Source organism: Dreissena polymorpha, chromosome 3 (genome assembly GCF_020536995.1).
Source record: "Dreissena polymorpha isolate Duluth1 chromosome 3, UMN_Dpol_1.0, whole genome shotgun sequence".
NCBI classification, from domain to species: domain Eukaryota; kingdom Metazoa; phylum Mollusca; class Bivalvia; order Myida; family Dreissenidae; genus Dreissena; species Dreissena polymorpha.
In genome coordinates this window covers 94,469,235-94,585,435 of record NC_068357.1, presented here as the reverse complement: position 1 = coordinate 94,585,435, position 116,201 = coordinate 94,469,235, and the positions used below count along the sequence as shown (strand labels likewise).

The window sequence follows — 116,201 nt, the reverse complement described above, 5'->3', positions numbered from 1 at the left end:
GGTCGTCACCACAAACAACTGAACGTCAACACTGTCAAAGACAACTATAATATATTTTTATCGGTTATACTAGCAGATTTAAATAGTTAATGTTATCGATCTGATTATCACATAATATTTCACGTTGTTTTAAATAGTTTTATCAGTTACTTGGTCATTAATATACAGAAGCGAGGTTCATCTGCATTACTTTACGAGCACTGAAACCCAGCATGAAGCCTAATTCATGCTGTGTTTTATTACTCTGATAGTAATGCACTATATTGACATCATACATGTTATTTGAAGGTGACATGTGATATATTATCTTATTAACGGTATCTACACATTTGCAGTCATGTAGTGTCACCAATAAACGCTTTTAATCCACACTAGGAGCTCGAATGCCTTAATCTCATTTTTTAAACGAGTTTCGTTTATTTTGTTCGGATTAAAAAACGGAAATGAAATATGGCAAAAACGGTGTAAAAATGGTTAATGCAACTCTGACATTTGGTATCCGGAAAGAAAAGTTAGATGAATTAAATTTATACCATTTCCAACGCGGCAATGCGGTCTTGACAAGAGCGATTGGAAGCATCAAGAATTACCGAGATCCCCTTTATAGAACATTAATTTATTTCACAAACTTGAAATGTCATATAAGCAATAACTAAGCATTATTAAGTATGTATTATGTCACGTGTGCATGTAAAATAATTGAGAATTTTGGTACCCAATTCGTGTAACTTTACGAAATCCCCGTTAAAAATCGCGTTTCTTTGTGTGTCAGAAACAAGTGAAAACCATTTAGTTATTATTAAATAAAGACGTATCGATAAATGCTATTGTAAAAGAGTTATTATTACTGATTTTAGTTAACCAATAAATGCGGTAACTTCGGGGAAGTCGGTACCTGCGCGAGCGTCTGATATTGGTAGCCTTATTAATTTATAATAGCCTGACCGTATTCCATTTCGTACAACGCTAATTTTATATCAGACAATGTCCAAACTTACTGTGTTGTTTTTGCGCTTTAAATTATAGTGATTGATAAATGTCCCATAAGCAATGTTTAATATGATTAATATCACTTTTATACGCAATAACATGTGGGATTGAGGTACCCACCCGGCATCAGAAAGCGCGTAAAACTTCACCGAATTCCCAGTTATAAAGCGCTATTTCGTGTCAAATACACGGGTACGGGAGGGGGGGGGGATGTTTCGGTAATAATTTTGTTAACAACACGGGTAAATACCGGTGAAGTGTTAATTTATTGCAAATACCACCATGACACGTAATAACGGGTTCGATTTCGGTAAGCGCGCAAGCGTTTGAGAGCGTGTTTAATGTACCGATTTACCCGTTATAAATAGCTGATGTTCTCTTTAATCGTATATTTTTTGCATTTGCAGAATAACTTAATAACATCAACCCCTTTACAAGTGTAATATGGTGTTAAACAAGTCCATAAAATCATCCGGAATATCGCGTAAATCTATATGCAGTCTATAGGCAAAGAAGCCATTTTGGTGTTAGCTTGTCTAGGTTTTCTTCCCGCTGAGCCACGTGATTAAGTGGGCGGAGCGATCACTGATAAGGCGTCATGTCAATTATAATTTATAGATATTATATGACTATTAAGATGTTTATATACCATACTCGCTACAACGTTACAAACGGCAGGTTTGAAATAATTCGTTTTCTTTACACTCATGATCGCGTTAAATTTTAATTATACACGTTTTCAAACTATTATTAAATCTTTTTCCCAGAATATGCTGTTGTCGCATAATTGATGCATTTAATGTCGCATAATTGGTGTATTTCATGTATATTCCTTGTTCGGTGTAACTGAATACATAATATCTGTCTTCATGAAGAAATGCATAAATGGGCATCATATGTCGTCGTCAAATTAGACGAAAAAAATGCACCAAGTTATTGCCCATGGCTGGGTTCACTAATTAGTTATGTCTATGGTAAGCACGTGCGCACTGTTAATTTGTGTATATTTTCATGTTAAATGACAGGTGAACTTTCATATATGCAGTTAAACAAACGTGGTCTCGCTTAATTATTGGCATATATATGCACAAGATGTGTAAGTCACACATAAAGCCATCCCGTATCAGGTAATTCAACTCATGTTAAAGTCAATCATCCAGACAGCCGTCACCCAATTTATTTGTCCATTATTGTATAAATTGGCATCTGCGTTGTATAAAGGACAGTCTTACTTAAACGGCCGAACATACAAGTCGCATTATTGCTGGCTTTCGCGGGATGGGCCCATTGCGGGCTTCGCATGTATCTTGTATTTGACAAACATTTTGGAAACGTTGTGTTGTGTTAATAAGCAGAAATAAAACGCAAAGAAATCAGAAATGAACTTTGTTGGTTACTGTGTCTTTTCCATGAACGATACGCAATTACGCTACACAGTACATTTTATGGAGCCGTGTACCATGGATACGACCGAAGTACGATCACAAGTGCGATCACGTGCCGAAAAAATGAAAACATCACAACCACAACGCAACATGAATTCAGGTCAGTTGTTTAAAAAAAAATTATGGCAAACTTGGAGAGGGAATTTCAAAATTTATAAAGTAGAAAATTAAAGTAAAAGGCGTCATGACAACGACATTTTTAAGAATTGTTTTAAAGAATTTAATGTAGTTAGATGTTAAAAATAATAGTGTTGATAATAAATTATGTACGAACAAATTTTGCAAATATCAAAATCATGCCAATTTTGCATTTATCGGTACATTTTTATAAATAGCGGTGAATTGAGAATAAAAAGAGATATTTGAGTTTTACATTATTTTTATGAGTTATGGAAATCATTAAATAAAAGGTGTACACACAGAGAGTATTTAAAGATTTTTTTATATATTTTTGGTATTGTTAGAATATAGGATTATGTACGGACTTATGGTGTTTTTTTTTGCATACCAATACATTTTAAATTGTTGGAATGTTTGTAAATTTTCATTAAATTAAAATGTACGAGGAAAAATAAGAGTATTTAAAACAGTTTTGTTTATTATTTTAATAAAGAAAATTTGGGGGATGATTTTATTTATTAATATAATAGAAAAACTCGAAGAAAGAACAAATATAAAAATATTCAAAGAATTTACCTAGTATTTTACATTGGCAGAATTAAGAACTTAGGAATTTAGATTATTTAAGACAGTTTTGTTTATTATTTTAATAAAGAAAATAAGGCAGGTTTTGTTTATTAGAATGATAAAGAAAATTAAAGAGGACGAATAAATAAAATTATTGGAAAATTTAAAAATAGTTTTCCGAATTGTAAAAGAAAGAAAATATGAAATAAGAAAAATAATGTTGATTGCGAATATGAATAGGGCAGACACACACAAAAAAAATATTATGTAAATATGTATATACGTCATTGTGTTGATGCAAATATATGTAGGATATCGGTAATATTGAAGGTCTTGAGTAATTTTAAGTAAGAATTTAATGCGATCTGACGCGCATAGCGCAGTGAAAATATAACGATATGTACGCATTAAATTTCTAATATAATTGTTTAAGGGTTACAATTATATTTTATGAGCACGGCTGACTGATCAGCGTTCGGACATACCGAGCCCGAGGTTCTGATAACCTTAGCGTCCTCATGAGTAAGAGAATTTATCCCTGTGCCATCGAAGCAAATTACGCTATGGACAGAAGATGCGATGCCGCATAAGAATTATTTGAGTAGTTCGATTAGGAGCAAAGACCTGAATTTTGAAGTATACCGATACGTGTTCTTATATTATGAATGCATATATATAAAAGTCTGCCTTGTCATATTTGCGCATTTTTACAAGTGCACAGGTCAAACATGTCAATAAATCTATGCCCAACGGCAAAACTATAGTGATAAAGATGAGGTTTATGAACAGGTACGTCTATCATTATCCATTACTCTAGGTCAATAAAGTGGCGCGCGCCTGTCAAAATTTACTGGCCGCACGTGCGTAAAATGATTATGCCTAAGGCGGTACACAAGTCATATTAAGTAAATGGCTTGTCAGATGTCAAACTGTCATGTACTTATCCGAAGTTTGTTTTGAGGAATTGACTAATATTTTTTCGTTGTAAATAATTTATTTTTTTGAATAAGATATCACAGTAAGTTGTCATGACGATATTTAACAATAAATAAGGGGATATTTATAAATGTTTGCCATGATTTTGAACAACTGATACTTGTTTCACCACGACGCAGATAAAAATATCGAGATTTGAAGACAACGCCGAAGAAGAGCGACTTCGCGAGAGAGCGCCTTCCACAACGAATAGAAGAAACAAACAACATAATTAGAATGGAACATCACGGCGTTTACTCTCAAAGTGAATACCTGGTTCTATCGCTAAAAGAAGACCAACGCCAGAAGATTTCGAAGGACAACAAGTGACGCAACACTGGACACAATACTTGTGACGTTAAACACTATAGAGTAGATGCAGCCGTTCAACTGTTTGACGTGCGTAGATAACGCATTTGGAATGATACTTCCGAGGCCTAAGACATCAAGGAGAACACTGCTATAGTTAATACCTCGTGAGCATTATGGCCAATAGAAGATCTTAATGTCCCAAGAGAAATGAAGACGCTGGAACCAAGAACAAAAGTACAATCAACAACAACAGAAACAACAATGCGATCACAAAGGTTTAAACATACGTCACAATTGATAAGCAACGCGGTACGCATCAACACCATATCCAGAGACAATATCACGATGGATTCAACAACAGAAACAACGACGTGATGACGGCTGGTTCAGCGACAAAAACAACAGAAACCACGATGGCATATCCAGCCTCGATGTGAACCTTGATACGCAGATGAGTGCAACCGACCACGTGCGATTTGCCTACACAGCTTGGCGATAGATAGAGCTTCTTCACGACAGCAATGGTAGATAACATCACCCATGAATCAACATAGACAGAAAACAACAAACCAAGACATCTACTTGACAGCAACAGGTACATATTCAACCCGGGCAATACCTTCTTCGAATGGACAGCACAGGAGGTCACTAGTCAAACAACGCCTGTAGTGTTACGTGGACAATCGATCAACGTCATTTAACATTGATACATGATATTGTAAAAACACTTGTCATTCAGGATTTGATCTTTCTAAAGATTTTAAATCATAAAATATAAAATCTTTCTTTAATGAAAATGAGGTGTGTCGCATAATTGATGCATTTAATGTCGCATAATTGGTGTATTTCATGTATATTCCTTGTTCGGTGTAACTGAATACATAATATCTGTCTTCATGAAGAAATGCATAAATGGGCATCATATGTCGTCGTCAAATTAGACGAAAAAAATGCACCAAGTTATTGCCCATGGCTGGGTTCACTAATTAGTTATGTCTATGGTAAGCACGTGCGCACTGTTAATTTGTGTATATTTTCATGTTAAATGACAGGTGAACTTTCATATATGCAGTTAAACAAACGTGGTCTCGCTTAATTATTGGCATATATATGCACAAGATGTGTAAGTCACACATAAAGCCATCCCGTATCAGGTAATTCAACTCATGTTAAAGTCAATCATCCAGACAGCCGTCACCCAATTTATTTGTCCATTATTGTATAAATTGGCATCTGCGTTGTATAAAGGACAGTCTTACTTGAACGGCCGAATATACAAGTCGCATTATTGCTGGCTTTCGCGGGATGGGCCCATTGCGGGCTTCGCATGTATCTTGTATTTGACAAACATTTTGGAAACGTTGTGTTGTGTTAATAAGCAGAAATAAAACGCAAAGAAATCAGAAATGAACTTTGTTGGTTACTGTGTCTTTTCCACGAACAATACGCAATTACGCTACACTGTGCTATTTACATCTGAGCTCGTTTTACCTTTATCAATGATAATCAGCGTTGTATGCCGATTAGAAAAATCGAGCTATCTCAATCGGACTGGCTCGGTCTTTTACATAGGTCGTCACTGTGAATAATTTTTTAATGGTATGATTACTTAGACGAGCTGCTTTGCAGCATCGTCAAAAACCACTATTTAAAGCATTTCAATGCTGAAATGGACAAGTTCTCCCTGCTACTGTTGAGATCCACTATACAATCTTCAACACTTCTAATTCCACATCTTTCCATTACATCACTCGTGGATTTGTTTTGTCGCTAAAATTTATTTCATATATGAGAAAGGAATATAAGTTACAGTTGTTCAAGAGTACTTAAAATATTACAGAGTTTATTGACTACCGGTATGTGTCACCATCAATGCAATATCTGGTAATGTCAAACAATGATATACATCTTTTGTTCCCGTTAACAGTCCAGCTTCGCAGCGCTTACACGCTCCAAATAAGTTAATCCGTCACAGTGTATGTTGTGACCATTCCGTCCTTCATATGTTGCCCAACGTGACAATGGATGAGCCACGTGCCGGGCACGGTCACGAACATTTCCACCGTCTCGTACGTGCCCGGAAACACTTCAATGACGTCACCGTCACGTGTCAGTCCTGATCGGTAGGTGTACGTATGCCCGTGAAAATGCACGGTGTGGATATCTTCGTTTTCTCCGAGACCCATGATATACCAGGCCACATTGTCACCAGATTTCGCGATAAGGCCGTCCAAATTGTTATAAATTCTTGCATTTATAGAATCATATTTATTACTCTCCTCAAACTCGGGAGTGGACGTGGTTGCATTCGGGCAATTTTCGTTGATATTTTGCTGAATGTACCAGCTTTTGTTCTCGTCAAATGCCATAAATAGCAACGAGAATTCCTTTTCAACGGAATCCGTGCGTTTTCCATGCTCATCTAGAATTCCAGGTCGACAAATCACAATCGGCCCGATTAGACCGGAGTACACATCCCGCACAGGATCTACCGCGGAGTGATACATAAAATTAATACAATTCTGCCCATTTGAAGTTGGCCCGGAAGAGCTTGGTACTTCCCATCGATATGTAAAGGTCGATCCTGGAGCGATATAGTTACCAGCATGATCATTTTGGCCGTCGTTGTATGTCATGCCTTCATTGCGCTTGTTATAAAGTAGTCCCTGGGGGTGGATAGAATAGGCGCGAGTCGCGTCGTTCCTGAAGGTGACGAGAAGGGTGTCGCCAACGTTAGCCTTGATGGCAGGACCTAACAATCCAAGGTGGATTTCATCGGCGGATCTTGACTGTTTAAAACACAAAAATTTAATGTTGAGAAGTGAGATTGATTTATTTTCTCGAAAATGTAGACGAAGTATTCATGTTATAAACGAAGGTGTAATAGATGTTTAATGTAAAGCGTGTTGAAGTGAGGCATTCGCCTGTCATACGTGCATAAAAATAATGAAACTCAAGAGAGATATTCTCTGATTAACCCTCGATATTCCTTTAATTTAGGCAAGTGACAAATTGCCTACACAAAAAAGAACGATACATTCAACACGATAAAAAACGTTAACATGATTATAGCTGTGCTCACCGCATTGGAACGGTCAATTTATAGCCTTTGGGGTTTAAACCAGTTGAATGATGGGTCAAAACTTACACTTAGCTCATAATTAATCACTAATATGCTATAGTCAATTACAAATTAACCTCATACCACTGTTATTTAAAGCATAAACATCAAACACAAATGAAAGGTCACGAATATAAAAACGGGATTTTACCTTTTGTTGCTTGAATGTAGCATCCGTGTATTCTCTATAAACAGCCTTGGTATATACACTACCTATAAATTTCCCGTCCTTCTGTACTCTGTTATACTGATGACTAAATAGAATAAAGAATTACATGTAAATCACTAAATTCTAAATTTGAATAAACATTCAATTTATTCATGGTTAGAAATTAAATTGTGCACATACGCATGTAAATAACTAAACTCTATATTTGAATACAAACTTTTATTTCCTTTTTACTAACAGTTTGATGTCATAGATCACTTTTTGATGACGGTAGTAAAACTCATTGGGGAGGAGAAAAGTTGATAAAAATAAAATGCACACGTACTGTGATGGGTGAGAATAATTAGACCCGTCCAGTGGGTGAATGGTTCTCGGCGAGTAATCCCACTTCTCTTCAACTGCAGCAATAAAGTACCGTCTGACGTTTCCAGTCACGTGATAGAAATGGTAAGACTCATCTCCACACGTGTTCACGTGGTATAATGCCGTCATTCCGGCGTCAAAGTGGTAGGTATTGTGACAAAATACGGACCAGTTGCCTGTTTATTAAAACAAAATTTGTACCATAACGAACGCACGAAATCAAGACATCTGATCTTTAACACGACCCAGGCATTCATCCGCAAATAAAAACTCGTGTCACGGACAATATATAATTTTGAAACTAATTCCATTTACTCGTCGTTCTTTTTATGCAGTTGCTAGACATTGTTATACTGATACTGGGTGACGATTTTGAATGGGAATGCACATTTGGCATGGTGCGATACATCTTAACCCATTTATGCCTAGCGTCTAGAAAAAAAGGCTTTGGCAAACAGCGTAGACCCAGATGAGACGCCGCATGATGCGTCGTCTCATCAGGGTCTGCGCTGTTTGCTGTTAGGAATTTCTGTAAGAAGTATTCAAAATAAAGAAATAAATATATCCCTAATTTTGGAAATAAATTTATCCAATTCAGAAGGACGGAAGAGTCCACTAGGCAACTAGGCATATTTTGGGTTAACTAATTACCAACATTGGTCGGCTTCATCTCTAAGCTTAACGCCTGCCCAGAAATGATAACGTGCGAGTCGCGGTTAATCCCGTCTATATTGACGTTGTTTCCGTTGAACGTGACCGCATGGTTTCCCTCAGTCTGTCCGAAGCTCATAATATGCCACACTGCTACGTCATTTCGACACATATTCAAGCCCTCAAGATTACCGTACGAACGTCCATTTACAGCTTAAAAGAAATTCATAATCAGTTAATCACCGTCCTTATACTATATTGACTTGCAGATTGTATAAGACAGTATTTGAATAATCGCCATGAGTTTCCTTAAAGTTCCACAGACTTTATCAACTTCAAAACGGTTATACACTCTCAGCATTATCATGATTTGAAATATGATAAGCTTCATAAATTTTCAAAGTAATCTCAAGTAATTAAGCATCTTCAACAAATCAATGATATCTAGAGCATTTTTCTCGTAATCAGATATAATACATATGCAAATAATTACACATTAAACGGATTAACTTTGCCCGAATTTCTGGCTTAAACACAACACTTAATGTCGATGTCGAATGTGCATATCTGCATACACATTAATTATTTGAGGAAACTAGTAAAAATGTCCGTTTCACACTTCCCACCCCACAATTCACCTTTTGTCTATAAATACTCCCTAAAAACTTCTACGGAGCTTAATTTTACGGACGACTCAATTTTGATTTACATTGAATTTATTTAAACTTATGAAACCCAGAAGGCTAATGCCCGTGTGGACAAATTTGTAAGCAATTTCATCACCCCCGCAGTTCACTCAAGCGCTACACACACATCTGACGGATGAAAGAGTAGGGCGGACTCGGAAAATCTGAGTGCCACATTTAGTCTTGGCAAACTTATAAAATAACAGAACTGTAGAATAGCTTGTTCATAAACCATATCGTATTTAATATAAAACGATAGTTACACGTGTTGTTTTATTCGATTTACCTAATAAAGATAACTGATAAAGAATCTCACATCGCATAACGTTTGACTCGATGAAATCTTCATCGGTGATGTTGACTGTGTTTACGCGGCTGTTCACGTACATTGCAATATTGCTTCGAATGTGCCAAGACATGTTTTCGTCAATACTCGAGAAAAACAGAAATAGTTCTCTGTCAACAAATTTCTGAAAATATACAATAATACAACACTTATTTATGAATATAAGTGGGTTATCTACAAATTAAAAATATGTTTATTTTATGAAATTGATTTATCAATTCGAAAAAAATTGTTAAATGTTCAAGTACATCAATCTGTTTTCTTATTTGAGAAAAAAAGTATAATTGTCTACATTATCATTGTGTTTTTATATTTTTACAGACACGTATGTAAAACAAAATATAAAATCGTATTGTCAATAATATAGAATAACAATAATATATCAATCGATCATTATAACGTGATATTTAAAGGCGGCAGGGATTAAATACGAGCTATGCTCGGAACCTGTCAAGTCCATCTCTTGAATGGAAAATGTAATCCACGCGTTAATTTTCTGTATAATGTACATTTTCAAATATTGATATGTAATTGCTCACAAGTATCAACTTAAAACACCAACCTGTCTTCCCGTAACCGTGTCCAAAGCGCCAGATTTGCAGATCAGCAATGGACCAATCAGACCTGAGCTAACGTCGCGCTCAAGGTTGGCGTTGGAGTGATAAATGTAGGTCAAACAATCCGGGTCATTGTCACCAGGGGCAAACGACCAGGGCACGTAGAACAGATAAGTACTTGCCAGGTTTGGTTTCACAAAGTTACCTTTCGTATGGCTTACGGAATCTACGAAAATTGTAATCATTTTTTCGATTGTTAAAAACATGCCAAAATAATATGTCTGTAAATGTTGATTTTGATTGATTTTATTTGGTAAACATATGAACATTACATAGTTACTAGATAATGCAGACAATATAAATATATTATCACAGCAATATACATAGCAAACCATGGAATGCACACACAATACCAAGGATAACACAAAAAAGAGAAAAATGATTTTCACTTATTTCCATTGTGGTCCTTGATATTGGTGGCAGTAACCATGAAACAGTCATGTATTAGATATTTAATAATTTATATGTATCACAATATGTACTGTTTAATAAAGTATATTACTGATTAAGAATGAACAAATATAATCACATGTTCATTATTATCACAGAAGTTGCATAAGAAAGTTACACACTGCATTTGTAGTTAATAAACACACTTTGTAGCATACTATAAGTTTAAGAATAATTATGAGATCCTTGCATCTTATTGATCATAAGACTTAAAAAATGTATAACAGTATTTTAACAGAACATAAAATTCATAATAAAAATTTTACTATTAAAAGCTATAAAGACTCTTAAAACTATTTCTTGATGGCACCCTTGAAATTGTTAGGTTTAGGTACATCCCTGATGTTTTGAGGAAGATTGTTCAATAAACAGATACCATTATATGTAAAATGTTTTAGAACCAAAACTTCCTACTCTTGGTTTGGAAAAACGACCAGAGTCTCCAAATGTAAAATTTTCAGCAAAATGATCAGATTCTGGCTGAGCTACCATATTAGACCTAGTACAACGATTATGTACGCCAGACACTGGCTTAAAATTCTCACCCATATACTCTGGTGCAAGGCCATTTTTAATCTTATGTACATGACAACGTATGATCTGTTCTACTCGTTTTAAAACAGGCAGCCAACCTAAATGTGAAAACTGTTCTTGACCAACATGTGATCTGTTATCCATATTCAGAACAAACCTAATCATTTTGTTTTGTGTAGTTTGACGCCTATTTTTAAGTGACTGAATAAGACTAGGGTACCAAAAAGAGCAGGCATAGTCAAAGAGGCACTGTATAAGAGACATGACAAGGAGTTTTCTGGTGTGCAATGCTACGAACTGTGCCTCCGTAGCTCAGTGGATAAGGCGCTTGCGTTAAAATCCAGAGGTCCCGGGTTCGATCCCGGGTCGGGGCACATACATGTCAGTCATGTTTCAGCAGAATCCTGACTGACAAATAAAGGCTTAGCTCGGCATTAAGACGTGTTTGTTTTTGTTTTTTTTGTTTGTACTATTTCTGTATAGGAACTTTAATCTTGAGTTTGCCTTTGTTATAATTGACCTAGCAATGGTTTTACCAGACAGTAATTAACAAAAGATGTGAACAAATACTGGTCCTTCTAAATATAAGTTTCCTTTAATACAGTTTTCTACAATTTGAAGACAACATCTGGGAAAAGTATCCATTATTAATGCTAAACGAAATCACGACCTATATGTTTCTTAAACTAAAGTCAACTTTACATCACGATAGGGGTCTGCACGTTTTGTTTTTTGTTATTTGTTGGAAGTGTTTTCAGAAAGATATAGTTGAAAGAAAACAACCTATATTATCCCAATTTGACTGGGCCCGTTCACAAAGTAATGACGAATGGTGATGAAATTGAGTGTTCTGAGTTTGAACGTTTTTTCAATATACCAGAATCATACTCACAAGTACATGCATCTTCTCCTAAAATGTGAGCGTATCCTTACAATTTTATTTGGAGCGAACACGTCTAGTACATAAATGCACTCAATCAAATCAAGTAGAACAATCTCATTTTAAACGTCCAAAATAAGACCTGCCATTTTTTATATAAACAATTCACACACATTTATGCATTTCTCAGTCACACAATGATAAACAACTTATTGACAACACAGGTTTATCATTCATACTCCAAAGCTAGTAACCAATATACGTATGCGAAGTAGAAATTTAGGCAAATAAAACTGATGCTAAATGATAAAGTACCGATTTCAATCTTTGATTCGACGCCATTCTGTGTTATTTCCAGACTCACACCCTGTAGATACATAGACACGTCGTGGGGGCACCTGTTCTTCAAGTGAATCCGAACTGTGTCCCCGACTTCAGCCCTTATCACCGGCCCTAAGAGGCCCAAATGAGACTCTTCAGGACGTCGTATAGTCTTTGTCCGAAATCCTACGTCAGAGTACTGGTTGAACCGAGATTTAAAATATTTTCCGCCAATGAGACGCTTTCCTTTGTAGTTCTTGGTAAAGTAAATTTCCGAATCACTAAAATGTGAAAAATAAAGGTCAATAATGTTAAGAACTATTTAATGCTGTTTGTTATCGTTGATTTTTAAGGATAAGATAAACATTTTTTTTAATCAAGCTAGTACGATCGATTTGTATATCTCTATGGCAGTTGTATGGGATGAAAAATGTTTTTTTTAAGTACCATACGAAAGTTTTATAATCTTGCTGTGGGCATTATACTATTGTAAAATAATACTGTTATTTTCTAATTAATTGTTTTTCAGTTTTACTTACAACACTATGATCATCATGTTTATTTACACGTGTTTTTTTATAAATAATTCTGGGATAACTATGATGTTAGGCTAACGATCAAACCGATGTTCATTCCTAATGCTTTGCATTTACAGTTTCAAGGCCAAGATCCAAACGTTTAACATTTTTATGGTTTAAGAGATGTATGCTTTGTCGTGAATTGACAGGCAATCAGTTACTTGACTTAAATACAGACTAGCATATATAAGCATTTTTACTACTCTTCTGGAAATATACATGGGGATATTTTAATCGTTATATTTACAAAACTATAATACATGCATGTTAGTTCAGGTAGCATTTCTTATTATCCATTTCACCACCAACATACTAAAAGCAAACACACTTTATTGCATGTATTATTTATTATCTTATCCGCGTTTTCCACCGATTTTTAAAGTTCAATATTAACTTACGAGTTCCGCAAAATCAACGGCAAATTACTCTGAAACGCGTTTACTCCAGAAGGGGCATAATTCCACTCCTCCGTCTCCGCCATAATGAAGTACTCTCGGACTTTCCCGTTCAGCTGAGACGAGATTTGCTTCCCACAATCCTCAACCGTCAGATATACCTTCATGCCATCTAAGTGAACAGCATGGAGCATTGAGAATCACAATACTTGTCAATTAAATAGTTTGCAACTTATATACAATTGAATTTTAGAAGTTAAGTGAAGGTCCAAAATGAAAAGTTGCTTGATCACACTATTAAGAAAATATAGGTTATGTTAATGATGAGATTTATAATAATGTGTTTATTGTAAAATGTACTGAAAAATTATAATGCATAAATTAGTGATATAAGAATATCATTTGATTGGGCTTTCAACGATGGAAGATGGGATGCGAGAGCAACAAAATGATGCAATACAGATTATGTATAAAATGAGCATAACAATTTGCTTCAATCAATAGCAGATTTGGGCTTCGATTGGAATTTTTGAATTATGAATATTGTGACTATTGACAAACCCAACCATATTATTCACGTGGCTCCTTCATCTTAAGATGGTGCTCACTGCGATCTTTCAATAGAGTTCTTATAGTTTAGTATTGTTGATGGGGCAACAAAAAGGAAACGTTTGCGATTACGTGTTAGTGGCGTTCACATTTAAATACAAACTAATCGCGTTGTAATTTAGCTATTTGTGAATGTTTTGCAACCAGAAAAACTAATACAGATTATCAACGTTCAACTATAATGTTGAAAACAAATACAATATTAAACACTATTTATAGCTAGTTTAGGCATGAACAGGAAGAAAGCCCTGGTAGAGAGATATATCTCGAGTAAGAACCTACTTCTATTATGTTCTGAATTCATGCATTGTACCAACCACCGGCCGACATTGCGTGCCTCCATCTCTACATGTCGAAATGTAGCCGACCATAGACCTTCCACAGCTTTTCTGAAACCGACCAAATCGTATGGTACACATAATTGATGGAGCCACAAGGCATTCCCTGGCAAAAATGTGTTCAGAAAACTTGCCTTGCCTTGGTAAAATACATCTCATTCTAATTGTTGTAACCAAATAGACATTTTGTTACCTTAAAATTTCAATCGTAACCCATCAGCTAATTTTGCGTATAGCACAGTTATTTTAATAGATTTATAACTGCATATGTCACAAACACTTGTTCCTTTACGCCACGTGATTGGACTAACACTAATACACCAGTCAGTTATTCTTAAGTGTAAAAACTTACAAAGGTCCACAATACCTCCAGCATTGCCAATATTCCGTCCGATCAGCTATAATTTACAGTTATTCAGTTGTGAAGCTTTGAGCTAAAGTCACTTAGCAGTTACATGTTAAGAATAATTGAGTATACGAGTATCGGTACTTACGATGGCGATACAGACAAGTGCAATTCATACTGCCTCCCTCATTAATATTTTGGGATAAATCAAGAGTGCGTTCTTGAAAAATAGCAGGTAATGTCAGTGTTTTCTAAATATTGGGAAAATGTTACACACTGTTCGTGAATGATTCTGTCAGTGAATTAAAGCGAACATTTAGATCTGAATATATATTTACCGAGATATCAGATATAACAATTGCTCGCTTTCAAGCCATTGCTGGATGACTGTAGTTCTTTAGTTTTTCTCTAGAATTACAAACTTTCGCACTCATGTGCCTGAAGGTTAACTATTTTTATTTGCATCAACACACAACAGTCGTTCTCACCTATGTCCATGTTCAATGAATGTCTGTCCCAGAATATTGACCGGATGAAGTTCCGCGCTCAGTGAGAACAAGTACAATGCCACGAGGTCTCCTGCACAGACGGAAAGTCCCGGCATATTCCCGTACATGTAACCTGGAGCATGTAAATTGGCATTTCACAATTATTTACAATTGAATTGGGTTATTCAATGACTTTCGACCAATATCGGGCATCTGTTTGTAAATGTAAACAAAACTACAAGCTTACATAATTCAATAAGCTGTAAACTCTCGGACAATTACCGGTAACCGAATGTTTTGGCTATAAAGTGTTGCCTTTTTGTTTGTGTACTACAAAAACAGGCGCACATGGTGTCACCACGTGTATGGTGACTGATGGTTGCCATATTTGTCTTTTCAAACCTGCCAACGCAAAATAACGACGTACATGTGTATGTAATTAAGATACGCGCATTGGTGTCTTGTAATATATGCGCTCATCAAAGCCGCAAACAGGCAGCAACATAGAACAACGCACTTCAAATTTGCCGTATCGACGCGTACGTTTTCGTTTTGGTGGCCTTAAACACCACAAAACGCCAGAACGATTTGGCTGAAATCAGTATTGTTAGTTTATAAAGTATTACAATATAAACATTTGCGTAGCTGTCTGCGTTTCAACGGTTGTAACTGAAAACTAAACTTTATAAATGCACTCACTCACAAAATGCTATTATGCACATGAAGTATTAATTGGTCGTATTCAATTGAATTATGTGTTCGGAAGGGAATTACTTTTGGATTGCTGACCTTTCTTTTGGCTAAATTGTTTGTACGGGACTAAGAAAAAAAGGAACGGCGTTAAGGCGACGGCGCATATGTACTCTATGTTATGATAGTTTAAGATTTTTCAATCTGTTTCTAATGCCACTTTTAATAATAAGCTTGATTTGGAGTTTACTGGCGAATCAGCAAATTTTCTTTTTGGTCATTTACAATATATTTTATTAACGTATGATCAAACGACATACTGTACATACATTTTCCAGGCATATATGACAGACGGATGTTAATTGTTTGTTTGGTGTATAATGTACAAGTTATAGTGAAGTGTATATAAAAGGTACTTACAAAAACATACACAAATATACTTAAAAAAAGGAAACATTTACATACATTTACTGTAAGATATAATTTGTATGCCCCCGGTAGGGTGTCATATAGCATTAGAACTGTCTGTCAGTCTGTCCGTCCGTCCGTCTGTCCCAAAACTTTAACATTGGTCATAACTTTTGCAATATTGAAGATAGCAACTTGATATTTGGCATGCATGTGTATCTAATGGGCTTGCAAAAAATACAATCAACAATGGAACACAGTGTTTATGTTGGTTTTGTTGTTGAAAGCAGATCGACGGAGTAATAAATAATATCAACGAGATTTTTCATTACTAATGTCGCATATGTTTATATTTTCTGCAAAATGTTTCAGCGGATAACATTAACATTTTATATTTTATATAAGTTTAAATATTTACTCAAATAATCAACATATCGTTATTAAATATTGTTTAAATCTTGTATAATCTCGTAACACAGATTTTACGCGATACAAAATGCTCGTTTTGATTTTATTTTTGTGTCACAATATATACCATGTGAATTTTCGGCTAAGATATCCGAACATTTACAAGCGATCGCGAGACAGGCTTCGGGCAGCGTCGGAAGAACGACGTATTCATGAAAACTACGGCGTGCTTCCGAAGCTGCCCAAAGCCAATCTCGCGTTCGCTTGTAAATGTTCGGATATCGTATTCAGAAAATTCACATGGAATATATTGTGACACGAACAAAATAAAACGAGCCTTTTGTATCGCGTAAAAGCTTTGTGACCAGACCACATGATTTTGTATGTGTACACTTTATTTTTCGAAATATTGTACGAAATATTCGTTGATTTTCAGTGTTTATTGGCTTTTAAGCGAAGGAATATTATAAAGCATCATTTTAAAATCTAAATGATATTTGGTGTAATCAAAGCATACGTAGTGCTTTCGAACGTCGATTATAAGATCATTGTAGTCTCAACTCCGCGACTGTCAACGCCCAACGAAGACAAGTTTTAATGACAACTAGCGTTGGGATTTAGAGGGTCTTTGTCAATCGGTTTATTAAATTAGTATTTCAGTCCATAAGACGACATATTTTTTCCATATATAAAATAAGTTAGGCACTTAAAGGGGCCTTTTCACGTTTTGGTAAATTGACAAAATTAAAAACAAATTATTTCAGATTCGCAAATGTAGTTATGATATTTGTGAGGAAACAATAATACTGAACATTTACCATGCTCTAAAATATCCATTATATGCATCTTTTGAAGATTTAAAAACCTGAAAATGATAAAGCGTTGCAACGCGAAACGATCAAATAATTTTGGAGAGTTCTATTGTTTACTTTTTATTTTGGGATACTACGGGGATTGCTTATATAAAGTATAAAATACATCACTCATTTATGAGCAAGGATGGCCGCGTGGTCTAAGCGATAGACTTTACTCCAGTGGTCAGTTTTTCGAGCCCAGTTAAGGATTACTTTTTTTCTTTCTTTAATTGTATTCTTGTTTTTCACTGTAGCTTTTTAGACCCAATGTTTACGTTTATCAGTATAAAACATTTAATAACAAACTTCAATATATGCCAAAATCTGTGCAAAGGCCCCTTTAATAAGTTATTTGACATTTGGGAAAGATCAACAGGCGCAATCGATATTTATGTACGATGTCGTAATTTAACTATGTCAAATATTATTATAAATAAGATTTTGTTTTCATTTAACACGTTTCTTAGATGCACTAAATACGTGTATTACGAGAACTGGGAGAAACATTAGATTAAGACTGTACTACTGGCATTTCGGCAATAGAACACTTTACAGATAAAACAGAATAGCAAGAATATAATGAATATCATTACCATTCGGAACAGTTTATATCAAAATGAAAAATGAACACACACAACTTTGCGATGTTGTACCGTTTATGGAGTCCTTTTTTAAGCTTTCCATGAAATCCGGATCATCAGACTCAAACAAACGCTGGCATTCATTCGGATCACCACACCTGTAGAGATTTTCTTGAGTCAGCCATGAGTCACCCTCGTCGATGGAGTCGAAATACAAGACTACTTCCCTGTGTACGTCTGAACGCTGGCCTTTTGAGTCCAGTACACCTGTTGACACATTTTCTAGTGTAATTTTTTGAACTTTTAATCAAGGGGTTTTCATCTCAGACCAATTGACACCATAGATAGTACCCTGCATTAAATCCATATGAAACAGTAAAAAAAACGCGTGTTAGTTCCAAAATTAGATGTAATTAAATATTTACACGAATGTATATAATAATAAAAAAAATATATATATATTTTTTTTTTATTATTATATACATTCGTGTAAATATTTAATTACATCTAATTTTGGAACTAACACGCGTAGCAATGAAAATTGTAAAAGTTGTAAGATTAAGGCAGAGGTGATTTATATTTAAGCAGTAGAAGTAGAGACGTTAAAAGTTGTATTAGTAATAATTCACCGGAATTTGTTTCATGATCGGTGGTTTCATATAAGGACTTGGTACGTCGATTGCAGTTAATATTTATAAACTTTACAATATTTTTAACATTATCTTATATAATGCATTCCTGAGATTATACAACGTTTAAATTTTTAAACCAGATATCGTGGAACTGTTTTTGACGATGCTGCTTCAGCGAAGCAGCTCGTCTAAGTTATCATACCATGAAAAAATTCTTCACAATGGCGACCTATGTAAAAGACTGAGCCAGTCCGATTGAGATAGCTCGATTTTTCTAATCGGCATACCTCGCTGATTATCATTGATAACATTCTCCTAGCAGAGTTGTCGCTCGTGCCTTAACATACAACAATGGCCGCGCCCATGACAGAATGTTGACACTCGTGTAAAAACTTTCTTACAGCAATAATCGGCTTGTTTCGCTATTTAGAAACTGTCATTTCGGATATTTGAGTTATTTATTAACTACATCTAAGCTTATGACAACAATGGATGGAATTCGAAGGATATATTCGATGTGAATGAAGGACTTTCTGGATCTTGACAGCTTGACACGGCAAAACTGGCATACTGGTATTTTTAGTTATCAATTTAAGTCACATTTTGCTTTATAAATTGTATTCGAGCATTTTGCGACTTATTTAATGACTTTGATACCCGATATCAACATATCATAGGGGATTTACAGATCACCAAGCTGTCCTGAAATTCAAAATTGGTTACAAACTCTTTAGTACTTTATATTATTTTAAAGTTAAATGAACTGTGTCACAGTAAAAGAGACATTAAGGCGATTGTGGCCAGTTTGGATCCAGATCAGCCTGCGGTCGCTTGAAAGCTGTTTGCTTAAAAGCGGTTTTCTGACAATAACAAATAGTTTAATTGGATACTGATTGGACTGCGCTTTTCCTGTGACCTGGTTTAAATAATAGATTTGTAATTAATCAAATGATTTTATTTCGAACATTAATCAATTGTTTTTTTCTGGTCCCTTGTGATCAATGACTCCAGCACTTTCCTGTTGAGAATTGAATACTGCTTAAGGCGATGCTAGGGGGCGTGAGAGATGTTGCACCTTCCATTATCGCTCGATTGGTCATGGTCGGCTCGGGTACTACTTACATGTACCCCGGGCCCGGGTACTCTTAAGTATACTTACATGTACCCCGGGTACGGTAAATATACTAAAACGTACCCGGGAAATTTAACGCTAAATCGTTCGTTGTCGGCAATTTTTTTATTTAAATATAGATTTAAATATGTGACTTGACTTTACCAGCACTCTTGTAACAGAGCTAAAGTTTAAATGTACCATTGCAGATCACCTAAATGTGTGGAAAGGTTTAAGGGTGTGACAAGTAAGCAAAAATGGGTCATTACCGAGAGGCCACAACTGATCTATGACTGTTTTAAAACAATGAAAATCACTGCCTGATTTAGATTTCTTTACATAGTTCAATAAAAAATAATTTAAGAAGCCTGGTAACATTTTAACGTTAATGTTAATGTTACCAAGTTGTCAGACCAGAATCTTGATTTTGAAATCTAGGACATGCATGGTCAAGTCTTCATGAAATCAGGACAATTTCTTTTTATTTTAAGTCCTTAATTGACCTGGCTATAGTTCTCAGATTATTATAAGCTCAATCAGTATATTTATATCATTATTTATGCCTTGTGTATTGTAAACATATACACAATAATGCAGTTACATGATAGCAATAAATAATAACAAAGCCACCCATACTATAAAGGTCATTGACAAAGCCTATGGTAAAACTATGAACACATTCAGTGTAATCGCCCTCTCGTGCCAGCAAAAACAACACGTTGACAGGTTGTCTTTTTTGACAGTTTTACTTTCACTTTCATTTTGTGATATCAAACTATTAACAATTATGTGGCTGAGAAAAATATCGCCATTGCTTATTTAATATATTTTCTGCACATTTCTTAAAAAAACTTACATCCATTCACGATTTTCTTCGTTAATTCAAACATTCCTGACAGGCTACCGCTTTGTTTACATATTTCGCTTACATTTTGACGCGCGTAAGTAGGACCGCATTACCGCTTCCGAAATTCATATTCGTACTATTGCCTTCGAGGTACTTATCCGATGCTTGACGGAAAGGGCCAAACATGTGCGATTGTGGGTCAAGTTCCCTACAGGTAGTACTTCCCCGTCAATCGGGAACCCTCGGACAATTCCGCCATAACGGCGATCGACGGTGTGGTGTAGCCCGCTGTCCGAAGCGTTCAGATTGCATCCCCGTACCCCCAATCTTTTTCCGTACCCATTTTTTTCGTACCCAATTTTTTTCGTACCCATTTTTTTTTCGTACCCATTTTTTTGTACCCAATTTTTTTTTCGTTCACAATTTTTTTTCATACCCAATTTTTTCTGCATAATTTTTTCGTACATAAAAAGTTTGTACCCAATTTTTTTCGTACCCACATACACAATTGTGGTGATGTAGATAAACTTAAATTGATGCTTTTATATCCATGCTCTTCAAAAGCATCGTCACACCAGTACTGTCAGTACTTTGATTATTATTAAATTCTTTAACTATAAGTTTGTACTAAAAATAAAAAAGGACTAGTTGAACAGACGCCAACACAATCATTTATTGTTCGATATAAACAGTTCGATTCGCATACTAGTTATGAGAAATAAGAAGCACTAGTAAATTTTAAACAAAAGCACGGATCTAAATTCGAAACCGCAATATTTTTCAATCGATAAGCTTGCACGCTGGTACTCTGCTACGCTGCCATTGTACTGGCAGCGCCGTTGAATAACACGTTTGAAAAACAGCAATCATCGTCAAAGTGATAAAGAAAATGTCATTATTTATGTGCAGTTATTATGTTCATGCCGTAAATTGTGTCGGTGGCTAATGATGTAAAAATCATACTAAAATCCACACGCAGTCAATACCTCTCACCTTGTCGGCAAATTATAAGCAACCCAAGCAGTCCAGCGTTCACCTCAAGATCAGGATTCACGTGTGAGTGATAAGCAAAGGGGATGCAATTCGGATCTCCGTCCCGAGGGGCATAGCCGGCAGTTATCTTCCAGGAATACGTATAACTTTCGCCGGGGGCAACTTGTTCGTCCATTTTTGAAGAGCCGTTGGTTCCATCTTCATACAAGGCACCTGCATTGTTCAGTAAAGCTAACATTAAGGTCAACAACAGTGGCTATTCTAATACACCGTATTCTGAACCCAACTAATCCATAAGTATAGATGACTTTTAATTGTTAGATGCACTTGTATCACATGGATATTTTCAAACTTACTAAGGATTTTAGAAATATTTAATTTGAATGATAATACCTCGCATGATGGATTTGGGCCATTCTTGTTAGAACCACGTTCAAAGCATTTTTAATGAGTCTCAAACTTTCAGACAATATCTCGATGGTATTTATTAAACCCACCAAAGGTTTGAGCTTTACCGACATCGTGTTTTTCAGACCACCGTTAAAATTCAATTACGTTGACATTTTGGTATTACGAAGAAAACAAGAAACACCTATCACTAATCATGTTCAAAACAATCTTTTATCGAACATCTTCGACCGTTTTACATTTTGAGGAGCTGTATTTCAGTATATTAATCTGATCTGGGGGGTTTTCTTCACATTTTGAACTGTACCCTTTGTTGGAAACTCTTTTTCTGACCGTATACTGCTCTGTAAAGGTTAACTTATGCATTTTTTTCTGGCAGAATCAAACTTGCTAAACACACGAAGTCTCTAGTCTTTTGTCTTTTTGTTCTTTGGTAGGCTAGAAGCAGCCCCCCGACCCCCTCAAATTCCACTGGAATTCCACGGATAATTTATTGTAATGCAACATAAAGCTGTAATGGTTACACACACACGCACACGCACACGCACGCGCACGCGCACGCGCACGCGCACGCGCACGCACACGCACACGCACACGCACACGCACACGCACACGCACACGCACACGCACACGCACACACACACACACACACACACACACACACACACACACACACACACACACACACACACACACACACACACACACACACACACACACACACACACACACACCTATATATATATATATATATATGTACTGTTTTGTGTTCAATAATATTTACATCAACTCATTTTCGAATAGTGTAATTGTTCCGGTACTTTGTTTAAAAGGTGTTTTATCGATTAGTTCATAGTGATATGAAATATTTGTGTCGCCTGTTTGATAACATCGCAATTTCAATCTTACCCGTGATTTGTGAATACGAGAAAGCGATAAGAAAACAAATGTGACGGATTAATAGTACGCATTCAGGAAATTGGGATAACAAAAACGTAAACATACATTTAATCGAATGATAGCGGATCGGTTTATCAAGCTGAAATATATAGCGACTCGCGCCCGCTGTTTTTTAAGTTAACTCTTTGTGTTCAAATTTAAATACATTTTAAGTGAATACCATATGAACATTGCATAAGAAAATTCGATGAGATAAAATGCGTTACATATCTTAACGTGACCTTCATTCATTTTTGAATACTGCACTCCATGTGGATGAACTGAAGCCGGAATCGATATATCATTCCGGAAGTGGATCCTTAGTATGTCCCCTACCTCGGCCCTGATTAAAGGGCCAACAAACCCGAAGGATTTGTCTCTAGGGATCTCATTGACGTACGAACTGTCCGTGTATCGCTTGTAAACGTATTTCCAGTACCTGCTGCCGACGCGATCAGGCTTGTTGACAAGGGTGTCATTAATATATCTGTACAAAAAACATACGTTTTAAATGAACAGGCACGTCAAATGTGTTGGTAAATTTAGTTGAAACAGTTTTAAACGTGTTTTTAATTATTATTGCCCCCTGCCATCTGCAATCAGATACTCGAAAGGAGCGTTTTGTAAATATATGTCTACCATATGTAAATTCAAATTAGGGAATATTTCAACAGGTCGGCATTTAAAAACAAGAATTGCTGTATGATGAACCGTCATTATTCGTATTTGAAAAAAATCTCTAACAATAAAATACTATTATATCAACAAAACAAGAACATTCTTATTTAGCAAGTGAGATATGTTTAGAAAGTTGAAGCTTTTTTAATAAATATTTACTATCATTGTAACAAAGGCTATCGTAAAGCCAAGACTTAAAGAGTTAAAATAATAGATGTACATTCATACGTTCTGTCAGCGATACAGTTTATCGTTGCGTTGTTCCAAAAATATATTCATGTTGATATTTACGTTGTGAAATATTATTTACTCGGAATTGAAATCCGCCAAGTTTTGACCCACGGGAAAGTAGTCCCACTCGACCTTTTCAGCTCTAAGAAAATAGTCCCTGTAAATGAAATTACCGCTAGTCTCGTACACTGCAATGTAAATGAAACAACATGGTTATTGAAAAATTAGCAATTAATATTTTACACTATTATTTCAGAATAACATCAGTTCACGAACTATTGCGTTAATATAATAAATAAGGCGTTAATTCAAAAAAGTTGATACACCAAGGACATGTCCAATCTTGATCATTATAAGCCAAAGTGGTCTAAATGTATTTTTTTTCCTTTATTAAAACTGAATTGAGTTAACGCCGTCTTCAAATAAATATTTTAGTTTGAGATTCATTTTTTGTCGACCAGGTATTTGTGAATTTGCAAAACATAAATATGTCAACTCACTTGAGCTCTCTAAATGGTTCATTTTGATTGTACCATCCTCGTCACCATGACTGTTTTTGCTCGTTACTGTACAATGAATATGTGTTTCACTTAATGGTTGAATACGCATTTCGATGATCTTTAATCTGTTGTTTTTTTCAATTCATATTGAATTCATATACAAAAATGCCAAAATTAAAAGGACGTGTTCACAGATTGTATAACCTAAATTGCACAGATTCATAACAAAAAAGTATACATCAGGAAGCGAAATAAAACTAAGGAATCCGAACAAGCTTTTCAGTTACTAATAATCATTATTTATAAAGAGTAACAAACGTAAAACATTGGACAAATCGAGATGCTTTGTTTTCGTTAACGTAAAGCAGGCAACATGGGTTACCTGTATACAATTATATAATAAATGGCGTAAACGTAAGGTCTTGAAGGCCGAGAGGTTTAGACGATAGCCGTTAACGAAGACGGACGAATTTGAATCAAAGCGCAATTAAACCTCTACTTTTGTTACCTTTTCGATTTTGTTTTCTTATTATTATACATCACATGGGTTTTTGTCATCATGAACAATATATCTACGATAAGTTTCATGTTATCTATAAGTTTGACCAGCAATAATCTACCTTTTCCTTTAATAACGATGGCTGGGCATTGAAACTAACTTTGTAATATGTAATGAGGTACCAACATTAAATGTTGGTGGCTTGCATGAAATACCATACGGTTCAGTAAGTACTCAGAAACAGAATTGTAAGCGCAAGTAACGGTACCATTTCAATTCCTCGATCATTAACCCAAAAGATGTCTCGAACAAATTTCTATACAGCTTAAATATTAATCAATTATAAAACATAGTCCGTTAGGTATATTCTTCCATCTTCACCACAAATTCAATCATGGGGAAAGTATATGTATGTTCTATATGCACATACTTTTTTGTTGAAATGTTAAGATATCGAGCGGAAACGTGCTCTGTTTGTTTCAGTAATATTGTCATTTCCGTTGACCTCACGTTAAATTACGAGCGATATCTCAAGATATTGTATCCGTTTATGTAAGTTCTTTACCCGTTATCGCATTGAAATGACGTTTCATTGATTTTACCGCGAAAACCTGATATCTCCATTTAAAAATGTATTTTGATTAAACAATACTAACACAAATATTAGCTGAATCAGTATTGCAATGGTCAAAACAAATTCTGGTATGGTGTCGTTGCGGAGTTGAATTTTGTTAGTAGCTGTTTTGAACTAATATATTATTTAACAAGCTTTCATACGGGCACACTGAAATAATTGACTTGTTTTAAAGTGTAAGACGGGGCCCATAAATCTTTCTTTTGTTTAAATTGCATTTGAAAAACAAAAACAGTATACCGTATATTTACCATATACGTTCTCGCTCATAGAAAGAGGCCTTAAATGTTTGCCTAGTAATACAGTATTTAACTCCAATTACCCTCGTTCAAGCCACAAAGTCGGACTTTGCATGATCGAGTCTAGCCTAATAAACTCATAAACCTGACTATTTCGCATCCTTTGTGTCATCAGCAAGAAACTTGTAAATACAAATGTCAGGTACGTCCCTTCTGGTTTACCAGATATAAGAATCTTACATTGCATGTCCCAGATATTATCATAATTCATCTCAGCTGATATTCGAAAAATACCAGATTGCACAATTTCCATGTATATGCATAATACTAAATTAATATTCTTCATAATTAAAAGCAGTGGTGTATTCTATATATTGTTTATTCGGCTAAATGATAACGCAACATCTATTTGCCTTGGGAAACGAACAAACCCAAAACCTTTTCTTCCCGTAATGCTATAACATCCCAAATTTTACTCGGTCTATTGTAATACTTAGACTCGGCCACACTTTTTTACCACAGGTATTAGGCGCGTGGCCAAGTCACTTTAACACTATCAATATGTCATAAAACAACTTTTTTCATAATATATATATACTCTGATATAATATATAATATATAATATATAAACATATATCAGATTATTTGATTTTTTTTAATGAAAAAGTTGATTTATGACATATTGATATGTGGTTTTTACCAAAGCGCCGCCCGATTTTGATCTTTCTTGAGCTGATCGAACATTTATATCTATGCATAATTTGTAGTATATGGAGGCCTTACATGAACACATTTATTGATTTGACTTAAAGCTTCGTTGTCCGTGTATCCGAGATGTGTTTACAGATTGACAAGATGAAAATTTGTAAAATACTTGCATTGCAATAGATTACATCGTGTTACATTTTATACAAACAAGCGATATCACAATCGTTACGAAACACACTAGAATATCGTTTTGTTAAATGATACTCACAAAAATAGATATACTGCCAATTCTTTTGAAACACGATTCATTTATAATGTTATTAAAATTGTATTGTATTGTTATTTTGTACTTACTTATATCTCTGTATATACAACAAAGAAACGAACACATATATATCACTTGGACATTCATAAATAAACATACCTTTCATAACAACTACTGTTACGGTAAGTCCAAGAACTGCAAGCATCAAGAAAAAAACAATACAAGCCAACACTTTTCTGGATATTTCACTCATTTTTTTCTGATGTCTGCGTGAACCTATGGTATGAACGTATTCAATCAAACACGCTGATGAAACACATGGGCCGTGCTCTGTGAAAAGAGGGTTTAATGCATGTGCGTAAAATGTCTTGTAAGATTAGCCTATGCAGTCCGCAAAGGCTAATCAGGGACGACACTTTCCACTTTAATGGTATTTTCGTGTACAGAAAGTCTCTTCTTAACAAAAATCCAGTTTAGGCGGAAAGTGTCGTCTTTGATTATACTGTGCGGAATGCACAGGTTAATCTGGAACGACACTTTACGCACACGCAATAAACCCCCTTTTCACAGAGCACGACTCAAATGCTTTTTGTTGACACCAGGCACCAGATAAGTCACACTTTAAATGTTCCAGAATTTTTAAGTATAAAGAACAATCTGTAAATCTATATTTGAACTTCGAACTGTTAGGAGATAACAGATGATGTGTTCGGATTTCCCTAAATGTCTATATTTATCTCCTTGTGTATAGCGCTCTCATATCTCGGTCTTTTATCTCCTACTTTGACAAAACATATCATAAATCGGTAAACAATAAACAATAAAAAGTAAAAAATAACAAATGTATGGTAACTACACTTCATGCTAAGCAACTGAAATCCGAAAATCTGTGTACTGCAGAGCCATTGACATTCTAGTGACATAAGTCGCAAATAGTCTATGAAACCAATGTCTATTTCTGACTTTAAACAATCGCAAGTGTTAAAAGCGAACGTTGTCAATGTTGAGCGCTTAACAATGTAGATTGAAGGGTTTATTTCAAAGCTAAATACAATACAGTGGATATGGACGGCATAAATTTTGCGAAACTGCAACAGCCAAATAGATAAAGCAGAATACATTTATAAGAGGCACACTTTGCTTTTTTTTCGATTTGACCAATGATAGTGCAACAGCATAAGTGAAACATTATTAATCAATGCTATCATATAATTGTACGGAAGCAATGCCGCACACACTAACTCATCAGATAAGACACACACCTGCCAACAAAAACGCATTTAGTAATACAACCTGTGTCACGGCCTTTTAGTAGCTATGTTAAACATTTGGGTTAAAACCTCACACTTGGTCTAAAATTACACAATAAACATTTTAAATAATAAATAGCATCATACCATCAAGATTCAAATACAATATTATATCTTTCATTAACCATTTAATCACTCAATATGTGTATAACGCCCAGACAACCTTAATGAGGCACGATGAAATGAAAACTAAAACGATGACCAACTGCCTCTCGACTTTAACAAAAACGTTTTAAATAAATATAACAATCAAACAAAACATGTTTTAGAATATATCAATAAAAAAGAAGCGAAACACAAAATCTGAAAGAATTTTTACCAGAAATATCCGTAACAGATGACCTACGTACGTCTGTTGGAATAAAATTATTGCGGCGGTACGTCATATTCTTTACATTAGACATAATGTTAAATATAAATAACTATTTGTTTTCTATTCATTCTGACATATTAATCTTTGAGAAGCATGTTGCAAAAAGTGGATAGGATAATCCAAAGAGTCAGTAAGAAAACATTTTAAGGACGAACAAGGAATCAACAAACGGCGGAAGATAGATGCGAACACATGGAAACAAAAACAAGAGCAACAATACAATAGATATCCTATAACGGGCTTTATCTCATTGTCTATGTATAGGCCATTTTGCTTATACCGGTAGTTCATGTGTTTGCCGGAAGTTTTGTTATGTAGACATTTTTGTAGAATTTATTTCAACAATAAAATTCATTTAATTGTCTGCGTCCTCCACACAATTGACGCCACATTATGAATGTCCAAAATGTTGACTCATATGGGTTCGCGCACAGACTGAAGGCAATACAGTTCATTTGAAAATGTTCTAGTGAATGTGACATTCTTGATTGGGCCACTGGTACTTATTTGCATTATCATCAAATAGAGCTATCGATGACGATGAGCGCTAACCTCAAATAACGCATTGACAGAAGGGAAAGCTTGGAGATTTATATGTGTATCGATTGATAAAATAACCAAAAATACTTGGAAAACACTTACAAATCGAAAGAAAGCCTGCATGCAGAAACTACCGGTTTTCATACATCTAAAATATTTGACCGTGAATTTAAACTGATAAGACACGTGTCACACTATTGTACTCTGATAATATCTCTACAAAGGTATTTGCCAGTTATAAAATATAATCAGTGTCGTTTCGCTCCTGTATGTACATTGAACTTTTTTTGTTTGAAACAAATGTCTATTTTTAACATGTTAAATCGTCAAATCTGTGAACAATTAAAATATGTTAACACACACGTTCAGTTTCCATCTAATAATCTTGCAATTTAAGGAAGAATTCATGCGTTATGCAGTTAAACACGAAGTAACTTTTTTTAATCATACTTCCGGTATATGCTGAAGATTGTATGCTATACAGCATCATAGTATGTAGGTAATACTCTATGCACCTTATGTATATATTTATAATGCTAAGTTTTCATTTTTAATTTCATTGCAATTACTAATATAAAAGCTGGATCATCGAACTATCAAGATTTGTTCAATCGCGCGTTGAACATTTAAAAGTTGGCAATATATTTCTCAGCACGATATATTATATCACACATACATACTTATTGCTCCCGCATCAATTTGCATTAACTATTTTAATAGAAAAAATAATTGGTGTATATGCGATACTATAGCGTATGTTTGTTTTTTTAAACGCTGCAGTTAAATAATCGATTATCTAGCTTTGGCTGGGTTGGTATTTCTCAGTATATGACTAATTACCTTAAAAAGAAGATACTGGAGAATGGTAAAAAAGAAATTATCTTCTGATTCTGATCATGATTCCGGAGTTTTATGTTTCCAATACTGTATCTTATAACAATACAAAAGTAACACGTAATTTACGCGTTTAAATTCGTTTGCATCTCTTAATAATTCGGAAGTAAAGACTGCTGCTTAGATTCGATTGTTGTTGACCAAGTAATGTCTGGATTCTTTCAATTATAGATGAATTGCAAAATGATTCTTGTGCACTGAAAATCTTATACAAATAAAGTGAACAGCTACACCAGCTGAAGGGAAACCCCATTATACTTATTTATTTAATGCTTTCCGGTGGTTTATAGAGAAATATCAGTGAATTAAAACTGATAATTTCACTGTTTCAAACAGTGAAAATTATCAGTGAGAATTATCGATAATTTTCATTGTTTACTGTGAAATGACGTCATTTTTTTGACGAAATGACGTCATTATCCCAGGAAAATTCGTTAGTTAAACTCTTGAACAATGTTTATAAACTGTGAAAAATGCATTAAATAAAAAGAAAATTTGTTGGATTCGGTGGATTATCGACTTTAATTCACTCGTAATCATAGAAAACATATATTTTCACTCGTGGCTGCGCCACTCATGAAAATATTATTTTCTATGATCACTCGTGAATTAAAATCGATAATCCACCGGATCCAACAAATATCCTCTATATACCTTGGGTGTCGATTGTCTGTAATCATAGAAATTTCTATCTCACGATAACATTTGTGACATTAAGCAATTTTGAAACAAACTTTTACCATTCGGCTTTTACAATGGATTGATTTACTCAATGTGAAACACACAGGCACACGTTTTTAATGTCCACCATTCGAGTTTTAACAACCCATATCATTTTCACTATATACTTTCTCATAAACGTTTAATATTGCGTTACAGGTACGTTTGAACATTGCTCGTTTCATCGTCATTTTTATAAAGACCACTATATGTTTCTATGCGACTGAATCATATAAGCGATATTTTGATACCTATTTTAATTGACAATTTCCTGAACATATATATAGGATCTGTCACGAGTTGTCATATCATACCATATTTTATTAAACGAGTTCACGAATTTCCTGGACGAGTTTAATAAAATATGGTATGATATGACAACGAGTGTCAGATCTTTTTTATCACATGCTTTTAAATGAGCAAATCAAATAAATATTAACGCAAACATAATGATAAATCCTGAATTTTGTTTACATTCCGTGACGTCATTTGACGTTGCAACGTCATTTCAGCAAAATAACAAAATGCGATTGGTTAATAATCGAAAACTAAACCAATGAAAACGCTTATAAATGTTGTATTACACATGTGTAATAAAAAAAATGTAATGGTTGTATTACATGGGAAACAGGGTATAGCATGTGATAAAACCTTAATATGATAGTTTAATAGTTTTTATGGATGGGCCGCATTTCTTTGAGGTCTGGTTGTGTCGTAGGGTGTAAAAATAACTTTAGTAGATATTGATTTCATACATAGTACAAGTAGTTACGGTAATTTAGTGTAGCGTATATGTTGTTTTTTTAGTTGAATCTAACCTAGTTATATTAAACCTGTCCGTCTTTCTGCACGAGCACCGCACAGCTCAAACAAACATTGAACAATGCAGATCGTCGATCATTGCACTTTAAAAATAATCCATTTTGTACGCTTCTACTAAAAACTTACAGGGATATATTAATCCTATCCACAACAATCAGAGAAACGAACCACGACTTGTTGTCAATTACTCGAGCGCATAGGCGTAGCTAAGTCCGACGACAATGGCGCCAAACGGGGGACAAGGTAAATTATTTCTGTAATCAATATCTACTAAAATTATTTTTACGCCCAACGACAGCTGCATTGGAGTTAGTTCCCAGGCCGTTTAATACAATCTGATACTTTGTCATTAGTACCATAGAATCATGTGTAGTATCCGACTCACGCGTCACATTTTATGCCTGCATGGTTTCATTTTCTGACTGAATAAGAACATGTAACTGTGATCGTTTACACACGCGTTGATTTTTGATTAGTTTTGGGAAAAGTGTGAGGTTCGGCTAGGCCTCACACTGTTTTCAACCCCAAAAGCTTTGCATTGACCGTTTCAAGGCAAACTATATGAAGTAAGTGTATTTTTATCTTTAGCTACTGTTCAAATAAATCACAATTACTTATCTGCCGTTTTTTAATTTCTTGGACACAAAAATGTAATTACAATGTGGAATAAAATGAAGATATGAGTTCTATACCGACATCAAAGACTATAACGTTAAATTGTAATTGCTGGTAATCGATTTTGTAAACGATTGCTCTTTGATTTCATGTGGTTTCTGTTTCCGCACCAAAAATGAAAGAAACACATCATGTGGAAAGGGAGGCTTGATTATGGTATTGTTAAGGACCGTTAGAGTAAGCAATGTAACTTAGCGGCATTGTAAATCAACGAACAAAAGAGACGGTAAATGATAAAAATGTCGTATCGACTTATTGTCGCTCCGGCGGTTATATGTGTCGTTCTTTCAAACAGAGTCAATTTTAAAGTTCTGTCAAAGCAAAGACACTTGTATCGATTATGATAATATGATAATTGATGCAAGCATACATGTTGTGTCTCATTTAAATATTAGGACATGCCAATAATGTTCGTTTTATTATTATGTTTATTATATAAATATAACACATTACACGGTTTAACAAATATACTTTAAGAATTATTCAATGTACAAAAACGAAACTTATTGAATATACATTGCAACAATCTTCATATAAGCTTGTGTTGTCAAATTATAGACCGGTCAGTAATCTTTCATTTATCTCAAAGCTTATAGAGAAAGCAGCCTTGAAAAGACTTAATCAGCAGAGTAATGAATTCGGACTACTTCCAAAATATCAGTCTGCGTATCGCCCTAATCACTCATGTGAATCTGCTTTGTTGCGGGTCGTAAATGACATTTTAGCAGGAATGGAACGACAGGAAGTGACGGCCCTCATAGCCATCGACCTGAGTGCCGCGTTCGATACTGTGGACCATGATGTACTTCTGGAGGTCCTGCGTTGCCAGTACGGTGTTTCAGGAACAGCCCTTGACTGGGTGGGCTCGTACCTAAGACCGCGTGGCTGTAGAGTGAGCATCAACGGTACGCTGTCGTCATGCCGTGCTCTAGATTGTAGTGTTCCTCAGGGAAGTTGTTTAGGCCCATGGATGTACCTCGCTTACGCCGGCACATTGTTCGATGTTATCCCCCCGTCCATAGCTTTATATGGATTCGCAGACGATCACATCGCTAGCAAGTGTTTTCGCCCTTCTAGCTCCAACGAAGCCGATACAATCCGAGAAGTCGAACACTCGGCAATAGTGATAAATGACTGGATGAACAAAACAGTTTAAAAATGAATACGTCTAAAACCGAGTTTATAATGTTTGGAAGCAGAAAACAGTTAAACAAATGTGCAACACAAACCATAGATATTGCTGGTGACACGGTACACAAAGTTCCTTGTATAAGATACTTAGGTGCTTTCTTAGATGAAACACTCAATTTTAATGAACATGTTACACGCAAATGTAAAACTGCAATGATAAACTTTCTTCGCATTAAACGCATTCGTCAATATCTCACCAAGCAAGCTACTGAAATCTTAGTTCTTTCACTTGTCATTTCGCATCTGGATTACTGCAACGCTATCCTATATGGTATTGCAGATCATGAACTCACAAAGTTACAACGTATTCAAAATATGTGTGCAAAGATGGTTCTACAACGGAGGAAATTCGACAGTTCCAAACAGGCGTTATTTGACTTGCACTGGCTACCGATTAAATACAGAATTAACTTCAAAATGTTGTGTTATATGTATAACTGCCATACTTCAAGAGCACCGGAGTACTTAAAAGAACTCCTGACACTGTATACATCCAGTCGCACAGGCATGAGGTCCGCTGACAGACTGGATGGGTGTTATGTAGTCCCGTTCAACAAACGAAAGACATTTTGTGACAGAAGTTTCTCTACAATTGGTCCAAAGTTGTGGAACGTTTTACCACCGTACATTCGTAAATCTGACAATATTAACGCCTTTAAGAAGAATCTTAAAACATACTTTTTTAGTGATTTTAACTCAATGTTTCTGTAACCTTCGCATTACTTACTTCGAGTATGCATGCATGATTATGTTCACTACCACATAAATATACTTTTATTCTTCGCGTGTTTTAGTAAAATATTTATGTTAATTTATATAGTATTAATTTATAATAGTTCACTTTTTTACACTTTTATTTATTCGACGAATGATTTATATATCTTAATCATAATTACGTTGTTTATATGTTCATTTTTTTTAAATGCTTGATTATTGCAATTTTTTATTTGTAAACTGATTGTGATTTTATGCTCTGTACGTGTTTATTATGTTTTTCAGTGTATTGTAAAACGCCACTGAATATGCACTTGTGTATAGATATAGGCGTTTAATTAAATAAAACACATTTAACATTTAACATTTAAGCGTAAGTCATCAAGCCATTGAGGTAGCGGTCGTTTGCCGTTATCATATCCATGTGAAGACATATAAACATAATATTTTGTATCTAATATGCAGCACTAAAATACATAAACCATGTATTAAATACATTTAGAAAGCCATCATCAAACCAAAAGCATTGTTCGTTTTCACAAAGCGCCCTAGGGTAAGCATATAAAAAGCATTCATTCAAATCCTCTTAAACACATTTGTTCTTCTAACGTTTATATTTTAAATTAATAGTTGTTGACACGCATCCATTTTTCTTAGATATTTAAAACTGAACGATTTAGCAAATATGAATCAGTAGATATTGCGAAAGGTACAGATCGCTTTCTGGACATCGGCTATCACTAGAACAGTATACGAGATGTATAAGTAGCCTACACATTTTGTACTCTATGTGCACGTAATAAATGTTTGATATCGTTCATAAAAAAGGCATCGATAACACAACAAAATATTTTACAACTGACCACGAAATAAATTTCTTAAAATATAATACACGATACCAATATTATTTGTATAAGGCGCTTAGAAAAACGTATTTTGCATTATTGAAATATTTAAACGGCAATGAAGTACAAGGGAAAAATTTAGTTTAACGGATGATCATCTAATGTCAGTGATAGGCAGTCACTATTACCCAATAATCGTGCACGTTTTTGTATGTGATAACGATATTTTAATGATATTATAAATGTAGAATATAGTAAAGTCAAATAATAAATTTACGATATTAAGAATTTAATGACCATATATGGGAATATTTTCGATTCAATGACACAAACTATCATATTATTTTTCTTATATTGCAGAAATATTGGGATTTAAATCATTTGGTAATACAAACTCAAGAGAGAGAGAAATATAAGGGTTGAAAGCGAAAGTGTGCGATGTCTGTACTATACAATCTCTTCTAAGCTTTTGCGAATACGTCTGTAAACTGATTTGCTGTTGTTTTTTTTATATTATTGTAAACAAAGAATGATATGTTTATAGAAGAAAAGCAAAGTCTTAATAAAACGGACTTAATACATCATAAATGAGATACCCTCTGGGAAACCCAGGCTATATGAATGTGCGTTAAATTTTGTCCCATATTGGCCTATGCATAGAAATAACAGAGCCGCCGTGGGGTAGTCGCGTTCCTCTTTGTAAGTAAAAAGTGGGCGCACACCTTAAAAAGCGTTCTCTCAATGTATGTCAAATCCATATGTGCAAAGTGTGTGCTAGAATAGGAATCCTCGAATTTATTTATTATTAATTTTAACATTATCATATTCACCAATACTGTCAACCCCGATTTTTAACCAACCGATACAATCACATCCCTTTTGGTTTTCTTTAATGACTCAGTTACTAACCATCTTCTCAAACCCACACGCATCGCACGTAAAATGTATATGCAAACCTTCGATTTGTTTTCGCCGCCGACTTGCTCCTTCCACAGGTTCACTCTTAATCTGACTAAGGCCTTTATCTATTGTTGAATGCCTATGGCAAGTTTACAATATGGTTTATAAAATATATAACATATTTTTACTTTATCTAACTACACTTTGTAGGGAATTACAATGAAATGTTTTTATTGTAGATCTACGTTTATTTTTTTTCAATCGATAAAGCTTACAGTAGGTCCTACTTCGTAAACGTTTAAATATCATATTTGTGGTGGCATAGAACTGTCTTACGATAACAGAGTAATGAGAATTTAAGTTCTTATCAAGTTAAATACTTGTTACGAATATAAAACTATTATATATTGTTTATTATTAACACATTTTGAATATTCAATTTCATATACGTGTCATCGAGTGATATACCTTACATTAATTAGATCTGCTAAGTTATCAAATGTCAATATATGCGAAATAACTTGTTACCGAAGTCTTCCGCAAATACCCATTGTTGTGATGTTTAAACCATGCTAAGTAAGACATTATACAGTATGAGATCTGTTAACTTATATGTGCGTCTGTCTTTCGATTTATCTGTGTATCTTATGTATCTATGTATCTTAAGCGAATTTCATCTCGATTAATGATTTAACATTGAAATAAAACACGTTTACCTTCGTCATAACTCCATAAGGTAAAAGTGATATTCAAATTTTGGTGTAATTTTGGATACTGTCAGTCAAGTGTTTCGATGAACAGATCGTCCTCATACGGAAAAGCACAATTGACGTTATCCCGATACGTGTCGGCTAGCTCCATTGGAATATCGATGTACTATGAATACACATGTGTATTTATTATTGCTTTAATGTTATTTTAACGATGAGATGTATATGCTTAAGTCGTAAATAAACTATCTGTAAAGCACATTACTTGGGCCCATGTCTTGTGGTAATGTTTTGTTTCTCGTGTTAATCATGGATGACACAGTAAGGGAAGTGCATAGTTGTGCAACCATTTTTGCAAGTAAACTTTCATAGCTGGAGGCCTAGCTTCAACAGTTTTATTCGACCATCCACAGAAAGTGTCTTCTCACATTAAATCGAATCACAATAGTGTTTTAAAAATCAATACTAATTTAACTTTGTCTTTTTCGTACAAACAAACCTCTTTTTGAAACAAATCACATGCAAAACACAATGCGGGCGCAAACAAACTTCTTTCATTTTACGATTTTACAAATAACTTCGTATGAATATTTTGTTTATGATAAACACATTCAATTATATTATTATTATGATGATAAAGAGGAATATGCATTTCTAGGAATACCTGATTGGCTGGAAATAACTATTTAATTATGTAAATTATAATGTTGAAAATTATGAGGGTATTGTACATGGTTGAATGCATCAGGATATTATTAAACTATGATAATATTAAACGCAAATAGCAACTATGCATCTATCATTACCGTTTGCAGCAATGTGTAACGAAAAGGAACACAGCAAAACACTTAAACATGTATTTAAACGAAAGATAACTGCTGTCATATTACAGATTGATAACCAAAGATGCACTCATAGAAAAAATTGACCTGGCAGTATTATGGCTGGATTCTCCATGTCATTCTAGCGCATTGGGTTTTACAAAGAAGGTTGCCAACACGCAAATATATAAAATGCAATTATAAATGACAGAAGGGCGAAACATGTGTCGTTTCATTTCGTTGGGGCCTTTCATGTCAGAAAATATTTTGAGGCAAGTAATGCTTTATCATGCGACGTAGACTCATTTACAAATTAAAAATATGGGAAAATAAAAATAATTCACGTTAAATTATGTTGATATTATATGTGTATTCAAATTATACCCACATTACAAGGTGAATCACAGTTTACTCCGTGCATTGTTCACTATCAGAAAGGTTAAATTTTGACTCCCCAAAAAAGAAACTTATTTAAAAAAAATATATTAATTCATCGTTGCAGCTCTTTTTGTAGTTTAAATACAAACTTTGAAATTTCAAACCGCACTGCGCAGCTATCGTATCTTTCTTTATCATCTCGTGAACTGTTTTTCAATGTTTAAAGAATAGCAACTATATACAACAAACACACACGCACACTCACACACGCTCGCATCAACTGTCAGAATTCGTAAAATATGCCAAAGTTATATATTATAAATTATATATTCACCTCACGTCTAGACATGTTCATAATAAATGTATGTACTGTATCGTTATTCAAAAATTCTGAAAAGGATGGTTAAAATCACACATGTTTTAGACAACGCTTTAATACACTACTTGAACGGTTATTCAAAATCATTTAAAATTACATAGTGATAATAGAAATATATATGGTCACCTAAAAGATTAAACAGGTCGCGACTAAGGACTTAAACTTCACGTCCTATTGGTTCAACGAATCGTAATAACGGTTGAATTGCTTCATCCATTCCGAGCATTCTCTTGATCAACTGTTTGCCTTCCGAGTGTCTGCATTTTGGGCATGCCTTTGGTGGCGACATTTGATACCATCTAGCCATGCAACTCTCACAGCCTATCAACGTTTTACAGCAGGAAGCAAACATGGGACGCACCACAGCACCTGTAAAATGCAATCGAGTAGGTTATAATATTATTTTAAAAATGGAAATGGTGTATTGCAATCCAATTGAGAAACATATGTTAATCTGCACTAGACGAACAGTTACGTTGTGATTTTGGTTAACTTAATGGTTAATTTTCGTTATTTTTTTTAAAGCCATTAGAATGCCGTCTAAAAGTGTGGTTTTAAAAAAAATTCGAATTGTGGTAATTAATTCCAAACCGTTTGGACTTTAATCGATGCTATTGTTGAATTTTATAAAATATGACTTGACATGATGATTAGTGCTCAAGTATGTCTTTGAAATCCCCAAATATTGCTGTGATCTACATTTGACTATTGTTTTTTGGTCAGAATATAAAGAGAAATACATTCAAGAACTTAGGTAATATAATGCTATTTTCACATTTTTAAGTTATGCAATGCATTTATTTTTAGGTTTATTTTCAATCTTATTATATATTTTTCAATCGCATTATATTGTTGTGCTAAAGCTAACACACTACCTAAATTTGGACATTTTAAACTTTTTTTTATTGATAATAGACATTTTTTGCACAAGAGGAAATAAAGAAGTTCTTTAAAAAATTAACAACGTTATAGCATGTAAACCAAAACAAGGCCAGTGGCAATATATATTAATATATAATCCTGTGAAACGCTTAAACATTTCTTCGTTGATTAAAACCTAATACTGCAGTGTCGAGTTTAATAATTCAATATAAGTGAAGGTTTTGATTAGAGTAATCAAATACTTCCTCCTAAAATACCATTTTTCGATGTTTGAGCGTTCTTTGAGTTGTTTACTAAATTAAAAGATATATTTTAGTATTTCAACATTCCGTTCGTGTGTTCATGCCAATTAATAACCATAGAATAAGTCACTGATACAATACAAATATAAACTGTAATCATCACGAAAACATATTGCGGTATTTAATGCGACACGTTCTATTGCATCTACAAAGCTGTAATAGAATTAAATACAGATTATTTTTTCAAAAACCGTTATGACGAGATAAATTTTCGCAACCAATATTTGTCGTATGTGATAGGCAAGTAAATAATTAAATATGCAAAACATGATTCTATTTTAAGTTATGTATAGCACAACACTATCAATGACGCTTGTTTTAATATTTAAAAACGCGATTGTTTTAAGTTATACGTTGTTTAAAAGACGGTTTTAGGGATATTTGTTCATAGTATCTATGTTTTAACATGAAACATAAAAAATATGTTGCATTGTTTAGCACTTGCATCATTTAAATGCAATATTAAAACACCCGGCCTATCCCTGCTATGCGAGCTACTTCTCGCAGATCGGATCTTTGAATGTAGACAAGCTATCATCTCTTCCCCTTAAATTTGATAGCAACTTAGATATATTTGGTGCATTATATAAACAAACAATAACAAAAGCAACATATGCAATATAATTACGTACACTTAAATATGTTTATTATAAAATCAGTAAGCGTACTGTTAAGTTGGTGTACTACTTTTATCATCATTGTAGACCGACCGACAGACCGACAGACAGACTAAGACAGACAGACAGACAGACAGACAGACAGACAGACAGACAGACAGACAGACACACACACACACACACACACACACACACACACACACACACACACACACACACACACACACACACACACACACACACACACACACACACACACACACACACACACACACACACACACACACACACACACACACACACACACACACACACACACACACACACACACACACACACACACACACACACACACACACACACACACACACACACACACACACACACACACACACACACACACACACACACACACACACACACACACAATACACACACACACACACGCAGACAGACAGACAGACAGACAGACACACACACACACAGACAGACTAAGACAGACAGACAGACAGACATACAGACAGACAGACAGACAGACTGACAGACACACAGACAGACACACAGACACACACACAGACAGACACACAGACAGACACACAGACACAGACACAAACATAAAAGAAGACAGGCAAACGCGTTTTAATTGTCTTAAAACTACAGTTTACACGTTTATATGTAGGTTGCCCGCTTTTTTAAAATACTAAGTCAATAAAACAATGTTTGTCATTTTACAAATTACGTTGCAAATAATGAAAAGGGCATGTGTGGCGTGGGTGATTTTTTTAGTAATGATTAAGTAAACGTTTAACGTTTAAGTAAAAATAAACCGTTAATATAGCAAACCGACGCATTTTAAGTTTTGAGATCGGTCATACAACTATTTAACAGCCCAACGAACCTTCAAATATCAAATAAAGATTGCTTATAGGTAGCCTACACGTATATAACTCAATACAAACTACTCGGCATAGTATTTCTAAAATATTGTATAAAAGAGCGACCAAATTTGCGCTTGAAAAAACATAAACCCACGTACCGCTGCATATAATACATGTAAATGCATGATGTATTGCTGCTTCTTCTTCTCTGCTCACTGTTATCACATTAGAACTTGTCTGAAGGGTTTCGTGTAGAGCTTGTGCTCTGTCCAACACTTCAGCAATCAAACCTCGAGTTCGGATAAGATCATGTACATTATCTATTGCATCGACGGCATAAGAAAGTCGCTCACTGTTAAAATGTAAGCATTTGCTATTGCAAATAGTTAACATGAATATTGTGATTATGTGCTTTACATGAATTGATTGGTTACCGGCGTCTGATTATAGCAAATTGCAAGTTATATAACGAACTACAAACATGTACTTTATGTAAAACGGCCACATGATATGTGATATTGTTAAATCTTAATTATTTTAATGTATTGTTATGTTTACTTTTTTCAATATGAAAAAGAACAATTGCTGACAAGTGCGCGAGTGAGTATGTGTTTTATAAAAGGGGAAAATCCTTTGAACCATGTGAACACATTACAATATACTGAATAAAGCCCTTCCAACATAACTCCAGTTCAATAGTATTAAGCTGTCATTGATAATACTTAAGTCGTTTACCTGTCATAGTCCCCGATCCAATCTGCTGCTGTGCTGTGCGGTCTTCTAGAAATCAATGACAAAAAACAAGCACGATAGTATGTATAAAAGTGATGCTCAACATTTTAGGGCGCTATAAGATGCACATGATCGCATACATGTTATGAAAGTAACTAAGTATGAAATGGGGTGAATACTCAATTTATGACTATATTTGTATTCAAAAGCCTTAAAAACACTATACTATGAACATTATTGTGCTCCATATAACCGGCATACATGAACAAATTTATCCTGATTAACATATCTTACTTGAATAATCTTCTACAAAAACTTAAATAATATATCACTATAAATGTATATAACACGCAAATTCGAAAATTGAATTAAATAAAAAAATAATGTTGTCATGTAGTTCCTTCTAACACTTCCGAATACGAATAAAAGCATGAACTTTTATAAACAAAAAGCACCGCGCTTATTTTGCGTGCTTGTATACGTATTCGATACTCTATAATTTAAAGACACTAAATTCGTATACTCATTTATCATTCGATATTATCAATATCACAAACATGTTGAGTCCATATACATATAATATCCATAATCATTATTTTCCCTCATTTGTTACCGACTTATAAATAAATACGATTTTTCGAGTGACAAATGTGTCATTTGTAGTTCTTTTAAGATTCTTTTTTCGATTTGCCAATGCATTGTTTTATTAACCAACAGTTTCCAAATATGACATCGAAAAAAAAGGACGGTACATGATGATAATGAGTTAGAAGTTAAAGGAAATGTTCATCGTAAAGCTGGGAGGTTGCGCTTGGGAGGTTTCAAAGAGAAGCTTTTTTCAATATATGATGTCCTTTTAGTTTGAGGACGGTATTTCACAAGCATTTCGTCATTGGTCAGTCAAGATATGTATATATAACGGAAACCCTAAAAAAGATGTTTGACAAATGTTAACGATACAACCACGCGTAATGTTCTAAACAATGAATATTATGTGATAACATAAAATATCATAAAAATGCACAAGATACCTGGTACTTCAATGTACGCAATAAAAAATACACAGTTATATTGTGCACAACTGTGTATTGTCCATCTTTTTATTATTCGTAAAACAAATTAAGCTATTCATTCATTGAATAACCAAATAACTTGTGTAAATGTGTGCGAATAAACGCGCTATAACAAGTATAATGACACCAATGTTTACCTTGGTATATTCTCGTTGTGTACGTCACGGATATCAAAACTAGTTCTGGACCTCTCGATTCTAGAAATAAAAATAATGCAAAAACTATGGGGATGTTGAGCAAATATACATACAATATTCTCATGATATAGGGTAATATAAGGTCAGCGTGTTGTTTGTTAACAAGCATCGGAGCAACACAAACAAGTCACCACTTAGAAGAGAAACCAACTTCATAATTACGGTCCCAAAGTTAAGAACACGCAACATACCACACATTTCAAGAATATCTTATATATAACCAAATTAATTTATATGAAGAATCGAATTCGTTCTCCGTGTTCTCTTTGGCCTTAAGTGATATATCCTTATTCCGAAAAGAAATGTGTCAACCGAGGAATTTGTACTTTGTGGGAATTGTAATCTTGTATCGGAGGTAACATTGGATTGTTCGTATTAATTCAAAGTAATGAAAAGAAAAAAGAAGCAATGAACCATATACTACTGGATAGCTAGATATGTGTTCGGTTTGGTTAAAAAAATCTATTTTTTGAAGGGAAAAATGGTTTTGTTAGAAAATATAAAAAAACAAAATATAGGTGTGAAACTTCCCGTGCCGGTTAATAAGTTTGTAAAGTTTAGCTCTCTCTTACACAGCAGCACTGTTTGAGTTACGGGTGACACAATTTCAAAAATGGCAATTTTTGTATAAAAGGGACAATAACTCCTGTTGTATGGAAAAAATGAGAAGCAAAATATAGGGGCAAGCAACTTACCACCCGTTTTGATATGTTAGCAGAGTTTCATCATTCAAGCACGATTACTTGTTGAGTTACTCGCGACACTTAGAAGTTAGTCGGACGAAAGGATGGAAGAACGGACTCACGTGCAAGGGCAAATCTATATGCCCCCGTCTCACAAAATCGTGGCAGACAAATGCAATATAAACGTTCATAGTGATGGTGTGTTTTTCAAAGAAACGCTATAGTCTTTAAATCAACGAATTTTATTGACAACGGAAACGCTTTAAATGTTTTTGACATATGATTTAGATCGAACTATTTGTTAGGTTATACCATGGAAAACAATATATAGTTTGTGATAAATGTACTTATCATAAGACTAAACAAGAGTTCTCGTTCTTAAATGTGCGCCGTAAACCAACATGTACATTGTACATGTGAATATTTTATTTTTATTATTGTGCAATAAACTCAGGAAGCTCAACATCCTTCAAATTAATATATGCCTTAAAAATAATAAACGCGATATATTATGTATAAAGACACCAACATTTACCTTGGTACATTTCCAATGTGTTCTCTATAGCTATTATTGTTAGAATTGGGCATCTGGTTTCTGGAAATAAAAGTATTTCAGAACCGTGACAAGGTGAAGCCTGCACCAACTGAGTGTGGGATTTGAATTGTTAGCATGTAAGTAAACGAGTGTGAGGTATGCGTATTCCATTGAAGGACGATAGAAATAGATCTATCCCGGAAAAGCACGAGTTTAGAAAAACCCACAAATCGCCCCGGTACAAACAACGCTGGTACATTAAATCAACCAATGATAGCTTACTTTAAATTAAAACGGTTGATGCGGTGCGTGATTTTGAAAGGATTATAAATGGGTCATGTTTATTTGTACCAGCAGATTAGTGGGTTTTTCCAAAAAGTAGCTTTTTCCGGGATACATATATTTATGCCCTCCAGTATTTTGTTTAAAAAAAAGTGAACAATCGCCATACAAGGCAATAAATACAATACGACTTTTATCATATACTTATTCTTAAAGCCGAGGTTAACGCCTTGGAACGACGATTGTACAGTTATGTGTCATACCCTGTTGAAATTACCCTTGGCTCACGTTCGTCATAAAGACAAATAGCGTTCTTATCAAAGGCTTATTAAAGTGTTACACTTAATTAACCGGGAACATCTATTCAACTTTGGACTTTAGCTCCCGCTTTAAATTATAACACAAGTTGTGTAACAGTTTTCTTATTTTGTCATAAATCAATTTTGTGAAAGGTATCTATCTGAAATAGAGGAAATATCGAGCGAACCGATACGTGAAAATTTCTGCACTGACAATGGAAATGTTCATCGCAAAGCTGGGAGGTTGCGCTTGGGAGGTTTCAAAGAGAAGCTTTTTTCAATATATGATGTCCTTTTAGTTTGAGGACGGTATTTCACAAGCATTTCGTCATTGGTCAGTCAAGATATGTATATATAACGGAAACCCTAAAAAAGATGTTTGACAAATGTTAACGATACAACCACGCGTAATGTTCTAAACAATGAATATTATATGATAACATAAAATATCATAAAAATGCACAAGATACCTGGTACTTCAATGTACGCAATAAAAAAATACACAGTTATATTGTGCACAACTGTGTATTGTCAATCTTTTTATTATTCGTAAAACAAATTAAGCTATTCATTCATTGAATAACCAAATAACTTGTGTAAATGTGTGCGAATAAACGCGCTATAACAAGTATAATGACACCAATGTTTACCTTGGTATATTCTCGTTGTGTACGTCACGGATATCAAAACTAGTTCTGGACCTCTCGATTCTAGAAATAAAAATAATGCAAAAACTATGGGGATGTTGAGCAAATATACATACAGTATTCTCATGATATAGGGTAATATAAGGTCAGCGTGTTGTTTGTTAACAAGCATCGGAGCAACACCAACAAGTCACCACTTAGAAGAGAAACCAACTTCATAATTACGGTTCCAAAGTTAAGAACACGCAACATACCACACATTTCAAGAATATCTTATATATAACCAAATTAATTTATATGAAGAATCGAATTCGTTCTCCGTGTTCTCTTTGGCCTTAAGTGATATATCCTTATTCCGAAAAGAAATGTGTCAACCGAGGAATTTGTACTTTGTGGGAATTGTAATCTTGTATCGAAGGTAACATTGGATTGTTCGTATTAATTCAAAGTAATGAAAAGAAAAAAGAAGCAATGAACCCTATACTACTGGATAGCTAGATATGTGTTCGGTTTGGTTAAAAAAATCTATTTTTTGAAGAGAAAAATGGTTTTGTTAGAAAATATAAAAAAACAAAATATAGGTGTGAAACTTCCCATGCCGGTTAATAAGTTTGTAAAGTTTAGCTCTCTCTTACACAGCAGCACTGTTTGAGTTACGGGTGACACAAGTTCAAAAATGGCAATTTTTGTATAAAAGGGACAATAACTCCTGTTGTATGGAAAAAGTGAGAAGCAAAATATAGGGGCAAGCAACTTACCACCCTTTTTGATATGTTAGCAGAGTTTCATCATTCAAGCACGATTACTTGTTGAGTTACTCGCGACACTTAGAAGTTAGTCGGACGAAAGGATGGAAGAACGGACTCACGTGCAAGGGCAAATCTATATGCCCCCGTCTCACAAAATCGTGGCAGACAAATGCAATATAAACGTTCATAGTGATGGTGTGTTTTTCAAAGAAACGCTATAGTCTTTAAATCAACGAATTTTATTGACAACGGAAACGCTTTAAATGTTTTTGACATATGATTTAGATCGAACTATTTGTTAGGTTATACCATGGAAAACAATATATAGTTTGTGATAAATGTACTTATCATAAGACTAATCAAGAGATCTCGTTCTTAAATGTGCGCCGTAAACCAACATGTACATTGTACATGGGAATATTTTATTATTGTGCAAAAAACTCAGTAAGCTCAACATCCTTCAAATTAATATATGCCTTAAAAATAATAAACGCGATATATTATGTATAAAGACACCAACATTTACCTTGGTACATTTCCAATGTGTTCTCTATAGCTATTATTGTTAGAATTGGGCATCTGGTTTCTGGAAATAAAAGTATTTCAGAACCGTGACAAGGTGAAGCCTGCACCAACTGAGAGTGGGATTTGAATTGTTAGCATGTAAGTAAACGAGTGTGAGGTATGCGTATTCCATTGAAGGACGATAGAAATAGATCTATCCCGGAAAAGCACGAGTTTAGAAAAACCCACAAATCGCCCCGGTACAAACAACGCTGGTACATTAAATCAACCAATGATAGCTTACTTTAAATTAAAACGGTTGATGCGGTGCGTGATTTTGAAAGGATTATAAATGGGTCATGTTTATTTGTACCAGCAGATTAGTGGGTTTTTCCAAAAAGTAGCTTTTTCCGGGATACATATATTTATGCCCTCCAGTATTTTGTTTAAAAAAAAAGTGAACAATCGCCATACAAGGCAATAAATACAATACGACTTTTATCATATACTTATTCTTAAAGCCGAGGTTAACGCCTTGGAACGACGATTGTACAGTTATGTGTCATACCCTGTTGAAATTACCCTTGGCTCACGTTCGTCATAAAGACAAATAGCGTTCTTATCAAAGGCTTATTAAAGTGTTACACTTAATTAACCGGGAACATCTATTCAACTTTGGACTTAAGCTCCCGCTTTCAATTATAACACAAGTTGTGTTACAGTTTTCTTATTTTGTCATAAATCAATTTTGTGAAAGGTATCTATCTGAAATAGAGGAAATATCGAGCGAACCGATACGTGAAAATTTCTGCACTGAAAATGGAAATGTTCATCGTAAAGCTGGGAGGTTGCGCTTGGGAGGTTTCAAAGAGAAGCTTTTTTCAATATATGATGTCCTTTTAGTTTGAGGACGGTATTTCACAAGCATTTCGTCATTGGTCAGTCAAGATATGTATATATAACGGAAACCCTAAAAAAGATGTTTGACAAATGTTAACGATACACACGCGTAATGTTCTAAACAATGAATATTATATGATAACATAAAATATCATAAAAATGCACAAGATACCTGGTACTTCAATGTACGCAATAAAAAATACACAGTTATATTGTGCACAACTGTGTATTGTCCATCTTTTTATTATTCGTAAAACAAATTAAGCTATTCATTCATTGAATAACCAAATAACTTGTGTAAATGTGTGCGAATAAACGCGCTATAACAAGTATAATGACACCAATGTTTACCTTGGTATATTCTCGTTGTGTACGTCACGGATATCAAAACTAGTTCTGGACCTCTCGATTCTAGAAATAAAAATAATGCAAAAACTATGGGGATGTTGAGCAAATATACATACAATATTCTCATGATATAGGGTAATATAAGGTCAGCGTGTTGTTTGTTAACAAGCATCGGAGCAACACAAACAAGTCACCACTTAGAAGAGAAACCAACTTCATAATTACGGTTCCAAAGTTAAGAACACGCAACATACCACACATTTCAAGAATATCTTATATATAACCAAATTAATTTATATGAAGAATCGAATTCGTTCTCCGTGTTCTCTTTGGCCTTAAGTGATATATCCTTATTCCGAAAAGAAATGTGTCAACCGAGGAATTTGTACTTTGTGGGAATTGTAATCTTGTATCGGAGGTAACATTGGATTGTTCGTATTAATTCAAAGTAATGAAAAGAAAAAAGAAGCAATGAACCCTATACTACTGGATAGCTAGATATGTGTTCGGTTTGGTTAAAAAAATCTATTTTTTGAAGGGAAAAATGGTTTTGTTAGAAAATATAAAAAACCAAAATATAGGTGTGAAACTTCCCATGCCGGTTAATAAGTTTGTAAAGTTTAGCTCTCTCTTACACAGCAGCACTGTTTGAGTTACGGGTGACACAAGTTCAAAAGTGGAAATTTTCGTATAAAAGGGACAATAACTCCTGTTGTATGGAAAAAGTGAGAAGCAAAATATAGGGGCAAGCAACTTACCACCCTTTTTGATATGTTAGCAGAGTTTCATCATTCAAGCACGATTACTTGTTGAGTTACTCGCGACACTTAGAAGTTAGTCGGACGAAAGGATGGAAGAACGGACTCACGTGCAAGGGCAAATCTATATGCCCCCGTCTCACAAAATCGTGGCAGACAAATGCAATATAAACGTTCATAGTGATGGTGTGTTTTTCAAAGAAACGCTATAGTCTTTAAATCAACGAATTTTATTGACAACGGAAACGCTTTAAATGTTTTTGACATATGATTTAGATCGAACTATTTGTTAGGTTATACCATGGGAAACAATATATAGTTTGTGATAAATGTACTTATCATAAGACTAATCAAGAGATCTCGTTCTTAAATGTGCGCCGTAAACCAACATGTACATTGTACATGGGAATATTTTATTATTGTGCAATAAACTCAGTAAGCTCAACATCCTTCAAATTAATATATGCCTTAAAAATAATAAACGCGATATATTATGTATAAAGACACCAACATTTACCTTGGTACATTTCCAATGTGTTCTCTATAGCTATTATTGTTAGAATTGGGCATCTGGTGTCTGGAAATAAAAGTATTTCAGAACCGTGACAAGGTGAAGCCTGCACCAACTGAGAGTGGGATTTGAATTGTTAGCATGTAAGTAAACGAGTGTGAGGTATGCGTATTCCATTGAAGGACGATAGAAATAGATCTATCCCGGAAAAGCACGAGTTTAGAAAAACCCACAAATCACCCCGGTACAAACAACGCTGGTACATTAAATCAACCAATGATAGCTTACTTTAAATTATAACGGTTGATGCGGTGTGTGATTTTGAAAGGATTATAAATGGGTCATGTTTATTTGTACCAGCAGATTAGTGGGTTTTTCCAAAAAGTAGCTTTTTCCGGGATACATATATTTATGCCCTACAGTATTTTGTTTAAATAAAAAGTTAACAATCGCCAAACAAGGCAATAAATACAATACGACTTTTATCATATACTTATTCTTAAAGCCGAGGTTAACGCCTTGGAACGACGATTGTACAGTTATGTGTCATACCCTGTTGAAATTACCCTTGGCTCACGTTCGTCATAAAGACAAATAGCGTTCTTATCAAAGGCTTATTAAAGTGTTACACTTAATTAACCGGGAACATCTATTCAACTTTGGACTTAAGCTCCCGCTTTAAATTATAACACAAGTTGTGTTACAGTTTTCTTATTTTGTCATAAATCAATTTTGTGAAAGGTATCTATCTGAAATAGAGGAAATATCGAGCGAACCGATACGTGAAAATTTCTGCACTGACAATTATTTATTGTGTTACATATAACATTTCATCGGAATACAATATCAATAATTATTTATTTATTTTTTTGTTTCGTCTTTTTTTAGTACGAAATGTAACCTTCCGTAAGAAAAAGGTCTTAAAATCATGCCAAAGTACATCCATATTCATCACAACCAAATAATACAATATTCGGCCATATGAAACTAGCGACTTAAGGGCGTGTTTTACTGCACTGAATACGTAACGAATTTATGCACAATCTTATTTAATTTGGCTTTTTTAAATTAAAAGAGGTAACTGTTTGATAACAAAAGGCCGAAACACGTGTTTTGTTGAACATAAAAATGCTTTATTTTTGCAAACTACGTGATGTTATGTAATGTTGAAGACGGCATTTCACTAAACTGTTAACAAATGTATAGCCAATTAAGAAAACCAAAGATGTTATTTTACACATGATTAAGATAGAATTATTCGAAATGTTCTATCACATAAAAAAAATAAATAGTGCTTGCCAACATTAATAATTATAACTAAACAAGATATCTTGTAACTTAATGTGTACGATACAAAATATCGTTTAATTATACATCAAAAACATGTCTAGTGTTGTAACACTGACGTTTACCTTGGGACACTCTCATTGTTTCCGTCATTGGTCTCAAAGCTAGTGCTGGACCTCTCGGTTCTGGAATTAAAAGTATTTCCAAACCATGAACATGTTTGACCATGAAATGTTGCGAAATCACATACCAAGGCCATTTTCATGTTGCGCCCAATAGGCAGTTTAATGTGCTATTTTAAGAGTATATAATAAACTTTCGTTTATGAAATAATTCGCAATAATTAATTTAACGATGCTTTAAATGTTTCTAAAGACAACGTTTTAATTTGACCTTATTATTTAACAAAATATGCTACTAGCCAAATAACTTTACATGATTTTACTCATTACAATTAATTCGTAGCACTATGTAGCGTAATTGGTTAACATCTACGGTATGACACACTTGTCTAATTGCAAAGACACTTTTGTTTGCGTTTCGACTTTGAGTGAATAACGAAGTTAAATATACTCACAAATTGTTAAAGTAACCTGGTCACTTAAACATTCGTACATAATAGCAGTCAGTTTCATTCAAATACGTTTTAGGTATCTAGGCTTGAAATCAATGAAAAATGTAAGGCTTTCATCGAGAAAGCACCAGTAATACGTTCGTAGTCGATATTACCGTCAAGAAATTGTATGATCCTTAATATCTCTATATGAATAGTTTTATATAACAGTATATCGATGATTATGAAATCGACCTATGTCATAAAAAACATTTTTATATAAATGAGCATATTTGATAAAAAGGGCTAAGTTGTGTATGCGGCATTTAGGCTACATTCAAAGAGCGATGGGTGTCAAATTCATTTATTTGTGAATTGCGGACCAGGCTTGTAAGGGTCGCCCAGGCAGACCTGTTTAGTTATCGACCAAGAATATTGTGACTTTGTTATTTGAATTTATCTTGTGTATTGTAAATTTTAGGAACGGGTCTTCTACTTGTGCATGCGTCTTTATTCCATCTCGTTTCAAAGCTGCTTTGACCTCTAAGAGTGGTATTGACCTTTGAGGTAGGGACACGGGTATGTCACGCAACATGTCATCTAATGGTGGTTAACATGTATGCTGAGATATGTTCCTATCCATTAAGATACGGTAAATTCATTGCTGGGAAAGGAAGCTTCACAAAGCTTTATAGACGGACAGACGTCGAAGTACGAATGCTAAATGTCGCCTTCTTCGATGGCGGGTATAAACATCATAGTTGTTTTCTGATCTGTTTAAGAAATGGTTGTTCGAATATATATTCCAGGGGGCGTGAGGTATTTGCCTTTCCGAAACAGCATCATCCGGTAAGATACTAGGTCGAGGCTGATGTAGAGGCGGTGACATACGAGGTCGAGATGGAAATGGCGGTGCAGACGGAGGCGGAGCTGTAGGCGGATGAGATTCTTGTCTTATATCGTCAAAAACCTACACGAAATTACATGTTATTACGATATGAAAATAAAAGGTATGTTTCATTTTGGTATATATACATACATCTTATTGAGATCAGTGCTCATAAATCATCTCTATGTAGAAAACCCCAGATAAAACAAGACTATTGCCAAGGAATATAGTCCCCTAACGGCTCCACCATTGTTAGAAATTCCACCATTGTCATTTTTTGTTGTTGCCATAGCAACAGAATTTTTGACGTAGGAACAAAATGAAATGACGTGCATAATGTCCATATTGCCATCTATCCATGTTTCAAGTTTCATGAAAAAATATTAAGAACTTTTAAAGTTATCCCAGGATCCAGAAAACCACCATTTTTAGCAGTAATTCTAGTCAATTTTTGTTGCCATAGCAACCATAGTTTTTGACGTAGAAACAAAAAGAAAAGACGTGCATTATGTCCATATTACCATCTATCCATTTTTCAAGTTTCATGAAAAAATATTAAGAACTTTTAAAGTTATCACAGGATCCAGAAAAGTGTGCCTGCCTGACTGACTGACAGACAGAGCGCAAACCATAAGTCCCCTCTGGTGAAACCGGTAGGGGACAATAAAATAGTAACGCAAATTCATTTCTGTGTGCTGGACACTTTTAATGGAAATAAATCTTATATATGCAACATATTTATGTCAAAATCCGTTTGAAAATGCGTGTATTCTCACGAAAGAAAACAGACGGATTAATATAACCTAAATGCTAAATATAGTAAACTTGTATTTACGGTCAGCGAGTATAAATAAAACATATGTCTTACATATATCGCTTTGCACTATGGAGTCTATCATGTATATATACTGAACGTTCGTTTAAAGGCTCATTAAAGGTGACGATCCGTAATTATTGTCGATTTTTGAATTTTGTTAAAATATTTTATTTATAAAGGTTTACAAAAAACAATATATATATATATATATATATATATATATATATATATATATATATATATATATATACCAATACATAGTGCCAGTTACGCGGTCTCTGTAGTTTTCAGACTGTACTTACGAGGTCAATAAAAAAAACGGGGTCTATATACAACCCCGCAATCTAGGCTCCTTTAATTACTATGAGGGGGGTGTAGGGGAGGTAATGCAATCAAATCTCACAATAAGGTCTTAAATCGAAAACCACAATCACGTCTGAAATTGAAATTGTATATACCTCGCAAATAAGTTCGCTATATATATTCCTTGTATAAGACGTTAAATAAATGGCGTGTTCATAAATAACAATATATAAGGTACCCTTATATACCTTAATTCGTGTTAATATCGGATAAAAAAGGGTATGGAGATACACGTGTTTAAAGTGGGAACCCCATGACCTATGTCTAAATCAGAGACCCCGTAACTGGTCATATGTGTGAATATATATATATATATATATATATATATATATATATATATGTATATGCTATTGGACATTACCATAAAAAATAAGCAATGCAACTTGTTTTTAGTTCAAAATACAGTGTCCTCCAAGTCAATTGTGTTAACAAATAATCATTGTAATCATGTAATCACATCGCTGTTTACCGGTGTGTAGAAATACCGAAATCCCCGTAATTACCGAGATCCCCCGAAATCCCCGTTAATATTAAGTACGCCTTCCGATTACCGAAATACCTCATATTTACGCCTTAAAGGGTCAAGATGTCATCGGTATTATTGTTTTTTTGCTTCGCCCAAATGTTCATGTGTTGATAAAGCATTCATATAGATCTACTTTTATATATGTACGATTCATCCATTAAAAAAAAATTCTATGAGTATTTTGGCGTCGCACTGAAGTGCGGAGACTCGTATGTAATACGTTTTTTTTTCGCTTATGGGAGGAGAAGTTATTTTACGGATCAATGTATATATTTTTGTTGTCAGAATATTTTGCATAGTGGTGATTTTTTGTGTATATTAGTGTAAATAAGTACTGCATTTGTGCCTATTACAACATTTATTGCCAACAACGCAAAGCTAATTCTTTTAATTAATTACTGATCACAGGGACTGGGCAATAATAAAAGATCATAAGGACTGGGCAAATACGCGAATCGGTGAAACTTTCTGGTTTTGTATAAAAACAAAACATAATAAAAATATATTTATTTTGTGGTTATTGTAACAAAAGCGCAGACTTTTGCTGTTCGAGTTTTGGTTAACGCGTATTTTCTTCAATTTTTCAAGACGACAGCGATTACATGGTTTATTGCTTTTTTGATAACCGTTACACTATAGTCACTTATTAATATCTTAGTTAGAAGGTGATTTTTCAAGCGGTTCCGTAGTGTAGTGGTTACACGCTCGCTTCACATGTAAGAGGCCCAAGGTTCAGGTTTGAGCCCCAGTAGAATCAAATTATTTTATTTGTGTTCTATGTTAACTTTTTGTTTTGATGTAGACATTTTAGTTTAAATAAATATGCTGTTTTATTGTAACCATTTTTTGTTTGTATTATGCCCATGAAATATATGTGTGAGAGGGTGGGGGGTGGGGTGGGGGGGGGGTTCGTAAACACATTAAAACTTTTATATCAATGAGTTCTCAACCCCTATCGTAAATGAGCAACGTAAGAATAAGTGCAGAATCATCTCCCCTTGAAGTTGAGAAAAAATATGAAATTACGCTTACTAGATGAAGCCAATTTTTTTAAATATACACAGTTCTGTTCCATTAATGAAAACTGCCCACGGATGCCAGTAAAAATAAAGGAAACCAATGTAAATAAAATAAACTATGAAATATTTGGGGGTTACAACACACAATCATAGATAGTGGTTATTTGGGGGTTATAACACAACATCATAGATAATGGTTATTTGGGGTTTATAACACAAAATCATAGATAATGATTATACCAGTATCTTTTTCTATTTTGTTTAAAATAATCGGCCAATATATTAATATTTACAGTAGGAAAAAAATCGTTCCATGTAACTTCATTGAGTGCCTTTTACACTGAAATTTCCGACTCCCTTTGATGCTTTGCATCAATAGCTATCTTGTAATTATTTATGTTTTGAATATCTATTCACCTGACAAAACCATGTATGCTTCATGTAGCAAAAGCATTTATATCACATTGACGCGTATGCGCAGCGGGTTATCATATTGCGTGCCGCGGGTATTCAGATTATCACTTCAATCGGAGGCGAGTTAATTAACACTCCGCTAATAAGATAACATAATTAAAACATTCCATCAGTTGTGTATAAAACTCCGCTGATAGTGTACCTGTGCATTCCGTTGATATTTCTATCATGACAAACATGAAACACAACTTAAATGCCCCGTCTTGTATATTTATTTATAAATTGTAATGGTAATCATACCTTTTTTTTTATCATTATTCACATTTGTTACTATAATCATTATCTTGATTAATGTAACTTTACTACCTTCTCTGCATATGTATATGTAACATAGTTGCATATTTTTTTCAATTTGTTTATCTTATGTTTTTATAGTATGTACCATTTATTATGTAGCACATATTTATATACACATTCCGACCATAATGCCGGTGTATGTCCTGGATTTTTTTAAAACTATTATTACTTTCTATTATTATTATCAGATTAGGAATTGAGGATAGCATACTCATTGACATACACGCTTATATAAAGCTGTGCAGTTTTATTTCATTACAAACAGCTGCAAATTTTAACTTCTTCTTTATATTTTGGGGACTATTCGGCCTATTTTTTTTTAATTTCTTGTTTAAATATTTGGGACTATATGGCCGTTGTTTTAATATTTCTTTTATGAAATTCAAAATTTGGCTCTTACAAGAGGTTGCTTCCACATGGCAAGAGCTGGGCAACATATTCATTATGTTGGCAAACTGCCTCTTGATATATAGAGAGAAATTGAGTGTTTGTACAGCGGGGATTTCGGTACCGACGCGCGTTTTTGTGTAGAATTACCGAAATCCCTGCTAAGAGGCAACGTATGCTGTCAAGAGTGCTTAATAATTAATATTAATATCATGATTTGCCCATTAACATTTATGAGATGCTAAAAAACAATCATTAAGGCGTAAATATGGGGGATTTCGGTACTCGGCGGGCGAATGTAGAATTACCGAAATCCCCGCTATAAGTCATTATTTTTCAACAGTCGTTACAATAGGGAGATTGTTGTTATGTTTTTGTCTGTATCACTGATTTCTTCTATAAGAAAGCACTACCACGATTTTGTGTTGACACTTGAAGGTTTGTACAGCGGGGATTTCGGCACCGGCGCGCGTTTATGTTCTTGTGTAGAATTACCGAAATCCCCGCAAAGAAGCAACGTATGCTGTCAAGAGTGCATAAAATTGATAAAGGCATAACTATTTGCACATTAACATTAAAGCGATGCCAAGGCTCGGCACTTAATATTATCGGGGATTTCGGGGGATTTCGGGGATTTCGGGATTTCGGTATTTCTACACACCGGTTAACAGTGATGTAAATAAACTGATTGTTTGAAACAAAATTGACCTGGAGGACACTGTATTTTGAGCTCAAAACAAGTTGTATTGCTAATTTTTTTTAATGGTAATGTCCAATAGCATATAAATAGGTTTTTTGATAACATTTCTGAATAAAATATGCAAAACATAATTAAAAATCCGTAATAATTACGGATCGTCGCCTTTTATGAGCCTTTTATGTCTTTTGAAATATATTTGAGATACATTTTAAATATTTGAATATCAATAAAACAGTCATCGCATGGGGAAATCAACCGCTAACCTACCGTGAGAGATGGATATTAAAACCGTAACTCTCACGTCTTTCACATCAAGCACAGCTTGTAATTCATAACTTAATGTGTGAAAGAATTAAGTATGTGATCTCGGGATGATAACTTGATTGGTTAGTTTCGCCAATGTTGTAGTTCTCAAACACAATGAAAGACTTAAATAGCCTAACAGAATGTTGGGACGCTTTACGTGGGACTGGTTGACGGTCTGTTAAAATAACGATTTTTCAAAATAATTGTCATATATTCAAAAAAGAATGTAAGCATTGTGTATAAACAAGCGAAATAACGCTCTTGACTAAGGACAATGTTAAAAAGATTTGTTGAATAACGGAAAATGGTTTTCATTTGAAATTGGTTACATAATAAAGCGTCTTTAACTCTTTTCCTCGATAATTTGGAAAAAAAAACGTCGAGTATTGGAGTACTGGTTTTGTTTCGCATACTAAACACGAAAGGATGTTTGATGAATTGATAGCGCTTTATCTCTCGCTTCACGAGGACCCGGGTTCGAATCCCGGGGACAGTGTTATGTCGTATTAAACTTTGTCTCTTGCTATCTTTATTAGTTAAGGCTATATGTATTAACAAATACGAGAATCTGATATCAAGTCCTTTCAAAATGAGCTTTTTCGAATGAATTGAAATTACATTAGCATGGAGTAATGAACTTATGTATGTTTTAACAGTGTTATTTCAGGCTGTGTCAGTTAAAAGTATCTTGTTTTCATGACTTTGATACATAAAACTATGTTTGTCATTTTACTCATATGTTGAGAAACTGTTTAAATAAATGTGTTACTCTTGTTTACGGAAAATCATCTGTATTTTCATTTTGCAATCCTGACATTTTGTGGTTGTTGTTGTTAGCTTTGCCTAAACCATAACCGCACTGGATGAAGTTCCAGTAATGCCTTTTTTCAAGAAGACTTGAACCAAGACGGTTGAAGTCCTTATACCTACATTCTGGATTAGCCTCCCCTGACACATTGTTAATGGGCCAGGTAAAGGCCAAATACTAGGCGCATATCAACTTACATCTGTGATTTGCAACGTAAACCGATATCAGTAAATGATTCTATAAGTTCTTTACTACTTAATTATTCATCCACATGTTAACATACTTAATAAATATGAGCCCTGGTCTTTTTATGCATGTGCGTAAAGTGTCGCCCCAGAATAGCATGTGCAGTCCGCCTTAACTTAATTTTTGCTAATAAGAGACTTTCTTTAATCGACAAATATCATTATTGCACATGCTAATCTCGGACGACACTTAACGCACATGCATTCAACCCTCTTTTCACAGAGCACGCCCCATATACTTCTTACCCCGACTTGTGCTGTATCTTTAAGTCTTAAAACACCAAATGAGCACGCCCCTGGGATCACCTGCAATTTAAATTAAGATTTAATCAGTATATACTTAAATAGAATATTGTTTGTGAGATACACTTAATAGATACATTAATATGTATGGATCATTGAAAAATAACAGTTCTGATTCAACATCAAATATTTTTCGAATGCAGTATTCCCTCTTCAAAACATCATAACATATTAATCGCTGCATTAGTGAGCCTTCTTGGCTTCTATTGCAATAATTAATTCCAACATTAGGAACATATGTTCTTGATATATTATGCAAATTCGCTAATTTGTATAGTTTGTTTCATTTTGTAAAAAAAAACATTACCTGAAATATTCCTATCGCCGCGCACACTGCAACAATAAAATACGTGTGTCCTATTGTCCACTGCCAGTACATATCAAAACAACCCTGTAAAACATGCATGGCGTACCGTTTAACACTTGTTTACGCAGTATTATAAAACATTCATACTTTGTACCTAAACAGCATAAAAAACACACAGTTTTCAAATTATTGCATTTAATGGTACTTGCAATTGAGCTTTTTTCCTTCAACTTAAAATAATAACAAGGGACCAAATTGTCACAAAACCAAGTTTTAAATTTGAAAAAAAGTCTGATAAAGGGAGACAATTCAAAATGTTCAGTGTTACTGATTGTTCCTAGTTATCCCATTGTGTAAAATTAAGTCTATTTCTAGTCGTGGTGACCTTGATTTAAAAGTCTGATTAAGGGAGCCAATTCAAAATGTGCATTGTTACTAAGTGTTCTTAGTTACCCCCCTTGTGTCAAATTCAACCTATTTTCTCAAAGTGTGACCATGACCTTAGAGATATCGACGTAATTCTTTCGCATTACACACCGTCCAATTATTGTGAACAAATGCATCGAGTAATTTTAAAATCTCACAATGAATGACATAGTTATGGACCGGACAAGATCATTTATGGCTATTTTAAACCTTTGAACTCAAAGTGTGACCTTTGCGTTGCAGATAACGACGTTATTCTTTCGCATGACACATTGTCCAATGATGGTGAACAAATGTGCCAAATGATTTAAAAATATCACAATAAACGACATAGTTATGGTTCGGACAAACTTGTTCCGTCCGCCCGCCCGCCCGCCTGCCTGCCGACATTCACCAATCTAATAACCAGTTTTTTCCTTCGGAAAACCTCATTTAAAAAATGACCATATAATCACTAGGGTAAAGTGCGGTGTTTAATCTTTTTTATTAAATATTGAACTCTTCCAACAAAAAACTAAGACTAAGATTCGCTGCTATCGATTATAGACATAACAACAATATGCAGGATATTAATAATTTACTTTACTTATAATATCATACCACCGTTAATGATATTATTTCATTAAGCAAACGTTTCGCGGACTTTCATTTATACACTTCTAGTTGTTCACTGTGTATCAATTATGTACAACACTGTAAGAATGTTTTATACAAAATAAGTAAAGACCCAACAGCAATATTTTTATTCCCTATTTCAATTGGTCGCAAATACTCTTCCGTGAAAGATTAAGGTAACAATCTAAGGTCACATGTGATGATAAGGAAACTAGGGTGTGTTTCCAGTTATTTATTGATTGACAGATGATCGTATATTTCTGGTGCCTATGTAAGAAGCCTTGCTTTATTAACATTAAATCAGCACGAACTTCATTTTATATTTGCCATTTATAAAGAAAAAGTAAAAATTGCACGTTTGCTAACAACAAAACATACGTACATTTCCGATGTTATTTAGATGTACATCAGCATTTTGAGCGCAAGACACATCAAACGATTCTGGAAGGTCTCTGCAGCAAGAAATCGGTGTTGTCAAATTAACGTCAACACCACCGATTGTTTCTTTCATGTTCCAATTCTTACAAGAAGTGAAGTCCATATAACTATCGACACCACAGCATGCTCCCTTCAAAACAGCAGACGATTTGTTTTTATAGCAAATACATATTAAATATTTAAATATTTACCATTTTCTAATAGTTCTTACAAAATAAATATAAGTTTCTACATAACTTTTGTCCTTAAATTGGTTGTATGGTAATGGTATACCACATCCACCATTTTTAAGTGATCTGAATTATGTTTGCAAATGAAATTATGCTAAAGTTAATATATATAACAAGGGCTTATACTAAAATATTAATGTTTCTAATTTCTGAATACCGTTGTTATCATTGCACATTTGGGAGGTGTACTTGTGTGAACAAGTAGCTCGCACATCTTCCTTTTGAAAATTATAACATCATTGGGTGCTTTACGCGCTAGTATATTATGCCGCATGCGAATTCATTTTATTTTCTCTTGTCGTGCCATGAAGGTTATTATTTAAGGTTTTACTATCACATTAGCATTTCTAATCAGTTGTCCACACAATTTACAAACTGACGTTTTCATGATGCATAAATTTAAGGGGCATAACACGCGTTTATAAAAAATAGCCTGAATTACATTATTATATTTTCATTGAAATGTTCGACGCTAAATAATGTTAATTCCGAATACATTCGTTTTACGTAATGTCCTCTAGTTTCGGTGCAAGCAGACAGAAACAAGTTAAAATTTCTTCGATTTTCTTATCAATACGAATATTATATATACCGTAATAACTCTAACTGTTCGGACACTTAAAATTATAAATAACAATTCGAAAATGTTGATTCAAACAATATTAAAAATGCAGGTGACGATTTCAACCAAAAATTGGAGGTGCTCGAAAATTTATAGACACTCGATGAAGCAATAGACTATTACCAGTTTACATAGTTATTTACCCAATAACGCAAATGTAATGTTCCATTGCTTTTATCATTCGTCTGCCAGGTTTTATGAACATTATCCGGTTGTAAAAACGCATTATGGTGTTATCATCAAATAAGCGCAACAGGACAGAATTCTGGTAAAACAGCATTGAAAAACTCAATGTCCGAAAATTTAGAGTAATTAATTATTTACGAAAACCCGTTTATCCGAAAACATACATATTTCCGAAAAATACTTATTTTGGCTAAAAACGAGGAAGCCCGAAAACTTATATTAATTACGTTACACACGTTGAATAATGATAAAGCTGTGTGTGCAAACTAAACAGCATAACAACAGACATCACGCACCTAGGATAATGTGGAATTCCAGCTAGAGAGCGAATGACGCCGAAAGATAAAATACAGGAAGCCGTCAGGCCGAGCACCATTGTGTCCACCAGGACCGCATGGTCCACAGGTACATGGAATATCCTAACCATGTATGAGGCCGGGAAGACAACACAAGCGTCCGCCGGGATGAGGGAGTTTATGAATCAGTGACTCAAGATTGACAGGCTCAATGCAGAGGCGACTGACTTCCGGTGATTTACTATTTTCTCTAAACATGAGCAGGAGGATGCAGCACACATCCAGGGAGTAGCTCTGATGTTGTTCAACGTCGGCACAGAGAGCGCTCATCGGTAGGAAGGCCTGCTGACCAACATATCATCACGGCCTCTTTCCATACAAACAAGATCAACGTGGACATAACCCAGTGGTGCTCCCCGACGAACGACGGTGAGGAGGGCGAGGAGGTCAACTTTTCTAACAGACCGTCAACCGAAATACAAGATAGACCAAAGAAAAACATCATCCTTCTAACGGGTGACTTCAACGCCAAGATAGGCAGTGTCAACCGAGGATATAGAAAATATTTGATTGGTGACTTTTGTTATCACATGATATCAAAAGTCACCAACCATATATTCTATTTATTTTGCCACTTTAAAAACAATCATTATAAACAAGATATAAAAAGACATTCGCTAAATTTTATTGATGTACGGTAGTAAAATATGCAAATGAGAAGCGACCTGATTACATTTGCTAGCGTCTGTGTATATTTATTAATATTATTCACACATTAAAAATAGTTCGCACTTAAGAAACAAACGAAAACATTTGAACGCAAATAATTTAATAACATAAAAAAATAAAGCGATAAATCGATACTTAAAATGATAATTTCTGCACTAAAAATACATTACCAATATTTGTATAATAACACAATTGACATGTAGATGTACTTTTAAACTGCACGCTAACCGCTATTTTCAAAGTGAATGTGTAGTGTGAAACATTGAAACAATTAAGTACACGTTTAGTTGTGAGATGTTTACGGCCCCGAAAAACAGGCCTTCGCGTGCGAAGTCAAAGAGGCGGGGTGACGCAACTTCTTGTGGAGTGTTGATGGGACTTTCTAAGGAAGCTGTTTTTTGTGTGCACTATTTAGCGACTTTGCAAGCTGTGTGTGAGAAGAAACGAAGATGCTTGTGCATCGAGTTTTAATACTTTCTTGTTGACAAGATGGATTAATTGATGTTTGAAATTCGAGTGACTGATAAAATAAATGAACATATTTTTTTGTTTAGAGTCAGCGATATATATTTCTGACGTTAAACTTTGTACGTTCTTTTGATCACTGATCTGCATAATATCAGTGGAAGAGCTACCTAAATCACACAGTTGTTGCACCATATGTTTCCTGGTCGAGTGGTTGGTAAGTTGCATCGTTATACATGCACAATACACATGTTTCGTTATTTGTGAAACTGTAACACCCATTCTCATGCTCATGAACCAACGACCTTTGCTTTTGGTCCTAATGTCATTGGTCTGTGTGCTTGTTGAAAATAGATTAGGCTCTTTACCTCTGATAAGACATGGGCCTGTTTTTAAGATATAGTTTTTGTCAATGGGCTTTTTTTCATCTTTTTGAAGCAACCATTGTCCCCTAAGATTGTGAAAAATGAGTCTCGCACTGTTCAAAACTGTGAAAAATGAGTGTTGACTGTTCAAAATTGTGAACAAAATGAGTCGCGCATTGTTCAAATTTGTGAAAATATGAATCCCAAACTGTTCAAACTCGTGAAAATGGTTTGTGAACTGTTCAAAAACGTGAAAAAGTAGTCGCAAACTGTTCAAAAATGTGAAACAAGAGGGCCAAGATGGCCCTAGTGCGCTCATATTGTTTTACAAGTCCTTGTTGCTTAGTTAAAAATTTCAGTACTCTAGAGCATATTAGATTGGTTCTCTTCTGTTTACTTTTGCAGTGTGAGCATATGATAAATTCTCTACAGCCAAATTAGGAAAACTGCCCTGCCCACTGGCGGCCATGTTTTTCAATGGACCAAACCACTTTTGAACTCAACCAACATATCATTAAGACAAACATTTTGACAAAGTAAAATGAAGATTGGGCATGAAATGTAACTACTACAGTGTTTACAAGGTTTTTCTTCTTTTTATGACCTAGTGACCTAGTTTTTGACCCAGCATGACCAACTTTCTTACTCGATCATAGTATCATTGGAACAAATCTTCTGACCAAGTTTCATGAAGATCGGAAATAAATATGCCCTCTAGAGTATTTACAAGGTTTCTCTATAGCCAAAGAAGGAAAACTGCACCGACCACTGGCGGCCATGTTTTTCAACAGACCGGAACCACATTTGAACTTTACATATCATTAAAACATCAATTTTGACAAAGTTACATGAAGATTGGGCATGAAATGTGACTTCTACGGTGTTTACAAGGTTTTTCTTTTTTTTGACCTAGTGACCTAGTTTTTGACCCAGAATAACCCATTTTCAAACTCGATTGAGGTATCATAGCGACAAAGCTTCTGACGAAGTTTCATGAAGATCGGACAAGAAATGTGGCCTTATGAGTGTTTACAAGATTTCTCTATAGCCAAATAAGGAAAACTGCCCCCCCCCCACTGGCGGCCATGTTTTTCGACCGACCGGAACCACTTTTGAACTCAACCAATATATCATTCAGACAAACATTTTGTCAAAGTAACATGAAGAGTGGGCATGAAATGTAACTTCTACAGTGTTTACAAGGTTTTTCTTTTTTTTGACCTAGTGACCTAGTTTTTGACCCAGCATGACCCAGTTTCAAACTAAATCAAGGTATTAATGGACAAATCTTCTGATCAAGTTTCATGAAGATCGGACAAGAAATGTGTCCTCTAAAGTGTTTACAAGTTTTTTTCTATAGCCAAATAAGGAAAACTGCCCCGCCCACTGGCGACCATGTTTTTCAACAGACCGGAACCACTTTTGAACTCAACCAACAAATCATTAAAACAACCATTTTGGCAAAGTTACATGAAGATTGGGCATGAAATGTGACTTCTATAGTGTAAACACGGTTTTTCTTTTTTTTTTGACATAGTGACCTAGTTTTTGACCCAGCATGACCCAGTTTCAAACTTGATCGAGGTATCATTGGGACAAAGCCTTTGACCGAGTTTCCTGAAGATCGGACAAGAAATGTGCCCTCTTGAATGTTTACAAGGTTTCTCTATAGCCAAATAAGGAAAACTGCCCCGCCCACTGGCGGCCATGTTTTTCAACCGACCGGAACCACTTTTGAACTCAACCAAAATATCAGTAAGAAAAACATTTTGACAAAGTAACATAAAGATTGGACATGAAATGTGACTTCTACAGTGTTTACAAGGTTTTTCTTCTTTTTTTTACCTATTGACCTAGCTTTTAACCGGGCATGGCCCAGTTTCGATCTCGACCAAGGTATCATTGGGACAAAGCTTCTGACCAAGTTTCATGAAGATCGGACAAGAAATGTGGCCTTTAGACTGTTTTCGAACAAATTTGGACGGACGGACAGACGACGGACAAAGACCGATCATAAAAGCTCACCTGAGCAATCAGTTGAGCTAAAAATTAGACGCAAACTTGTTTACATTTTGATCATTTGCATCGCGAACTTCTCACATGTGTGCAAAACAGCAATTCGCTGCTGAGTAATGAAAGCCCTGAGTCTATAATACAAAATTTGTAAGTTTTAAGAAATTCTTAATTCTTTTTATATAAAGTTTTGTATTGCCAGTTTATAGGCCTATATTATCATTTTTGGGATAATGATATTGTGTTTAAATTGTAATTTTTTCAAGTTGTGCTATAAAAAAAGTCATTAATAATCTATATTTTGACATTTTACCTCATGTTAGATGTATTTTATTTGATAATAATTATGTTTTAATTTTAATGGCAGAAAGTTGCGACTAGATATTTCGATGGGTCATTCGCCCAAATTCTTGGCTGCACAGTTCTAGCCTGGTCAGTTGCACCGGTCTTAGTCTTTCTCTGCCTGTCAAACAGTACAAGATATACTCCCTCAGCATTGTGTCCGGCACAGCTTCACATCAACTCATCTTATTACTTTTTTGGAAAGGGAAAACTTTTGTTCAACAAATTTATTATTGAGAGTAACTTTTTATGTTATTGTGTTAACTTTGAATGTTAAAGATCTAAATTCAAATAAATATTCTTATACAAATTTATAGATCAAGATTTGTATCATTAAAGCTGTTGTGCGATGAGTGTTTTATTATGTTTTATAGGCTCCTAAAGGTTTCCTTATAGAATATTCAAGTTGACCACTAGTGCAAACACAATTTCCTGTATGGTTAAAGATGTGGAGACAGAACCATTGTATGTGCAATTTTTATTTCATGCACTTTAATATTTAATATTTCATGTATTTTTAGTCATGCTAGGTTTTGAAAAAGAAGGTATCGTTATATATTAATTAGTATGTTTCCTTGTCGATATTAATAAAATGTGTATGATATTCGCTTATTTTGCCTTGCTATTTATAAGAATGACACAAAAGGGAAAGCATTTGCATCTTTAAAGAACAAATTGTACTGAATTCTTCTTTTGTCAGATCAAATCTGTCATGTTTATTTGTTTAAATTATCAGTTTATGTGTGTTAATTTAAATGTTTATCAGAACTGTTTTATAATTTGTTTTCTTTTAAAGTGAGGACCAAATTTGTATTTGTTTTATTTTTCAATAGATGAATGCTCATTCCATTTACATTTTCCATATTTTCTATCCTTTTAAAGGGTAAGTTTTACTTAATTCGTATTGTTTATTATTTATTATTATTGTTTGATTCACGCAAGTCCGAAAATTGTATGGACAAAATTCTAAATTTCTGTGAGAATGACCTCAAAATTGTAAATGCCAAAGTGGATGTTAAAATTGATAGAGCCCATAGGGTTGTTAAATTTGAACAAGGGAAAATTCGCCCAGTGGTTGTCAAATTTAACTTTTATGGCGATTAATGTAAAATTAAGGACTCTGCCCGAACTCAACTGCGAGGCTCTAGCGTGAGCGACCAGTTTTCGAAGGCCATTCAGGACAGACGGAAAAAGCTCATCCCATATCTAGTACAAGCCCGACAGCAGGGTAAGGATGCGTCCCTGTCATACGACGTGCTGTACATCGATATGGTTCGCTACACGCACGATCGCCCCCTTCGGGTCCAGTACCGGAACTGCCGCAACACCACAACAGGAACCGACCTAACGCATATCCTGCAACCGGAAGGAGAAGCAGTCCATAGGAATGCAACGAGAAGCAGCTCCGTTGTATCTCATGGAAAATCCAGGGACTCTTAAGTAAATTAAATTGTTTCTTTCTGAAACCTGGAGTTCAAAAACTGACAATGTAGGCATAGAAGGCTTTAATTGTTTTACGTGTCCTCGCCCGAAATGTAATACAAAGGCTAAGAAAAAATAGTGGGAGTGTCTGCGTATATTATAAAGAAAAGTTTTTTGGGAATATAACGCTTGAGAAATTTAACGATAAAGGCATTATCTGGATTAAACTAAACAAGTCTTTTGGGGGGTACGAAAATTATATATTTATCTGTAGCTGTTACATTCCGCCCGGCGACTCGACAGTATATAAACAACCGAATTCCCCTTTATTTGATTATGACTTTTTTGAACAACTATCGTCCGATTCACGATACTATAGTCAATTTGGCGAGGTCCTTATTACCGGTGATTTAAACGCAAGAACAGCCACTAAACTTGATATTAGTCAAAATATTAATCTAGACCGTTATATTGATATGCCTGTGTGCGAAGTTCCCGTGGATAATTTGCCAATAAGATCCTCATATGACAGTCACTGTAATGCTTTTGGTAATAGACTATTAACGTTATGTAAAGAAAACGGCGTTTTTATTGTTAACGGTCGCAAAGAGCAGGGTAAATTCACGTGTTTCAATAATACAAGTAGTAATATAGCTGCTAGCGTAGTTGACTACGTTATCGTGAATTTCAATATCTTTGAATTAATCAATTATTTCGAAATACTTAATATTAACGAATTGCCCAGTAAATTTTTCATTGGAATTCAAATCGATAAAAATACTAAAACTGATTACGCATTCAACAAAATTATTTGGGACAGTACAAAAAATGAGCTATTTGTATCAACATTAAATGTATACAAAACTAACTTTGACAGATTTGTAGACGATTTGCTTAATGATGCAACATATATTAATTCATGCATTGAAAGACTATCTTCATTAATTTACGATATTTCTTTCGAGGTAAACGGTAAACATATCATCGTGTCTGGTAATAAATGCCCAAAACCTCCCGACGTGAGAAAACAAATACCATGGTTCAATAATACATGCAAATATTGCAAAAACGAATTCTATAGTTGTAAACGGCGTTTAATCAATAACAATACAAATGAAAATATGGCTCTATTTTTGAAAGCCAGAAACGACTATTCGAATATTAAAAATAAAGCAAATCGGGATTATTTTGCAAAAGAAAAAAAAACATTATCTACGCTAAGTAAAACAGGCATCCGTAAATTCTGGAAATACATCAACAAATTTAAAAATAACACAAAAGCAAAACCTAACAATATTGATGTCGACGATTTCATTCGCCATTTCAAAAATTTATCTAATACACAAAACCTTAGCAATTTTGATAAAAATGATCTCTCACTTGGCGACGCAAATATAAGCATCAGAGAACTAGATTGCGATTTTTCAGTGGACGAGATAAGTAAAGTAATTTCTAGTCTCAAACGTAATAAAAGTAGTGATTTATCACATAATGTTGCCGATTTTTGTATCGATGGATTCAAATACATGTATTGCTCCTTATCTTACTCACATTTTTAATTTTATATTTGGAAGAGTTTTATATCCAGAATCATGGTGCAAGGGGGCAATTGTACCGATGTTTAAAAAAAGAGATATTACTAACCCAGCAAATTATAGGGGAATCACTCTCATAAATATAGTTTCACAAATTTTCTCTCTTGCTCTTTGAAACAGGACTGATTAATGGTGCGAAAATAATCAGTCCCTATTTTGTTATATGGAGCTGAAGTTTGGGGAATATACACTTTTACTGACTTAGACAAACTGCATATCAAATTCTGTAAATATGTTCTAGTCGTAAAACAACAAACCTCAAATGCTGCTGTACTTGGTGAGCTTGGAAGATTTCCGTAAACAACCGTTTGTAAAGAAAAATCAATTAAATACTGGCTAAAGATTATCAACTCACCAAACTCTTTAATGCATGAAACTTTGATGAAACAAATTAACTTTGCTCAAGAGACTCGTATTAAATTTAGTGATTTGAATAGTTTGTGGTTTTCTTCCCTATCAACTTTGCTTAACAAGCTTGGTTTTGGTAATCTTATAGATTTTACTATGAGCGATTATTCACTTCACTATGTTTTCCCAAAGACTAAAAGACCAATACATTCAGTCATGGCACGAAACACTCTCAGTACAACCTAAAATGGAATACTATTGTAAATTTAAAGAAGATTTCGAGTTTGAAAATTATCTAGTAAATATAAAACATGAAAAACATCGTAAGGAACTAACCCGTTTCAGGCTTTCTACACATTCTCTTGAGATTGAAACTGGTAGATATAACATATAGAAAGGTCAAACAGAATATGTAAACTTTGTACGCAAAATGTTGTTTAATCGGAATACCACATTTTATTATGTTGTACTGCCTATTCAGATCTGAGAAAAGATTATAACATTTCATCGAACTGGCCAAATATTACGAAATTCAAATACATTATGTCTGAAAAGAAAGAAAGTAAAGTACGAAATACAGCAAAATTCATATACAATGCTATGAAACTTAGAAAAAACAAATAAGAATCTTAGTGGTTTTTTATATAAAAAGAAATTATATCATATGTAATGTAATTTATCTTTTTATTGCATACGTACTCGTCTCGCGTATACATCTACGTACTGTATTGCTCATATTGAAATGATTATCCGCTCTACCTTCAATTTAAGTTGACGCTACTCGAAAGGTTCATTTGTTAAGTTCTGTGTCCATTGTATACGATCAATTTAATTTATCTTTATTCAATTACCTAATTTATTTTATTTTTTTCTTCTCTAATTTTTCCCGTTAAGTTTTGCTTCTATTGTCCTTTGTTAGCTCCTAATTTTCGTTTTCGCACTAGGCGCTAATTACAGAGCAAACATAACTCATTAGATTATATTGTATGCTTTGACTTCTAGGATGTTCTTTGTAAAATTGTTTACGTTCCATTTTATCTTTATGTTTTCTTTAATGAATTTATTAATTTTATTATTATTTTTTCTTCTCTATTTTTTCCTTTCAGGTTATGCTTCTATTGTCCTTTGTTAGCTCCTTTCGTTTTCGCATTAGGCGCTAATTCCAGAGGAAACATAACCCATTAGTGAATATGATATGCATTGACTCCTAGAAAGTACCTATTCTTTCGATTGTGTATGCTGCTTCCTATTACAACTACTCTGTTTTTTTTCCATTTTATCTGGCAAATATGCTCTACAACTGATTTCACTTGCACTGTATTAATCCAATGCTATGATTGTTATTATTGTATTGTATTGTACGCTTAAATGTTGTATTGTTGTATGTCTTGGCCATAATTAAACTGAAATAGATTGTAAATGGCCAAAGGTAAATATGCCGATTCGCCAATAAATGATGATGATGAAATGATGATTAATTGTCAGAATAAAATAGTAATAGTTTTAAAACTTTTTAGTTGAACGCCGTACGCGACAATCCACGCCTACACAAAAGTAGTTCTCAGTATGGGCGGGACTTAGCAAACAATGCACGCTGCACATGATTATGATTAACACAAATGTCGGCGGATATAAAAGTGATATTGATGGGCGGAGCTTAAACGCGTTATCGGATGGGGCACTTAAAATATCATGTCAATGTCTCCAATGTAAATGTGCACTAGTGGTATAATAAATGAGGAGATCATAGGGTAGCAAGGTCTGACAGAGTTAAAACGACAACGGCGAAAGATTCGCCGAAAAATGTTCCTCAAGTAACCTGGTCAGCAGAGCAAGTGTGCTCAACACATACAGATACACCCGGCAAACTTGGGTGTAACCTACCTGCCAACGGAGAACCAGACAACACACTGTCATCATAAGAATCAATTAAGGGATTAAAACTGCGTACTTAATTGTTGCATTATCTAACTTTCATTTACTGGATTCATTTTTATGGCGGAACGAATAATTATACTTTACTTGCCTTTCATACGATTTTGCGCTTGTACCAACCTTTTTTTTCATGCGGCATATCGCTCGTTCGATGTTGATTAAAACCGTGAAAGTTTAGATATATTATCACCACATCTATTAAAGATATTTAATGCTATACTGAATTCAGGTCATTTTCCTCCAGAATGGTCCAAGGGGTTCATTGTGCCTGTTTTTAAAAAGAATGACCATGACGATGTGCGTAATTATAGGGGGATAACTCTGTTAAGCTGCATGTGCAAACTTTTTACGAGCATTCTAAACAGTCGTTTAAATAACTGGATTGAAAATAATAACATTTTAAGTGACGCTCAATTCGGCTTCCGAAAGGGCCGCTCGACTTCTGACGCTATTTTTGTACTTAATGCTATTATTCAAAATGTCGTGAATTCTAACGGACGTTTGTACTGTTGTTTTATCGATATGAAACGTGCATTTGATTCGGTCTATTTAAATGGACTATGGTATAAGCTTTACAACGCAGGTATTAACGGTAAATTATTAACGCTCATCAAAGACATGTATCATCAAGTTAAATGCTGTGTAAAAAGTGTAATTTATACTCGGATTTCTTTAATTGTGCGATTGGACTCAAACAGGGAGAGGTACTCTCGCCGGTGCAGTTTTCTCTATTCTTAGATGACCTTGAACTATTTTTAGAAAAGGACGTCAATTCTGGACTTTCATATGATGACTTGATATTTATACTTATGCTTTTTGCTGATGATATGGTAATATTCGGCAAGTCTGTAACTGACCTCCAACAAAGTATTAACAACCTTAGTGAATATTGCGATCTTTGGGGTCTAGAAGTTAATATTAGCAAAACTAAGGTAATGCTATTTAGAAAAAGAGGACCGACTCTTAACAATGAAAAATGGTCATTTAAATGTGAAAAGTTAGATATAGTTGACGACTTCAATTACTTAGGAACAGTTTTTAATTACACGGGTTCGTTTTTACTAAACGCTGAATCTCTTTCTGGGAAAGGACTTAAAGCCCTAAATGTTTTAATGATTATTAAAAAAACCTTGATATCAAACCTAGTATTGCTTTTCAACTTTTTGACGCATTCGTTGGTGCGACTTTAAATTATGGTTGCGAGATATGGGGATTTGATAAGTTTATCGAAATAGAACGTATTCATCTTAAGTTTTGTAAAAGGCTCCTAGGTATCAAAGCATCTAGCAGCAGCATGGGAGTATATAGGGAACTAGGAAGGTATCCACTTTGCATTAACAGAAATGTTCGTATAATAAAATACTGGTGTAAACTTATCCATTCAAATAACATAATCATATCAACATTGTATGAACGTTTCAAAAGTATGAAATTGTGTTAAAGTAATTGGGCTTTTAATGTGAAGAAGTTATTGGATACCTACGGATTTTCATACGTATGGGACAATCCCTCTTCTGTCAATCTCGATACCTTCCATATTGTATTTAAGTCAACTGTTTTAGACGTTTTTAAGCAATCCTGGTACAATTCGATTAATAATAGCAACTCATTAATGACATATAAATTATTTTAATGTACCTTTGAGTTTGAACCATATCTTGATTATTTGCCAAACAAATTGCGTATATGTGTTTCCAAATTACGATTATCGTCGCTCAATCTAGCAATTGAAACAGGTAGACATAACAATATAGAGAGATCACAGCGAGTATGCGCAAAATGTCAAGTCAGAGATATTGAAGACGAGTACCATTTTATCATGATATGCCCAGCCTTCAATTCACTAAGGAAAGAACTAATCAAAGCCTATTATTATAAAAGACCAAGTATGTTTAAATTTGTTGAATTAATGGGAACTTCAAACAAAACACGAGTAAGGAACCTGAGCCAGTTCATATGTAGAGCCTTAATGCAGCCCCACCCAGCTAACTAACCCTTGATTTTCAAATATTAACTTATAAATTTCCCTTCATCTAGTAGTTAGGTAAATAAACTCGTCTTTTTAATGTTTGATGGCCGTACTATGTTCATCCTCAACATTCGTCTGTACAAGTTCTTATTACATTCACCTTATTCATCATCTGAATATGTTAGCCTAGCACAACTTAAATACTATTGTTGCATATTTTGTAAAATGTACAAAAAAAAATCAAATTTTTTACAATTACCTTTTGTTTTTAAATTATCTATGTTGTACAGTTTAGTATATTTCAAATACTTCACGTATAGTCTTAACGTTCCAATTTTACTTATCTTGAACAAATTTGTTAAAATATTAACTAACTAATTTTTATTCATTTTTTATATATCAAGTTGTCTTGTATAACGTTTAAATAATTGCACTTTATTTATGGTTTTCATCCTTCAATATTTCTATGAAAGTTAATAACAAATAATTGTTTTCATCATCTGTATATGTTTTTCGAGCGAAACACGAATACTATTTTTTTTTTCTTATTAATATTTGTAAAACAAATCTTTATTATGTACAACTTATTAATTAAATTCATGTATGTATGAATATGATCTTTACGCGATCTATATGATATTTAAATATTCTTATTTGTTCTCACGTTGACATAATGCTTTGTATAACTATTCTGTAAATGACAAAAAACTGTAAAGTTTACGTCAATAAAACATTCTGTCTGTCTGTCTGTCTGTTTACAAAAGTATTACACGCAAATGATTTTAATTTAAAGTTTGATACAAATATTTGTCAAAATATGGTTGGTATACCCGAAACAAGCTTTAACATATATGAAGCTTATCATCATTAAAGCCACACACCTTGAAACGAAGTACATGTTAATCAATACATATAGATGCAATTTGAAAGTGTGCACAATTGTCATTAAATCTATAGCCTAGTTAGCAAGTAATTTATTATTATAAGTTTAAAACCGAAAGTATGATTTCTACACGTATACGTACATTTCGACAAACGCGATTATTTTTAACTTTTAAAGCGCAAAAAGACGGATTTCTACCTTGTAACCACCAGTTATATTCTTATTGAGATAGATAAAATTAAATCTATAGCATTGTTTGCAAGTAATTTATTATTTTTCAAACGGTACCGCTTTTAAAACGGAAAGTAGGATTTCTAGACGTATACGTGCATTTCGACAAACGCGATTATTTTTAAGTTTAAATGCGCAAAAGAGACGTATTTCTACCTTGTAACCACGATATATATTCTCATTGGCATAGATAAAATATGTTTCTTATTTATACTTAAATTTACTATGCCACGTATTTCATTTCAAGGTGTGTGGCTTTAAACTTTGAACGTGCACTTTTTTTATAGTTGTAAATAATATTATGCATACTTTTATCATTACCACATTCCACAAACGGGTGAAGACGTCTGTTCCAAAAAATCCAGTGTACTTTTCCTCTAGGTCTTGTTTTAGTTCTTTTCTGACTATGGTGTGCAGCTGAAGAGACAACATGTTATCAGTTGTCAAAATGTTGTGTATATAATTAAAAGCGTTCCAGACTTTCAAACGATCTTAAAATGCCTTTAATAGTGGAACATAAATAATATACTCAACAAATATTAGTTTTATTTCATTTCTTTTGTCATTTCTTTATATAAAAAATTATCAACATTAATAATTTAAAACTAAGAAACAAGTATAGAATTTTCATTTTTGTCGCGCTCCTGTACGCGGCAATACGATATTAGTTCTGCAAACAGGCACACATAAGTCGCTTATTTAGGGGAGTAACTGGCCACTGATCATAAACAAAGAGTTTTATATACAGAAATGTTCGTCTGGGTCTGTAGATTATGGTATGAGATTTCATTTGTTCGAAAAGTGCTGGAGGGCTTTAAAATCCAAGATTGCGTCCAAGATGGCCGCCAAAAGTGTCCTACTCACTGTATACATTACAACTTTTATTTTATGTGTGGAAAATTGCTATCCTCCTTCTAAATCAACATTAAATGAAAGGGGTGTGTATCTTAAATGCTTTATTTACCTATTACCATGTAATGGGATGCATTTTTGTGCATATTTTACTGAAAATCAGCGAAAAATGCTCCAAAGTCTAATATCTTTATGTATTACTATCAAGTATTTGATTAAAATGTACTTAAAACCAGGTAAAATTAATAAGTGTATTAATATCCTTTAAAACAAATGAAAAAGATAACTTTATGGTCAAGAATACGATCCAGATATGATTAAATAATATTTTAATTGATGAAGTGATTTGTAACTGTACTTTCATTTGATACATTGTGTTGATTCATAGCTTAAAACTTAAATTATGATTTTATACCAGTAATATGTTATCCATTTAAATGAAATTATATACCATTTTTATGAACTGAGTCAACTTTAAACTCTGAAAGCTATGACAACTATAATAATATAAAGAATTATTTGATTTTAGGTACTAAACATTTGTTGAGTTACTCCCCTTTGATATAAATTTACCATATACTTAAAATTTAGCAGACACCAATGTCAAACTTGTTTTGTCATTTTCACAGTTTTCATTTCCATGTACATCTAATATGGTAAGTATTTAACATGTTTATTCATTTTTCGTTTCATAACTACATGCTATGTTTATAGATTTTAATTGATAAAACATTTTCTCAAACATCATCACAAGGAAATTTGTCTGCAATGTCATTGATGTTATTCATCACATATATTTACTAAAATCAGTTTAAATACAGGCAAAAGTAGTGTGCGTGAAAATTTGAAAGCCTAACATGAAACCTACACTGTCTTTTGTATTTAATAAGAGGTGCTAATATTTGTTTTTCCAAAACTTGAGTAGTACTCGGATAGGTACTAGTAAGCGGACATTGTTTTCACTCATTTTATTATCTTGTAAATTAACTTATTTGAATTTTTTATATTTTTTTTTCTGTTGATGAAATATTGTTTATGCCTAATATATGTTACTTTCTGCCTATTCTAAACTATTGTTTTGAATATATTAATAGGTTCGACAAGCCAAGGGAATGCCACAGTCTTCGGGGAAGAAAACATGGCTACATCTGGAGAGAGCTTAAAGATCTACTATGACTGCAAAGTAAGAAAGTATGTATTGTTAATTGTAATTCTGTTGATCCATTATTACAGTCATTTATTAAAGAGGTTTGCGGATACTAAATAGTTAGATATAAATGTACTTACAATGAGAACACAGGCAAGTTATAATTATTTTTAAATCAAAGATGATTTTTGTTTGCTTCAAAAAAATGGAGCAGATGAGTGTACAGAAGACAAATATGACAACCATGTGGTGATCCTGGTCTGGTATGACAATGACAATGATATTCATAAATATCATAGTTTGATTTCTCTCAAACATGATCATTGAGAGTAGAACATTAATGTCATTTCAAATTCTCTATTTTTCTTCAAAGGATTTCATATGTATTTCTGTTTTTCAGGCCCAGATGGTCCTATGATGACTCAACAATGGATGGCAAGGAAAACACAATAACACCTTTTTGAGACGAGGTCCACTTTTGAGAACTTTGACTGGAAATTATAGTGCTTCATTTGTGGCGAAAAGTGCAGCCGTCATAAAGACAATACATCAGGAGGTTTTAGCAGAAGTTGGTCCCTAGGGCCAAACAAAAAAAATTGTGTGTTTCGGGAAACGGCTGAAAAAAAAATTAGGTAGGGTAGGTATTTTTTTCTGGTCTTTGCGATGGCTCACATGCTTTTGCAATGGGAATATCCGGGAAAAAAACATCGTACCGAAGTATGCGCGTCCTAGAAATTGGATTATATTCCGTTTCTTGTTGAATTCTCAAATGCGCATAATTATATTTGTAATCCGAAACACTCTTCCCTATTTCATTTTTACTCGACGTTATCACATTCTTCAAACAAACTGTAAATGTACAGTGTGTTTTAATCTTTTCTCTCGAGAAAAGCGCGCGCAAATTATTCCCTACATGAACAACGTCACGTCAAACGCATGGAAAGCGTGCGTGCATTAAATTTCCGTTTAATGTTCCGTGGTAAATTTTAACAGAATGATATAGTGAATGATTTGGAATTTGACATTTCCTTAAAATTAATTGCAAATCAAACACACTGTATATTTATCGTTACGGACGTTTACATAAGTCACTATTGAAACAGTTATTGTACTGTATACTGGTGCAACAGAAAATCCAGACGAAACTGGATTAAGTGTTGGGTGTTGTCAAAACGAATCCCGGAATAAATCCCCTTCGGAAGAAACACCCTTCCCTAAAAACAGCATAGCGGAAGAAACCCCCTTTCACATTGTGCATAAACGGAAGAAACACCCTTTCATAGCGGAACAAACCCCCTTCCAGTTTTCAGACAGGCGGAATAAACCCATTTATAACTGTTATTCAAACTGTTCGAAAAACATTGACACGTAATTCGATTCACAATTTTCCTGTTTGAAGCAATAATAAACATTTTGTATATTACATGCTCACATTAGTATCACTACATTATATATATATATATATAATATATATATATATATATATATATATATATATATATATATATATATATATATATATATATAGTCAACCGGGTTTCATGTTTTAGTTGTAAACGTATACCAGGCCACTTTTATCTACTGTAAAGCATTTTGAAAAACAAAATTATGAAAAAAATAGTGGTTGATGTATAACAACAAAAACACAAATAACACTATTAAAAAGTCTAATAAGCGGTACGTTGACCATATCTTGTGTCAATTTCATAGATCTATATGTGGGCTTTTAATTGCTAATTATATATAAAAAAAACAACATGAGATTAACATAAGGCCTAACAAAAAAATATGTTTGTTTCCACTGACATGGCCTAAAAAATTAGGGTAGGTAGGTAGGCAAATAATTTTATTTTTAAAAATATTTTTTTTTAGAAAATGTTGTACATGGTGCATCTTCTTCTCATTTTTTTGTGTACAACTGTATGTACAATAAATTTGATGATGTATGTAATGCTATATGGCTTTATTTAAATGCTTAAACGAAATAAAAACTTGCTGTTCATTAATTTTGCATTTGTTGCTTTCCTTATTTTCGAGTTTATTGTTGATTTCTGGCAACGGCTTTAATACTGTATTCAAATGTCAAATATATGGCGTCTGTCCGTCCGAAAACTTTAACATTGGCCATAACTTTTCCAATATTGAAGATATCAACTTGATATTTGGCATGCATGTGTATCTCATGAAGCTGCACATTTTGCGTGTATTACGTTAGATTTTAGTGCCTCATGCCTTTGGTAATCAGTCTTAATTTGTTCAAATATGGGACATAATTGTTCGTTAGGATCTTGAATTCGTCAATTGGTCGGTAATAAATTTCGTGCTTGCGAAAATAAATGATATCACAGTAGTCCATTTTATGACCAATAAAAGGCATAACTAAAGTCGCAGTAAGCTTGACCCTAAGTGTCTATAGGGATTCAGTGTTGTTATACTTTCTGTTCCTTTGGGATCATGGAGTATATACTATATTATTTATAATTTATTATATATTAAATAGCCCAAAAGCCATGCTAGGGGGACGCGAGTGGTGTTGCATGTAACATAATCGCCATGAACAGACCCAATCAAAATTTCTTTGAGCCAACCAGGTTTTTGTTTTTCGATGCGCGAAAACTGGTTTTGAAATAATTATATATACATTTACTATCAACTTGTTTATATGTCTTTTAATGACAACAAAGGCATATCACATATCATAATGTAACATTTTTCAATATAGAAATAATTAGTATGGTACTTGTCAAAGTACAAACATAAGTTATTTTATAGAGTACATTTAAAGGGGTGTCGATTGTTTCAAATTTGAAATTCTGAAAATTAGGGGGTCTTGGAACCGCAGCCGCAGGAATCCAATAGGAATAAAGGGCAGATCCCCCACCCCATCCAGAGCCCTTACTAATTGTTCTTTTTAAGAGTCTTTCCAATTGTATTTTCGGGTGAATACAATTAAAAATATTATAAACCACACCGTCCGTATCACCGCATGTGCATTCGTCATTCTATTTCTTCTATAAAGAACTTCGAAAATAAATTATAATCGACGAAAAATAATGTATCCGAAAACGACAGTCCGAAAAATTGTACGTGTATGCCACATTAAATAAAATGTGCATATCGTTTGACTGCAGACATTGCAAAACCTAGCAAATATACAATTTGGTTGACATATTGCTTTGCAATAGCATTTTTGTGGGTAAAAAACAACTTAATTATCACCTTTTAATGTCAAACGATAATCGGCTAAAAGGTGTAACATCGCCGAAATAGAACTAATAATTTAATTATCATCCTTTAATTCAGATCGATAGTCGGGAGAAAGGTGTTAAGTAATCAGCTTTGAAATAATTTATTTATTGGTACGCTTCTTTTGATTTGTTAATCTTTAAATACGACGTTTGCCATCGGCCGCTATATTGTTGGCAGACGACAAGATCAACTGACTGTGTATTCCAAGTGTACAGTGTCTGCGCATGAATGACCCAATATTATGTGTGAGCAAACTCATTGCTGATTGGCAAGCTACCACGTGCACTTCAATAACAATAAAAATGATATGCGGATAATGTAGACAAGTTTATTGAGCGTCGCCGAAAAATACGCGGTCCGATTTTTTTTTTTGAATTTTGGGCTCAAAAAAGATTAGGACCGGCGGCAAAAAATTAGGTAGGGTCGGGCCACCGGAAACAAACAATTATTTTTGTTACGCCTAATTATACACCGAAGTTTGACAGGGAGTTATGTAGGAGTCACGCTGTTGGGCGGTCGGTCGATTGGTTGGTCGGTTGATTGGTTTGTTTGTTTGTCCGAATCAAATGTTTAAAGTTTGTTGAGCGACTTCATTTGTCAAGCTATTGAATCGAAACTTGGAATATGTAACCCCCTTTAAAGTGAAGATGTGCAAGACACTTTTTCATGAGCAGTGATCCACACGTTCTTGAGTTATTTAGCCTTGATAGTAAACCTATTATGGCAAACGTATACAAATTTCTCCGTTTTTGAAGTGATCTTTTTCCATATTTCTCAAGCGATAGAATTGAAACTTGAAATATGGCAATAACATGAAGTGTATGATGTTCAAGACACAATTTTGTTTGCTGTTTCAAAGTGGTAAGAGGGTATGTTAATATTAAGAAGTAAAACTCCAGCTACTGGAGCAGTATTGAATTTTCATTAAAAACAATTAGTTGGTCCTTTATTTAAGGCAAGCGACCGATTGCCCAAACAGTACAAAACAGCACAATACAGCACAATACAATATAAAGAAGTGAAACTCCAGCTGCTGGAGCAGTATTGAATTTTCATTAACAACAATTAGTTGGTCCTTTATTTAAGGCAAGTGACCGATTGCCCAAACAGTACAAAACAGCACAATACAGCACAATACAAACCAACATAAACACAAAATATGAATAAAGCTGGGGTCACCGCCTTGGAACGGTCAATGCAAAGCATTGGGGGTTTAAACCTGGTTATAGAGCGCTCAACCTCACACTTGGCCCAGCAATATTCATAATACATTTAAGTGTAAATAAAATTTAACGTCATAGCATTGTAACTCAAATTAAACAATAATAAAAGGGAATTCAAACGCATTCAATTTAATTACTATTTAATTACTCAATTGCATTGAAGATACAAGAGTAACAGAATTACAACTTTTTGACAAGTCATGTTTGTGACAAAGCTGTAGTTTATGTACGTAAAATGCATCACGTATAACGATCATGAAGTTTAAACTTAATTAGTTTTAACCCAATTCCAAATCATGGAACAATTGTTAAGAGTTTAATGGGCAGATATATTTACTTTAATTTAACATAAATGAAATAATGCATATTGCCACTTTAAACATGAACGTGTTTTTTTTAAATAAACCTTGTAAAATTCCACTTGCAAATTATCTGATAACCTGTGTACTTATTATATTATGCATGCAAAAACTGTGCATATTTGTTTAAAATGAGACACTCAATAAATATATATCAGCACATGTAATTTAATCATGAATAAAGCACAGTTCTAATATTGGGAGATTAATCTCCAAGTATAAACATGCTTGACATTAATATCAATAGATGCTACAAAGTGGTTCATTTCTGCCTGATTCTACACATCCATGTTCTCAACAAGATATTGTTCCCAAACAGTCGATACTTACAGATAATTCTTACTCACTTTAAGATCAAAACCGTCGGTGGATACCGTAATCCTGACAAGTAAACAAAGATGAGAAGCTATTTATCATACGTGATATGGAGAGCCCTCAGTTAATCTACACTAATCGGAGCAAATTATCAGCTACATTTGTTCGAGTGGACAGAAACCAACGCGTTTATCTTGTAATCTAAAAGTGCTCAGTTTAAAAATTATTATAGGGCGGTTAACTGCATTGCTAGTAAAACTTGGTTGACAAATTAAATTGTTGCAAAATTTTGCCCAGATCTTCGACTTCAATCTGAAAAAGCCATATATACATGAACATAATAATCTGCAATTATGTCGTGTGTGTTTCTTTCCCAATAGTAATACTGTATTCGAATAGTAAAGCTTAATGCGAGTAAAATCGTTTATATTCGAGGGTGAAGATAGCTAACTTATAGCCCTCTACTGCTTGATAACCCAAGCTAAAATAAGTCGTAGCTTGCTGATTCAAGCCGAAATAGGTCACAGTTTGCAACTTCGATGATACGCGTGTCACAGTACAGAATGCATGCATAAATAAACGTAGTACGTTTGAAAAAAGAGTCTTGCTAAACTATGATTAGTTCTTATAAAACAACGTGTCTTTTATTTCATTGAAACGAATTTTGTTTGAAGAAAAAAAAATGTGTCTGCTCAAAAGCGCTTGGTGCGATATATATGTTTACTTATTTTTGCATGTGTACTTAATCGATTAACTCTTAAGGCTTCTAGCGCAATCGCTTGTATAATTCTATCTATGCAATTAATTATAGCAAATTGTTCGTTATTCTACCGATTACAATGCGGTTTTTTTCAGTAACGTGTTCATCTAAATCATATTTTTCCATGTATGTTTGGAATTGGATTAAAGGTAGATCCAAAAGTGTGCTTCTGCTCGTTGGCGCTGTTCGGCAAATGTTGCTGTAATTTCACCCGACTAATATTTTAAGTTGTGTCCAAATACATCCTTGCTTGAAATTAATTCCTGAGTCAGACAAAAAAAATGTGATAAAAGTCATAAAACTTATCCTCGGCGGTAAAACAATTTGGCCGCCTGTGAGCAGTTTGTTTGAAAAGTTCCCAAAAACAAGGGTGTTATCATTAAGTGTGGGAAATCTTAACTCTGCACAAATGTAAAGACATTTATCCCCATCAAGTGATTTCTACTGATAGCATGTTCTGATTTCTTCGCCAAGCTGTTTGTTTTCACTGCTGATGTGTGCACAATGATTTTATCTTATCTGAGTACACATTGCTCACGAAGACCTTTTGTGACAATATTGTGTGCGTCGTCTGTTCGTTATCATGTACCATATTAACACTTCAGAGCACACATGGATTGCTCAATTTTCACGAAACTTTTTCAGCACATTTGTCGCAATGATATTTTGGACAACGTCACTAGGTCAGATTAAAAAAGGGCTTCTGCAAACTCTAGAAGAAACATGTGTTACACAATCTTCATGAAGCGTACCCAGAACATGTGTTTTTATGATATATCAGCAGAGTGTTTGGAAACGATTTTTGTTCGTTAAAAACATGGCTGTCTGCTGTTATAACATGGGTATAGTCAAACCTTTTGACACTCTAGAAGTCTGATGTTTTGCACAATCATTATGAGACTTGCATAGAACCTTTGTTTCAAATGTTATATCAGCATAGTTTGAAGATGGCCCTTGTCCTTTTAAAAACATTTCCGCCATTGGGTAGGGCAGTTTTCTTATGCGGCTATAGTGAAACAAGGAGGTGAGGCAGTTGTTCGAGGCTATAGTGATATATTGTGGACGCGCTAGAAGACAAGCATCATTAATTTCAATCAGAACATTTTTTAATGATATCTCGGCTGAGTTAGTAAATGATTCCGATCTGGTTTTTCTTGTTTTGCGTCTGGGAAACCATGTAAACACTTAAAAACACATATCATTTAACTTGCTCAGAACATTTGTTCTAATGATTTCGAGGTCGAGTACGAAATAAGTTCCGGTCCATTAAAAACACGCTTAGCGGTTCTACTGACCTATTGTGTAGACAGCGATGTTTCAACAAAAGGGATTTAAATGTGAGAAAGCGACTCTGCGGATAATGGAGAGTGTCTGTCAAAATCGTCAATACTATGCGTATCCTTGGAAATTTATGAAATTCTACGCTGAATTAGTGTGCAATCGATAATTGCCGGGCTTAAAATCGGATGATTGATAACGATAGCGGAAGTGGCAAATGCGCGGTTATTTTCGGGCACTATTTTTTTCAGAGATCTTTTTTTACAAGACGAAAAAAAGTAGGGTCGGGACCAAAATCGTAGGTAGGGTCGGGTTACCCGAAACACACTTTTTTTGTTTGGCCTAGTTGAAACTTCTATATGTGGTCAGACTCTAACTCTATATATCGCAAAGTGTAAGATATTGCTACTGCAATAAATGATGTAGCCATTATTGACAGATTGGCAAGTGTTCCAAATGGTGATCTTGTAGCCATTGAGGCTCGATATCATAGAAAAAAGGTTGTTTGACTAAATACTACCAGTGTAATACTTATGCATTTTCCGGGCTGACACCCAATAAGGCCACTTCTGAAAACTAAACAATTTCATACACAATAATTGATGAGATAATTAAAATGAATTTGAGCACTCTATTGTTGTTGATAAAAAGGTGTTTTTCTTTCATACTTTAAAAAAACGTTTTGTTGAAATTGCTGAATCAGAAGGATGTTCAAATGATGCAAACTCTTATAAAAGTTCCAATTTGAAAAGGTTGTTTGAAAAATTATGGCCAGAGGTATCCTTTATTCATCAGCATGAACAGCCTGACCTAGTTTGTTCGTCTAGTTTGACTATTAATGATGCTGTCAGAAAGTCAAAGGAGATGGAACAGGTCATTCAATATGACAATGAGTGTTCATACGATGAACTACCAGAGTCAGAGGACGACACAGATGAAGCTGTAGTTCATAAGGCGATGGGTATTTTGAGAAGACGAATTATAGAGAATAATCCTAAATTTGATGACTTCTTTTACGCTCCAGAAGAAATCAAATTGTCGGATCAGAAGCAGATTGTGGAGCCTCTTCTTTACAAGGCAGTGTGTTGGTTACATGACAAAAATGCTACAAGGAAGCTTCTGAGAGGACCATTACAAGATGTCTAGCTGTTGCTTGTGACCTAACTACACTTGTCACGTAAAACCCATCCCCTAAACACCTGGGCTTAGGGATACACCTCAACAACGAGTTTGGCAGCCGCCATCTGATTGAAGATATGTACTCTCTTGTTTATTCCATCTCATATCCAGATCTTCGGTTATTCTTGACAACAGCAGCACAACAGAACATTGCATCACACAAAATAACAGACTCTGGTGGTATTGTACCAGACAATATACTACCTAGAGACCAAAGTGGGAAGCTTGTAGTGGCAGTTGCTGATAACTGGAATCTGAATGAGCGAACAGTTGATGGTTAAAGGACGACTCATGCGATGACAAGCATGTTGGTCAGCAGTGCGCTAGCCGAGTCAACATGGATTCCACGACTTCCGAAAGCAACAAGTAGGACGTTTGACAGTTCCTTGTTTACAGGAGTTGTTTTTCAGTGTTTGTAACTTGAAAACATAATTTGTTATTTGCATCATTTGTATTAGTAAATACAATGTAAAACCTCATAATTTACAACATTTGTAAATAACGTTTATGAGTCTTTATCAAGCACTTATACCTGGTTAGATTTGATTGTTGAATAAATATGATACATGGAAAACTGCATAGCTGTTCATTACATTTGCCTTGATAAGATATTAAAGATTAAAAGCAAACTTATTAAACTTGTTGGTTATAATGCCAAATGACTTTCCACGAACCAGGAAAATGGACACATAGCGTATGTAGTCTTGGTTACCATGGTTACCAACACAATTTTAGGCATTTACTTTTGTTTAAAATGAAGCTTGTAAATGTGGCTATATAATAAAGAGGTTAGTTATCACAGCAAATGTAAAGCATTTGAATTAAAAAAGAAAATGATATGTCTATACTCAAATTTTCGTTTATTTTTCCATTTTGACCATGAAATGACCTTGACCTTTGGTGACCTTGGTGATCTGTTTGGTAGAAGCCCTATATCAATGGATTACTTCTATCAAATATTAAAGTCAGTACATATAGGTGTTCAATAGACGTATTCAATTCATCTTTATTAGTAATTGAATCATAAAACGGCGGCCATCTTGGACGCCATATTGGATTTCAAAGCCCTCCAGCACTTTCCAGAAAAACGACATCTTGTTCTGAATTCTACAGACCCTGACGAACATTTTTGTATATTAAACCCTCTGTTTATGAGTTGTGGCCAGTTAGTTGTTATAAAGCTTAACAAATTTGCAGCAATATATGATGCGATCTGATTTATACCATGAATCTAGAAGACCATTTGCCGAGGCCGATTGTAATAATATTTTGTGTACTCGGTTATACGATAACCACTACTAACCTTAATATATGTATCTACATTATAAGGCAAAATTGAGACAGCGTTTTTAACAATATCGCACAATTTTTAACTAAGTATTTCAATATAAGTTCAATCTCCCGATAATGGTTTGTACAATATCAGGCCGTTATTATAAATCACGAGTAATTATTCAATAATTGCATGCTGCAATCAAAATATGAGAAATAATTTAAGTCACACAACTCTGAGAACAAATGTGGTTTGTTTTTTAATTGAAAACGCCTGTCAAAACAAGGTTAGGATAAAGATAGAGCAAATTTTCAATTGATATCTATATTTTACACTTTACCTGGATTGGCTGGATAAAGGAATCTGGTTATTTTGTTGTATGTTCACTGTGTTTCAAGGCTTCAATAATCAGCAACGTTAAGAGTAAATCCTATTTATGGTTATTACAATGGATTGATATTTGCACAGAAGTTAACCTTGTTTGTTTTTTTTGAAAATTATGAATCCTTGACATAGTAACGATAATGACAAAGTGTTGGGTGTGTATTTTTTATATTCATCTTTGCCCTAATATTGTGATTTTAACTTGAACTTGGTACTTGCATATGGCACTCCTATGCTGATATGTTAGCCTAGCTTTCAAGGTAATATATGCAGATGTTGTTTTGCAACGTGTATCTGGTCACTTTTACTTTTGTTGATGGATGCATTTGCACCGGAATTCATCCTTACATATTCAACCGCCATATATCGACAGTAATCGTTAAACATGTTAAAACAACGAAAATGTTTTTTTTAACTATTGTTTTATACGGTGTTTTGATTTTAATACGCCAGCGTTTAGTCACGATGCAATTCAATAAGGCTTTGAACATCTACGGAAAATCGATCATAATGACATTGACATTGACAATGTAATTATGTTAGGGCCGGGACGGTGTTAAATAACATGTTGTATGTTGAGTAAATACTCCACAACACGGCAAGGAACTTAAACAAATTATAATACAAATTTTGTTGATAACGATTAGTTATTGCTGATAAATAGCCCTGACATTAACGAAAGGACGGACCGGCAGACAAAGCAGCGACTTCGTGCCATCAATGAAAGATTTTTGAGTATCTTTGTGAAACCAACATTTTAAACATAGTGAATAAATATGGATCGACAACGATTAAAACATGAATTTGAGTGTATGCTTTGTTTCTAAAAACAATACCCACCACACTTGCAGAGCTGGCACTGCCTCCAAAACAAACAAGACGACGCATCCAATGAAGTACTAAAATAAAAAATATCAATATTTAAAATATTTAATGACAATTCATACATAAAACATATATATATATATTTAAAAAGGATCCAGTTAAAGTAGTAAAATTATAAACCGTTTGTGTGTGTGTGTTTGTATATAAAGCAGATATTTGAACGTTTAATATAGAAACACAATTTACTCATACACAAATTTATATGGCTTCCTTTGTAAGATGCTTGCGTGTTTATGAACGACACAGTTGTTGAACATGGATGTCAACAGATGAAAGGTCTAGGTCACAGGACTTACATGAATTTACAAATACATGTAGATATTAGAGTCATTCATAGTGTGGTAAATACTCATAATTTACCATACAATACAATATTATACTAAACTGAACTTTCTTGTATTGTACTCTGCTGTGCTGCGATGCAGTGAACAGAACTGTAATATAATGTAATTTAATGCAACTTAATGTACCGTACCAGACCATACATTACAATTCTATGCATTACCATACCATACCGCACCACACCATACATTACCTTATCATATCATACCATACCATGTCATGCCATACAATACCATACAATACCACACCACAAACCACTATACCATATCATACCTCACTTTACCATACGATACCACACCTTATCACATCACCACACCACACCATACCCCCATACCACACCACACCATACCATACCATAGCACACCATACCATACCCTCATACCACACAACACCATATCACACCATACCCCCACACCACACCATACCATACCCCTATACCACACCATATCACATCACCATACCATACCACACCATACCCCCATACCACACACTACCACACCACACCATACCACACCACACCATACTTGAATACCACACCATACCATAAAATAGCATACTTTGCAAAATACTCGCTTAGCATAAAAAATCACATTTAATCCCGATATGTATACGTATGTTTTTTTCCGACCTTCCGTTCAAACTTGTATCCGTCAGAATATGTATCTTGCCTTAGCGAGAAACATATTCTATCTAGTTAGATGAAATTTGATATGATATGTGGATAGAATGCAATAAGGAAAATATTCAACTTAATCAGTTTTTGATACGACATAATAAACGCAGTTTATACAGTTATGGAAAAAGTCTAGGTCGTGCGACAACTCAAATTATAACTCAAGTTAGCTTTACAAACAGCGGTATAGCAATAGATGGCCCTAGAGTGAATTTATAATTTCTTTGTCTTCATGTCCGTTAATCCGTCGGTCCGTTTGAATAAAAAAACTGTATCGTGTCATTAAATATAAATTACTTCTGCTATGTTTTTGGAACAAAGTGTGTGGGTAAAGGGCAATGTGGTGATGTAAACGTAATTTCAATTTGATTTTGTTAGACAAACATGTTTACAGATAGGGTTGCAACAAAAAATAAAAACTAGAATCTTGACCATGCGACAATTCAAAGCGTACTTAAGCTACGTTGATCAAACTTGGTGCACGCAATCAGGATCATATCGGGCATTTGCATGGTTTTTTAGTTGTTTTTAGTGCGTTTCATTACAGACATCCCTGACAATTTAAGTTGTATCCTACACAACAAACAAGTAATCAAGCTTGGTAAATGACACTGATGGAAATCCTGTTTTTGTTCTGAAAACATAACCCAGTAGAGGACAACTGTTTTTTTGTGACAAAGCGTTTATTAAAATAATTTGCACTCTGCATCATTTTGCACCATTCCATAACATAACACACCATAACGTACCATACCATACCACGCAACGCCATACCACACCACGTTATACCATATCATACCATACCACACCTCACTTCACCTCTCCATACCAAACCATACCACATCACACCATATCATACAAGAGCAGACCAGACCATACCATTCCATACCACACCAAACCGCACCATACCATACAACGCCAAACCACACCTGACCATACCTTACCTTACCATACCTTACCATACCATACCACACCATACAATACTACACCACACCATACTTTACCATATCATACCACACCATATGATACTTGACCACACCACACTATACTAAACCACACCACACCGCACCATACCATACCATACCACACTATACCATATCATACATTGAGATTAAAACATTCACCATGTAGAGGACAACGTTTTTTATGACAAAGCTTTTGTTAAAATAACTAATTTCGCAATTTGCATCATTTTGAAATACATAACGATAAGAATCATCATACTTACTACTTTCATTATTCGCAAATGTCTGTAGCATCCAGTTAATATTCCAAAGAGCGATAAAACCATCATAATGACCCCAACGGACATAGTTCCTTCGGCTGCTAACTTCAGAAACACGTTCATATCAATATCAACGTTTCCCGTATCAGTTGCAGATGTTGCAGCCATCGATGCCTGAAATAATAATTGTTGTGTGAGTTTTTATATATATTAAAATACACTATGGTTAAGATTAGTGGAAGAATTAACATAGAAACTTTCTGAGTTAAATATTTATTCAAATCATTTTTTCATAAATATCCTTTATATGCTAAAATATATACCAAAATTATTAATGAACAATTGGTAGAATTAATCTGTTAGATATAATTAAACGATATGTTTTAAAAGGACAATACTATTTACACGCATTTCTAGAAATAAAGAAGTGGTTGTAAAGCAATTGTTAAAACCCTAAAATGTTAATCCACGTGTGTGGTTAATGACGAAATTTATGAAAAATAATAAAATTATTTCAAACCAGCGATTGTTTTATGACAAGAAAAATGCTGAAGGTGCGTATATAACCATAATCAAAATCTATTAAAGCAACTTCCTAGAGGGTAATACACGGATCAGTTCTGCGAAAATATCTACATTTAACTATTTAATCTTATTAGGACGTCTTCCGCACTACATAGCGATCATATACAAATTTTAAAGTATGTGGTTTTGAGCATCATCACACAAATACATTCATTACCTAACATCCAACATCCATTTTTAACATTCAAGCATTATTCTTAAAACAATGCGTTATTTTGTCAAGAGTTAAGCAACCGTAGATTGTGATATATGCATCCTGGTTTAAATAATGTCCAAGTTATATCTGCAAAAGTAAGCCACCATAACAATATACAAAGCAGCAAATTTATTTGCGCCTTAAGCAGATACAGCTCATCGTCATAAGTAATTAAACAATAAATGCTTCATATATATATATATATATATATATATATATATATATATATATATATATATATATATATATATATATATATATATATATATATATATATATATATATATATATATATATATATATCTATATATATATATATATATATATATATAATTTGGTTAGTTTCGATTGATTTGTCACTTAATATGATAAAAGGTGCTACTTATTTAAAAAGCTAAAGCTGATCGGATTGCATTGTATGCTAATAAATTTCTTAAAATTATGTATTTAAAACAGCGATATACTTAACATAAAAATATGTAATTAGGCAAACAATTAAATAGTATTTGTTTGTTGAAAAATATTTGCTGAAACGGACACACACATTTCAAGTTTATTGTTGAACACTCTTATCACAATGTCAATTAAAATAGAACTAAAAAACCGGCGCTTGCAGATTAAAAAATCTGGGGAAAAAACGTTTTTACATTATCTTCAGTGCAAATTAATGTACTGAATGGACACGATATTATTGATATCTTTTATTGTTTTATATAATGTTTACTTCATTATAATAATAGTGGAGTGACATAATTGCACTTTGACATAACCTTATTACTTTACCATATTACTTTAGGCCATTTTTTAAGACAAAATGCGTTTACGCGGAGTTATATTCTGTTGATGAAATTATGTATACAAAAATCGCAATATGTGTTTCATATTATAAAATGTGTTCTGTCTATGTCATGCATTTGCAGACATTTAATTCACATTTTAAGGGTGCATTTTATGTTCAAAAGAAAGCGGGGAATTAAAGGTATTTTTATATAGCCACATAAAAGTAGCAAGTTGTTGTTTATTATTTTGGTCAAAGTGGCAATATCATTACCTTCCAGGTAATATGTTAATCGATGCCTTATTTTATATATATTGTCGGTTTACTTGACGGAACTATTCATTTCGGCTTTTTTGTCTCTATCGTGAAAGAAGTGCATACCCATCATGCAGTGCAAACATCAAATAGTCGAGATAGTACACATGTGAACACATTTTTTTTACACATCCAGACTGTAAAATCTAATGTCTTGAATTTGTGTGCGTTTTTTCTATTTTTCTTCCGCCTCAGGAATCACAACTTTCTAAAAGTATTGCCTATACTGGGATTATCAAACTATAATAATAAAAAAAGTAAGAAAAAATCGTTGCATTGGAATTTTTTAAGTTCAATCCCATATTGCCCCAACTATCTAAGATAGATGTAGTTATTAAATAAAGCCAAAGTGCTGTACAGCATTCTTACTCAAGAAAACGACCAACCGATGTTATTATGTTAACAACGAAATTGTGTAGCTCGAAATGTTGAAATCCGAAATATCACCTTGTATTTGTCGAAAGCTGGCTCCATGAAGTGCTGAGTTATTTTGTCACCGTATCGCATTATAAGGCCGGTTATTATCACGCCTAATCCCGCAATCTGTAAATTAGTGTGAAAATTAGGTCATTTGTCATCAAGACAGAATAATATCGTGGTAATCGCTTCTCTTCCTATAGAGATAAATAAAACTACGTAAAAAAGTTCTTACTTTAATGGCACATATATGATAACAAAAATATTAATATCATGTTCCTTTTCTTGCTATTGATTGATCAATACAACCCTATACACCACGGAAAAGGCGATGGGCGATGAGCGAAATCATTGACCTATGCGACAAAAAGAAGAAAGCCGAGGCATAAGTATACAAGCCTGGATTTTGTTACAGAATACCAGAACGCGAACAGGGAAAGGACGAAGCAGATTAAAAAGATCGAGGAATAGTTTATTAACTAGCACTGTATCCGCAAAGAAGGCTTACATCACCCTTAACACACTAATGAAACCAGTCAGCACATGAAAAGCGTTGAAGCAGATTCTGACGCCTCCGGACCGGGATGTCCGCTGTTCTGAACCGGTTTATCGAATACTGCGTGCGTAGAATGTATGTCTATACTAAAGGCAGAGGTTAAGGAGGCAGGGCAGGAAGACACAACAATGCCAGAGATTTGACAACGTCACGTGCGAGTTTATTTAGCACGGAGGGGAGGCAGCGACTTCAGAAATAACAGAAAAATGCAAGAAGATCTGGTAGGAGAAGAAGTGACCCAAAGAGTGGACCCGGTCTCTGGTATACCAACTTACGAAAAAGGGCAGCCCCAAGATGTGCAATTATTGCAGTATTAGCCATCACAGCATAGTTATACTTGACGGAGTACAATGGAACACATACATAACTGCAATCATCACTTAGAAACACATGCTACACCAACGTGAGCTCTTTCTCCACTCCATCAATTTGAAGAAATGTTTTGACAGCGTGTGGTATAATGGCGTCTGAGAGGATTCAACATACGTTAAGGGCAGGGGCAAATCATCAAAGAACTCTATGAAAAAGCCCGCAGCGCAACATTGAACGATACACAGATACGTGACTTATTCAGGACATAGTTAGCGTCCGTTAGAAATTCCCCCACCGCCCTGTTTAACATTTTCTAGAAGATAGAAGAATTCACCAGCACCAATTACTCCGGAGCAAACCTGTTCAATAAATGTACCATTACCATTGTCCGAATAAGAATTATCATTGCGACCGCTGTGATGGTCAGACTAAGCAGCTACATAAGCTGCCCAATCAAGCACGGACTCTACACGTCCCTCGTAGTCTCCATCCTTTTGTACGGCAGCGATACATGGACACTGCAAAGCGGACATATAACGCAGGGTACAGGCTTTCGAACACAATCGTCTATGAAGACTGCTCCGTACCATCATTAAGCACAAGACCAATGAGTACGTCCGGAACATGACATATGTACTTTTCGGTCCACACCAACCCTTCTGGCGACCCTCAAACAACGAGCGCTGACTTGATTTTGACAAATCACAAGGCACAACATTGTTCTGCAAGACTGTGTTAGACTTAAGGTCGTTGAAGAGTCCGTCGGAAGTAAAGCTGGATTGACAATGTGAACAAGTGGATGTCCCTTCCCACGGATGAGCTATTCTCCGCAGCCAACAACAGACCTGACTGGCGGCGGAATTCTGCGAAGTCCACCCTCATTTTCTACCAGCGACCACACCGGTCTATGAAATGATGATTATGACACCACTATTTTAACGTTCCAACAGGCAAATGATACATTATATATTGAGTCAACAAGAGTTTCCTCTTAAAGCCTCTTGTGTTATCACGAATGTGTTTTTAACAAATTGAAACGATGCAACTATTTGCTTCAAAGGTATGGGATACATTTTACACAGTTATCTTTTTTTTTTAATTATACTTCCAAAAGGTACCGAGTTAAGAATAATAATAAAAGATGATCCATTTCTATTTCAGCTCATTATCAACGCACAATACTAATTCCTTAAAGAAAGCACATTAAGATAATCAAAATATCATGTTATTGAAAAATCAAAAAACTCACCAAAGATAGGCAATTAGACAAAATAATGTATGCTCTCAACACACTTCTTAATTTGCACATTGTTATTTCCCAGACTGACTGACTATCTTTGGCAAAAATAACTGCTATCAACGCAAAACTGAATTCATATATATGTCGACAATTTACGACTAGATTTCTTTTTCAGAGATATCAAATATTCCATTTAAGTTGAGCAATTAAAACACAATGTGCCTATTATACATATCCAGCTTTATAACCAAAATCAATGAAAGGATGTAAAGCTTTTCAAATTTTTCGCTATACACCCACTGCCTGAGTTTATGGTATTATGTTATTTTATCTTTGATCACATTTGAACATGATTTGCTGAGTGCAAAATTAACCTTGTAAACCAATACGTGATTAACCTGTTGTTGTCTGACTTTTACGTTTAATTATGTCACTAATATTAACTTTGGTATGATCATTATGTTAATAATATTTTTACCGACAAATACTATTCTGGATTATGCTAACGAAAGCTTCCAGATAGCTAACCAGGGCTGGGGCGATAAAAGAACAAGACGATTTCTAATTAAAGATTTTCTTATGTTTACGCTCCAACTTGATGGTAAAATACTGGAAATAAATCAAACAATAAATGTTTAATACTGTACGTGACTAGACAGAATACTTATTATGACTGAGAAATATATCAAAATTGAACTTTTGGTGAACACTTCATGACTAGACATATTAACATATTAATGCTTATCGTGTCGGAAAAATATTAAATATACAGTCTTACGAAGACAGTAATTAATGAGTAATTGATACTGTTACTTAGAAAAATTATACATCATTCTATATTGAATCTGAACTAAAGCAATCTTAACAAACAAGAAATTCTAATAAAGCTAGGTACGAGAAATGACAGGGTGCAAATGATTCGCCCAAACCAAATGACGAAATTGTACACAGTAGAAGTGATTACAGCAAAATATACTATTGTAACATGTAGGGAATTATACAAAATAGTGAACACGACCAAAACTTACACCAAAATAGGCCAAGACAACACGATAAACGAAATACAACAGTGGACATTGTCGACTAATCGCCATGCCATGTAACGAAACGAGAACGAGGTTCAACCGCGCAAAGCAGTGTAGCGGCAAGTAACTAACGGAAAGTGAAGAGGCGAAAACCAAACATCACACTCCCCGTCTGATATCTAAGGAGATATCACTAAGCGATAACAAACCGAGTCCCTACATAATTACAATATCGTACAAAAGTCTTACAAAAAATTAACTGAAACGTTTAAGAAGCGGACTGAAGAGAACAAAATTCTTAGTACTCTGTAACAGGCACAAAAATTATGTTATGACAAATGAAAATGGCACAAAATTTTTGGCACAAAGCATTTTTTGGTATTGTTTAGTTATGGAAATTGACTACGTTAATGACATAAAAAATAGAAAATACATGTAATACAAACTTATACAGAACCTAACAACAACAATCATTATACTGTAGTATCTGCACTACTTTCACATCCAATCACAACATTTGCCGTATGTTTCACTAGATAACAATCATGCTGTTCATAGTCTTTTGACATATTTGATAACTTGTCACAAAATACAAAGTTTCAACAAAACACTGTTCACAGTTCTAACCTCTAACAAGTAAAATTGTCTCCACAGCAGGTCTTGTTAGCAACGATTGTTTATCATCTATTATTAAACATAACTCAACTTTGCAAACTTTTCAGTCTGAGCTCGGAAAAACTGTTTTGACTCTAGCAACAGGCCACTGATTTCTGGTTACTTCCTGATCTTTTACAAGAACAACATCATAAACTTTTAAGGGAGGCTGTTCTTTGTTCCACTTTGACCTTTGTTGAAGGGACTGGAGGAATTCTTTTTTCCACCTTAACCAAAATTGATTGGCATGATACTGGTCTCTTTTCCATTGATCTCTATATAAATCTTTCATAGAGAAATCTCCTATAGGGAGTTTGCTATGGTAAAGTTTCATAGTGAGCAGGGCAGAAGGACTAAGAATCTCAGAACATTCTGGGTCGAAAAAAAAATGGGTGTGATGGGCCGAGCATTTACTATAGCACTGACTTCTGCTATCAAAGTGACAAGAACATCGTGGGTCAGATTGTGAGTATTTAGCAGCATGGAATCTAAGATGCGTCTAGAAACACCGATCATGCGCTCCCATACGAGAGCTATGGGGTGCATTGAAAATCCAAACACTGTCATACTTCCCCAAGAAGTTTTTTGTCAACTGGTCCTCCACATTTATGGTATTTACTGCAATGTTGTCAGTGGCACCGATGAAGTTCGTGCCCCTGTCTGATCTAAAAACTTTCACCTTCCCACGAATAGCCATGATACGGCAGAGCGCATTTATGAATGCAGAGCTGGACATCTCGTCCACAACCTCTATGTGCACAGCACGAATCAACATACAAGTAAAAACCACAGCCCAACGTTTAAAACTGGCCTGAGAGTTACGTGTCTTGCGGGAAACCACTTGCAAGGGCCCACATACATCAACACCTACATAAGAAAAGGGGGGCTCAGATTCAGTTCTGTCCACTGGTAGATCCGACATCTTTTGAGATTCAAATCGTCCCCGTAGCCTTCTACATATGACACAATTGAAAATATGCGAAGAGATGCATTTTTGCACGTTTACCACCAACAATCCAGTACCCACATTGTCTAATAGCACCTTTTGTAAACAGACGGCCTTGGTGCTGTACAGTTTCATGAAAGTTTGCAATGAGTAGCTTTGCAATGTGGTGTTTACCAGGGAGGAAAATGGGATGTTTTTCTGTCAGGGGGATAAGAAATGGACTCAAAGATACAATCGGACTGTTTGAAATAATATCACGCTGCAATGACAAATTTTGTACCTCTTCTTTGTAAACTTTAGCCTGTACTGCCTTCAGTACAACAACTTTTGCCATTGATTTATACCCAAGCGAGTCAGATTCAGGACACACATGCCAGCTCTTGCACTTTGTAACTCTTTTGAATGACAAGACGATGTGCAACAGAACGCCAATAGCTAACAATAACTTGCTCCATGAAAAGAAGCGCTCAAATCGATCACAATCAAATGCCAGAGGGGTCTGAACCCTGGTTGTCATGGTCACAACCCTGCTTCGAACTTCTGAGTCTAAATCAGGGTGTACTAAAGGGTGAAACTCTGGTACCTGGAAAACTTGCTCGTAGAGAAATGAGGGCCCTAACAGCCAAGGGCTGTCTTTCAACTTAAGCGGACTACTACCTCTAGTGCCAATATCAGCTGGATTCTTCTCAGTACAAACATAGTTCCACTGCTGCGAAGTGGTAACCCGTCTTATTTACTGTACACGGTTTGCAACATAGGTATGAAACCTGCGAGACTGACTACAAATATATCCGAGAACTACACGACTGTCAGTATAGAAACTGATCTTTTCAATATCTACATGACGATTCTCTGAAACTAAAACAAACATATTTGTTGCAAGAACAGCAGCACAAAGCTCTATTCGAGGGATGGTATGACTCTGTGTAGGGGCGACGTTCACCGTACCCATAGCAAAACTATCATGCTTATCATTTGAGCCTACACCAACTATAAACACTACCGCTGCAATGGCCTTCTCAGAAGCATCGGAAAATATACGGAGTTGAAGGTCAGACAATGAACTAAGAGAGACCCTGAAGAAACTTCTAGGTATCTAAAATTTAAACACTGCAAACTTTGAAGCCAGTTACTCCACCTGACCTTAACATCATGTGAAAGAGGTTCGTCCCAATCTACGCCACTGTTAGTGACGTCTCGCAGCAACAACATACCCTCAATAATTGCAGGACCAAGGAAACCCATAGTGTCAGAGATGCTATTAATGGTGGACAGAATGCCTCTTTTAGTCACAAGTTTTTCCTGACACTGATTGGAGAACACAAAAGAATCTTGGCTTAAACTCCATTCTAGTCCTAAACTACGAGAAGTAGGAAGAAATTCCTGATCAAAGACACATTTCATTAAACTAGGGGCAAGATCATCCTCTGGGAAAGCCTTTAAGACCTCTGTGATCTTATGGAGATGTATTCCAGTAACAGTGAGTGAATTCTGGGTCCGTTTGACTAAACTAACTGCAGCTTCAACGTTAGGACAGGACGTAAGACCAACATAAAAATCTTGATGGACAAACTCAACGACATCTTTATCAGATTTTTCAACAACCTTACGAAACCCATAAGTAGCAATGGCAGGGGATGGCTTGTTACCGAACACATGTTTTGTCATACGATATTCAACCAATGGTTTGGAGGGGTCATAATTCTCATGCCAGAGAAATCTTAGAAAATTTCAGTGAGTACCTGCAACACTGAAACAATAAAACATCTGCTCGACGTCAGCCACAATGGCCACCTCTTCTCGTCTGAAACGAAGCAACACTTCCAATAACCTGTTGGTGAGGTCTGGACCTTGTAAAATAACAGAGTTAAGAGATACCCCTTTGAACACTGCAGAAGAATCAAAGACAACTCTTGCACGATCAGGCTTGCGCGGGTGATAGACCCCAAAGATTGGTAAATACCAACACTCTTCTCCGTCACACAAGGGAGGGGCTAATTCTGCATGACAGTTTTTCAAATGATTTCACGTAAAGTCAAAGAAATGTTCTCTTTTAACACTGTTTCTTTCTAGACTCTTAGCTAATGTTTTAGCTCTATGCTCTGCTTGCACTCTATTGTTTGGTAGTTTAGGTCGTGATGGTTTGAAGGGTAGAGGGGCAGACCACTTACTGGTAGGGTCTAGGACAAACTCTTTGTCCATGAGGGACAAGAAATCACGATCTTCAATAGATGGTTTATCATCACGGACATCCAGTGCGAATCCAAAATCAAATGCATACATGTCTGTATGATTTGACGTAGTACATGGTTTGAACAATGTATAACGACCATTATCTATAACATACGCGTTGTCACAATCATGCTTTACAAAATCTGTTTCAATGTTCTCAGACACATTTATCTTACTAGTACATGGTGGTAAAAGTGAGGCACGCCCATCACCCACGACAAAGGTTTTGCTTACACGGACATTGCTAACGACATGCGACTCACCGATACAGACCTCTCCTATTATGACCCAGCCAAGGGGCAACAACTGCGCAAAAGGGGAATCATCATTCGGACCAATGCGCTGATCAATAACGTGAGGGATATTTGTAAGGTCATGACATAGCAACAGCAAAATTTTTGCATCTTTGTCTACCTCTGGGATATTGTGGGCAATATCAGATAAATGTGAGAAAAAGGCAGCCACACTAGGTGAGGGTATTTCATCCCTGTCTGAAGGGATATCAGAACATTCAATAATAGAAGGTAATTGAAATTCAGTCTTGCCATCAATAGATTGTATCAACAAATTTTCAGATTTTCTACCTGCTTGTAATGACACACCTGAACATGAAGAGAGAGTATATTCTACAGTTTCGCTATCAATATAAAAAAATCAAAGAGTTCTGACTTTGCCAAAGACTTATTGCTCTGGTCATCAAAAATTGCATAGCATTTCAAAACCTTATCAGGAGTTTGTTTATTCATAACATTAACTAGAACAATTTTGGCACACGATTTGCCCACACCGTTTTCACATATTTCGGTGCATCTTGTTTGAACATCAGGGTTTGTCTGTGGTCGACTTGCATCCTGCTGCTTCTGCTCCCCACCTTGAGAACTCTAGGGTTTAGGAGCTGATTCTCTATGTAACAATTTGTGATGATTATTTTTACCACACTTTTCAAATTTATTTTTACTTACACATTTTGCCACAGAATCATCTTTACTAAACCACCGGAGGCACAATCTGTCTTTATTTAACACTTTCCTTTTTTCTTCATAGGACATACCGCTGAAAGTGTGACACTTTGACAAGTGGTGGCCTGAATGATCGATAGGACACTCTGTTTCCTTCGTAGACTTGGTTCAAATTCAGTTTTTCTGGTAGTCACCGATCTCCCTACTCTTTCAACCATTCTAGAAGGGGTCGATCCTGGTTGATCAACTGTGTCAAACTTGAAACTCGAGTCATTGAACACGATGCCGTTCTTCTTGATGAAATCCGCAAAAAACGAAAATGGCGGAAAAGGTACCTTATGCGATTCTTTATATGCAGCAGCACGAGAGATCCATCTTTGCTGTAAATTGTATGGGAGCTTTGCAATGATCGCATTAACATGGGATGTATTACACCTCTTTTTCAATTCCTCTGCTTCAACCGCAAGAGTGGCTGCCTCTTTTTGTTGGTGAAGCTTTTCTATTTCAGCATCCAGGTCGGCTTGTTTTACCAAAGCAGATGTTTCAGTTCAATCTCTTTTGCCGCAAATTCTAGCTTCAACTTTGCTGCTTTAGCTTCAGCTGCCTTTTTAAACATCATTGTCGTAAATGAGTCACTTGTAGACGATACATTTGACATAACCTCAATCTTTTCAGCGCGTAGAAGTTTAATTTGTCTCAAGTATTCTCTTACTTGACTCTCGTATTCCATGAACATATTATCAACATGAGTTATTTCAGCTTCACTTTCAGGAGTTTTGTTGATTCAAGAAATTTCATGAATTCACTGTAGGATTGCTGAACAACAACATGAAGGTCACTTGCCTAGTCACTGCACTTATTCAAAACTGAAATTTCGCTAATAACTGATAAACCCGAGTCCTTTTTAATATATTCAGTTAAGTCATAAATTGCACCCCTAAAACGTGTGTAGAAGTCTTCAACTTTTTCTTGAATAACTCCATGGCTTTGAAAGTCAATGATCGTTGTCTATTTGATCTCCTCATGAAGACAATCCATCAACGAAGGCGAGATGTTCTTGAAGTACCACCATCAAGGAACGCGAGATGTTCTTGAAGTACCATATTATATGGTTATTTTACTATTCTTGATTATATCAAAATTGAACTCTTGATGAACACTTCATGACTAGACATATTAACATATAAATGCTTATCGTGTCGGAAAAATATAAAATATACAGTCTTACGAAGACAGTAATTAATGCGTAATTGATACTGTTACTTAGAAAAAATATACAACATTCTATATTGAATCTGAACTAAAGCAATCTTAACAAACAAGAAATTCTAATAAAGCTAGGCACGAGTAATGACAGGGTGCAGATGATTCGCCCAAACTAAATGACGGAATTGTACACAGACGGAGTGATTACAGCAAAATATACTATTGTTAACATGTAGGGAATTATACAAACCAGTGAACACGACCAAAACTTACACCATAATAGGCCAAGACAACACGATAAACGAAATACAACAGTGAAAGTTGTCGACTAATCGCCATGCCTATCTATATCTCCCTACTGGAAAATCTATTAGACCTGAATCTCCAACAAATGGTCACTTCCCCAACTAGAGGCAATAACACCCTATATCTTTTCTTCACAAATACGCCCGGTCAAGTCCATAGCATCACTACATTGCCCCCACTGGGCTCATTAGATCACGACATTGTATTTCATGAGATGAAGGTTAATAGATGCCGTCCCCTACAAACTGTCAGAGAAGTCAAACGTTATAGGAAAGCTGATTGGTCAAGCCTCAAAAATGACTTTAATAAATACGCAAAAATATTTCTAGCCTGTTATTACTTTGACCCGAACTCTGCTTGGTTGTCCATTAAGAGTGGGCTTACGCGTCTATGCTCCATCCATATCCCATCAAAACAAACTAAGGTACGTCGTGACCTGCCCTGGATAAATCCTTCCATCATACGCCAAATTAGAAAACGTCATCGACTGTACTCCAAACTTAAGAAGTCAACAACCAACTCACCTGACCTACTACAGAAATTTAAGAAGCTTAGAGGCCAAATCCAAAAGCAAATTAGAAACTCCTACAGGTTGTATTTAGACAAAGTTATTTTCTCAAATGACTTACAACCAGGGGCAAATAAGAAACTTTATTCTTTCGTCAAGTCAAATAAAACAGAATATCGTGGAGTAGCCCCCTTCAAGAGTGATGGTCAAACTTTTACGGATCCAAAGAATAAGGCAAACATATTAAACAAACAGTTTGAGTCAGTCTTCTCTCGCCCACAGCCTCTAAGTCTCTCTCAGTCCTGTAAACAAATACTCAACCCACAAAATCATCCAAAGATGCAAAATATCACTATCACCGAGGATGGAGTTCGGAAACTCCTTAAAGGTTTAAACCCCAGTAAAGCCTCGGGACCCGACCAGATCTCCCCAAGGTTTTTAAAGGAACTTTACCATGAAATAGACCATGTCCTGACCCATATCTTCAGGAATTTCTCTGAAATCAGGTATTGGCCCCAATGACTGGAAGCATGCAGTCATTGCTCCCGTGTACAAGAAGGGCCATAAATGTAAACCCTGTAACTACAGACCTATTTTCCTAACCTGTATTGCCTCTAAGCTAATGGAGCACATACTAGTCTCAAATATCATGTCTTTTTATGAGGAACATCATATCTTAAGTCCATTCTAACACGGTTTCAGGTCAAAACACAGCTGTGAAACCCAGCTTATTAGTTTTTCTCAGGAAGGCTATGACAATCTAGAACAAGGTCAACAAAATGATATCATAGTTATGGACTTCAGCCAAGCTTTTGATAAAGTCGATCATCACAAACTTCTCCTTAAATTACATAGACTAGGCATAAACACCGAGACCATTAGTTGGATCAGGTCATTCCTTTACGGGCGTACCCAGCAGATTGCCGTCGAAGGCCATAACTCTGACAACCTTCCGGTCTTATCTGGCGACCCTCAAGGCTCGGTCCTCGGACCTTGCCTATTCCTCTCATACATAAACGACCTCTCTGACAGTGTTAAGAGCAAGGTTAGACTCTTCGCAGATGATACCATAGTTTATCTAACAGTTAAATCGACCCAAGATGCACAAACCCTTCAAAATGATCTCTTTAATCTTGAAAACTGGGAATCAGATTGGTCCACGGAATTAAACCCCGACAAATGTGAAATTCTTAGAATCAGCCGCAAGAAACATCCTGTCCCTTTTCCATACAAACTTCATGGCATAGAACTTAAGACCACAGAGGCTGCAAAATATTTAGGTGTCACCATAAGTAACGACCTGTCATGAACCAATCACATAAACAATGTAACATCTAAGGCCAGCAATTCACTCAGATTCATCAAAAGAAATATCAAAACTTCAAATAAAAAGGTTAAAGATACTGCCTACATAACTTATGTAAGGCCCAATTAGAATACTGCTCCACTGTTTGGCATCTTTGGCAAAAATATCTAACCTACAAAATCGAACAAGTCCAAAGATCAGCTGCCAGGTATGTCTGTAATGACTACATTTACACCAGTAGTGTCTCCCAAATGCAAAATAACCTCAAATGGCAAACTCGAGAACAGCTTCGAAACATCAGTAATGTCATCCTATTATACAAAATCCAAAATAATCTTGTGTGGGTTGACCATCACCACCTGACACCCACCAGAACCTTAACTACCTGGTACCATACTCAAGGACCCAGTATCACTCCAATTCATTTTTCCCACGTAGTATTCGTCTGTGGAATGGCCTGCCTGTGTCCTTACAAGCTAGTCCCACTTTAGGTATCTTTACTGGGCAGCTGCATCCTTTTCACCAGTTCTAAGTCTTCTCTGATTTTAACATTTTATCTTAGTCTTGTAGATTCTTATATATTTTTATCTGCACCTAGTTAATTGCACTTAACATACTTTTAACAGCTATTTTCTGACAACGCGCCTGCTTCTGATAATCGTTCATACGATTGAATAGCAGTATCATGTGTAGATGTAGATGCCATGTAACGAATCGAGAACGAGGCTCAACCGCGCAAAGCAGTGTAGCGGCAAGTAACTAACGGAAAGTGAAGAGGCGAAAACCAAACATCACAAATATCATGTGACAGCGTTGTTGTACTTATCAATATAAAGAAGTGAAACTCCAGCTGCTGGAGCAGTATTGGAATCTCATTATATACATTTAGTTGGTCCGTTATTTAAGGCCAGTGACTAATTGCCAAAACAGTACAAAACAGCACAAAACAGCACAATACAAAACAACATATATACTAAAACACATAAAAGAATAAGCAGGGGTCACCGCCTTGGAACGGTCAATGCAAAGCATTGGGGGTTTAAACCGGTTTTAGAGCGCTCAACCTCACACTTGGCCCAGCAATATTCATGATACATTTAAGTGTAAATAAAATTTAACCTCATAGCATTTCAACTCAAATTAAACAATAATAAACGGGAATTAAAACGCATTCAATTTAATAACCATTTAATTACTCAATGGTAGGAAAGAGACCAGAGCAACAGAGCTACAACTTTTTGAGGAACGATGAAATGAAACTACGAACAAGTGTCAACTACACTCCTTCTTTATAAAAGAAGATTTACGAATATAGCATCATAAAGTTAATATTTCAGATCATCATCGCGCAAATACAGGAAGAAGCAGCAATAATGGGTGTAAAAGTTCCATATTACATAGCTTGGTTGTTTATGTGACTGCTAAAAAATAAATCAAACAAGAAACGCCTGTCAGAGAGTAAATAAAATAAAAATTGAACGCTATAAACCCAATGACCTATGCATATAGATTAAAACTGTGAAAGTTGGTCGTATGAAGAAATATAGAAGCGATGACGCCACACAAATCAATTTAGCCAGGAACAGAGAAAGAGTATCGTATGACGTAACTGACAAGCGAAGGCACGATGATGTGAACAAAATCCAGGGGCAGTACTGTAAAATAAAAATAAACATATTAAAGGGCGGTACTTTAAAATTGAATTACCAATAAAACAAGCTTAGGTGATTCAATGATAAGAATCAAACGTATAAAATGGTAATTCCATTACTGATTCCAAATTTTAAGAGAAGAAAGATAGTGACTCGAAAACCAACAAGCACGTGTTTTAAGTACGTGAGCATCATATCCTTTTGATAAAAATGAGGTAATTAAATTGAAAAGTTTAATATAAACATTTTCTTCAAATATTTTTATTTGCGAACATGCTTCAAAACATCTCCATAAAATGATGGGTGGGAAATTCCATTAGTTAAATGCCATTTTAAAGAAAAATTATATTTTGAAATTAAATGACCATACTTTGAGAAACATTTAGCGAATTTATTTCAGGTTCTGATACAAAAAACCTTGTTTTAGCCATTTCTTCGTGAATATATGATTACGATCATAAAAATCTTTAATACATGAACATGCTCTGGCATTACGTACCAACTGCGAAATGTAAATACCATAGGATGGACATTAAGGGATGTTACCATCTAGGAACGGAAAATTCACAATTTCAAAGTTAAAGTCGTCCCGTTTGTCGTATAACTAGTTTTAATCATATTATTATTAATAGTAAATTGTAAGTCTAAATACGCAGCGTCTGCATTGGATTGACGCGATCTATTTTATACTAGTTCGTTTGGGTAGATTTTGTGAATATATTGTTCAAAGAATGGATTATCTAAATTAAGTATGTCATCAATGTACCTACTAGTAAGGTTTAAACATTGAATAAAATCTAGTTGTTTAGTTTTAAATAATTCTAACATAAAATCGCTTTCATAACAATATAAAAAGGATCAGCTATAAGTGGCGCACAATTAGTACCCATAGGAACGCCGATAATTTGTTTAAATAGTTTATCATTAAATTCAACGAACAAGTTATCCAGAAGAAAAGTAAGTGCTGCACAAAAGTCAAGACAAGTCCAAATGATGTAATTATCTAATATCTGATTAGTAAAAAAAGCTATTTTAGTGTTTTAAGCCAGATATGAACACCTCTCTCTAGAAAATGTTTTTTTTAATCAAAGAAACAAGTTTGGATTTTATTAAAGTGTGAGGAAGCGTTGTATATAGTGTAGAAAAATTATACGTGCTTACATGTGACACCTTATATTTTTTCTTTTCAATTTTATCAATTACTTCTAAGGAGTTTTTTATTGACCAAAATAGGTTAATATTACTATTTTGGTACACTTTATTACACTATTAAGCTTTATGATATCTAATAGCACCCAATGCAGATGTAATTGCTTGGTGGTACAAGACACTGAATTAGCGATAAAACGACTTTTATATGGCGTTTTATGTAATTTAGGTATCCAGTAAAGTGATGGCAATATCTTGTCAGTAATATTAAATATAACATTTTTTTTTTTTTGCATTCGGCAATATGGTCGGCAATAATTTCATTAGGTTGCTTATTGTTATCACAATATGATGTAGTTTGTGAAAGTTCTTGTGAAATAGTTTGACCATAAAACACTCGTCATATTATTATAACATTATTAGCAGCCTTATCAGCAGAAACTATGTCTTCAAGCAATTTACAGAGATTTTGTTTATTAAATTTAGGTGAATTTGGTAAGGAACAGAACAGAACAGAACATCATAGTTTATTTTTGACTTAAGCATGTGAAGCTCATCGTCATTAACATACATATAAATAACAGCATGCGTTGAAGTACATCAAAAACAGACATCATTTTAAAGAATAAATAATCTAAATAAACTCGAAATAAACATATTACGTGAACATATTTTGTGAGAATGGTACATGGATGGGTTAAATACACAGTGGCCACACAATGCTATGCATATAAGTTTACAAATATAGGTATAATGACATATTTCTGACTTTAGTTTTTTGTAAAAATGTATTTCTATTTAACACTACATATATATGACATTTTCTCTAATTTAAAGCATGTTAAACAATACATGGCTAGCTTTATTAATACAGTTTTGTTTCAGCTATTATGTAGTTTAATAAACTTGAACATATTTGGTCGGATTCTATAATATTTCGGAATTAATGCATTCCTAACATCATTATAATAAGGACATTTACGAACAAAGTGAAATTCATTCTCGATGTCATTTAGGTTACATAATATACATTTGCGTTGATCTCTGTCAAGATTCTCGTGTCTGTCCGTTTCTATGGATAATTTGTGAGAGGAGAAACGTAATTTTGCAATAATGTTCCTACGTTTTTTGTTGTCAACAATATTAAGATACGATGATCTTTCAAAAACCTGTTTGAGTTCCTTATATAGGATCATTGAGCTACACGACACGTTCAATATTTTCCGCTTTGATGGATCCCCAAACTTTATAGTTTAAAATGGATGATACATATGCGTCAAATAAATTAAACATGATAGTTATGGTACGTCCATATCTTTCGTCAGGTTGAACAAAGAATGCATTGCTTTTAATGCTTTGCCATATAGTGTATTTGTTGCGGGCACGAACGATCCGCCACTTGACATCACAATTCCAAGGTAATTAAAAAATTTCACAATTTCTAGTTCTTGACCTTTATAAGTCCATTTGAATGCTTTACTGATTGAACCCCCTTTTTGGAGTACCATGACCTTTGTTTTTTCAATGTTAACTGTTAAATTCCATTTATCGCAGTAGGTTTCTAAATTGTATAATGACTCTTGAAGACCCTCTTGTGTTTCAGAAAATAAAACCGCGTCGTCTGCAAATAATAAGAGATAGATAGATATTTGTTCTAATGTCATGCCGGCGTTTATTCCATTCTGCAGACTTTATTCGATGTCATTAATAAAGAGTGAAACAATTTGGGCGAGGTTATCTTTCCCTGAAATAGACCAACGTTACAATTGAATTTGTCTGACAGTGAAACCATGTGTTTAACCTGTTATTTGACTTCATTGTTCATGGATCGAATAAGGGTCAAGAGTTTACCGTCGATGCCCATATTAATCATTTTACTCCATAATTGACCGCGATTGATGACGTCATATGCTTTCCGGTAGTCAATATAACAACAAAATAGTTTTTCTTTATTCTGCAAATGTCTTTCTATGAGGGCATTAAGAATAAATATTGCATCTACTGTGCTACAGTTTGGTTTAAAGCCGAATTGCGCATCCGTTAAAATGTCATTAGTTTCCGCCCATTGTTTAAGACGTTCATTTAGTATACTTGTAAACAGTTTGGCAAAACAACTAATTAACGTAATTCCCTGATAGTTATTTGGGTCTGTAATGTCGCAATGTTTATGTATTGGTATGATAACTCCGGACGCCAAGCTGCGTGGAAAACACTTTTTATCCATTATGTAATTAAATAAAATTTCTAACGGCTTTGAAATCACATGTATTGTTTCAGTAAAATATTCATATATTATATTGTCCTGCGCATGCGCTTTATTGTGTTTCAATCGTTTTATTGCCTTTATTATTTCTTCTATCGATATGGGATTATCTAGTTCGGGGTACGACGGGTGTGTGTTTTGCCTATTGTCAAATTCATTTAAGAAAGTTTCGGCGTCAAAAGAATTTAGATTTACACTTCTTTCGTCGGCTCATTTACTGAAATAATCACTAAATTCGCTTAACGGTATCGTGTCTGAGATTTGTGATGAATGTTTTCGCTTCAACAGTTTCCAAAATTCACGAGGTGATTTCCGTCTCATATTATTCATTCGCTTGCTTTGGTCACTGTTTTATTTTAATATCGTTTTTCTACATGCAAACTTGTAATCCTTCTTCATAGAGATCATTTGTTCTCGCGTACGTTCATTTTTATTTAGATTGTACTCGTATAAGGCTCTTGTTAGCTGAGATTGTTTGTTTTTACACTCTTCATTCAACATTTTTTATTTATTTTTATCAGAATATAAAAATCGGTTATTTTCGGGTTTTATAATACGCTTAAAATATTCCCCCCCCCCCTTTAAATTCAAATATTTTGAGAATTCTCCTTCTAAAATATCAGGGTCAGCGTTTGAATCAATTTGCGATAATAAAGTTTGTTCCAGATTCTGTACATCGCACGATACATCACGTACAAAATCGTGTTCTCTGGTTTCCATTTAAAATAAACAATCGGATTACTATTACTTGTTAAAACCGCGTTATTCGTGCTGAGATTAAATGTTAGCGGCGCATGATTAGAGAATTCCGTGAAAATGTTAACGGTAAAATCTAAAATATCACTGAAGTTTGTACGCGCAGTTATTAAATAATCTACTGCGCTTTCACAATTATGTGTACAGCATGTTATATTCCCTAAATTGTAGTCGTTATGTAACCGTCCATTCACGATACGAATGTTGGTTGCTTTGCATATATCTAACATGTAGTCGCCAAATCGATTCGTAACTGGGTCACAATTTGAACGTGGGATTAGGGTTTCAATATCTAGGGCAGAAACAAAATCAATATCGCTTATATACCTGTCATTTTCGATGTAATCTGCTTTGTGTCCCGTTCGCGAGTTTGTATATACCGTTAAAAACACTTTACATTTAGTTTGATAAAAATTAATATCACATTCAATCGTTTCAAAAATATCATAGGTATACAAAGAATGAACAGGGGAATTTTCTGGTGCAATAAATACAACACATAGATATACATCAAATTCAATATTAAAAAACAGCTTATCTAATTTTAGCCAAACAATGCACTCAATATCAGTTTTTACTAATATGACACCTTTACGAATAGAATCTTTAATATAAATAATAATACCACCACTTGAGCGCTTCACTCTACGGCGTTGCAATCGTCTATAAGAATGAATTGGTTGCTGTAGCCTTTTAAATCTATTGTAGAATCTTTATTTGTCCAGGTTTCAGTTAAACATATAATGTCATGATTGGAAAGAAAAGATGTAAACTTACTATTGGAACATTTAAGTGCACTTAGTCCTTCCACATTCAACGTGACAATTTTAACGACATTCTCACGACTGTCCTATTTCACATACACTTGTTTGTTAATGTATAGTTTGTCAATTTTAAGGAACGCCTCCTTGCCTTCGGCTCGTGCCTTTTTCATAATTGGTATCAGCCTTCGACGAACATCCAAGTAAGGCCAAAGGATTTGTATTATAAAAATGTATATTATTCATGGCCATACATAATACTTTTGTTTTCCATTCATTGAGTGCAGTAATTTCAGTATTTTCCTTCCTGCACAATTTAATACAATATTCCTGTAAGGATGTTTCGATTTTCTTAATGCAGTCATCAAAATCAACAGGAATAGGCAATCTATTCTTAGGGCCTCCGCGTAGTAAATTTCTTGGGTTTTTATTTAGAATGAAATTAAGGTCCCAAGTAATTACATGTCCAACTGGACCATATATATATATATATATATATATATATATATATATATATATATATATATATATATATATATATATATATATATATATATATATATATATATATATATATATTAACTAGAACAGTCACATGATGTAGGACAATTTCTTATTATATAAATATCCGTGGAAAAAGAATTATAATTAAAAACGATACTTCTAACAGGTTTACTATATTTGTAGCAAATAAGTGGTGTTTCAGTATTGCGGAGATAGGGGGTATCAACCGACGCACATTTTTATCATTTATTTTGTAGGAAGATCAATTAAATCAAGACCTTTGTTTCAAAACTCAATTTCGATACGATTTCTAGTTTTGTTATGTGCACTTTTTCTAGTTTTGTTATGTGCACTTTCAATAAAAGGTTTAAGATAATAGTCAGTGAAAGCTTCAATAATACATACATTCATACAGTGGGTCAGATTGAAGTAAAATAAGTGTACATTCCTTATCAATATGTGCCAAAGAAGAAACAGGAAGAGAGCAAAGGGAACTTAGTAATTTATGTTTACCTCCATTTTGTAATAAATTGTAGCAGTCATTAAAAGAAAGAAGTTTTTTTAATTTACGCCTTATGTTACCATTTTCCTTATGCCGTGTGAACGTTTATTTCTAAGACGTTTACTAAAAAGAGAAAATGAATGTATCAATTTATTTTTAGAAAAAGTTCCAACATTTAATGTATTATCATTTAATCAAAGTGCGTAAGCTGTTTGTAAACGTTTAATCTATTTAAATTCCGACTCGCACCTTGCTTTTAATTGGTACTGATTTGAAGTACTATCATCAAAAATAAGTTGCTCCACAGGTTGAATAAAAAAATTGTTATGCTATGACCCGTTTTATTAAAGTGCTGGTGAATAAAGTTGTATTTTTTTTGTTATTTTATATTTTATAAAAATGTTCCCTAAAACGTGTTTTAAGTGATCTACCAGTCTGCCCAACGTATTGCGCACCACAACAGGGTACGTTTCCAGTAATGACATACATTACATGCATAGCATTTCATGAGACATCGGATTTAATGTTGATGTAACAGATGAAAGAATAAAAGAGCACCTATTTAAATACTTGCAACATAAACACTTCCTGGAGTTGCACTTATTTATTTTAGGATACCGATTACACGGAGCTTGATAACGATGCGAATTAGAACCTTGTTGTATAGTATCTCCCATTTAAGATGTTCGAAGTAAACTTATTTTGACTGTAGATTTGGAAAACAATAATTGTCTATAATTAAACGGCAAATTAATACTACGTGAAATCGGAATTCTTAATGGGCTGAGAACAACTTTAGAATTTTTTGTTATCAATTTGTCCATAGTTTTATAGTTTGGCGAAACCACCAATCTTGTAGTTACATTAATACATATTGCCAATTCAACATACATAAAAGATTAGAGGCAGCTTGTCAGATAATGGTCTGTAAAAATTCAATATTACCTGCAGAACTTTCAATTGATGAACAACACGTTTACTTTATAAATACAGAGAATGTATAAGAATCTAAGTATAAAAGAGGCCTTAAACAAGGTTTCTAAATATAATAAAAATAACAATACCGCTACCAGCCTCTGAAGGCTGAAAATATAGCAACATCGAAGATGTGTACGGGGATACACGCTACTGCATCCACGCAGCACATATCAAACTTTTCCGCAATTCAATATAAAGAAGTGAAACTCCAGCTGCTGGAATCAAGATTGATTTTGTCCAAAGGAGATCCAGATAAGTCAATTTTGTTATGCAATGTCTCGGTTGCTTTATCTTCCAAGATGTTTTACCACAGATGTGGAGATCCGTAGATCAATTATGAATGTACTGACATAAATATTTATCTTTTAAATGCCTAAATGTCTTTGTGTTACGTATTTTTGGGGAGTTCTAGATTGTAAATAAACATCTAATACTTGTAATATTGCCTTTTGGTCTTTCATTTTTTCTTCCCTTGATGCACAGTTATAAATGTTTTTTAAATGGTTCCCAAACTTTGTAAACAATAAAGGTTTGTTATCACGTTATGAACATCCAATCAACGTCTCTTAAAAAGATGAAATTCTGTTGCTCAAGCAAATATAAGATATTGAGAAATTACATTTTTGTAAATTGCTTTGGTGCTGTCTTTTATTTTTTCAGGTCTTCTAATGTCAAATGAAAAATACTGTTGTTTTTTACTAAATTATCATCTTCATGTGTTTGTTGTTTCATTCAAGAGTAATTGATCATAACAATGTTTCTAGTTAAGCGTTGTAAGAACTATCTTACTATGCAACCGGTAACCTGCAATAAACAAATGACTAGCAAATGGTTTCAAACATTTCTTTCAAAAGTCTTTGTTCTCATTATTATACGTTCAAAAGACAAAAACGTTTTCAGGACTTATATTATGTGATGTAGTATACAAATTGAATTGTTGTGTCCCTGAGTAATTATGGGTTAATCCGACCCGCGTGTATTATCGACCCCCAGTAATTAAATTCATGTTATTAATGTTTTTATCATGTTTTCTCAGAAAAATATATAGTTAATTGGCCTACGTCATGTTTGACCTCATCGCGCCATTTTTTACGTTTACATAGGAAGAGTGAACTTTTGAAATTCAACCGGAAAAAATTACACGCATCGATAACGGTACGTAGCTGTCTGTTTGCATTGAATTTTTTATTTGATACTTATATGATCAATCGTATTTAAATCTGGATAAAAAAGCTCTTCGGATGTTGTTTTTATAACATAATTTAACAAATATGTTTAAGGGGGGTCGATATAACCGTAAGAAAAAATAACTATGTCGGGCAATAAAATCTTTCTATTTTGATAAGTTAATGTTTTGAGCGTATACTATTTTTATATTAACAAATAAGATGTCAGGCCAGGCGAGAGCTAAAAAAAGATTAAAATACAAACATGAGGCAATGGAGTTGAAAATCGCTGCTGTTAAAACAGGACAGTTATGGCGAAAACAGGCAGCGAAATCCTATGGAGTGCCCAAAACTACATTGCTTGACAAACTATCAGGTCGGGTCCCCGAAGTCGCACATATCGGTCGGTAATGCGTGTTAAACCCTGCAGAACAGGCTTAACTGTTCAATTACCTGAAATTGAAGAGCAGTATTGTCTATTAGTAAAGGGTGAGTTTCTGAATGAAGTATGCAACTAACAGCAACATTGTTAAAGGATATGTTTTCCGCTTAAGGTTAATCAAGGTGTGTATTTAGAGTCAAGATCACGATTAATTAAAACTCTAATTACGTCATATCTAAGTAGTAGATTTTTACTTTGAATGCTTTGCGTCTGACTCAGTTAGATGATTTATATTTACGGTGTTAATAGCATATGTGTTTCTCAGATTTCTAATGGATTTAAAAAAAATGGATTTATGCATACATCTGAACCTTTTTTTAATAAAAATCCCCAAGGGAGTCGATAATTGCCCCAAGGGGTCGATATAAGCAGAGGCCGTTTTGACTTTTAACCGTTTCAACCATACACTTTATTTTGAGGTACAAGTAATTTCATTGGCTTAAATTATCCAATCAAAACTGGTATTTCTTAATGACATGTATCTTCTGAAGTGAAGTAGTTACGAAACGAAACTAAGGTTATTTATCTCTAAAGGGTCGATGATACCCGATCATTTTATAGGTGTTTTTGCAAATTCTGGTAAATTATATTTCTTTCCTTAAAGAAGGTCAGGGTACTAAAAATATTTTTTAAAATGCATAACTCAAAAAGTGCAAATTATCATGAAAGCGGGTATACATATTGAGCTATAGGCATGCCATTTTCCATTGGTCAATCAACGTTGTGAATGTGGCAGCAATACATAGAGAATACTAGGTTAGCGTTGAAAATATAGAAGTTTATGTTGCGAGGCTTAGAACACCGGGAGCGCGAGCATTGGCAAGCGCTTTCGGTGTTTAAGCCGAGCGACATAAACTTCTCTCTATTCAACGCTATTCCTAGTATTCTATTTATCCCATTGACTTTTTTCAACGTGACATTTAACATAAATAGATCTAATAACCTAAACAATAAAGTCATTCTTTAAAGCGCTTAAAATCTTACAAATGTAACCTTGCGTAGTGATATAGAATGTATTTGTTCTAATACGCAAAAAAGTTTTAAAAAAATTCACACAAAAACTGTTAAACTAGAAAAACTATCACCATATACCTCGATTTAATTTAACGCAGCATGCAAATTGTAAAACATTACGACCGCGAAAAGAACATTTTACTTTAAAGGGATCTTTTCACGGTTTGGTAAATTGACAAAATTGAAAAAAGTTGTTTCAGATTCGCAAATTTTCGTTTTAGTTATGATATTTGTGAGGAAACAGTATTACTGAACATTTACCATAGTCCAATATAGCCATAATATGTATCTTTTGACGATTTGAAAACCTAAAAATTATAAAGCGTTGCAACGCGAAACGATTGAATCATTTGAAGAGTTCTGTTGTTGTCGTTTAAATTTACGAAACAACGAAGATTGCTTATATAAGGTATAAAATACTTTAACTGTGTATACCCGGCGGAATAGCCGAGAGGGCTAATGCGTTTTTACTTCAGACTAACTCCAGGACTCCGGGGGTCACTGGTTCCAGCCCTGGTATCGGCTACTTTTTTATTCTTGATTTTTTACTGGAGCTTTTAAGATCCAATGTTTATATTTATCAATATAAAGCATTTAATGACAAACTTCAAAATATGCCAAAATCTGTGAAAAGGCCCCTTTAATATAATTCATTTTATTTTCGAAAGAAAATGATCAAAATCCAAAATGGCGGCGATTGCTCCTGTCAAAATGATGTCGATGTCAACATACATGTACATGTTGATTTACACACATAGTCGTTCTTAACATAAATTATAAAAAAAAAACATACAAGCCTTATTAATTTACGGACGCTGCAGATTTTGATGGCGTCAAGATCTAGCCTTCACATCCTGTAGTCCGAACCCAAACACAAGATGATCCGTAATAATTACATTAAGCTTTGAAGCACTTGTTGCAATTGGGTTATTCTTACTGCATAGACTTTCTTTGATAAAATAAGAAATACACAGTGTATTCATCAAAGAAAATACCCTTACGTTTACTAACATCACAAAGCAAAACAATTCGAATAGACTACTGAACCAAAATACACATCCATCAGTATTTTCTGCACACACAATTTCACATCCACCTAGGCACGCACATTCTGAAAATCAATAACACGAATAAGCTAGATCTACATGTAGATCTAAATCCTTCGTCTCACCGGTTCCATCCGAGGTAAGTAGTCCATAGAATATGCAGTTTTTTTTTATAATTACATCCAGGATAAATTAACACGAAACAAATGCGCGTCTTCAATGTTTTATTCCCAGACATCGCATTCTAGTTTTGTGTACACTAAAAGATGACATCACATATTTTTGGAAAATGACGCAATAAGTTTGTCATTTTATGACGCCATCAATCAGCTGATTCATTATACGGATGGCAAAAAATGTCCCTTGACTAGATCTAAAGGTTGAAAGTCGTATAATTTTAAAGCTAAAGTTTTCTCGACACTAGAGATTTCTTATGACAAATCATTTAGTGGTAGGATAAAAAGTAGTCCGTGCACGCGACAGGTGACTACACATTCCATAATGATATCTGTTATGGTCCTGAGTCTGTCTGACTGCACATTAAGGTGCGTTTTTTTTCTAGCCTTCGGCCCACTCCGCCTTTTCTGTCAGGCGCGTGCTTCAAAATATTTGAAACCACATCCTCCGAGTCTTTTTACGTATGGCTGATACTTTGGCTAACACTAGCAGTGCAGAAAAAAAAAATAATGATCACAAAAAGGCCTATCAATTAGAACATTTTTTGGCTGCAAACTTGATACATTGTAATGTAAGTGTATCATTTAAACATTGAGACAACAGCTCTTTAACACCTAACTGTTGTAGAGCATATAAAATCTGATATAGGCAAGGTAAGCCCTGCATGTTCAGATACTGTTCTGTTGGATAATTGCCTGTGGTAAACCAAATACCGTATTTGTCCCATCTAGCGCCCATGCTCCTATATGACCGCCCCCACATGTTTTCAGAATACAAATGAATAAGCGCCCGTTCTAAAAAGCAATGGTACCACCTTTCTATCTATCTATGAGTTCAGCCGGGCCGGAAAATATCATTATACACGGAATCTCTAATCCACCTGCTTTGTCACAGTGTCTATATTTATTCGTCACAATACACAAGAAGAATACCTCCGTGCTTTAAAATAATACATCCGTTTTGCTAATTTCTTTTGGTACGTGTCCCACAATGTACCCTCCTTTAATACAGAAATCGCGTATTTCTCACACAGATAATCTTTTTTACGCTTTGTTCGTAATTCCTCTCCACAATTAAGATATTTCTATACACGTGATATCCTCAAATAGCAGACATATATTAAAATGCTTACATTTTTAGTGTTGACCTTGCTGAACTGTAAACATTCCTAACTCGCGCGCACTGTTGATTACGTCATGAACTTGACGCCATGCTCATTAGAGTCGGAGGTAGACGCTTCGGATGATTTTTTTTCACTAGTCTTATGCTTCAATTTAGTACCCTTGTAAGCGCCCTCCCCCCGTTTTTTCAAATTTTCTTAGCTCTAGATGGGACATATACGATATAGTAAGATTACTTCTACTTTTTTAAATTACAATTTGCCCCCAAACAATACTTTTCCAAATGTGATATATAACAAGTATACAATGATATATAACAACAGGGGTTTTCAGTCTTATATAACAGAAGCTTATTTAAGGCCGCTTCCCAATTTAAAATTTCTTTAAAATCATGCATTTTTTTTCAAAAATGCTAACTTACACCAGCTTTTATATTTCCCAAAGTAGTAATTTAAGCGAAAATTCTTCCCAAAATGAGCAATTTCTTCCCAAAATCCAT

General features: G+C 34.5%; 2 protein-coding genes across 24 annotated transcripts; both read right to left on the bottom strand.

Moving 5' to 3' along the window:
• Nucleotides 1–6,167: 6,167 nt before the first annotated feature.
• Nucleotides 6,168–27,614, bottom strand: LOC127875356 (ferroxidase HEPHL1-like). 8 transcript variants are annotated; one of them, XM_052420372.1, is made up of 17 exons: nucleotides 27,473–27,614; nucleotides 27,086–27,256; nucleotides 24,582–24,647; nucleotides 24,161–24,269; nucleotides 23,415–23,659; nucleotides 21,826–22,038; nucleotides 18,315–18,509; nucleotides 15,302–15,434; nucleotides 14,412–14,518; nucleotides 13,524–13,692; nucleotides 12,542–12,828; nucleotides 10,308–10,528; nucleotides 9,716–9,869; nucleotides 8,714–8,926; nucleotides 8,025–8,238; nucleotides 7,682–7,784; nucleotides 6,168–7,198 (listed from the first exon to the last, which is right to left on the bottom strand). In XM_052420372.1, exons 2-17 carry the CDS (start codon nucleotides 27,177–27,179, stop codon nucleotides 6,371–6,373), a joined length of 3,351 nt encoding a protein of 1,116 aa, XP_052276332.1. In that variant the 5' UTR covers nucleotides 27,180–27,256; nucleotides 27,473–27,614; the 3' UTR covers nucleotides 6,168–6,370. The 8 variants fall into 8 exon arrangements, with proteins under 8 accessions (XP_052276332.1, XP_052276335.1, XP_052276331.1 ...); XM_052420375.1 differs by having other exon boundaries at nucleotides 27,086–27,202; nucleotides 27,473–27,609; XM_052420371.1 differs by having other exon boundaries at nucleotides 27,086–27,202; nucleotides 27,469–27,604.
• A 10,177-nt stretch (nucleotides 27,615–37,791) lies between these two features.
• LOC127875355 (uncharacterized) lies at nucleotides 37,792–93,390 on the bottom strand. Of its 16 annotated transcripts, XM_052420356.1 has the most exons (20): nucleotides 93,039–93,366; nucleotides 92,377–92,694; nucleotides 90,952–91,047; nucleotides 88,634–88,804; nucleotides 86,346–86,404; nucleotides 73,796–73,903; nucleotides 59,800–59,985; nucleotides 58,377–58,460; nucleotides 58,013–58,072; nucleotides 51,763–51,905; nucleotides 50,508–50,567; nucleotides 49,102–49,161; nucleotides 47,830–47,889; nucleotides 46,601–46,660; nucleotides 45,329–45,388; nucleotides 44,098–44,157; nucleotides 42,820–42,879; nucleotides 41,613–41,657; nucleotides 41,036–41,229; nucleotides 37,792–38,567 (listed from the first exon to the last, which is right to left on the bottom strand). In XM_052420356.1, the coding sequence occupies exons 4-20, from the start codon at nucleotides 88,662–88,664 to the stop codon at nucleotides 38,356–38,358; spliced, it is 1,542 nt and encodes a 513-aa protein (XP_052276316.1). In that variant the 5' UTR covers nucleotides 88,665–88,804; nucleotides 90,952–91,047; nucleotides 92,377–92,694; nucleotides 93,039–93,366; the 3' UTR covers nucleotides 37,792–38,355. The 16 variants fall into 16 exon arrangements, 15 of the variants coding, with proteins under 15 accessions (XP_052276316.1, XP_052276315.1, XP_052276317.1 ...); XM_052420355.1 differs by lacking the exon at nucleotides 92,377–92,694; XM_052420357.1 differs by lacking the exons at nucleotides 92,377–92,694; nucleotides 93,039–93,366 and adding an exon at nucleotides 92,172–92,324.
• Nucleotides 93,391–116,201: the final 22,811 nt, after the last annotated feature.

What these genes read in the sequence shown, in the direction of transcription:
- LOC127875356 (XM_052420372.1), bottom strand. Translation starts at nt 27,179, where the DNA reads ATGAGTGAAATATCCAGAAAAGTGTTGGCTTGTATTGTTTTTTTCTTG. An exon ending in GTATTCAAAAATGAATGAAG is followed by an intron (nt 22,039 to 23,414) that starts GTCACGTTAAGA and finishes TGAACAATGCAG; the next exon opens with GTGCCTTGTATGAAGATGGA. An exon ending in ACACGGTTACGGGAAGACAG is followed by an intron (nt 9,870 to 10,307) that starts GTTGGTGTTTTA and finishes GTATATTTTCAG; the next exon opens with AAATTTGTTGACAGAGAACT.
- LOC127875355 (XM_052420356.1), bottom strand. Translation starts at nt 88,664, where the DNA reads ATGCTACAGACATTTGCGAATAATGAAAGTA. An exon ending in CACAACGAGAATATACCAAG is followed by an intron (nt 44,158 to 45,328) that starts GTAAACATTGGT and finishes TTTTATTTCCAG; the next exon opens with AAACCAGATGCCCAATTCTA. An exon ending in CACATTGGAAATGTACCAAG is followed by an intron (nt 42,880 to 44,097) that starts GTAAATGTTGGT and finishes TTTTATTTCTAG; the next exon opens with AATCGAGAGGTCCAGAACTA.